This window comes from Gopherus flavomarginatus, chromosome 1 (assembly GCF_025201925.1).
Source record: "Gopherus flavomarginatus isolate rGopFla2 chromosome 1, rGopFla2.mat.asm, whole genome shotgun sequence".
NCBI lineage: Eukaryota > Metazoa > Chordata > Testudines > Testudinidae > Gopherus > Gopherus flavomarginatus.
In genome coordinates, this window is record NC_066617.1 from 317,133,651 (window position 1) to 317,277,829 (window position 144,179).

Here is a 144,179-nt window from a genome sequence, read left to right on the forward strand (position 1 = left end):
ATGTTTAACCAAGTCACTAGTTTGAATCCATCTCAGATTGGTAGTGAGAAGTCTGAAGCTATCTGAAGGCTGATTGATGGCCTATGTAAAATGAGTTAGCAGTTTCAGTCCCATGAGCAAGTGTCTATATAACAAGACCCTTCATGGCAATGTGGTAGGGAAGATTTTTACCGCTACTGCCTATGGTATAGCTTTTCTGTGGATAAAAGGCTTCTCTTTCCAGGGATGACAATCAGGTATCTTTAATGCATCATATTGATATATTAGAATCAATAAGTAATATCTAATTAGCCCATGCACTAAGCAGTTGCAAACTCTTGCTTTAAAAAAGGTACTTTTAAAAAATAACAACATCCAATATTATGTTAGCTACACAAGTATTTTTAATAATTAGTTACTAGGAAAAACAAAGAAATACATTGTCTGTTGGTCACCTTTTCTGATCTTTCTATATCCCTGTCAAACAGCCCCTTTACTCCAAATGAGTGATTTGAATTGGTGTCTTGGTTGCATTATTGTACATGTTGCTTATTTTCTTTGTGGAAAATTCAGCTTTGCCTTTTAGATTTAGAGATTTCCCTATGATTAGAACGTAGTGGTTACACACATTCTCACTGAGGGCTGTGGGCATGTCAGTGTGGTAAAAGAGGAGGGTTTGCAATCTTTAGGATAGAGTTTCTGAATATTTATAAACATACTGAGAATTCCTTTCATAGTTTTATGCATTTCCCATGAGAACGAGAGGGTCCCAAGGATGTCTTGTAGTTCTCAGAAGTGCACTGAAGTTGTATCAATGCATACAATAATATATTGGCTTGCCAGCATTCTGGCGTGTACAGTCCCAGCATTTCAATTAATCAGCAAGGAAGATGAAACTGAAGACTCAGAGAGCTATTGTCTGAATTCCCTGGTGGCCATGGAGCCTGTGCTTTCATATCTCAATAAATACTAAGTCTAGGATAAAATCACTTTTGTCATCCAGTCTGACTATCTGCACTTTTACAGGATTGCTCACTCTTGTTATCTAACCTATTGTTGAATACCTAGGGTGATGGAAACTCAGTCACCTATTCCCCCGCTCAGTTGGCCTTAATAACATTTTCCTAATATCTAGTTGTTTCCTAAATGTCTCCTTCACCAGCTACAAGTCATTGCTCCTGGTCTTCATATTGTACTGGACTGTGAATAACCTTGGGCGTAGGCACACAGGATTAAGCAATACATATGCATACTCCTTCCAGCTCAGAGTGAGCAGGGAATGGTCAAAGCCAGCAGGAAATTGCTACCCTGCAAGCAAGGAGAGAATTGTGCCTCAGAGGACACACTTTCTCTTGCTCAAGGCTGTTCCTAATGGCACAGCTTTAAGGATTTACTGCATATGCTACATAGGTACCTTTCAGACATAACCCTTTAGGCCCTGAGTCTGCAAATGCCTCCTGCCTGTTGGTGCTGAGCTGTCACGCAGCCATGCAGGTGACCATCTGCACAGAGGCAGTTGCAGAACCAGGGCATAAGGGTTAGATTTTCAATGGCACTCAGCATTGGCCTAAATCTGCTCCTATTGAAATCAGCAGTAGCCCTCCTGCTCTTTAGGAGCTCCCACTGACTACAGCAGGAGCAGAGTAAGTCCAGTGCTGAGTGCTATTGAAAATCCCACTCTTTAGTTTTTCATGAAAATACTAAAAGTACCCATCCACTTGTAAGAGGGAACCGTCAGCAAAATGTTTGTTTTCTTTTGTCTGGCGCTGTCAAGGAAGTCTGGAAAGGCACATTAGGTCCAAATTACAGTGTTTGCTTCTCTCTCATTTAGAAAATAGCACAATGGGTTCAATAATGTTCAGTTAAAACTTGCTTCAGTTGCTTCTGAACGGCATATGCTTACACAAAGTTAATTGATGGGCTATGGTTAAAGAAAAATCCTGAAGGCTTTGAAATCCTGTTGTCAGATTTTTGTGCAATGCAAGGAAAATTATAGAGACACTGCTGTATTGCTGTATGTTAAGAGACATTTTTGAAGAGATCACACTCCCCATCAAAGGTAAGAAGTAATGTATTACTTACTTTTAAAATGAACATGAATGCTGTTCTTGTGAAAGACGTCAGCCCCACAGAATGTAGTCCTCTTTGAGCCAGATTTTCAAAAGTATGTAGGCACCTAAAGATGCAGATAAGCTTGCAAGGGGGAATAAGGGGCCTAAATCTAACATTTGGGTCCACACCCTCCTCTACTGACTCAATCAATATTTACACCAAGTGAAACAGCTCCAGGAGCAGAGATTGAGTGTAACCCCCCACCATAGCCAAGAGCCTGGTACTGCCCTAGAATATGGGAAATGTGACTTCAAATCTCTGCTCCCCATCAGGTGGAGGAGGGATTTGAATGTGGGTCTCCCACATCCCAAGTAAATGTTGTGACCACTGGCGTAATTGGTAGAGGGGGTGCAAACAACAGAACCCCCTCAATTTTTCTTGAGACAGGACTGACCAGGCTGAAGCACCTAACTTCCAGACAAGGGTCACAGCTATGAATCCTCTGGCCTTGACTTAGGAACGTAGGCCTCACCTCTCTCCTCAGCATTTTCTATGGGCTTAGTTCAGGAGGCTCAGTATGCTGGCTTCTGCGGATCCCTCTTTTAGCCCCATGGGGAGACTGTGCACCTTTTTTAGCTCCTGCTGGGATTTTCAAAACTGTCTAGGTGCCCAACTTCCAATGGGGAAATCTTGCTAGCTGCCTATCTGCATCTCAAAGTGCCTAAATCTGGCCCTTTGTGCCCACAAGCGGTGTCAGCTTTCCAAGACTGCCTTGTTAATGAGTCTCAGACCAAACCAGGACAAACAGCCTGTGGGGATTGGAGACCCTTAGTTCTACCTGTCTGTTCAGACTTGGGCTAAAAAGGATGCCAAAATCCGTTTGTGATTGGTCTAGTCGAAGCCTTTTCCGGCTAATCCAGGGGTCTCTTCTGTCACTCCTGTTCACTTTGAATAGTACTGTTGAGAATAGTCCCCCTGAGGTATCTGTACTCTTGTGAGTAAGTAAATTAGAAAGGTTGGAAGAATTGGGTCCACATCCAACTGTGCCCCTATCCTGCAAAATCCTTAGTTCCATGAGGCTTCCTAACAAAAATAGCCTCTTTGACTTTAACGAAATTGCATATAGAAGTCAGGGCTTGTGGAATTAGGCCCATAGTTAGGTGGATAACAGATGTTTTGTGTGGCACCCACTTAGGCATGTCCTTCTTTAAAAACACTGTGCATCAGCTGGTTCTTTGTCTAAAGGATGTAATGCAATTCTAGCTTTAAGCAGTCAATCTCAGCAGGTATGTGGTGAAGTCTGAGGACTTTTCATAAATTCAGCCTGTGATGGCTAGAGAACGGCGCACTCTGTTTCCTGATTTGTTCCTAACTATGGCTTCATTGCAATGGTTGCTTAGAATTTATAAAAAGGTCACTCAGTTACTTAGTCATTATAATGACCCACTTGTAATTCGCTTCCACACCTTTATCCTTATGCATCTGTTATATGAGCATTTGTGTTTTGCACAGAATTGAATAGTGGTACACTGTACCCACACTTACATAGTGGGGCAAATTTGTCATTGGCATACCTGGACAGAATTCTGTTGGCTTCAGTAAGTGCACACTCAACTAGCTGTGCAGCACCTGTATTTTCAAGTGCATACCTGTTGATATGACATGATTTTCTCTTGCACACACTCTGTATGTAATTGTCAAATGATCATTCCTTTGTTAAATCCAGACCCATCTTTTTAAACACAGCAGAACACTACCCTTTAATTAAGAGGATTATGATGGAAACTGTTTTGTTAGATTACCTGTTATCACAGGCATGACCAGTGGAGGTTATAATTTCACTGCACCCAGATTTAAAATTGGATGAGTTGTTTAATGCTGGTTACGTTTGATTTTTATCTAGCATTTGAAACAGATGCTGTCCATCTCATGTCATCTGGTCAAGTGCAATTTTCAATTAGTGCTATTTCACTGACTGAAAGGAACAGTATTACCTTTTCATACTGATCTTGGTCCCTGATTGCTGATGGACAACACAGTGTAGGGATGGTGCCAATTGTGAAGGGCCCCTCTCACTCAACCAATACTTACTGATTATTAACACTTACCTAGTGCTGTTTCCTCTGTAGATCTCAAAGGAAGGCCAATAGTTTCCTCAGTTGTAAAATAGGGTGGATAGAGACACACACTACAAGCGTGTGCAGTGACTTCATGGCAGAACTGGGAACAAAGCGCACTTCTCCTGATTTAGAGGTCTGGGCCTGCTCCACTGGACTACACTGCCTCTATGCTGAAGCCTGACCGAGTCAGTGGAAACTAATGGACCTCAGCATTTAACAGGCTTGGGGCCTTTATTCTTAAAGATGTATAAGAGTGAGACCCGGCTGAAACAAGCTTTGCATGCTTCTAGGGCGAGAGCCACAAAGGGGACTTAGACTCAGCATTGCAATGACTAATGGTTAGCTGTCCTGTTGCCTAGTGAAATCCACCCCAAGCTGGCACCCAGGGGTCCCTATTCAATGCATGGAGAGAGTTAGGCAGCCCTGCTCCACCCTTTCCCCAAGCCCCCACCCTAGCCCCACATCTTCCTGCCCCTGCTCCGTCTTTATCTCACCTCTTCCCACCCCCTCCCCCAAACTCTTCCTGACCCCACTCCTCTCACTGTCCCTCAGTGCCTTCTGTGGCTGGTGGGAGGCACTGGGAGGGAGGGGAAGGAGCTGATTGGCAGGCCAGCAGTGGGGAGGAGGGGGAGGCACTGATCCACAGGGTTGCCAGTAGGTGCTGAGCACCCATGATGTTTTTCTGTCATAGCCTATGGTGGTGAGAACACTCACCCAGAAGGTGGGAGATCTGGGTTCAATCACTCTGCCTGATCTGTAGTGGGGACTTGAGCCCAGGTGAGCACCTGAACCACTGGGCTTTTGCTTAAGCTTTCCAGTTGAAGATCTTTCATTTTGTAAAAATATTCATCTAGGTACTGGAATAGGGGCTAGACTTTGAGTCCCCCTTGTGGGCGCTCTAACCACTTGGCTATAGATTCTCTCCCTCTTCTTGCCTCAGTTAACTTTCAAGTGTTTTGTATAAAGCAGAACTACTTCAATAGAAAAGAGTGATAGGGCCACTCACTTAGAATAGCCTATAACCTGGTGGTCAAGACACTCACTTGGGGCAGGGGAGGGGGAGTCCTGATCTGGCTCAAGCATAGTGGGGACTTGAACAGGGGTCTCCTACCTCAGTGTGCTGATAACTGAGCTATAGCATATAAGTGAGGGTGGGGGTGGAGCAGCCCCATTTTGTGTGAGGCCCAGCTTGGTACAAGGCCTCAGAACACCTGCTGGATTAAGCCTGCAGGAGAATGCCTACTTCGAGCATCTCAGTGGGACTTAGGTGCTGAGTAGCTTAGTGCTATCCAGACTTAAGTGGCTTTCTCTATGTGCACTGGCAGAAATGTAGGCAGCTAAGGGACATTACTGGCAGGAATATAGAAGCCAGATAAGCAATGAATTTGAGGATCTACATTTTGGACTTAAGTGGTAGTTAGCTGCTTAAATCCTTCTATGGATCTAGCCTCTAGGGCAGAGGTGGGCAAACTACATGCCACATCCGGCCCATGGAACTGTCCTGCCCTGCCCTTGAGCTCTTGGCCGGGGAGGCTAGGCTCTGGCCTCTCCTCTGCTCTCCCCGCTTCCCCGCAACCTCAGTGTGCCATGCCACCAGCACGCTGGCCTGCTGCTCCTCCTGGACAGTGTGGGCAGTGTGGCTGGCTCCACTGTGGCTGTGAGCTTCTGCTGCTCTGAGCAGCATGGTAAGGGTTGGAGAGTGGGGGGGTTGGATAGGTGTGGGAGTCTCAGGGGATGGTTGGGGCAGGGATGTGGATAGGGGTCAGGGAGCAGGGGGGATTAGATAGGCATTGGAGTCCTGGGGGGCCTGTCTTGGGATGGGGGTATGGATAGAGGTTGGGGCATCAGGGGACAGGGAGCAGGGGGGTTGCATGGGGACGTGGGTCCCAGGAGGGGACAGTCAGGGGACAAGGAGTGGGAGGGTTGGATGGGTAGGGAGTTCTGATGGGGGCAGGAAGTGGGAGGGGGCGGATAGGGGGTGGGGTCCAGGGTGTTTGGGGTGGCACATCTTTTCCTACCTGGCCTTCCATACAGTTTCACAATGCCAATGTGGCCCTCGGGCCAAAAATTTACCCACCCTGCTCTACGGGCCAGGACAGATAGATCCAATGCCTTCTAACTTGTGGTATCCCATTTTAAATCTCAGTTGTGGCAATGTGTGGGATCTATGTAGCAAGTCCAGCCAACCAATAGAGGACTATAGTAGTGGGTGGTTAAGTCTGCTGTAGTGTCTGGCCAACAGTTGATAGACACATCAGTATTTCCTCGTTCCTAAATTGTCCCTCACTGAGCAATTGGATTTGAAACAGATCTCACATTCTAAAATGACCAATCTGAGTCTTTATTGCTCCTTTTCATATATGCAGCCCTGGCTCTTTAAATGACATTCCTAATTTCTCTCTCATATATTTGAGAGCCATAGTCAGAAAGGAATGCGATTATTCAAATGTTTCAAATGATTGTGACTTTGTAGAATTGCTATCAGTCTTAGGTAAAATACTAGTTTCTCTAGAGAATGAATACCTTATTTGCAACAAAGATTTTTATTTTTTCTAGCTAATACTTTAATTAGAAAAAGAACAATATGTTGGATTTGCTTTACTCTTGAAAACGGGGAGATCAGGGGAAGGAAGTATCTCCTGCAATGCATAACATTGTTTCCTCATCTTGATGTTTGGGACTTTAACTGGTGCAACTCACATTAATGCTAATGAGATGTGTGCTCCAAAGCCCTGCACTTTCATATGAGAATCCAAGCTACTGTGCCAAAACATGTTTTGTTCTCATTAAATCACAATTTTCATAAATATTTACAGTACCAGCACAAATTAGGCACTCTGACTTTGCCTCAAAACATAGTATTAGGAGGGGGTGGAGGGTGGGAAGAAGATTAGTGGTTGAAAGTAAAGAATTAGCTCTATGGTGAATCGACTAAATCCATCCGAAATACTTGTAAGAGTTTTATATGATTCTAAATTAGGTCTATAGTGTATTACTGTCAACACTAGAATCATTACAAGCAGCAAAGAGTCCTGTGGCACCTTATAGACTAACAGACATATTGAAGCATGAGCTTTCGTGGGTGAATACCCACTTCATCAGATGCAGGAGTAGATTCCCTAGAATCATTAACACTAATGGGAGTTACACTGGTAGAGCCCTGTGCATCTAGAAAAGAATACAGCCTTGAATGTTTTCCCATTGTGGGGGTGCAAATCTGGTATGTATTTGACTCAGTGAAGAATGTATTAGCTAAGAGAGGCTTCTTATAGCTCACTTACTGATCCAGGTGATAACAGCAAAGCGCCACTGTTATAAGTACACCCCTACCCCGATATAACGCTGTCCTCGGGAGCCAAAAAATCTTACCACATTATAGGTGAAACCGCGTTATATTGAATTTGCTTTGATCCGCTGGAGTGCGCAGCCTCGCCCCCCCACCCCCGGAGTACTGCTTTACAGCGTTGTATCCAAATTTGTGTTTTTCATAGACTCTAGGATTCATAGACTTTAGGACTGGAAGGGACCTCGAGAGGTCATCGAGTCCAGTCCCCCGCCCTCATGGCAGGACCAAATACCGTCTAGACCATCCCTAATAGACATTTATCTAACCTACTCTTAAATATCTCCAGAGATGGAGATTCCACAACCTCCCTAGGCAATTTATTCCAGTGTTCAACCACCCTGATAGCTAGGAACTTTTTCCTAATGTCTAACCTAAATCTCCCTTGCTGCAGTTTAAGCCCATTGCCTCTTGTTCTATCATTAGAGGCTAAGGTGAACAAGTTTTCTCCCTCCTCCTGATGACACCCTTTTAGATACCTGAAAACTGCTATCATGTCCCCTCTCAGTCTCCTCTTTTCCAAACTAAACAAACCCAATTCTTTCAGCCTTCCTTCATAGGTCATGTTCTCAAGACCTTTAATCATTCTTGTTGCTCTTCTCTGGACCCTCTCCAATTTCTCCACATCTTTCTTGAAATGCGGTGCCCAGAACTGGACAAATACTCCAGTTGAGGCCTAACCAGCGCAGAGTAGAGCAGAAGAATGACTTCTCGTGTCTTGTTTACAACACACCTGTTAATGCATCCCAGAATCACGTTTGCTTTTTTTTGCAACAGTATCACACTGTTGACTCATATTAAGCATGTGGTCCACTATGACTCCTAGATCTCTTTCTGCCATACTCCTTCCTAGACAGTCTCTTCCCATTCTGTATGTGTGAAACTGATTGTTCCTTCCTAAGTGGAGCACTTTGCATTTGTCTTTATTGAACTTCATCTGGTTTACCTCAGACCATTTCTCCAATTTGTCCAGATCATTTTGAATTTTGACCTTGTCCTCCAAAGCAGTTGCAATCCCTCCCAGTTTGGTATCATCTGCAAACTTAATAAGCGTACTTTCTATGCCAACATCTAAGTCGTTTATGAAGATATTGAACAGAGCCGGTCCCAAAACAGACCCCTGCGGAACCCCACTGGTTATACCTTTCCAACAGGTTTGGGAGCCATTAATAACTACTCTCTGAGTACGGTTATCCAGCCAGTTATGCACCCACCTTATAGTAACCCCATCTAAGTTGTATTTGCCTAGTTTATCGATAAGGATATCATGCAAGACCGTATCAACTGCCTTACTAAAGTCTAGGTATACCACATCCACTGCTTCTCCCTTATCCACAAGACTCGTTATCTTATCAAAGAAAGCTATCAGATTGGTTTGACATGATTTGTTTTTTACAAATCCATGTTGGCTATTCCCTGTCACCTTACCACCTTCCAAGTGTTTGCAGATGATTTCTTTAATTACTTGCTCCATTATCTTCCCTGGCACAGAAGTTAAACTAACTGGTCTGTAGTTTCCTGGGTTCTTTTTATTTTCCTTATTATAGATGGGCACTATATTTGCCCTTTTCCAGTCTTCTGGAATCTCTCCCATCTCCCATGACTTTCCAAAGATAATAGCTAGAGGCTCAGATACCTCCTCTATTAACTCCTTGAGTATTCTAGGATGCATTTCATCAGGCCCTGGTGACTTGCAGGCATCTAACTTTTCTAAGTGATTTTTAACTTGCTGTTTTTTTATTTTATAAATCGGGTTGTGTTATATCGGGGTAGAGGTGTATAACAAAATGTATTTCTTTCTGCATTCATCATAGGTTTGATACTTTGCAGCATGTAAAAAGACTTAATAGCCTTAAAATTAATTCTGCTCACATACCTGTTTAAGGGAGCAGGCAAGAAAGCCTGTTGCAGGGTATAGCTGTGGATTGAGACATCAGAGAGCGAGGTTCTGCTTCTTTCACCTCAGTCAAGACTCTTTACCTTCCTGTGCCCCAGGGAATAATCGTGTTTACCTTAGTTGATGAAATTGCTGTATACGAGAGAGAGGTGGTATTATTCATCTCACCAGGAAACAATGTATTTCTTGAGGGGTGTTCTTTAAACTGGCTAAATTGGGCCCAGCCCCTTTGTGTGGTTTCATCCAGATGAGGTGGTGGTCAGGGCAGCTGAGGCTCTATTGGAATCCAGAAGATGTTCCCTGCTCATGTTGGCTGTGGAAAGGCCCCCAAATATGTTACACTATCAATGGCATATTTGAGTGTTATACATTTTGAATGTTCTTCTAAGGAGTTATAATTAGACCAGAACTTGTGTTTGAAACAGTGGTCAGTGTATAATAGGACACAGATTCTTAGAAGAGGAACATTGTGGTAGTTAAGAAAGCACTTTGATTTGGCCACATTAACAAAGCTGAGGTTGTTTTAAAAGACATTGGGCCAGCTACTGCAGAGAACAAACGGGGGTTGTTCCCAATGGAATGCATATAGCTGATGCCTTAAGGACCCAGAATGAGCAGTTATAAGCCCCATTCACTCTTCAGCCACTAGCTGGGAGATGTTTCTGAACAGGCCCTGTCTGCGCTATGGTACTTTTTCTCTGTTATCTACTTGTATATTCTCCCACAAAAACTTAGAGTTTATGTTGCTAGATAGCTTACTCCAGCAATACAGACTCTAAAAAGCAAGGAAACAACAAATGGTAAGTCATTCAGCACCTGAAGTGCGACTCCCCAAACCAGTTCCCTTTCTCAACCTCAGCTACTTTGCTTCCACCACCCACAGACCATGTATCGGCACCCTCATTCTGAGCAATTAACACAAGCCTTAACTCTGACCATGTGGGCTGGTTCTGTGTTTTGAAGATTAGTATACATCTGGTGTGGCTTTCATAAAATATATTGTATGAGGGTTTGTGTTGGTGAGTGTGTGTATAGGTGAGATCTAGTGTCAGATTGCAAATGGAGACTGTGAAAGAGATCTGTCTATAATGTTTAGGCTTCCATTAGAGGGGTAATAATCTAACAACCTTAACTCTAAGTTACGGGATGGTAATTTCTCACATGAGTACATATCTACACTCATAGATATTCCCATAGATAGTGGTAGCGTAAAGAAGCAGATCATTCACCAGCCACATGCTCCTCTGTAACAGCCTAATCCCTCTCTCTAGTGCAGGATTGCTGTTTCATATACATTGTTTTTACATTATGCCTTCTCGGGATTGGCCCTTTAAATTTAGCAGAATCAAGCCCTGAAGAAGCCCTACAGTGGCCATTTTGTACCTTGTTGCTGGGAGCTGAACCTCCCTCTATTCCAGCTGGTAAGTATTTTTAACATGTTACGTTTTTTTTCTGAGGAGATGGCCTATTCTTACAATAGTTATGGGTTGATTCTGATGAATTTTGTAGATGCAAATATGCATGTAAATTTGTCTTTTAAAATAACCCCCTGGGGCCTTCGCCTTGTATTTCTATTTCCTCCTAATTAACGCTGTAACAGCATCTGCACAAGCAGAGTTGGTGTCTAAGGTGAAAGTATCCCTCAGTTGCCTACACATTTCTGGAAACTTAGGGATGGAGGCTGTGTAGTCTGATGCCCTGAATGCAGGGGTGGAAGCTAGAGACACTCACTGCTTTGATGTCAGTAGTGTTAGAGAAAGATGAAATAGTAATAATGAATCAGGACAGTGAGCCCAGCATCGGGGAAAAATGCAATTGCACAGAATGCTCTGGCAGAAACGCTGTCTAAAAAATGTGTCTCATGGGACTCTCTCATTAAAAGCAAGTGCTGGTCCGTTCGGCTGTGCTCCCAGGGCCCCTCCCAGCCTTGTGGCTTGAGGTTTCTCAGGTTTGCTGGCAGATTGTAGAGGAAATGCACTTGCTGCTAAAGCTGACTCTCTGAGTTTGCAGACTCTCCTCCTCAGATGTGAAATGCATATACCACAGGCACCACATCGGGGGCCTGATCCAGCAAGCACTTGCACAAGTAGCCCCCTATGACAACTACTGTGAGTAAGAGTTTGCAGGATCTGGCCCTTAGCGTGCTTGGCTCAGAGTGTATCTATTTCACAGGAAACATATGCACGTTGGTAGTTCACAGTGACAAGAAGGGTAGCATTTTTTAAACTGTTGACCTTTGACAGCTCAGTGCTTGCCTTGCAGGATATCTTTTCTATCAATCAAAACACACTGATAGGTGTGGCACACCCTTTGTTGTAGGGACTAGGAGCCTGCTTCTGCTCTCTTGGGGCCAGACTGGGAGGTGTAAGAAGAGGCTTAGTTTGCTTGTGGGGGCATTTTCCATGATTGGATCTTGCCTTCTTAGTGGAGAAGGGATGCTCATGTGTCTCTGTGGTAATTACCCCGCCCCCCCACGCAGACTGTTAAGATGCTGCAGAATGTGGGCTGAGTTATATTTATCATCTCCCTTCCCAGCCCAGACACTCTTACTTTATCCTTGGAGATCCCTGAGGGACATGGAGGAGCTGCAACCAGAGCGAAGTCCCTGGCAGCACAGTTCCATTGGAGTTGTAATGTCAGGTTGCTGGAAGGGCTGCCAGACCCTAGGGCTGGTTTGGAGTATAGGGCCATCAGATAGGTGGTCCTGACCTCCCATAAATCCCAGGCGATCTGCTACGATTTGGGGTGGGCCCCAAAACCTTAAATATAGGGAGGCAAACCCTTTCCTCTCTCTCAGACAGCATACTGTGGAACAGTCGCTGTGAGGGAATCCTCACAGAGACTTCCCTGAGAAAAGTCCCCTCCCTCAGGTTTTCACACATGGGACAAGGAATGTGTGTGTGGGATCTGGCCCTTTGAAATCAGTGGTGAATATTCTGTTAGCTGTAATGGAAGCAGGATCTGGTCCTAAATCATATCTTGTAAGAAAGCACAAAGCAAGTCTGTAGTTTAAAACCATCTCCCTTGCAAAAAAAAATAAAATAAAAAGTTATCAGTCTGATCACTGGCTACCTACCATGGGGAGAACAAATTTTGAAAGCACAGGCGCTGCTGCTGATAAAAAACACTTTTCTATGAAATTACTTTTGTGATGGGGCGGTCAGGTATATTCTCTGCATACTGATCTCATTGAGATCTTGCACCTGCAATGAGTGATTTAGAAGAAAGAGAGGGAATTGGTCATTTTGACTAGGATAGCATTTTGCATAAGATGGACTGCTTCATTTTGTATATTATTTTATCATGACTTTCCCATTGAGATTTGCCCTGCCCTTAATGTAGGAATGAATGGGTATTTTTATGAAAAGATACTTAACATATTGTAGCAGCTCTTTATAAAGATCATTTTTGTCCTAATTAGGTAAGCATACTTAACTGCTGTTGCTCTTCTACTAAAATTTGCTGTAAATGGAGCTAGGGAGGGAGAGGGAGATAATTCAGACATCAGCTAAGTGGACTTAATTTGCCTAATAGAATGACTAGTCATGGCCACTTGAAACTGTGGGTCTTCAGCTCAGGAATTGAATGGTGTTCTAAAACATTTAGTGTTGCTGTTTACATTTGCATCAATATTTCCATTGTAGAAAAGCACTTTCAGGACTGAGACTTGGCATATAAAAACCTCAGCCAGGACATTTCTAAAAATAATGGACCCAATTCTGTCCTTACTTATCTGGTGATCCCCCATTGAAATCCATGAATATTGAAGCCAAGTATCTAAGGTCAGAATTGGGCTGACTACAATTTGGAACAGCTGAATAAGAAATTGATTCTGATTTTCCTCCATCAATAGTGTTTCAGAAGCTTTTATTGGCGCTCTGGTGACATTTTGCAAATGACTCATCCCATAATTTGGACCAGATTTCCAGACAGTTTTTAGGTGTACATTTACTCTACTGTGCTCTCAGGTTGGGTACTTGCACACACAAATGTGGCTGTCTAGGTATTTGTGTGAAGTTAGTGCATGGCAGTGTGTACCTAAGGGGTGAAATTCATACTGTGCAAAGGGCTAGTGCTAGGCACAGGCACCACTGATATCTTGCTTAAAACAAATGCTCTAGTTCAACTGCAAATTACTTGGTTTGATGCAGGAACTACTGGGTGAAACTTTACAACTTGTGTTATGGAGGAGGTCAGACTAGATGATCATAATGGTCTTTTTAAATATGAGTCTTAAAAGAAGATTTAAATGGTGCCCAGACTTAGTTGCTAGCCCTCTGAACAGGGATGCATTTCACCCAAACTGTCAGGACATTTGGCCTGCAATCAGCAAGGTGAATGTACAAATGTCATCTTGGTGCTCAGGATGTATTTTCTGCCCTTGACTTGCATATAGAATTTACTCAGTTCTCACATCCTCAAAGCATTTATTTTTTACATGCCTGCATGTGATGAGGCACTTGTCCCACACTGGGCTCTAAGGGGTTAATAGAGCACTAGGGAGGACACATAGGAAGCATCCAATCAGAGTAGGGCTGAGAGGAGCAGCCAATCAGGGCCCGGCAGGCCCATCTAAGAAGAGCTGCTGGGCAGAGCAGCTTCAGTAGCTGCCTGGAACTTGAGGAGGGAACATCAGGCTCCTAGCAGGAGGAAGGAGCAGTGCTGGACAGAGCAGCGCTGCCAGCAGGGGCTGGGAAAGCTGGAGAGAGCTCCTGGCTAGCTGCTAAGATTGTTAGGCTGAGAACCTGAGGTAAGGCCGAAGAAAGTGCTGGTGGTCTTGGGGAAGTGGCCCAGGGAAATGGACTGAGCGGTTGGAGGGGACACAACACATGGCTGCTAGCTGCTGGGTCCCTGAGCCAGGACCTAGAATAATGGGAGGGTCTGGATTCCCCCCTCACTCCCAATTGCCACTGAGGAAGGGGCTGGACCATCAAACTGCGGTACATTCCTCCCAGGAGGGGGTGGGGGGAACAGAGTGGTACAGGGCCAGAGGGCTGTGTCATGAAACGGACACTGAGGTCCTGGGATAACGTGAGTCCTGGAGCAGAAGAGATGGTGGCAAGACATCACCAGAAGAAAGTGCACTGGTAGCAGAGCTAATCCCAGGGACAGCCAGCAGGAGGCATCTCAGTGGTGAGTCCACTCCATCACACTTCACTGTAAACTCAGCCTGGGCTCTCGAAATCGAGCAGTTTTCTTTCTGCTTTGTAAATTGGCACCAGCACCTGTGGTTCTGGAATTAGGAATTGGCTGGTTATTTTATTGTTAATGAAAGAGGCAGGAGAGACTACATCCTTTTTTTTTCTTCAGCTGTACTGCCTCTGCAGAGCTAACAGTTTAAAAAATGTAGGGCCTTGCAGTTCTCTCCTGGTGTGAGGCAGTGTTGACTAAATCACCATTCATTTGCTTGGGTTCCTCTGTTGGAGCTTCCCCACTCTGAAGTATGTGGAAAGCGCATAATGGTGAGAGCCTCAGGCTAAACTATGGCCTTTGGTGGATTCACTGTAATCCACATGGCTCTTGATAGATTCATAGACTCTAGGACTGGAAGGGACCTCGAGAGGTCATCGAGTCCAGTCCCCTGCCTGGAGTCCTGTGAGGGAAAACATACTGAGAACAGATAATATACCACAGTGCCATTCTAATTTCTCCCACCATCATCGCCACCACGTCTGGACTATGCACCTTTTGGCACTTTGGGGGTAGGTGAGGTGAACATAAAACTTAATTGAGAAAAGAAGCTACAAAATGATGTTTTTTTAGCAGTGATTTCCTGGAGCATTAGCATTTGGATTAGGTATGGTTGCTGCAGCAGATGCAGCATTGACTTCTGGGCCCAGACCCTCTTCTTTTGGAGCTGTTGCAGCCTGTTATGGAAATGACTCAAGAACTCAGAAAACTTTAAGTATTGAATCCAACAGAACCATTGCAAATTACCATCACGTGCGAGGCACTGCCATACCCAAGAATGCCCAGCTGCACCTGAATCACTGCTGCTCTGGTGGGTTGATTACCCTCCTTGGATAGGTATTTGCTCAACAGATCACAGAAATGCTGTTAGGTTAATTATCCATATTTTAAAATTCCCCAAGTGCATATTTGCATAACTAGCATTTTAAAAATATTCATAAAGACGTATTTACTTGATGGAGTGTAATGACATGATTTGCACTTTTATAAGGGACATTCTGCCTTTCACTGATTCAAACAAAAAATTTGAAACATTTCTTGGATCACATCTTCACCTATTCCAGGCAAAAGCATCTTGGGAGTCCAGCCCTGCAGTCATTCTGCATGGGACTCCCAATGAAGCATCTGATCCTGCCAGTCACTCAACATTGTTGCTTCTCATTGAAGACAGCAGGAGCAGTGGGCACTTGGCCCTGGGAGGAGAGGTCACAATAACTGGGAGTTGAGAATATAGTTTGACTTGCAGTATCCTTGCTCAAGTTTGTAACCAATGCATAAGTCCTGAGGGTCCACACTTACCCTAGCTGTATGCTGGCCCAACTGTGACTTCAGCGGGATTAGTCCTGATTTACACTGATGTAAGGGAGAGGAGAATCAGACCCCTACTCTCTTAGGCAGACTTTCTTCTTCAGCTTTGTAACGTTAAGAACATACTTCTTAATCAGCATTTGTATTTAGAAACATTTCTTACTTTTACATCCCAACTGAACCTGCCTCTTGAACTTCATTCATCCAAGGCAAATACATGGGTAGAATTTTCTTCCACCAACATCATCATGGTAAATCCGAAAGAGACGTGGCTTCCTGAAAATTGAGCTACATCCAGATTGGTCATAATGTGATTGTATATTCAGTTTATATTCCAAACCTACAGTCTTGTGCCACCAAAGCATTTGGTGCCCATATGATTACCAGCCATGTGGTGGCATTCCCTGGTACACTTGCTTCAGAATTCATTCATCTTTCAGTCTTAAAATAGGTCAATACCAAGGAAGCCCCAGAAACCAAACTTGTGCTGATGGCGTTTAGCTTCACGTATCCGGCTTTCTGATCAAGTCCTGCCACTTGATACGGAGGAGCTGACGGCGATGACGAGAATAGAAAATGTCAATCCAGAGTTCCTCAGCCTTCCTGACATTCCACATTTCATTTCTGTACAATAGAGTTGGTATAACTGTGGGTTCCATAGAGACTCAGCTTGATGTTATAATGTACCCACAGAGGCTGCCAAAGGACCTTCTGAAACATGGCAGTAGCTGCTGCTATATAGACATCCTCCTTTTTTGAGCATTCTCCAGCATTGTCTAGGATGCTTCCCAACTATGTGACAGCTGCCCATCTGGACAGGTTAATATTGAGCTGATTTGTAGTCTGGAGCTGGATGCTGTTTGATGGTAATGGCCAGGGACTTAGTTTTATCTGGACTAATAACCAGACCCATGCATGCTGCTTCTAGCCTGACCAGACTGACAATCAGCTGCAGTGATTCATCACATTGAACCCACAAGCCAATGTTATTGGTATATTCAAGATTTCCAAGCAAAACAGTGTTCAGCTCAGTGCCACCGACAGCTGCCTCCTCCAGCTTATCCATCAGTCAATCTAGCTTTTCTTAGCGGAAGGAAGATGGTGCTGCTGGAACTTCCTGCCCCTCTTTAAGTGGAGGAGGGATTGCAGGTGACAGATGATTGAGGAGCATCTTCTCACTGATGTAACTGATCCTGCAGCCTCAGACTAGTGCTGCCATAGAATTGTGTTTCAGGAAATCACAGTGTTTCTGTCCATTACTCTGCAAATACAAGCTAGAATTTAATTGGACATGTGAATATTTTTATTTAAAGTGTATTTACATTTCAATTTAATACTAAGCAAAATACAGACACAACCTTCTAGTATATCCCAGACAACACGCATTTATTTTTGAGGGAAAAAAATACTAGTCAGTCTGACCAGTAATTTGACATTTAAAAAAAAAACAAAACTTTTTATAGTAGCTGACAACTAATCTTAATGGATGTGTGTGTTTGGAAATATTTCTGTCAGGAACCAGCTGGCCTTTTAAACAGCACAGCAGAGCATGCTGGAAAATCCCCGGGAACCAAAATATTGGACATTTTTATTTTAATGATGACCTGTTTGGTTTGCAAGGATAAACCCATTGTTCTTCTTAATTGGGCCTACAGAGAAGGGTGAGCCCCGTGCTGTCAGGTGGGTATAACCAAGCGTATAGTGTACGTGTGCTGCAGGCCAACTGTGAGTACTGACATCAATCACTCAGGGCAGGTTTACACTTAAAATGCTGCAGCAGCTAGCACTTCAGTGAAGACGCTACTATGTCAATGGGTGAGTTTCTCCTGTGGGCGTAGTTAATCCACCTCTGTGAGACAGGGGGAGCTGTGTCAATGGGAGAAGCCCATCTTTTGACATAGCACTGTCTAGACCAGGGGTTAGGTCGCTTATAACTGGATTTTTCCAACCCCATAGTCAGGTAGTTATACCGATGTAATTTATAGTGTAAACCGGACCTCAGTCATTGGCAAGAAACCTGCTGTACTTGACAGTGCACCTCAAATCAAATTTAGGAGAAAATCAGGTTTGTATGAGATCCTGTTTTCAGGGACGGCTCAGTAAAAGGAGGGGAAATAGAAGTGGTATTCTGTACAGAATTGGAGTGGCTGGGCTGGTAACCAGAAGGATTAGTACAATCAGGCCAGAATGGTAATGGATAAGAAACAGAAGAGATAAGACCACAGAGTCATGCGCTGCTGCCCATTAGTTAAACTTTGAGTTACTCATTTAAAGCCCTACTTGAGCATTCTGATGAGGTGCTGAGTGTCATCCACTCCTATTGATGCCAGTGGCAGTAATGGGTGCTCAGCACCTTGCAGGATCTGGCCATTACCCGAGTCTGGCTTTCAGTCACTGTTTAGGAAAAAGAACTTAATGTCTTTAGACCAGTAACCTCTTTCTCCTTATACATTGTGTGTGTTCAGTTCATTCCAAATCCTGATCACACTTTGTTTGAACAGGGCTATATTTATCGTTACCAGGTAATCAGCATTCAAGATGAAAGAGCATGCACTTATTCTTTTAAAAATGAGTCATTAATGAGTCCTTATTAGTATAAGGAACTGGTTCTGGAGGACCTCAGATTGGGAATGGGGGAGAGAGGGAACTTCAGTCGTATTTCTTTTCATCTTTACGCAGCTATTGTTACCATAGCAGTTTGCTTTTGTCTTTGTTGCTCAACTACAGGGAGGGAGGGTTGGCATTTCTGGGTGGGCACTCTTTTATCCTTATTATTTTTTTTTCCAATTAATAAGACCCAAACACAGTGGAGAAATATGCTGTCCAACTACTTCTTGTTGACACTGGCTAGCAATGGAAAGCTAGTCTTCTAATTGCCAGCTGTGCTCAGTTTTAAATTAAATACAAGACCTTCAAACCGTCCCCTCCTCGGGCAAACGCCTGAGGAAACACACAGACCTCAGAGGCCACCTCAGTGCTCTACCCAATTTTCAAAGTATCTAGCTGGCCTTCTCCAGTTATGCGTGTTTGATACAAAATCTGCAACGTATTGAAATGGGAAACTCTGGGGGTGGCATAAAAGAAATGTGATCTAATGTAATCGGTGCTGCAAAACAAAAGGAACTAACACAGAATTTAAATTCAGCTCACCATAGGGCCTTTTTTAATGATCCTCCCTGCACTGTATGAATATCCCCATATTACTAACGAAATTCCCAAAGCACCATCTGAGTGTGTGCTACGTTCAGTCTAAAACCTGGGATGGATTATCTGGTGGTAGTCTTGTCTCAAGTGTTTCTAAAGTCCTGATCAGTAACCTCAAGGGAATACCCCTCAGGGGGTATGCCACACGTGCGCACTCATACACGTACATAAAATATGAGCAAGGCCTACAAAGTAAATCCTGTAGTGCTTGCTTAGTATTTACTCAGCTTTAGTCAGTCAAAAACACCAGTCTCACTTGCACTTTTCTAGCAGAACTACAGAAATAGCAGGCTAGGATCTCTGGGGACAAGAACTGAGGACAACAATTACCCAGGATATTTACATCTACACTTGCGTCTGGCTGGTATGCTATTGGCTGCTAATAGGCAAGTGCTGGTAATGCACAACTTTTCCCGTAAACCTTCTTTAAGCCATATAGTTTTGTAATGCAACAAAGTGAATGCCTGGGGTCTGACTTGCAAGGACAAGAATTTTTCATACAATATGTGCCACAGGACTTGCAGTCACGCTGCAGCCTCTTTGCACTGGGCTGTTCATTCACAGCAGCACCGGGCTTGCTGATTTTCTTGTCAGCTAATAAAAGCAAAAGTAGGTGGCTCAATGGGAGCACTCAGCCATCATCCATCTGGGGGTTGAGTGAATGCAGTTCTTGAATAGAATAAAATTTTAATGGAGGACTTATGATTGAGGGGTTTTTTTTGCTCTCATTATCTGGTTTCCATGGCACGCCTTTTCAGCAGAGTAAGATAACAGCTTCACTATTTTTCATACAAAAGGTAATGAAGAAAGAAGATATGGATTTTTCTCTCTCTGTTGGTCTCTCGCAGGCCATGTCTATGCTACAATCTTTAGTTGACACAAGTTACATTGACATACAGCCACCAAAGTTTGCGTGTCGCTTGGACACATACATATGCAAGTGGGGGAACGGGTCCCGCTATTGTGGGGGAACTTTCCTGGCTTCTGCACTACCCCAGTGGAATCCAATAGTGAAAGGCTCTGAGTCCTCACTCCAATTTCCCTTACCTGGAGGCCTGCCTGACCTTTTCCACTCTCCCATGTGGCTGAGGCCTCATAACCCCAACAAGGCAGGTCCCAGGATTCCTGGGAGGCTTAAGCCCCCAGTCTTGTTGTGATCACTTGGGACAGGGGCTAGAGTGTCCCCACTCTGTGGTACTCTCTCCACATTGTCCACTTCCCTGATCCACTGATCACTACCTTAAGTTCAAATGAAATACAATTTATTAAACAACGATTGTAAGAAAAATAAGGACAAAAATGGAAAAGGTTAAAGGATCAAGGGGTCTCACCGTGCGGACACAGGGAACACTGTAAACAACAGTCTGTGGAACTCAAGAAAATTCACAGGCTATTCCTTACCCATCCCAGGCCTCTCTCCCAGGATCTGGCTCCACGGTGGTGATACCATAGATAGGTCATCTGCTCTGGTGGTGGCCTCACACCTGCAGGCACCCTTCTATCCAGTATTAGCTCTCCTGTCAGATTCATGTCCCCCGCTCCCAGAGTCCAGCCTTAAAGGCCCTCTTATCTGGCAACATCTCCCTCTGCTGGACCCTCTCAGGCCAAGGTTCCACCTTGCTCTCCCCAGTCACTCAGTGTACCCGGCTGCAGTGTTACCTGTGGCACAGCCAGCATCTGCTATCCCTGCTCTGGCCCTCAGCAGTTCAGCCCTGACTCCCTGTTTGCGCAGCTGGCTTGTGCTGCTCCAGATCTGGCTCCTCTGGTTCTGGCTACTGCTGTTGTCTCCTTAGCTCTGCCCTTCTCTGGCACAGGTAGCTCCAGCTCACGTGGAGGATGGGCCCCTGGGCTCCTTCCTCCCTCATTGGCCTGTCTGTCCTGTCAATCGGGCTGACTTGGAGTGCTGGCCTCTCTCCATTGGCCCTGAGGACTTACGATCCTGATTTCTCTTCAGACCTTCCCCTTTCTTTTGGTATTGGGAGAGGGCCAGCCAAAAAAACTCCCACTAAGTTTCATTAAGGAGCCAACAGTCCCCTTACTCATAACTGGCTGCTTTAATTGGCACTGCACATATTCACCAGCAGGGGCATGTGTCGATGCAAAGTGTGGTGTGCCAGAGGTAGATACCCCAGTGTGCCACTTGCTGCTGTTTGGTCCAGTGCCTTTTGGAAACTTTTCACAATGTGTTGTGGAATAGAAATGACTCGCCCAGGACTTTCTGGGTCTTAGGGGTTAAGTTCCCAGCATACAACTTTCTCCATCCCCTAATGCCATCTATATCCCATAATGTTCATGCCTTTTTAAAAAAAAATCCCACAAACCTGTGTGGCACTTTTTGCTGTCTGCCATCTCTGACAGAAGCATGGAGCCCACAGAGCTCTTCGCTATTGTCATGAATGTTGCAAATACAGGGCATATGATTCTCCTGTATTTGCAGACCCCTAAGGAGCACCACAACAATGGCTGACATGACAATTCCTTGGAGGACAGTTTGCTGAGAGACACACTGAAAAATAATTCAAGATTGTTTGTCACATTTATGGAGCAGCTGTAGACCATGAAGTGCTGCTTCTGGGCCCAAGAAATGAGCACTGACTGGTGGGATTATTTTGTTATGCGAGTTTGCACAGTGAGCTGCAGAACTTTGGAGGCAAAAGGCCACGTTCCTGGATACGTGTGCCAAAATCATAGCATAAGGACACCAAAATGAGAGTTGCGTTTATAGTGGAGAAGTGAGTGGCGGTTGCACTCTGGAAGTTTGCAATGGCAGATTGCTACTGGTCAGTGGGAAATAATTTTTGAGTTGGAAAATGTGCATTGGGGGCCATTGTCATACAAGTGTGCAGGATCATTAACAATATCCTGCTACACACAGGACTGTGATGCTTGTCAATATGCAGGATGTAATGGATGGATTTGCAGCAATGGGGTTCCCAAACTCTGATGGGGCGGTAGATGGCGCACACATCCCTATTACGGCACCAGACCACTTTGCCACAGAGTACATCAATGGAAAGGGCTACTCTTCTATGGTCATGCAAATGCGGTGGATGACTGGGAACGCTTCACTGATATCAATGTGGGCTGGTCAGAGAAAGTGCATGGTGCTCACATCTTTAAGAATACAGGACTGTTCTGAAAGCTTCAAGTAGGTATGTTCTTTCCTGGATTAACATTGATGATATTGAAATGCCAGTAGGGATTCTGGGGGACCCTGCCTACCCCTTGCTCCTCTGGCTTATAAAGCCGTACACCAGCTACCTCCACAGCACCAAGCAAAGATTCAGCTACTGGCTCAGCAGGTGCAGAATGACAGTTGAACATGCTTTTAGTGGATTGAAGGGACGCTGGCATTACTCACAAGATTGGATCTCAATGGAAAAAAAATATCCCAAAGGTTATAGCTGCCTGCTGTGTCCTGCATAATATCTGTGAGGTAAAGGGAGAAAAGCTGTCACCAGATTCAGAGGGTGGAAATGGAGTGGCTCTCAACTGACTGTCAATAGTCAGACACTAAGACCATAACAAGAACTGAACATGGAGCTATGAGGTTGAGGGAGGCTTTGAAAGTGCATTTTAATGGTCCACCACAGTACTGTTCTGTACTGGACTGTTCTCTGGGCCTGAAGCTTTGGGTGCTGTTAGGAATTGTGTAGTGCTTGCTGTACATTTATAAATATGACTAGGTATTTTCATGAACCTAGGAGTTCTGTGGTGCTGTATGTTTACAAGTATGGTGTGCTTTGAGTGCCGCTATGCATTCTGCAATAAGTGTTGTGAACTAATAAAGATTAAAAAAAAATAGAAATTTGGCAAGGAAAAACAGTGCAGAAAATTTTCTGCATGGACTAATGGGACTGCACTAACAATATACCATATACCCTTAAACATGTCAGGTAGATACCAAGTCCCAAATTTCCTGTTGTGTTTGGTGGAAATATATCCAGCTAATCACTGAACAATCAAACTCAGGAAAACCTGAGACAACATAAATGATTTTCTAGACATTGTAGACTTGGGCTCTGAGCCAGAGTTCATCCATAGTCCTATCCAGCAAGTTAAGGGAAGTAGAGGTGAAGATGTTACTTTTGAGTGTAAATTGGCAGGATTAATCTCGGTACCATCCAGTGGTTGGAAAAGAATCTTACCCCTGCATAATGACTCAAAGGGGAGGAGGATGTAAAACCTATGCCTCCTTGCCTACAAGCTCAATTACCCTTATACATAGTATATCTTATGGCACTTGGCAAAATAAAGCCAACTGCAAAAACTCAATAACAAGAGGGAGTTTGACATTATACAAATTAGAGTATGAAGGATGATATGAGGCATGTATAGTAGCCTTATTTATGTCCATATTTATATTATGGAATCAAAAGCTGTATATTGAATGTGACATTTGATCTTAGTCAGTGATCCAATAATTGACTGTGACTGCGATAATACCATACACAGTGATGTAACTTGCCCATCTCTGACACAAGGATCTACCAGTGGATTTACAACAACTTCTGTACTAGGAGTGTTGGTTAATGAGGTTCAATTTATGCATATCCCTGTTGTATTAGATTTGTCCCATTGGTCACATGTGGATGAATGCAGCTATTGCAAGCATGTCTACATATTTGTAGACACATTAAGTATGTGCTGCAGGAGAATACTAACAAAGTGGTTAATCTAATATTACAGGGGATAAAGGGTTTGTCACAGGAAGAAAGGTTTATAATCTATAACATGCATGACATAACCTATTTGTTTAATAAGACTCAGTTTAAGATTAACCAACCTTCAACCTAAATAATGATCAGCACAAGTACCAAATATGTGTTTGGAGAATATGTCATAAATACCACTGCTAGTGCATTGCAATTTTTAGAATTAGGAAATATTCCAGACTTAATCAAAGATGAGCAACTGTTAAATTGGTATTGTCCAAAATGTTTCAGAAGCATGGGAAGGAATGATCTATTTGTTTGGCTTTGTGTGGTGCCGCATCCCAGTCAAGACACTTAGAACATAAGAATGACCATACTGGGTCAGGCCAAAGGTCCATCTAGCTCAGTATCCTGTCTTCTGACAGTAGCCAATGCCAGGTTTCCCAGAGGGAATGAACAGAACAGGTAATCATCAAGTGATCCATCCCCAGTTGCCCATTCCCAGGTTCTGGCAAACAGAGACTAGGGACATCACTTGTTTTTTAATTAAAAACTGTATGATAGCAAAGTCCTTCTATGTGTCATTCACAGTCTCTTTCCTTGCCTATCTTTGATCCAGATAAGGATGTGTACAGCTGCTGTTCACTCCACAGGTCACCTTGAAGACAACACCTACAAGAACACATCACTGTGCCTTCTTTGGTGGCCTATCACTCAGAAATCCAAACCTGGCAAATCACACAAATGGTTTGTTGCTCTGAAAAGGGGTGTCAGTATGTTTTGGAAGTGTAATATGTTGGAAGTGGACGCCACATTGTGTGGACTGCAGGGAGTGAGTCAACTACAGAACTAATCATCATCTTTAAGCCTTGTCAGGCTTACTAAATAGAAGACACTGATGGAGAAGATAACCAAAGATGGAGGCGGCTTATATTGTATGGTAACCAATCATTAAAAGTACCTATGTGGTCAATTGGAGTGTCAGGTTCTCAGACCCAAATTTGTGTTTTACCCCAAAACAACATACTGATATAGTGATATCTCCTGTCCCTGCTTTTGAAAACACAGCCATTATTCTATCTGATCCAACCTATCAGGACTTTTTCATAGATTCATAGATTCTAGGGTCAGAAGGGACCAATGTGATCATCTAGTCCGACCCCCTGCACAAAGCAGGCCACAGAACCCTACCCATCCACTTCTATAACAAATCCCTAATCTATGCCTGAGTTATTGAAGTCTTCAAATTGTGGTTTGAAGACCTCAAGCTGCAGAGAATCCACCAGCAAGTGACCCATGCCCCACGCTGCAGGGGAAGGCGAAAAACCTCCAGGGCCTCTGCCAATCTACACCAGAGGAAAATTCCTTCCCGACCCCAAATATGGCAATCAGATAAACCCTGAGCATGTGGGCAAGACTCACCAGCCAGCACTCAGAAAAGAATTCTCTGCAGTAACTCAGATCCCATCCCATCCCATCCAACATCCCATCACCGACCACTGGGCATACTTATCTGGCGATAATCAAAGATCAATTGCCAAAATTAGGCTCTCCCATCATACCATCCCTTCCATAAATTTATCAAGCTTAATCTTAAAGCCAGATATGTCTTTTGCCCCCACTACTCCCCTTGGAAGGCTGTTCCAGAACTTCACTCCTCTAATGGTTAGAAACCTTCGTCTAATTTCAAGTCTAAACTTCCTAGTGTCCAGTTTATACCCATTCATTCTTGTATCTACATTGGTACTAAGCTTAAATAATTCCTCTCCCTCCATAATATTAATCCCTCTGATATATTTATAGAGAGCAAGCATATCCCCCCTCAGCCTTCTTTTGGCTAGACTAAACAAGCCAAGCTCTTTGAGTCTCCTTTCATATGACAGGTTTTCCATTTCTCGGATCATCCTAGTAGCCCGTCTCTGAACCTGTTCCAGTTTGAATTCATCCTTCTTAAACATGGGAGACCAGAACTGCACACAGTATTCCAGGTGGGGTCTCACCAGCGCCTTATATAACGATACTAACACCTCCTTATCTTTGCTGGAAATACCTCGCCTGATGCATCTTAAAACCACATTAGCTTTTTAAATGGCCATATCATATTGGCTGCTCATAGTCATCCTGTGATCTACCAATACCCCAAGGTCCTTCTCCTTCTCTGTTGCTTCCAACTGATGAGTCCCTAATCTATATCTAAAATTCTTATTATTGATCCCTAAGTGCATTACCTTGCACTTTTCACTATTAAATTTCATCCTATTACTATTACTCCAGTTTACAAGGTCATCCGGATATTCCTGTATGATATCCCGGTCCTTCTCCATGTTAGCAATACCCCCCAGCTTCGTGTCATCCGTGAACTTTATTAGCACATTCCCGCTTTTTGTGCCAAGGTCAGTAATAAAAAGGTTAAATAAGATTGGTCCCAGAACCGATCCTTGAGGAACTCCACTAGTAACCTCCTTCCAGCCTGACAGTTCACCCTTCAATACGACCCGTTGTAGTCTCCCCTTTAACCAGGTCCTTATCCACCTTTCAATTTTCATATTGATCTCCATCTTTTCCAATTTGACTAATAATTCCGCATGTGGAACCGTGTCAAATGCCTTACTGAAATCGAGGTAAATTAGGTCTACCGCATTTCCTTTGTCTAAATAGTCTGTCACCTTCTCAAAGAAGGAGATCAGGTTGGTTTGGCACGATCTACCTTTAGTAAAACCATGTTATAATTTGTCCCAATTACCATTGACCTCAATGTCCTTAACTACTTTCTCCTTCAAAATTTTTTCCAAGACCTTATATGCTACAGATGTCAAACTAACAGGCCTATAGTTACTCGGAACACTCTTTCTCCCTTTCTTAAAGATAGGAACTACGTTAGCAATTCTCCAGTCTTACGGTACAACCCCTGAGTTTACCGATTCATTAAAAATTCTCGCTAACGGGTTTGCAATTTCATGTTCCAGTTCCTTTAATATTCTCGAATGAAGATTGTCCGGGCCCTCCAATTTTGTCCCATTAAGCTGTTCAAGTATGGCTTCTACCTCAGATGTGGTAATATCCACCTCCATATCCTCATTCCCGTTTGTCATCCTTCCATTACCCCTAAGCTCCCCATTAGCCTTATTAAAGACTGAGGCAAAGTACTTATTTAGATATTGGGCCATGCCTAGGTTATCCTTAACCTCCTTTCCATCCTCAGTGTGTAACTGTCCAAAGTACACCAACATTTCTTGTTTATATATCCTCACTAAATTTACAACTGAAACAATTAATGGATCAAAAAGCACACACCTTAGACAAATTACCAGTAATTTCAATGAGGCAGAACAATTGTAGAACTGGAAAGGACCTCGAAAGTCATCTAGTCCAGTCCCCTGCACTCAAAGCAGAACTAAGTATTATCTAGACCATCCCTGACAAGTATTTGTCCAACCTGCTCTTAAAAATCCCCAGTGACAGTGATTCCACAATCTCCCTAGGCAATTTATTTCAGTGCTTAACCACTCTGAGTAAGAAAGGGGTGGGGGGCAGGAATAGCTCAATGTTTTGAGTATTGGCCTGCTAAACCCAGGGGTTGTGAGTTCAATCCTTGAGGAGGCCATTTAGGGATCTAGGGAAAAAATCTGTCTGGGGATCAGTCCTGCTTTGAGCAGGGGGTTGGAGTAGATGACCTCCTGAGGTCCCTTCTAACCCTGATATTCTATGATTCCTAATGTCCAACCTAAACCACCCTTGCTGCAATTTAAGACCATTGCTTCTTGTCCTATCCTCAGAGATTAAGAAAACAATTTTTCTCCCTTCTCCTTGTAACAATCTTTTATGTACTTGAAACATGTTATCATGTCCCCTCTGTCTTTTCTCCAGACTAAACAAACCCAATTTTTTCAATCTTCCCTCGTAGGTCATGTTTTCTAGACCTTTAATCATTTTTGTTGCTCTTCTCTGAACTTTCTCCAATTTGTCCACATCTTTCCTGAAATGTGGCACCCAGAACTGGACACAATACTCCAGCTGAGGCCTAATCAGCATGAAATAGAGCAGAAGAATTACTTCTTGTGTCTTGCTTGCAACACCCCTGCTAATACATCCCAGAATGATGTTTGCTTTTTTTGCAACAGTGTTACACTGTTAATTCATATTTAGCTTGTGATCCACTATGACCCCCAGATCCCTTTCCACAGTACTCCTTCCGAGGCAGTCATTTCCCATTTTGCATGTGTGCAACTGATTGTTCCTTCCTGAGTGGAGTACTTTGCATTTGTACTTATTGAATTACACGCTATTTACTTCAGACCATTTCTCCAGTTTGTTCAGATCATTTTGAATTTTAATCCTATCCTCCAAAGACTTGTAACCCCTTCCAGGCTGGTATCATCTGCAAACTTTATGAGTGTACTCTCTCTGCCACAATCTGTAACCTATTTGATGGATGGAGGTGTTATGAATACAAATTGGATTAAATGGATGGATTATTGTCCAAATAGTTGGAAAAGGAATTATTTTCATTGTATTGGAGTGCATACTGTGTAAAATTAAGAGATTAACTAGAAAAGGTCATGACCCCACATCATCAATGACTTAGGGAGATGGCAGATAATGAATTGGCAGTATGCAACCATGAGGCCTGCTGCAGATATATATCAGATACCATCGCATCCCTACACTCCAGTTACAACTAAACAACCAGAATCAGTCCATCAGGTTCCTGAACCACCATATCAGGAAACTGAGATTGGCTTTGGAAAATCCCCCGTGCCTCATCAGATAATCAACCATCTGCATTGTAATATTCATGATGAGGTTTGTGACATACTATACTTTGGGTGAGCATCTTGTACTCCCCATATTCCTCATCTGTATATAATTGTGATATTGCATATAAAGCATGCCATGTGAGGTATTAGGGAAAAGGTTATGACTGGCTGAAAGTCACTGTTCTGTCTAAAAATGTGTATCTTTAGTGCATATGAATTTATGAGATTGTGTTGTATGCTTGTCACTAAATCATGCTATAAATTGGGGAATCAGCCAGATATTAGCTCCCCAGAGACAACAGCAAGAAAGTAACCAATGCCCAGGTGGGGTGTCAAACAACCCATCAACAGCCATTGTCCAGCAAGGGAGCAACAATTCAATGACTCACTGGCATAAGGCCACACAAAAGGAATTGCTGAGCCTTTCCTGGGGACTCAGCAAGCCCACGAGACATGCCTGGACTTTGTTTTCCAAGCACATGGACTGAGGATATAAAACAGAACATGGGGGCCTTATGCTTGGCCTTTTCTCCTCGCCTCATCTATGGTGCAAGCAGCAAAGACACTCAGAAGACTGAAGACTCCAACAGGGGAGATGGCCCAGGTTTAAGAGACAAACCTATATATTAAGGACTGCAAAATCCAGTGGGGTGAGGAAAAACTACTTTATTTAGGGTTGAGAGTTTAGACTGTGTGTTTATATTTTATTTTGTTTTGGTAACCACTCTGACTTTTTATCTATCACTTATAATCACTTAAAATCTATCTTTTGTAATCAATACATTTGTTTTACTGTTTATCTTTACCAGTGAGTTTGCATGAAGTGTGTGGTAAATCTGCTCAGGTTTGCAAAGGCTTGTATATAGCCACTTTCCATTGATGAAGTGGTGAACCAACCAGTAAATTTGCACTGCTTGTCTTGAGCAGTGCAAGACGGTATATTCCTGAGGTACAAGGCTGAGAGCTGAGGAGGTTTGGCTGGTGCCTTACTCTGTGTGATTCATGAGTGGGCTCTGGAAGCATTCATGCAATCGAGCTGGGTATGGGCTTCCCCATGTGGTTGTGCTAAGTGATAACCGTGCCTGGAGGGGCTTGCTGCTTGTCACTAGGAAGGCATTGTGAGAGACAGCCCAGGTTGGAGAGAGTGGGTCCCACAGTCCCAGGCTGCATTCCAGGGATTCCCGTAACAAGGGTCTTTAGCATTCACCCCATCAAAAGGGGGCCTTGTAGCCTATAGAGTTAGCTTTAGCACTTTATTTTACTCAGCAGTAATGCAAAGGAGCCCGCAGGCCCGTATCCTGTAAGATATTAGCTTAAGCTTTGAGGTCTGTGAACTTTGTCACAGATAAATGGCCCAACAGTCATCCTGAGTTTTGGGGAACTGGGAAAGGTGTGTTTAAAGGGGAAAGTTATACCAAGTAACCGCAAGAACATTGAACAGATACTAGGCTTGGATATTTTAGGATAAAATATTGGCACTGCGAACTTGTCTTGGCAATTAATTGACTTATATGATGATTAGTTGAAATCATTAATATACTAACATATAAGATAAAAGTACCTCTACATTATTAGGGTGAGGAAGTTGGATATGGATAAGGGAGGCTGGGCATTTGAATGAATGTTCATGACAGCCCCTAAGCCCTATAATAAGGCCAAACCATCATATAAGAGGGAGATCAATCTGACTCATTTGGCATGCCAGAGACAGGGCTGTCTCTTACTGCCAGGTGCCCAAGGAAGGGTTCAAGTCTGAGCATATATGTGAGGAATGGTACAAGATATCACCTCAACTCTATATTTTTGGTATTTTTTTTATGTTGCATGCAGCTTTTCTGTCTTTACTAATTGTGCTAACAAAAGTGGTTAAAGCTCTGCTGGGCTTTCAGTGAGTGGGTATCCTTTGTGCACGCCAGGGTTCACAAGAAGATGTTGAACTTAATAACTTTGATTCTGTTGTGCCTGATTGTGGGATAAGAACCCTACACTCCCCTAGCTCTTTAAATCCAAGTTAATTGGATATCAATGATAATCCATAACCATCAAAGATTCAGGGAACACTGAACAATCTCTTCCCCCTCACAGGCCCAGGAGATCCAGTACCTTCTGTCTAGTCCAGGCAGGGATGTGTCTAGAGCATGTAGCTGGCTTGGTCAGCAGGGCAGTTGCATGAAATAATGGAGAGCTGCTAGAGGTGCTCACTATGATGGGCAATCAAGAAAAGGCATTTTAAAAATACATGGGGAGCTTTGAAGTGGGGATGGCTTCTGGTCTCTGTAACCCCTGGGCAGTGGAGTTACAATTATGACTATTTTTGTCACTGTCACAGAAATGGGGCATTGTGGGACAGCTGCTGGAGGACTGTTAGGGTCAACACAGATCATGCAGTATGAATTCTCACACTGTGTTGACCTTAGTAAGTTAACAATGGCTTCATGTTGTTGGAGGAGGTGATTTTACTGCCTCACCTTAATGGAACACTTAAGTTGGCTGGAGACAAATTTGAATGTAGACACATGCACTAATAGGTTGATGCAAGATAACTTATGTTGACCTAATTTTGTAGTGTAGACCAGTCCTTACAGGCAGGAATCTGAGGTATGGAAAATTGAATTGACCAAAATGAATTGAGTGACCCGTTCCTCCTGGCCTACATCTCCCATTATAAAATCCACATACAGTCAGCATAAGGTGACCAGACAGCAAATGTGAAAAATTGGGACGGAGTGGGGGGTTATAGGATCCTATATAATAAAAGGCCCCAAAATTGAGACAGTCCCTATAAAATCGGGACATATGGTCACCCTAAGTCAGCAGCTGGTCATAATATATCAAAATATACAAATATACAGACAATTGCAAATCCAACCCTTCTCCCATACTACTTTAAGTGATTGTTCCATTTCAGAGCTGAGTTAGTATGGAAATACATAAAATAAGCCTGTTTTCACTAGACTGACCGTCACTGAAATGATGTGATTATGTTGCATGGAGCGCCCGTCTAAATCACATACTAAGCAGGCTTTTCTGGCAGCTTTTCTTTTGTCCTTTGCCTGTAATAACATGAAATATATGTCTGATCCGTTTCACAGCACCATCTGGATCCCAACAGTGTCTGAAGAACTCACTGGGACTCTATCAGCATTTAATAAGGATGCTTTCTTAATGTGTAAAAATATTAGTTAAGGATGAATTATATTTGAGAAATCATTGCCTGCCAGTTGAGGGTGCTTTGCATCTCCCAGGAGGCACTAAGGCCCAGATCCTAGAGAGGTATATAGACACCTAATTCCTATTGATTTAGGCACCTAAATACCTTTTGAGGATCTGCGTTTAAGCGTCTTACAGCAATGGGCCTGATGTCAGCTGTCATTGGAACATTTATAGCCAACCAGTGAGCAGGTCCCTACAAAGGAGAGTTTATATGAAGGTTTAGATTGTATCTTAACAGCCAAATGAACCTGAATCTTGTTGTCAATAACTGCCATATGAGTAACATAGAAGCACTTCTGTGTCTTTATGAGAGGGAAGGGTATATTCCTGTCAGAATGTTAGGACTTCATGTGATACGGAATTATTTAACACTATGGCAATGTCTCAAAACATCTCTGAACAGGACCATTAGTGAACTCAGAAGCAGCTCCTTCTTGTACTGTAAACTTTCATATGAGAGAGAGACATCTGATTTGAGGGATGACTTCTCTCTCTCTAATGTCTCTTTCCAGGAACATAACAGCACATGTGAAAAATGACAATGTGGAGAGAGCCAAATTGGAATCTAGAGATTTGCTTATAGGACAAAAGGGAGATGAGCATTCAGATAATTTGTTTGTATAATGGCTGCTAATCAAAATATAATCAAGTTGGACTGAGACAATAGTACAGTAGATTATTCCCAAAGCTTTCAGATACTGTGGGCCAAGTGTTCCTGTGTTACACCAGCACAGCCTCATTTAAGACAGCATGTAATGAAGAGGAGAACTTGGTCAAAAGACCTCTGTGTTTGAACTTGTCGCCTGAGGTACGGGAAAGGAGAAAGGTGTAGTTTTGTATCCCAAGAGACTAGGACCTACTTAAATCAAAGCCTTGGGGTACTATACTGAGGTATGTAACTGAGATTTATGGATTATGTATGCACTTTAGGTGAAATTCACCTCAGCAGAGGGTCAACGGATCTATGCACTACTTAAATCCAACTTCTAGCCCTGCGAGGCTGGGATGAATTTCACCTTTTATATAAGAGACAACATAACTTTGCCTTTACTCCCAAAGTTGTGTTCCAGAATGCACAGGGCTCAGTGTAGAACCTCAAATTATTTGAAGAAGTTTATATTTTGGGACATTCAAAATCCTGGTCAGAACTTTGTATTTATAAATTAATAGTCAAAGGCAACTGAACTAATCTGATTGCCAGACTCGAATTAATTAGCTTTAAAGTAAATAAAAATAGTTTAGTCTGACGGTGCCTGCAGATTATTACGTCACATGATTCAAACAAGTAACAAACCACACACTTCAACCCCTTCTGGCTGGGGTGCTGTTTGTATGAATTGGCTTAGATCTGGTAGGACCCTTATTAAAAAGCAGTTCTGGGTGTCAATATGGAGGCAGCCCCAGGGTTCCTCAACCTCCAGAAGGAGACCTGGGAAGATCAAGGATCCTGGGTCATGTGGTCAGTTCCCTACATACTTAAAACTTCGCAAATGACTCTAGAAGTTGGGAACGTTCACCTGAGCGAATCTACTGCAAGCTCAACAGACCCAAGTTTGCCACTACAACCGAGGAGCAAGGCTGGGCACTTCTGAACCAGGGGATAGTGTCCTGCTCCTGTTACCTTTGGCTGAGTCCAAGCTACTCGCTAAATGGCAGGGCCGTTTCAAGGTGGTCTGCAAGGTAGGGCCAGTGAATTATGAGGTAAGACTACCAGGACGAAGGAAGGAAATCCAGACTTACCACATGAACCTCCTGAAGAAGCGAAAAACTTAGCAAGGGCTGGTGATCACCTCGTATCCCCTGGAACTGGAGCTAGATGACCCCATTGTCTCTACACCTGTCATGATCGGGGCAGAGCTAGATCCAAGACAACAGGAAGAGCTGCAACAACTAGTTCAGGCCTTCCCCACAGTATTATCAACCTGCCCAGGATGGACTAGACTAGTAAGTCACCACATCGCCCCTCTTCCAGGCCAGAAGGTCCGTGACAACCACAGGCCCCTGCCAAAGAAGATGTGGGATGTGGTCCAGAAGGAGCTAGACATGGGGATAGTAGAAGAATCGTGAAGCGAGTGGAGAAGCCCAATTGTGCTGGTCCCAAAGCCAGATGGGACCATACAATTCTACATAGACTTTCAAAAAATTAATGCAATCTCTCGATTTGATGCTTATCCCATGCTACGAGTAGATGAGTTGCTTGAACTGGGCAACGCCAATTTCATATTGACCCTAGATGAAGGGGTATTGGCAAATCCCCTTGGCTCCAGCTTCCCATGAAAGGACAGCCTCCCCTACCCCATTCAGACTGTACCACTTTGTGACTATGGTCTTCATGGGGCTGCTGCCACATTCCAACAACTCATGGATCAGCTATTACAACCCCACGACCAGTACACAGTGGCCTACATAGATAATGTACAGTCATACTTGGGAGGAACACTGCCAACACCTTAAGACTGTATTACAAGCCCTGGGGGAAGCCAGACTCATGGCCAACCTGGCCAAATGCCACCTCAGACTACAGGAAATAACATACCTGGGATATACTATGGGGCGAGGGACCCTATGTCCATTTGTGGACAAGGTGCAAGTTCTGCAGTACTGCAATCTGCAGGATTGCCTGATGCCCATGACAAAGAGACAGGTACAACAATTTTTAAGCCTGGCAGGGTACTACCGCTGCTTTGTACCAGATTTTGCAATGCTCATGACACCTTTGTTAGATTTAACTAAGAGATCCCAACCCTGAAAGGTCCAGTGGTCAGCAGAATGTTAGAGGCCCTTCCAGGACCTAAAGGACAAACTGACTAGGGCACCAGTCCTATATCACCCAGACTTCGCTAAACCCTTTATATTGCAGACGGATGCATCTTAAGTGGGGCTGGGAGCAGTACTGTCCCCGAAGATCGAGGAAGAAGAACATTCTGTCCTCTGTTTGAGCTGGAAGCTTTTTCCCTGAGAACAGAGGCATTCAACTATACAGAAGGAGGCCCTGGTGGTAAGGTGGGCAATCGGTGCACTAAGATACTATTTGCTGGGAAACCCATTTCAGTTGTTCACAGATCACGCCCACACTGATGGCCCAACAGTATGAAAGATACCAATGCTTGAATTATGAGATGGTACCTATCACTCCAGCCCTATGACTTCAGCGTTGACCATCAACCAGGTAGGGCACACGCAAATGTGGAAGTTTTCTCCGAGGTGAGAGGTGAGGAAGGAAAAAAGGACCCACCACCGGACATCCTCTTAAAGGGGGTGTGTGTGAGATGGGGTGCACTTGCCCCACACAGGTACTGTGAGGGTTAATGCCACTCTCTGGGCCAAGGAGGCCATGCCCCCGCTACCCTGCTGGGCATGCTTCAGCTGGAGACTAGGTATGATACAGAGCCGCTCAGGTCATTCAGGCTTGGCCACCAGAGGGGAAGGATCTTGGGCAGAGGTTCCAGCTGAAGAGCCATCCTAGCCTTTGCCTGTGGGAGCTGGAGACCCGGAGAGTCAGACTGGAGGTCTGGCCAGCAGAGTCCCAGGGAATCATCCATGCTGAGGAGCCCAGAGAGCCTAATACCCCAAGGACTGCGGCTTCAGGAAACCCAGTAGGAAGTGAACCAGGGAGAGTGAGTGAGTGGTATCTCCCACCCGAGTGAGGTCAGCATGTGTTAGTGGGATTCCCTGCTGACTCAGTGGCGGACCACTCTGCCACTGTTAGAGCCCTGGGTCAGGGCCTGGTGGAGTTGGGTGGGCCTGGGTTCCCCTAGCCAGGCTGCTGCCTCCACCTAGAGGCGACCCCCCAGGTAGTGGCCGCCAGGCTGCACTGTCCGTGTCTGGAGGCTGTGATACTGACTCTGGCTGCGAGGCCACACTGCCCTGGATGCAAGGGCCACTGTAATTGACTCTGGCTGCTAGGCCACATTGACTTGAATGCAAAGGGCACTGTAACTGACCCAGGCCATTGGGCCACACAACCTTCAGGGCAGAGCAGCCATATTGACTCTTTTGATTAGTCCTCATTACCCCAAGACAAAGGCTGGTCATAAGGATGTGACCGCGGGAAAGTAATTATACCGCCCCACCTCAGGAGGGTGCCCCACGACACCCCATAGCAGTTTGGCTGGTTAGTAACTGAACCAAGGCCTAAGGATTTGGGCCCAGATCCTTAAAGGTGTTGGATGACTAACTTCCATTGATTTCAATGAGAGTTAGGCCCCTAAATACCTTTGAGGACCTGGGCTGTGGTGTCTAATAGATACCGTTTTATAGAATGAAAATGAAGATTCCAGGTAAAATGAAGTGTTGTTAACACCCTGGAAGAAATATTTCAGGTACCTCCATCTTATCTGAGAAATGCCAGGATACTAAGGCTAATGATACACATGGTGTAAATGCCTTATGATAAGAGTTTTCCTGAACCTGGAATTAAATTAGAACCTTGGACCCTGATTACAGACTGAACATTGGCTCATGAATCTTTATAATCAGCTCATCTGTGATTCACCCTTTTCGCTCACTCATCTGATATATAGTTTTATTTAATATGGCATGATTTAGAACTGAGACATTTTTATGATTAAAAGGAAACTTTATCTCTTCCTTAGTTTGAAGGAAATCTGAGGCTTAACATGATCAAAGCAATGGGTATGGTCCCATTCAGTTTTGTATCACGAACAACATGTTCAAATTGATGTAATAACTGGAGTAAGACATAGGTTTGTTTTACTGTTTTACTGTCTGTTGTAAACGTGACATCCACAAATGCAATTTGCCAAGGCCTTTGAAATGCAGCCAGCTGCTTACATGGAGTATATGTATTTAGTTATTTCAATTAGCCAGCAGATCTGAACTATATTTAAGATTCAGATCAGTTAGATGAATACTCCCTCAATTGCCTCCCCCACAAAAATTAGCGATATCCAAAATACAGCCCCAGGTCTCAAGTATCAGAGGGTAGCCGTGTTAGTCTGGATCTGTAAAAGCTGCAAAGAGTCCTGTGGCACCTTATAGACTAACAGACGTATTGGAGCATGAGCTTTCGTGGGTGAATACCCACTTTGTTGGATGCATTAGTGGAAATTTCCATAGGCAGGTATATATATCAAGTTTCTTCATGAGGTTGATGGATTTCCACTCCATATGGCTAAATGCTCAAAGGGGGACCAATCCCCAGGCAGATTGATGGAAGGGGTTGGACTGGATGCCCTCCTGAGGTCCCTTCCAACCCCAATATTCTATGATAATAGGGCTGGACTTAGAGCAAGGATGAGGTGCTTGGAAAGTACGATTAATGTGTCTAAGAGCCAAACCCTTTGTTAATTGGATGCTTGTTGCAGATATTTCCTCAAAGGTATTTCAAGAGCTAATCTTGGCTGTCAACTGTTGAACATTGGGAGGGTGGGGGGAACACTAAGAATGGTTTCAGGGTCAAACTCAGCCCCAAGGTACTTTTACCCAGCTGCCAGTGACATCAGTGGGAGATGTATGCATGTATCTGAAGGCCAATATACCATGCACTCAAGTATTTATGGCTTTAACTATTTACAGTGTTAAATCTTGGCTTCTCTAGACCAACAAAGCCCAGTGCCAGAGTCTTAGCCACTCCTCCCACCTTTTCAGCTGACACTGAAGATTAGATTCAACCTTTAAGCCTGTAAAGCCTTTGAGGGAAAACTTTAATGAAGATCTGATCCATTTAAACTCTGATTAAATTACTTTTATAGCAATGTTTCTGTTTTGAATATTGCACATTGATCAGTTTTTTATACATTCTTGTTGCAGATGAGGGAGAACCTCACCCCCCACCCCATTGTGTTAAACTGAATTGAATAAATAAATAAACACATGAGTAGATTCCCTGTAAGCAGGTGGCCTCATTTCAAAGCACTTTGTGAGCTGATGAGTTGGATTACAGGCTTACAAGAACTTGGGAAGATTTTTTTTCCATGCTTTGCACATGACAGTACTAAGAGGAGATCTGAGATCATAGTGCTATATTCTAGAGACTGCTCCAAGAGGGGAAGTGTGGAGGAAAGAAGACTGGAAAGCATGGCCATGATCCTAGAGGGTGATGAGTGCCTTTGAGGTTCATAGAAGTGATTGGGACTTGTAGGTGCTCAGCATCTTACAGGAGATCTTCATTGGATCAGGCCCAATGATCGCCTGAGGTCCCTTCCAGCCCTCCATTTCTGTGATCATCTGCTCCAGCCTACCACAGTGAAGCAGGACCATGTATACTTAGACCATCCCTGATCTGTATTTATCTAACCTGTTCTTAAAAACCTTCAATGGTAGCGATTCCACAATCTCCTTTGGAAGCCTATTCCAGCGGTTACCTATCCTTATAATTAGCTTTCCTATTATCTAACCTAAACTGTCCTTGCAGCAGGTGAAGCCTTCTTGTCAGACATTCAGTGGACATGGAGAACAATTGATCGCTGTCCTATTTATAATGAATCTTTGCATATCTGAAGTCAGTTATCACGTTCCCCACCTCAGTCTTCTCTTCTCAATTGTCCCACATTGTTGGCTCATATTCAATTTGTGATCCACTATAACCCCCAGATTCTTTTCACCAGTACTACACCCTACCCAATATTCCCCGTTTTGTAGCTCTGCATTTGATTTTTTTTATTTCCTAAGTGCAGTACTTCGCACTTGTCTTTATTGAATTTCATCTTGTTGATTTCAGACCAATTCTCCAATTTGTCAACATCATTTTGAATTCTAATCCTGGCCTGCAAGGTTGGTGTCAGTCATAAATTTTATAAGCACACTCCCCACTCCATTATCCAAGTCATTAATAAAAATGGTGAAGAGAATAAGTTTTGAGTATCAGAGGGGTAGCCGTATTAGTCTGGATCTGTAAAAGCAGCAAAGAATCCTGTGGCACCTTATAGACTAACAGACGTTTTGGAGCATGAGCTTTCGTGGATGAATACCCACTTCGTCAGATGCATGTATGTTTTGAGTTATATTAGTCAATCCTTCCTCTTAACTGCCCCCACAATTTCAGTGCTCTGTGTCATTTTATCACCTTCAAGTTGGCACATTCACAGATGCCATAATGGTGAAGAATGGTATTTGTGCATGGCGCTTCCAAGTAGTGCTTTGAAAACTGCCCCTTATTGTCAAATGAGCAATGAACTTCTGGAGTGTGTGTATGTTTGTGTTTGTGGGCATGTGAGGTAAGGATGAGGGAGCATCTAAACTTGGGAGCCCGTAAATATGGATTTGGTTGATTTAGAGCCTTTCCCTGGATCCTTCTATGCTTTCTTTAATGTAAGGAAGAATGTTGCTAGCCTTTCTGGTTGTATAACTTGCAGTCATTGTATAAATCAATGTGTTGCTGCTTGTCTTGGCCTGAAGCCTTACTGCACATGAAACTCCACTAGTAGTAACCCAGGTGTGAAGTGAACTTGCCATAATTTCTTTAATGGGGTGTTTTTGTAACTTTTAAAACCTAATTGTGACCATTCAAAGGTTAACGCCATTAAATAACTAACCCAAAACAAAACATTCAGCAAGAGATATGTTAAAAGGTGATTACAAGTGATGGTTTTACCCAGCTGTGAGATTCTGGTTTGAGCTTCACTCAAGAGACCTGTCTATGTAAGGGAACATTATTAATGATTAACAATTGAGTTAGCTGACAGGATGCTCACCTGGACTTGGTGGTTAGTGTAAGCAAGGCTGAGTTGTGTTTAGTACCATGTCAGCTAGTCATGACCCCGCTTAAAAAAAAAATGCTGAAAAATTCCTCTGGTCTCTCAAAGTTTTTGTCAGAAAACCACAGCCAGAAGCAGCTGAGCTGTGTCACATCAATGAAATTGAACAGCAGCAACAACTATCTCTATATGCTATAGCTTCGATCCTACAACTGGATCTGTGTGGGTCGACTTGGAGCCCCCTTGAAGTCTGCCTGCATCGATTCAGCTGCGGGATTGGAACCTATATGGTATTTCACAAAGATCTTTGTTTCTGTTGTTAGTCTCTTGATGTTTAATGCCAGGAAAGCTGAAAATGTCGTTCATACAGGCAGTCCCTTCCCTAGCACTGTCAACATCTCCACGCTCCTCCTGTCACTGTATATATCTTTGGCTAACCCCGTTGTCTGCAAGCAAGGTTTACCATTGAGAACTAACGAGTGAAGAATCATTGTCTTGGATTTCACTGGGCACCGTCTTGTCACTAGTGGCCACTTTTCCTCCAGCACTGGACAAAAGAGGCACAAAGGGCTAGAATCAAAAGGTGGGACTTACACATCACAGTGCTAAGCATTGCAATGCCTAACTTTTAGCTGTCCTGCTGCCTAATGGAATTCACGGCCCTGATTAGCTGCCCAGGTGCCCTATACAATGCATGGGGAGAATCAGGTGCCCAGAAAGTGGATTCACAGAAGCGAGCCGGGAGCTGCCCATGCTAGCCAGTAGGAAAGGCCAAGGAGAGGGGGGCGGTCTAAGCCCTGCTCCTCAAAGGGAGTTAGGTGCCCAAGTCTGAGTCAGAGGGAGGTGATTTCTTCCATTTGGGAATCTCAGCTATGAGCCGTCTCTTGGAGTTAGGCACCTAAACCCTTTCTCAAGAAAAACAGGAGGAGGTGTAGCTGTATCCCCTTTTACCCTATAAGCCGGCGGTAAGAGCACTCACCCAGCTTGTGGGAGACCTTTGTTCAAATCTCTACTCTGCCTGATGTGGAGCAGGGACTTAAACCCAGGTCTTCTGCCTAATCACTAGGCTGTAGGATATTTTGGGGTGTGGCACTCTCAGTTTCTCCTGTGGGAGCTGCTCCACTTTACATAAATATCCTCTAGACCTGAGTGAGAGACTGACTCTATAGCCCAGTGATGAAGGCACCCAGTTGGGAAATGTGGATTTGAGTCCTTGCTCGATAGCAGACAGAGTGAGGATTTGAGGCCAGGTCTCTCATTCCTGGGTGAGTGCTCTTATCTCTGGGTAGAAGGGAAGTGGGCCATTTTATGAGGGGCCTGATTCAGTGCACGTGCTCTAAGGTGACATCTGAGCAAGTCAACTGGATGGGGTGGGAAAGGTAGAGGAGACTCTAGTTTGTGACTCCTGCAAGGGTTTAGGAGTGAGTGAGTCACTGAGTTGTTTGGCATTGTCAGGACTTTGTGCATGTCCAGCAGTGGAATTTTAGGCACGTAGGGAACTTTACCAGTGGATATGTAGGCCCCTAAAGTCCTTAGGCACCTACAGGGTTAGGTGGCAGCTGAGGAGGGGTTTTATGAATATAGGTGCCTAAGGGGACAGCATCTATGGGTATGTTTACTCTGCAAAAAGAAAACACCCACCTCCCTGCCCTGCAAAGCAGTGAGTCTCAGAGCTTGGGTCAGCTGACTTGGGCTCATGTTAGGGGCTAAAAATGATAGTGTAGATGTTGCCACTGGGACTGGAGCCTGGGGTCTGAAATCTGGCATCTGGGGAGGGTTTCAGACTCTGGACTCCATCTCCAGTGGCGATGTCTGCACAGCTATTTTTAGCTCTGTAGCGTGAGCCCAAGTCAGTTGACCCAGGCTCTGAGACCTGCTGCTGTGAGAATTTATTTATTTTTTTCAGTATAGATATCCCCTAAGTCTCCATTGTGAATCCAGCCCATCTTAGGGAAAATGGAAACTTCTCCATTTTCTGCAAATCTCTCTATCTAAGGTACTTACATGGCTCCTCAGACCATAGGCACTCAAACATTCGCTATCTGTAGTATATTTATCCTCACAACAACCTTGGGCAGTAGGGAAGTGCTATTATCCCCATTCATACAGGTGGGTAACTGAGACACAGCACAATTAAGTGATTTGCCCATGGTCACTGGTCACAAAGGGAGCCTGGGGTGGACCAGGGAATGGAACTTGTGCCTCCTGAATCCTAGCCTACAGTCTTAACCACTGGGCATTAGACCAGTTATACCCTCAAAATAGACCCATTATGTCATTTGTAATTGGGCCAGTTCCTCAGTTTGTCTAAAGCAGCATAGCTCATTTGGAGTCAATGGATTGGGCCCTTTGATTTGCTAGCGATTGTCTGAAATTGGGGGATGTGACCAGCGTTAGGAAGGTCCAGTTGTATTTTGCATCTTCATTCCTGATCTGGAAATGGGACTAAACAGCACATGATGTTTGCAGGTTCAACTAAGTTGGGATGTGAGAACACTAATGATGACAGAGGAATGACAAAAAGTGACATAGTCTGTTAAAATATCGGCAGAAAAATAACAACGCGAAATTCAATGTTGAAAGATGCAAGCCTAATCCATCAAATGAAAATTCACCCAAAGTGCACACTCAGTGTGGGAGAGAAACCTGAAAAGCAGCCATGCTGAAAAAGATTTTGGATGAGTCGTCAGCAACAAACCGATATGAGTTTGCAATGTGTGATGGTAGCAAAACCAAAAAGGCCCACTGCAGTTTTGGTGCTGGATATTCAGATATTCAAATCATAAAATAGGCAAGTGCCAGTACCCCACTTTATAGTTCAGGTGCAGGTGTAGCGGAAATATTGGGCCAAATTCACACCACAATAAAAATTACACACAAAAAACTAGGTAAAAATAACTTTGTTAAGGTTGTAAAGTCAAGCATTCAAAAGTTAAGAAATGCCAGAATTAAGGTTTCCTGGGCACCTTCATTAGGTCCCCTTGTTCTTGTATATTATCATACAGCCATTAATACATGATCATGTCCTCCCTGCTCCCCCCACAGGAGCCCTGCTTTAGTCAGTGCAAAGAATGGATGTGCTCTGATGATGAATCAGGCTCTTCATCCCAGTCCCATTCTCCTCACCTAGACAATCCCAGTCTCCACTCCTCAGGCTGACTTATCCCAGCCCCAATTTCCTTGCCATGCAAGTCCTAATCCCACCTAATCCCTAGCCCAGTTTCCCTCCTGCTTCTCATCATCCCAGGCTTCCCCTGTCCCAGTCTCTTTCTTTACTTCCTCTCACCTGCTGCTCATCTGATCTTAGTCTGCCTTTGCCCACTGGCTTCCTGTTTCAGTCTCTTTGCCCAGTTCATCTTAGTCTCCTCATAGCTCACAGTCATAGAATCATTAGCGTTGGAAGGGACCTCAAGAGATCATCTAGTCCAACCCCCTGTTCAAAGCAGGACCAATCTCCAAATGGCCCCCTCAAGGATTGAACTCATAACCCTAAGTTTACCAGGCTAATGCTCAAACCATTGAGCTATCCCTCTCCCCTAGTCTTCTTGCCCAGCTAGTCCTGGTTTCTGTCCCTGATTCCCACTTTTTTAATCCAGCCAGTTCCACTTCCAGTTCTCCTGGGCAATCTTCTCCCTCTGCATCCCCCAGTCCTCCTCTTGTCTCCTCTGCACTGAAATCAGGCAGCTTTCTCTTCTGTGCTGCTGGACCAGCAGAAGGGGCATTGAGGGCACAGGAGAGACAGACCCCCCCTACTCACAGTTCAAATGCTTGGCCCTGGCCTGGCTTATGGTAGCCCAGAGTTGCAATTGCAGGGTAAATCCTGCTCATCCCCAGGATGGAGCATGCTCAGTATGCATGGAATCTTGGGGAATTTTAGCAGCAATGTTTCAACAGGTCCCTACTGGGCATGATTGAACTGTGATTTTTCAAAGGCTTATAAATTGGCCAAATTTGGGCAGACTTTCAAGGGAATGGCAAAGCTAAAAAAGTTTCCATGATGCAAAATGCACACCCCAGCCAAATTTCAAGGCCCTCTTCCAAATCATGGGTTCTCTACATTTTTCAAAGAAAATATTGCCAGAATTTTTTAACATGAGCAAAACAACGTATTTGGAAAATTTAGGCTCAAATGGTTAAAGTTTGGCAAAGTTAAAAGCAACAGAAAACATGGTCTTATAATGGGAAGTTGTTCAAATTTAATATTAGGTAGTGCTACCAGCCCTGCCTTAAATGATCTTCTACAGTAAAAACCCACCATATTTGCATCTAGTGGAACAGATTCTGATTGCACATTATTTTATACTGCTTCAACTCCACTGACTTAATTGGAGTTAATTATGATGTATATGTGTGTAAGAGACATCAAAATCAGGCCCTGTGACTTTGATGATTTGATGAATTTATGGATCCTACACAATGGTTGCCAGGTATGAACAATTGCTGCCTACCACTCATATGGCCCCAATCACCATTTAGTCCCTACAGGTTTCTACCTTAGCTGACTGGACTGCAGAGGAACCCAATTGGATGGAAATGCAATAGGGTTAATAAAGGTGACAGATTCTAACTGGGATGCAACTCAGCCACATGGGAATATGAGTGAAGAGGGAAATAAATTACCATGTTATGCTGATGAACTGTGAAGGGAAAGTTGTGTGATCTGTGAGTAGTGAAAGAAAAAAGATCAGAGAGAGGTAAAGCCTTCGCAAACCCAAGAACGGCTGAACTGTGTAAGTAATTTTGGTTTATGGTCTAAAACTATTTGTTTTCTGATCTGACAAAAAAGGACATTTATCTATACTGATAGATTTCGAGATATTATACATGAGTACACATACTGTTCGTTTGTCAGCTAACCAAGAAACAGCCAATCTGACAGCTGCCTTTTTCTCTCTGATGGTTTTGCTAGCTGTATGTGAAATTTCCATGAACACCTCGTTATAATAAACGGCAAACAAAAGGAGCTAGTTTCAAACTCATGTAGCAAGTTTTTAAGAATGTTTCCTGAGGGTTTGGATGGCTATGGGGATTTGCAATAGGCTATATAAATTCTTTCATTTCTAGGTTTCTAGTTCAAATTTAGTCCAGGTTGGTAGTAGGTGAAAGTCATTACAAACGTCTGATGGCAGTTGAATGGTTTACATAAAATAAATTGGTGGTTTGAATTCCATTCATAATGTGCAGGTGTCCACTTGGCACAAACCACCATCAGACCCTTATTGGCAATCTCAGGTCAAGGACTGAATAGGCCTGCAGGCTGAACTGCTCTCATTCCTGGAAGTGGTCCTTTCAGTTGCTTCTGAAGTAGGTTGGTGGTGCAGTGTTGGGCAAGCATGCACTGCTGTTTCCTTTGCTCTTCTGGGGAAGGTCACTCATCAGGGTTAAGGAATTCTGGAATCTTTCAAGTTCACTTAATTCATGTACCTTCCCCCACCCCATCTCACTACTTCCAATAGCAGGTTATTGAATCTAGCATCACACAGGAGATGGCATTTTGGATTTTATTTTTAGAAAAAATGAATCGTAGGGGTCAACGGAGATGCATCCACATCAGATCAGAATTTGGCCCCTCATGTCTAGTTTTGTAGCTACAGCAGACAGTAGAGCTAGTCAAAAATGAAAAATTTACATGAACAAATTGTGTAAATTTTGAATATTTGAAAAACGAGGCCCAGCTTTAGTAGACAGCAATACATTGCTGAGGCTAGCAGTGGTAAGAAGTGTGTGCTAAGCTTTCATAAGATTCCATAGGACTAGTCCAGTCTTATGGGGGTCTTCAAAATGCAAGCTTTGGTTTGACCCTAATGTTCTGATATGGATATATTTTTCATTCAGACCCTCTGGAGAGGGAGGGAAGGGATAACAGGGAGGATAGGGTGCTTGATCCCATTTCTGCTGAAGGATAAACAACAGGACAGATGTATCAGATATTACCTGTGTGACAGCCAGAACGAATGCCAGGTACCAAGCATGATGAATATAGAATAACCAACCCGGCTAATCATATTTTTATTTATCAGCTAGAAGGCTTTCTGTGCTGTTCCATGTCAATACAATACTGATGTAACCTAAAGTGAAATTTGTTTTCATATGCTTAAGAGGCTGACAATCCCTCATCCTACCCTCCCGCCCAAATTCCAACTAAACGAAAAAGAGCCGCGAAGTTAAAGTGAAAGAAGTCAGACTCGTAATTTGTTGAGACAGCTAAATGCAGTGCACATCATGGTGTTCATTTCTGACGCGTGGGTAACATCTCTGTGGTGGTGTCAATCTAAAAACCAGTGTGCGTTATAACTCAGAGGCAACATTAACTGGCTTACACTAGCTCTTGATTTTAAGTCCTTCCTTGCCACATTCCAGGGTTAGTCTCTCTCACAAACAGCGGAACACAGAAGCATTTCTTTGAAGCTGCAATGGGAGGAGGACTTGACTTTGGTATGTGGTGGGTTATCCCCACATGCACCATGTGCGATTAGCAGAACTCACATGGTTAGCACCCAGAGCACAATACTAAAAAAGACTTAATTGACTTGGCACTGAGCAATAATGAAAATATTTTCAGGACTCTGTTGCGGGGGGGAAATGAGGAGGCGAGATCTCTGATGGGAAACAGTGTCTGACAAGCAGTAGCCTTCTGCCTAGCTGCAAGACTGTTTTTAATAGCATGGATTTCAGTATATGTTATGGATATTTATAGTGGTTTTTTAATCTTTGCTAGAGAGAGTATATACTGGAAGTGCCCAAATGGCTCTGTACAACCTCATAATAAAAAGTAACCTTTCTCCCATTGCACTACTGCTGTCAGGAACAAAGCCTTGATCTTTCCCAAATGTGGATGTTTCAGATGTGAGGTTTTGTTTTGAGCCCCTCTCTAGCGCTAAGCTTGAGGCATTTGAATTGCCTTGTCTAGGCACTGGGATTTTAAAACCAGGGCAGCCCTTTATTTTAGTTAAAAAAGGGAGGTTTTGGAACAAAATGTTATATTTTTAGGGAAGAGGTGGTGTCAGGGTAGGTTTGAAGCCCGCCATATGCTGTCGCTTTGCACTAGTGCAGATTAGTGCTTGCTCTGGTGATTTTTGTCATCTTCAGAGATGAGCTATTAGCAAATATGCTGTCTGATAATAAGCTGCTGTTAATCTCTTAAATAAAAGCTAGTGACAAACAGAAATGACAATCTGTGGGAATGTTGCTCATACTTTGAAACACTTTTAGAACAAATAAAATTGTCCTGTGCAGGACTTGACAGCATTTCCATCTTAAAAAAAAAAAAAAGTCGGCTACAGTTCTGTTGCAATGGTTTTGTTGTTATATTTATCCTTTTGTATTTCTATTGCACCTAGAGTCTTCAGCCGGGTCATGCCCTCACTGAGCTGTGCAAACAAATAGTAAATGATGGTCCCCATCCCAAAGGTCCTGCAGTTATTGATTAGGCCCCAGGTACTTAAGCATGTGGCTAACTGAGTGTGTGAGTATTCCCATTGACTTCACTGGGACCACACTTGCTTAAAAGGTTGCTAGCTGAATTGGGGCCAGGCTAAGTTGTAAACGGAGGCCAAAACCTTGAGTTCTTCCTTGCAAAATCTTCCTGGCAAGAATGGACCTTTTCAAGTATTTCATAAGAATGTCAAGGCCCGGCGGTATTTTCATATCCTATAAAACAGGACCGAGAAGCCTGCCAGTTGCCAGAGAGGGTACAGAGAGAGCCAGCGGCCTGCCAGCCCTCTTGCTCCTACCACCCTCCACTAGGAAGCTGCTTCAGGGCACTGAGACCCCAGGAGCTTCTTCCCATCTCCCTCACCATGTGAGGGGGCAGCAGCAGCAGGGCTCCTTACTCCCCTGGGCAGATCCACACCAGCAGGAGCAGAGGGCACACTTTTAATCTCCAACACCCTCTTCAGAACTCACTGTCTTTCTGGGCATCATCTGCTCCCCTTCTCTGATTACAAGAACTACAAGCTGCCTTGGCTTTATAAACAGCCACTTTGGTTTTGCCAATAGCTGCAACCCTGAGCCATGCCCATAGCCCTAGTGATTAGCTTCATTAGCTCCCCACCATGCTGCCAATCTGCTGCTTCAGTTTAAAAACAAACCCTAAGGATGTGTACCTTAACCTTAAGCAACCACACAATCTTGTTTGTTACCTTGTCCTTTCTTCCTCCCCTCTGTTTGTTTTTATCATGTGCCATGATGTGTCTATACTTCGACTGTGATCTCTCCTGGGCATGGGTCATATCTACTATTTGTTCTGTGAAGCACTTCGCGCACTTTTTTTGGAACTCTGACAAATAATAATAAAGACGTGGGGCCAAATTCTACTGTCAGTTTCACTGGTGTCAACCCAGAGTAAATTCACTAAGTAGAATTATTCCATATTTACAGGTAGCAGAATTTGGCCCTTGATCCCTAATGGCCTAGGAAAGTCTGAAGTGGGACTAAATCTCCAATATTTGTTATGAACCTGCAAGACCCCCTTCTGTTCTTTTCTGCTATATTTATCATTCTAGCTCCTATGATGCCCTGGCAGTTGAGCGGACTACAACACCACCAGTCACAACTGGTCCCCTCTCCATGGCCTATAGAGCCACGCACAGAAGATTATCGAGTTTTGTTGTTGATTTAAATGGAATGCTCTGTATTAGAACAGACGGCACAGGTTTTACACAAGACCACTGCCACTCCTGAAAGTGTCTCCATCCAATTACTGGAGATGAGTTTTTTGAAAAATGCTGAATTTGGAGCAAAATTGGTCAAAACAGTAACATTGCTATTTTAATTCATTGCACAAGTTGGAGTGGGGTTCTCAGAAAAAACGTCAATGCTACTGTACCTAAGTGTTACCATGTGGAAGGTCAGTGTGAGCTCCTTTGATTAGGTTCCAGATGGAACACCCTGTACGGAAGCAGTATTGCACAAACATAAGCTCTTACCATTATACCCAGCTACAGTTACAATGGGAGGGTTTCAGTGATGCATCCCTGGTCTTTTCCCATATTTGCAACCGTTTATAGTGAGACAAGGTGGAGGGGGGAAGAGGAGTTGCGAGTGCAGCAGGTGTTTCTGGAATAGCTGCTTCCTTTTGTGCACCTCAGCACCATTGATCACTGACACTTGCTGGCAGCACAAGCGGATGGCGTGACAATGGTAGCTACACTCCAGTAGCCTCAGATGCAGCTGTAGCTCTTCAGTGGTTTTCTATTTATACTGTTTTGTTTTAAGGCAAAGATTTTTATGGATCTGTGAGTATGTAAAAGCCAACTTGTAAATATTATTGAGGCAGAGTAGGAAGCAAAAGATGTGCTTGGGGTGGGGAGGGTGTGTTCTGGGCTCTTACAGCACGTCTCTGGGTGGTGTGGCGGAAGGCATGAAGCTGAAAGCCAGATAAGTGTAACCATCCCAGACGTGTAGTGATCTCCTAGAAATGCCCCAGCTGAAAAATAAAGAAATGGACGGGTGCATTGTTGACATGGCTATGGCATTACTGGCATCCAGTAAGACGCTCCACTGCTGTGCATTGTTCCAGGTTACTTAGTTCTATATACTGAAAGTCAAAAACTAATGTTTTCCATCTGCTTAGTCATATCTTGCATCTCACACTGTGTTTTATCCAAGCATCTTACCTTTTACCATACACATTTCTAGTAACCCCGTCCATTCAATATTGAATGGTGTATCTTGTAGCTCCCCAAGACTGGGTAATTTAAGCTAAATGTCCCAATTTTAATTTCCAAGATTTTTCCTAATGGGGATGCAAAATAGTATAATCAATGTAGCAGCACAATTTTCTTGGCTTGGCACAGGTGCCTTGGCCCTGAAATTGGATCTGCTAGTGTGTCACCTTATGCCTTTTTGTAGTCCAAGGGGATCCATATGGCGCAGGGTCCTCACTAGCATATCTGATTGCAGGATCATTAAAAACAAACGAACAAGTTCTCCCTTCTCCCTCAATCAATGCAGAATGTAGGTAATATGAGGTAACCATAAGAGGCTAGTTTGTAGGTCATGAGCTCTTTGGTGTAATCAGTTGCAGCCATTTTTACCTAGGGAAACATCAAGTGGAAGCTTACGTCACAGTAGGAGAACCAGAAAAGTTCTTGGGGTGTGATCCTGCAATTCTTATACAATAGTTCCACCGAATGTAATGGGTTTACTCATGTAAATTAAGGACTGCAGGCTTGGGTCCTTAGTGATAGGCAATGGAAAACAGAAAGTGGTAATACTTTCCTGAGTACTTGGGGTATGTCTACGCTGCACAAATCTCATGCCAGTGTGTAGAGTACAAACAATATGTGCCCCCTTAGTAGGAGTATAAACAGCAGTGTAGCCAGTGAGGCACTGCTTAGGCGTGTAGAGTACAGACACACCAGAACCTTAGGGTACACGGTGTAGACAGATCTCTCCTCACCCAAGCAGTGCTCCCCTCTCTATATTGCTGTTTTAGGCAGTGTAGTGTCCCGCGGCCTATCCGCTGCTGAAATCTTTCTTTGCTGCAGGGAAAAGCTCTGGCAATGGGGAAAAGCTCCAGAGCCTTTGCCCTCTGCAGGGAGCTGTCAGAGCCTCTCCTTTTTTCCTCCCTGCTGCCAGAGCCTTTCACTGCCATGAGTAGATACTGGCCACAGTGTGGACACAGACTGCCTTTTACTGCAGCACATAGCTACAGGTACCCTATGCGCCTCTGTCAGTGATGTGCAATGTTGACATACCTTTCGAAGAATAAAAATTTGCAGGATTTCGTCCAGGCAGCGTGTACAAAGGGAGAGTATCTGACAACTGCAAATCTACCAATACAAAGATATGGTATACTTCAAAGTAATTACTACTGGGTCTTTTCCTGTGGGTATGAGTACACTTGGAGATGGGGGTGCGATTCCCTGCTCCAGGAGACATACTCACACTAGCTCTCATTGAGCTAGCTAGCACACTAAAAGTAGCGTGTAGCTTCAGCAGGGGGACAGGCTATCTCCCTCAAGCACTCAGGGTGGCTAGCCTGGGCTGCTGCCCAGACTGCCATGGCTACAGTCTGTTTGTAGTGTGCTAACTTGATGAGAGTGAGTGTGTGTTTCTGAGCTGGGAACCACCTCCCTCAGCTCCGAGCACAGCCATGCCCAGAGTGCGTGCGGCAGGAGGTAGATGCAATTTCTTACTTCCTTTTATTTGTAGGTTTGTGTATGACATTTCACTTTTATTCCTGTGTTTGGTGTTTCTGTGCCTTTGTTTTCTTTTCCTCTCTTTCAGGGAGGCTGGTGGTTCAGACTTTGTGATTAAGTTTGGCATTGCCTGACTTTCCTTTCCTTTTTCTTCTCTGCCTCAGTGTGACTGGGATTTGTTTTTTCCTGCCTCCATATTGTATTGTATTTGTCTTTTACAGTCAGCATCTTGCTATGCTTCTGATTTCAATAGGGCATGATTAGACACACTTCCCCTTTGAGATATAGTTTGTAGATTCTCTGCAGTGATTCTCTGTCTCTGGTCCTATTCCTCCTCTTCCATCCCCAGGAGAGAAATGGTAGAGAGAACAAGACTTCCCCAGGCCCTGATCTTGACTCAAGCACACACACAGAATGCAGCTGTGTGCCTTCTCACATGCAGAGATTATAAAGCTAGAAGGTACCATTGTGATCATGTAGTTTGATCGCCTGCATAACTTGGGCTGAAGAAATTACTCCTGTTTGAATTAGAGCATGTCTTTTAGAAAAACATCCAATCTTGTTTACAAAATTGCCAATGATGAAGAATCCACCATTACCCTTGAAAAGTTGTTCCAATTGTCAATTACCCTCATTGTTGAAAGTGTCTGTCTTACTTCCTGTCTGAAAATAGGAAGTTACTATGTCACTAGGAGGTTGGTGAAGCACTGGAATGGGTTACCTAGGGAGGTGGTGGAATCTCCATCCTTAGAGGTTTTTAAGGCCTGGCTCGACAAAGCCCTGTCCAGGATGAATTAGTTGGTGTCGGTTCTGCTTTGAGCAGGGGTTGGACTAGATGACCTCCTGAGATCTGTTCTAACCCTAATATTCTATGAATTGATCTAGTTTTAACTTCCAGCCATTCCAGCATCAAGAAGCACGGCCACATCACATCCCATCCTCAAGCAGCTCTTCAGGCTCCACATTCACTTCAGTTCAAAATGTTCCTCCATTGGTTGAACCTTGCACTCTTTATCCAGACAAAGTCTCACTGAAGTGAGTGGGAATTCATCCTGCAATGCTTATGCAAACACAGCTTTCTCATTTGTAAAGCGGTTGTGAAAGCCCACCTCAGACCCCATGGACTGTCTCCTCCCCACTCTTTGAGAAGCAGCCTCTATTCACACCATCTCAGCACCTCTGGGTTGTATCTACCCTGAAAACCTTAGGGACATCTCTCACAATAACACTATAATGGGTGCAACACCACTCATCATTAGTAATGGTGGGATTGCTCAGGTAGTTTGACTGCAGGCATTTTTGTACTATGCTGTGTACATGAGCTCTGAATTTAGACAAGGTCTTGGTGTAAGAAACTTCTCTGTGGTTCTTGCCATTGGGACAAAACTTCCCATACTGCCAAATCCATCCATCTGTCCATGCACACACTTATATGACAGTCCTCACCATAATATCTGTGTGCTAAATCTGCAATTTAGCTCCTTTCATAATCCACACAAAAATGCTTTATTCCTTGCATTTCTTACTCCCTCCCCATAAATAATTAATATAGGTGATCACTATAAAGTGTTAGGGATTCAATTACTGTGATATGTGCTGTGCAGAATAAAGCTGTAGTATAAAATACAAGGAGGAAGAACAGTGCCTCCAGAACAGCAGGGGGAGCACTTGTAGAGGGTGCAGTGTCCGTCTTGTCCTGAAGGGGGCCAGCGATAATAGCTGACATAGTGGATGATAGCTAGGAGCATGGCCCTGCACTTCCTTGATGTTGTTGGGGAAGTTCTATGTGACCTCTCCCTTTTGTGCAGGGACTGATTGCAACTGTTCCCTCTGTCTTTGGTGATAACAAGTTTCTGTCTATATTTTAGAGGATCAGTGAAAATAATGAAGCCAAAGCAAACAATTTACAGAAATAGCTCTTTCCGTTAGGAGCACAAGTGGCACAGATTTCTCTGTTTTCTTGGTCCCTTACCAGATATGTCAGATTTATTTCCATATGGCATCTATATCTCTCAGTACACCCACATTGAATGTATGCTCTGACATACCAGTGGCTGTACAGAACCACAGACACATGTTTAGAATTCCTTAGTCAACTGCACAGGGGGCTGTGAGGCCTGAAAGAATGAACACAGACATATGGCACTGTTGAACTCGTTGCCTGGAGAAAGAGAGAATTAAGCAGAAAGAGAGGCACTAAAACAGCATGAAAATCTTTGATTTAAACCCACTTATAACAGGCTCCCTTCTCTGCCCTTTGGACCACCATAAGCAGGCAGGCTGCTTTTGAGTTTATAAGCATCAATATGTTATTTAGCAAGTCCCCTTCACCAGTTCAGCCTTGTGCAGCAAAATATAACTGGAAGGAAACTGCCCCCTTAGTCCACTATCCAGTGAGGGAGAGGGCAAGACCTCACGATCCTGGAATTCTGCGTCTCATGGCCCCTGCCAGCCTCTTCCCCTAACATTTCCTTCCAGTTCTTTAATTGTTCTCAGCTGATGGGTTGATTGCTTGTCTGCATCCTGCCTAATTAAGCCATTGAGCACCCATCCCCCAATCAAGTCCACTCCAGAGGGGGATCACTAGTACCTTAGTGACCAGAGTGCTGGGTCAGATCTAGGCTCCTACCACTCTGTTGCACCACTAGAGAGGGGAATTGGAGCGAGGGCTGTTGCACCATCCTTTAACTCTCAGCTTTGCACCTAGATCTTGTTGCAAGCATTCTGCTGAGATACATCCCACTGAAGCCAATGCGAGTCTTTGCCTTTCGTCCCTGACCAGGGAACAAGTGTGTGATGCTGTATGATTAAAGATGACCATTTATATCATTGATATCGCCAGTGTGTTACAATTGCAACAACTCTTGCACAAAGTGTATCATGTAAGGTGTCAATAGAAAAGTTACAATATGCCAAGTATGATAATCATGATTAAATCCATATATCCTCTTTGTATCTGAAGTTATGAAAATTGACTATGTACTTGTATTTTAAACATGTATTCCTGGGTAACACTCTCAGAAAAATTGACATCAGGGCTCGATAGCTATGTGTTGATGACCCATTAAGGACACTCCGTTCTCGCAATAGGCCATAGAAAAAACTCATCCCCCCCAGATCGCTCTTTCTGAGGATGCCTCAGACAGTGAGGAGCCAGTGGCCCCTCCTATGATTCAGCAAAACATGTAGGAGGTATATAATATGCTCATGTGACCCTGGGCTCCATCTTGGGCCAGTAACTTTCCACACACAGGGGCTGTGGGCTTTGTTTGGGACAGTAAATTTCCATGCACATAGCAGAAGATATAAAAGACCCCTGTGATATCTCCATTTTGCTTCTTTCCTGCTCCTAATTCTCTGGACTGTGGATTTACAAATAAAAGGAGTATCTTGATCTATGGGCTGAGGGCCTTCCAGTCTTTTGGAGACTTTACAAGCCAGGAGCCTATTCCATCACTGCTACAGACCTGATCTAAGGACTTTGCAATCATTCATATGTATATGATTTATTAACCATTTTAACTCTATTATTAATACATCTTTAGTTCATTTACTAAGGATTGACTTGACAGAATGATATTTGGGTAAGATTTGAGCTATACATTGACCTAAGGGGAAGTGTCTGATCCCTTGGGATTAGTAAAAACCTCATGTATGGTGAATTAGATTTTCAGTAACCCCTCACCATATTATATCTGTTTGTTTGGATGGGAGCCAAGGGCTGGAACACTTAAAGGGGTCAGGGTTTGGCTTTTGGTTAACCAATGTGGTGTTGCAGAAGTTCTTTTGTTACTGGCTTGGTGCATCTAATTATAGAATAAACCACCACTCTTAGGTATTGTCTGTCCTATTTCTTGCAGTCTTGCCCTGAATGAGGCATTCTCAGTTTGGCCCATCCCAAGCAACCATGGATAAATTCATGGTGGCTAAGTCCATAAATGGCTATTAGCCAGGAAGGGTAAAGGATGGTGTCCCTAGCCTCTGTTCATCAGAGGATGGAGATGGATGGCAGGAGAGAGATCACTTGATCATAGCCTGTTAGCTTGACTCCCTCTGGGGCACCTGGCATTGGCCACTGTTGGTAGACAGATACTGGGCTAGATGGACCTTTGGTCTGACGTGGTACGGCCGTTCTTACGTTGAGTCACAAGGTGTTCTCAGAATAGTAGATCTTGTGTATCTAGAAAGTATCCCTCTTCTGTAGTGCTACCTCATGGCCAAAGGCCACAAAACTACCAGGTGAATTATCCCAGACCAGGGCCGCCTGGGGGGGGGAGTGAGGCAATTTGCCCGTGGGGGCTCTGCGAGCCCTGGTCCAGTGGTGGTCCGGGTCTTCGGTGGTGGGGGGTCCTTCAGTGCTGCTGAAGATGCAGAGCAACTGAAGGGCCTCCCACCGCCGAAATGCCCCCCGAGCCCTGGCCCAGCAGCAGTCCAGGTCTTCGGTGGCATTTCAGCGGTGGAGGTCCTTCAGTTGCTTTGGGTCTTCAGGGGCATTTCGGTGGCGGGGGGCCCTTCAGTGCTGCCGAATATGCGGAGCGACTGAAGGGCCCCCCACTGCCGAAATGCCACCAAAGACCTGGACTGCCACTGGGTGATTACAGGCGCTGCAGCTCCTTTGCTTTGCCCCAGGCCCCCTGGTGGCAATTTAATGAAGGTTTCCTTTGAGGAGCAAGGTGTTTTTGAGATTGGTCAAGGGCCTGAAGGAAACACTTCTTATCCACAAAGAGGATCACCTGGCAGTTAGAGTGCAATTAAGGGCATTTCTCTAGTTTGGGGTGATTAAATTTTGAGCTTTCTATCACAGTTGGCCATAATTATATTTCTTTTACATTCTATTTCATTGGTGGTATTACCAGTATATTAGCAATTACTGGGTATGGTCCCACAGGCCTTCTCAGAAATGGATAACAAGTTTCTCATGGCAAAGAGTGAGATTTTCGAGCTGTGTGGATAACTTATATAGGCTGAAGTAGTCATGCTCCCAGTATAGGACTTACCGGTATGTCAGAGCTCAGTCTTCCTACCTTTCAAGTTTGAAGGTAATTTTGGTGTGTGCCCTAGTAGTTGAAGACGATGTTGCTAGGTGTGATGTTAGATTAAAAGGATTTGGGGGGAAGGTTCCACTTCTTTCCTAAAGAGGAAGAACAGAGTGCTTGTGAGTTGAGAAGTGGAGAGGGGGTGGCCAAGAATGAGGTAGCGCCAGTGAGCTGAGGATGGTGTCCCACTGAGTAAGAGATGATGACTAACATGGGCTAGGAGATACAGTGGATGTGTCTGAGAGCTATGATCACAGTAAGTGACAGCAGACCCAGGCATATTTATTGTGTGGTTACATGGTGTTGCTGAGGCACATACCCAACATGCTTAGGAGCCTGACTTCTTTAAGCTTTAATAATTTGTCTTTAAAAACATTTGCTGTGCAAAATACCACAAGGAAACAGTTGTTTTTGCCATTTAACCCCCACCCCCTGCCCACACCTTACCTCTTGCTACTTTTGGCTGAAAAGTCTTCTTAGCTGGGACTTTTATTTCCTTCTACCCTTCTATAAATCCCAAATGAACCTACATAGGTAGCTGTTCTCTGCACAACCTGTATCCAGGCTGATAACTTTCAGCATGATTGATTTTTAAAATCACTGAGATTTTTAAATCTTTAAAAATTGGGTTGATAATGAAATAGCACAAGCATGTACGGACCAAATCAGAAAGGCTAAGGTACAAACTGCCTTACTACTAGCAAAGGACATAGAAGGCAATAAAAAGAGGTTCTATAAATACATTAGATGTAAAAGAAAGATGAAGGAAAGTATAGGCCCATTACTTAGCGGGGAAGGTGAGTGAGTAACAGATGACACAGAGAACGCTGAAGTGTTTAATACCTTCTTTGCTTAAGTCTTAACTAAAAAGGTTAATTGTGACCAGATGATTAATACAATTAATATTAACAACAAGGGGGAAGGATCTTGGGCCAGGATAGGGAAAGAATAGCTTAAAGAATGTTTAGATAAATTAGATGTATTCAGATTGGTAGGAACAGATGAAATTCACTCTAGGATATTTAAGGAGCTTGCTGAAGCAATCTCAGAACCACTAACGATTATCTTTGAGAACTCATGGAGGCTGGGGAAAGTCCCAGAAGACTGGAGAAGAGCAAACTGAGTACCCATCTTCAAAAAAAGAGAAAAGGAGGATCCAGGGAATGATAGACCAGTCAGCCTAACTTCAATACCTGGAAAGATACTGGAATAAATGACTAAACGAACACTTTGTTCAAGTCTAGAGAATAATACGGTGATCATGGATTTTTCAAAAACTAATTTCAAACCAATTTAATTTCCTTCTCTGACAGGGTTAATGACCTAGTGGATGCGGGTGGGGGGAAGCAGTAGATGTGATATGTCTGGACTTCAGTTTTCACACAGTCCCACATGATGTTCTCACAAAGCCAACTAGTGAAATATGGTCCATATTAAATTACTGCAAAGTGGGTCACAACTAGTTGAAAGACCATACTCAAAGAGTCATTATCAATGGTTTGTTGTCAAACTGGGAGGACATAACTAGTAGGGGCTTGCAGAGGTCAGTCTTGGATCTGGTATTAGTCAATATATTAATTGATGACTTGGATGACAGAGTTTGTACATTACATCACATCAAGTGGGGAGGGGTTGGAATAATTTTTTAGAGCAGGATTAGAATTTAAAATGATCTTCATAAATGAAGGATTGGTCTGAAATCAATAAATTGAAATTGAATAAAGACGAGTGCAAAGTACTACACTTAGGGAGGGAGGAAACAAGTCAAATGCACAACTACAAAATAGGGGATAACAGGCAAGGTGGTAGTTGTGACAGGTTCCCCCCAGGTGCCACCTGGAACTGGGATACCACTGATTCCTCTAACTCACCCTCCTGGGCTCCTTCTCACACTGTGCTGTTGTGACAAGCTGTAGACCCGCTCCTGCTCCTACACTTCCATCAGCATTCACACAGGTAGGGACACACCCAGCTGCAGTTACATGCAGGCTGACCAGCCACTGCATGAACCAACGATTGCGAGGCTACAGCCAAAATAACCACCAGCTTTCCAGCCTAGGACCCCAGAGCTGTACCATCCTGACGTGGTCAACCCCCTGACCAGTATGAATTTATTATCCAGTTCACCTCCCCCTCAATGTGGAGAGGAAATGCAACAGCCTTTGCCCATTAAGCTAAGATTTCCAAGCACTTCACTCCATACTCACTGGTTTAGATTAAAACATAAAATATGTTTATTAACTACAAAAAGATAGATTTTAAGTGATAGCAAACAGATCAAAGCAGATTACCTAGTAAAAAACAAAAATGAAAACTTAGCTTAACATACTAGAAGGATAGGATTTGAATTAACAATCTGTCACCCTGACTGATGAGAATCTGCAAGCCTGCTTGTATCAAGGCACAAGCTGCACTTTCTTTGCAGCTTTGGCTCCCCACCCCCATTCCAGGTCCTTTTCTTTTGGAGCATCTCCTGAGTGTTCAGTTGTGGGGAGTGAAGAACAATAGATGATGTCACTACTAGCCTTGTATTGCTTTGGCATAGGGCGGGAACCCTTCTTTTCAAACTTGGTTCCCAGAACAATTTTTGGAAAAATACGGACATCTCAAAATGGAGTCCAGAGTCATGTGGCCTGGTCACATGCCCTTGCAGAGTCATAGCAGCCATTACTTACAGGCTGGCCAAAATGTCCACAGGAAGGCACACCAGGTAGGGGGGGATAAGCTTTGCCTAAGGTCTATGGTTTACCCTGAATGGGCCCTTCACAGCCTGCTATCTAGACTGGAAGCATTTTGCCTAGTGAGTGTCACTCAGGTGTGACTACATGTGAAAAAAGAGAGCGTTGCAGTGGATCACAAATTGAATGAGTCAATAGTGTGACACTGTTTTCAAAAAAGACAAATGTCATTCTAGGATGTATTAACACAAATGTCATATGTAAGACCTCAGAGGTAATTGCTCTCTCTCTTTGGCGCTGTTGAGGCCTAAACTGCAGTAGTATGTCCAGTCTGGGGCACCATAGTTTTAAAAAAAGATATGAACAAAATGGATAGAGGCCAGAGGAGAGCAACGCAAGTGATAAGTTGAGAAAACATGATCTATGAAAAAATGTTGAAAGAAATGGCCATGTTTAGTCTAGAGAAGAGAAGTCTGAGGGGGAGATAAGAAGTCGTCAAATATATTAAGGGCTCTTATCAAGAGGATGGTGATCAATTGTTCTCCGTGTTCACCAAGGGTAGGACATGAAGTAATTCGCATAATTTGCATCAAGGGAGATTTAGGTTAGATATTACGAAAAACACTCTATTAGGATAGTTAAGCACTGGAACAGGTTACCGAGGGAAACTGGAATCCCCATCATTTGAGGTTTTTAGCAGCGGTTCTCAAACTTCATTGCAGTGACCCCCCTTCTGACAATAAAAATTACTACATGATCTCAGCCGGTGGGGTAGGCGGGGGGGAGGGGCAAAGGCCGAGCCCCACCACGCAAGGCTGAAGCCCTGCAGCCGCATGCCCCAGCAAGTCTAACACTGTCCTTGGTAACCCCACTTCCAGTTTGAGAACCATTGGGTTAGACAACACCTGTCAGGGATGGTCTAGGTATACTGAATCCCACCTCAGCACGGGGAGATGATCCCTACTAGACTAGATCCCTACATTTTTGTGATCTGTGAAAGCTCTAAGAAGACTTTTCATAGCAATATACCAGCAGAATGCCCTGGCACTGTTCTGACACAAGTGCCTTTGTGCAGAGAACATGAGGGAGTCTGATAACTTGGAACTAAAGCTAAGCCCTTGGGAGGTGCATCGCTGGCCTGTATTTCTAAGATGGGAATCTTTTGCTTGGGTCCTTCTCCTGCTTTCATTCAAGAAAATGGGACAGTTTCCCACTGAAGCTGATGGAACAGATTCAGCTATTAGATGCACAAAGAACTCTGCCATACTCCACTTCAGTGATTTCTGAGGCCAAGTAGAGTTTTATTTGCTTCAGCCTGGGGGTGGGAATAGGGGAAGGGAAGCCCCTACAACAATGTCCTTTTATCTTAAGAAATATTAAAGTTCATTTTTTCCCCACTGTGGTGGTTGGAGCTGTTGGTGCAACAGATCTGAAACTGAAAAGGGAAATGTACTGTAATTCTTTCACCCTCAGGGTGTTTTTATAGCTAGAAAGTTTGGAGTTCGGGTATAGGATTCCTGGTTCATGGTGAAAGAGTAATAAACTGCTGGTATTCTTTGTTATGAGACATGTAAAGTGATTACAAAGCAGGAGGAAGCAGACTGCTGCACTCTCCTTTATTTTTAAATCCATTTTTTTTATAAAAAATAAGCCAGCAAGACAAGTTGCTTGGCCGCCTTGAGGGGAGGGGGATTATTGTATGCTGGGGGTGTGTTGTGAGGCATGGTGCCAAAGGCTGAAAGGCTTTAACCACCTGCTCATTGTAATAATCTCCCAGAAATGCACTGCCTGAGGTATTGGGTTCCTATTATGAAATTATAATTTGGGGGGAAATGGAAACTAAAGGTCACTCCTGTGCATTTACTATGGATTAATGGCTTAGAGCTTGCTCTGACATCATTAACAGCCAATCAGATGTCTCTCAGTGTCCAAAGTTCTAAAGCCTTGTTTCTTTGTGGAATCTGCTTGTGCTGTGCCTATTTTCAGTCAGTGCAGTCAGCCTTTCACCTCTGTGAGAACTAATAGCACCGTCAACAAGCAAACCAGTGTGCAAGTTTCCCCAAAGGCCTTAATAATACACTTGTAACAGCCTTTTCACAGGGCCAGGCTTGAGAAGAGAGAACTTTCAAATTTCAGCGTGACCAAAAGCAAAGAATTGTATCTGGCTGTGATTACTTGGGCGTGTATCGCTGTAGTCTCCAGGGGTGGCCCTTGCAAGCAAAAATGGAAATGTGCACCACTCTTCATTATGACTATTGTAAGGCCATGTCTATCTTAGACAGCTTACAGCAGCACAGCTATACCTACGCAGCTGCCCTGCTGTAAGATCCCCTGTGTAGCTGCTCTATGCTGACGGGAGAGAGCTCTCCCGTTGACACAATTAACCGTCCTCCAAAGAGCCATGGTAGCTATCTCCGCAGGAGAGCGTCTCCCACTGACATAGTGCTGTCCATGCTGGTGCTTCTGTCGGTGTAACATACCTCACTCAGAGGTGTTTTTTCACCAGAAAAAAGTGCTAGTGTAGACATAGCAGTAGTGCTGCAGAGGTATACATATTCTTGGGTTTTAAGCTCATTTGCTGTGTGTGCCCTTCGAGCAGCGTGCATGTGTGACTGATGAAAAATCAGACATTTGTATTTACAATGCATTGTTTCCCCAGTATAAAGGCAGACAAAGAACACCCATGAACCTAATAATATCTTAATTGTAAGGATCACACTAGTTTAAAATTTAGCACGGGACAAAAAGCTGGGATGTGGGGCAGTCAGAAAAATTTTAATAGAATTAGTTTTTCCTTGGAAAATATTTTCCAGTGAAATCCTTCGTGTTTTTTTTTCTGACTAGCTTTCATTTAAAAAAAAAAATCCTACAATTTAATTTGTTTTCTAAGCTCACAGTTATGATGATACATGGCTAACTAGGGCCCAGGAAGCTACTGCTAGCTCACTGCACTTCTGTCTTACATGAGCACCTGGTCACAACACAGTGAGCAGCTGTAGGCTGTCCATTCAGAAAGCTGCAGGATAGCTCCTCTTGATGAATGTTGCTTATCCTTCCCCGTTCTTCTTTCGCAAGGGCCAAGTCAGAGGGTTGTTCAACTCAAAGCTCTTAGAATCCATTAGTTATTTTAATGCTGACAAAAGGAGACTGACAATCTATTTTCCCATCTGTGAAATGAGGATAATAATATTTACCTCGCTTTAAGCACTCTGAGATCTAAATATGAAAATTGTTGTACAATAGGTATTTATTTGGATATTTTTATTGGTGGTTTTGTGATGGGGACACCTGTCCACTGGAAACTGGATTGGGACCGCCAATCTCATTTCAGATAGGCCACAGAACAGCCATTAGATGGTAGCAGTTTTGTCACTATCTATAATAACTTGGGACTATTTTATGATTCTATTGGAATGGTGAAATGGAGTGAAAGGGTCTATATCAGTGGTTCTCAAACTTTTGTACTGTTGATCCCTTTCACATAGCAAGTCTCTGAGTGCGAACCCCCCCTTATAAATTAAAAACACATTTTAATATATTTAACATCATTATAAATGCTGGAGGCAAAGCGGGTTTTAGGGTGGAGGCTGACAGCTCATGGCCCCCCATGTAATAACCTCGTGACCCCCTGACAGATCCCAACCCCCAATTTGAGAACCCTTGGTTTATATCCTATGGTCAATTGCTCTGAACTATGTAGTTCCCAGATTAAAGCGCTTAGATCAGCTATTGTATGTAAAATAAATACGATTTTTAAAATGTTTAAGAAGCTTCATTTAAAATTAAATTAAAATGCAGAGCCCTCCCGGACTGGTGGCCAGGACCCAGGCAGTGCGAGTGCCACTGAAAATCAGCTCGTGTGCCGCCTTCAGCACGTGTGCCATAGGTTGCCTACCCGTGGCTTAGATCATATTTCCCCTAGCAATAAAGGGCAGAGTGCCCCCTGATATGTATTGTGTGCTACCTTTATCTTTCAATTAGACCTAGCATTTTCTGCATATGGTGATTCTTAGGTTGGCATTTCTAAGTACCTTGTTGGAAACTGATGTTATTTTGTCATGTTTCCAGTGAATATTTCAAATTAATATATTTCATAGCCATAGAAGTTTTTATTTTACTTACTAGGTCTGTAAAGTAAGACATTAGTACAGCATTTCCAATATTTTTACAGATGTCAGAAATCTCTAACAATTTCTAACTTGGCTTATGTAATGCAGGAGTGTAAAGATGCTGAAGCGCTTAAGTGTTTGCAGAGTCCTGATCTAACTCAGTGCTTAGGACTGTCCTCTCTCTGAGTTTCTAAGGGGTAATTTATTGTGAAGCCGGGAACCCTTCAATCGCTGAACTCCAAGTGCTTGAAATTCACAGCCTGTGTGACTGAGACTAGGAACAAAAACCAATTTAGAGCCGCTTAAGGGAATGTGTGAGGTGGCGGTGGTTGGTCTCTGAAAGTGAGTGAGCAAAGCTGACAAGTGAAAGTGAACTCAGAGCCAGTTTACACCAGCGAGTAAAGGTCCTAATCTATTGGCCCAAAGCAGAGTAGGCCCAGACTGTCCCGAGGAACTTCTAATAAAGCTGTGCTGCTACTTGAGATTAATAAATGATTGTTGGTGCCATGAGACAAATCTCATGCTACTTTCCATTCCAGCACTACAAATCAGCTGTTAGTTGATTGAAAACATTTTGGTTCTAACTTAAATCTGTTTTGAGTACCTTATAATATACACATATTTGGGGCTTATACTTTGGGTTTCCTCAGGATATTGAAACATCTGTTCCAAAAATGCATGCAGGGAGTGGGGGAAATGTTTTATCTTTAATACCAAACATACCAGGAAAAAATGCGAACAGAATTAGATTATCCAAAAGTTTAGGAGGCTGGGGAAGCCAAGAGGGCTTTTGATCCATTGTTTGACTTTGCTGGATAATGTATTACACATGCACTTAATTCATTAAACAAAACTAGAGAAGGACAAGATGATAATTTGGTCAGTTGTCCGTTTTCAGTGACTCCTACAGGCTGAAGAACTTGTTGTTTTTTATAATTAAAGTAGATCATAACAGGAGAGGAGCTCTGCAGTAGTAGTGGCTGTTGTCAAGGATCTTCTCATTACGTGGTGGTAGAGAATCACATCACGGGGGATAGGAAACCAGAAGGGGTGAGGAAAATGAGGATGAGAGAATAAACATATTTAGAAGGAGGGCACATCCCCAAAAAGGCTCCTGGCCAGCCACACACAAGGGTGTTCTGGTCCTCACCTCCATTGCTCTACATACGGTCATTTCGACTTGATTAGGAGGGAGAGTCTGTACTGATAGAAACCCATAAAAATGGAGGGTTGGGGGTTCTTTACAGAGCTCATTGGGGCACAGAACTTCCTGCAGATGATGAGTGAAGAGTGGACAGGGGACTCCCACCTGAGATATCCCTCTTCATGTGCTGCTGCTTTACTTACTGATGGGAATGCTGAGAACCTCAAGGACATCTCAGCCAGCTACCAGCTCCCCACACTGCTACCACATCAGATTTTCCTGTCTTATGAGCCCCTGCTTCACCAGCCATTGAGGAGAAGGAAAAGGGGGAGCTCTTGGGAGCAGGGCTGACCAGGAAAAGGGAAAAGAGAGGGTGCTTTTTCTGAATAGAGAAGGGGAACTTGTGCTTTGCTGTTCTCCCTTTTACTTAAAAATAGAGCTGGTCACATTTTTCTCTTCCCCCAAGGAAAAAGTCTTGCTGGAGAAAAAAAGTTTGTTGAAATTTCCATGGAATTTTTTGACGTTTTGATGAAAAGAACTTTTCAATTTGGGAGTTTTGGGTTTTTCAACAAAAATGCAACATTTTCCTTGATGAGCTGATACTTCACGTGGAAAATTTTTTTGTTTACGAACTGCCCCAATTTTCCATCAAAAAACAGTTCTGAGAGAGAATTTTCAACCATCTCTACTTCAAATCCTGATTGTCTTGATAGCCAAACACTTGGGAAGAATATCTTATTTTTGCACATATTGGAGGCAATCTTTGGGGAATCTTTGCAAAATTGTTCAGAAGGTATATTATTATAGCCTCCGTCCAAAACAAGGTTCAGTTTTGATGGGATTCATCTCCCTCTACAGTGTGCTTTTGCATTTAGATTGCACTTAGGTCCATGTTATAATAACCCTGCGAAGTCTTCAGGACTCCTCATAACAGTCAGTTACTAAGGAGAAGTGGCAGTACACAGACGTCCCCACACTGTTTCTAGACCTGTGATCTACTGAACTACAATTAACTAGATGACAAAGGAAAATCTAGGAGGCTTCCAAGTGCTGCCTTTAGAACCATGCTCCAAAGACACTTGGCATAACTCATCATTGCATTATCTTGGGGATCAATCAGATGAATTCTCTCTGATCTGCAAGCTGAGGAAGGGGAATGTGGAATATCTCAGATACTGCGTGTTGTTAAAAACACCACTTTTTATTTTAGTGTTATGGTACATTTATATGGAGAGGTGTAGTCTGCACATGGGACTGGGAGATAGGAACTCATGAGTACTAGCAAGGGCTTTCACGCTTACTCAATCTGTTGCCTTGGGTTCTCTGTCTGGGGTTATTATTATTATTACATCCTTTCTGCAGCAGTGTTGACACATAAGGTGGCTGCTGGTCTCTTCTATACCTTTCTGTTACTAGGTGCTGTTTCCATCTGCTCAGTGGTGTGGAGGTGGACTATTCTGCCAACCCTGCTAAGGACCTGTCAACACTTGAAATGCTGCAGCTGTGCCACTGTAGCATTTCAAGTACAGATGTTACCTATCACTAAAGGCGAGGTTATCCCATCGCTGTAGATAATCCATCCTCCTGAGAGGTGGCAGCTAGGTCGATGGAAGAATTCTTCTGTCAACCTAGTGCTGTCTACACCAGTGGTTAGACTGGCTTAACAACATTGCTCAGAGGTGTGGAATTTTCACATCCCGCAGTGCTGTAGCTACGCTGATGTGAGTTCCATGTAGACGAGCCTTTAGTGGTATTCTTAAGGTTTCTCTTGGGTGCCCTTGTTTTCTCACACCAGTTGGTATCCACTCGATCATTTCACATGGGAGTCTGTGTGTTGGTGTCTGGAGTACGTGCCCCAAATATGTCCAAAGCTTCATTCTGATTCTTCTAGAAACGAGCTTGTAATATTCTGAGGTGCAATTTAGACCAATAAGAGGGGTGCTTTACGGTCAGAGCTGTCCCTTGGGTGGGACGAATCGGGACGACTGCTCTGGACCCTGCGCTTTGAGGGGTCCTGTGGACTACTGCGATTGGCCGGTGTGGTCAGTCCCGGAAGACATAGGTGTAGGAACTAGAGATGTGGGGGTGCTGCAGCACCCTTGGGCTCCCATCTGCCACCTCATGCGCCCGGGGCCTCGGCTGCTGCCCCATACACCTGGGGGCTCAGGTGCTGCCGTGTGCCACTGAAGGAGGCTGATTTGTCCTGGGCTCTGCACCCCCCTAGGGACAGCTTTGCTTACAAGTGCTATGCTGCTGTAGCCCCAGCCGGGGATGCTCACAGCTAGCCAAAAGCATTCAGGTCACATCTGAGAGTCTGTGGGCTAGATAACCCTGATTCACCAGCTCTGACCCCAGCAGCCTGTCTACAGCCTCACAGCCCCACTTTGGCTTCCACCAGTCTTGGTTACAACCAGTAAGGTGACTCCCAACACACTCTTAGTCTCAAATTTCCCCCAAACTGTGTTTTCCAATCTGTCCAGACCTCACCTGGACAGCTCAGAGACATAATAAAATTAGTTGCTCCTTTAAAGAGTCAAAAGCACAGTACAGCTTATTAACTTAACTGGGATAAATACACCCTTCCCTTCAAACTCAGCACTGAGTCAGTTTATAATAAAAATAAAACAAATGTATTAACAAAATATACATAGGATTGTCAGTTCAAGTATAAGGAATGAAAATAAAATGAGTTTTAAGAAAAATGAAACAAAATACACTCTTGTGGCTAAGACTTAACTTAAGCTACAGTCCTTGTTCAAGGTGGATTTCTTACTAATCTTTGTTCTTTCCAGCTGTGGCTGACTTTCTCTCAGTCAGGACCTTTCACAGCAGCACAAGGAGCTGGTTTCCTTTGTCTTTCTAGGTGAAAGATCTTTGCCTAAGCAGATTTCTCACCTATATTAAGTTTCCAGACATATAAAACCCCCTATCCCTTGGTTGATGAACTTATGTATCTCAGCTTGCAAGAGCTCTGTTTCCTTATGTCTATCTAGTGATGGGTGCCAAAGATGGCTTCTGTCCTTTCTTATATCTTCCAAAGTTCAATGACCTTGTTCCAAGAGGTAGGATGACCTCATGCTGTTTTTCTCTTCCTGTGGGCTTCCCATCCCCCTGTATATAAATGGGGTTTCCATTGCTTTGATTCAGCCATATTTAATTTACATAGGAGACAGATAAAGAGCTGTGACATTCCCTCCTGTCTGGGGGAGACCTGTTTCTTCCTTTGTTTGAACATAGACTATGATGAAGACTTTCCAACCAATGCCCAGAATCTTTCATAGGCACTTCTCTTGGAAAGCAATTAGTTTTCTGTCTAATGAGATTATATTTGAACTGAAAATTCTCAATATCTTTGATTTCCATATGTTAGTAGGTTTATTAAATGCTGTAGAAGCCTTTCCTATCTTTGATGTCACTTCCTCCTTGAGAGATCTGTTGGCCAATATGGTGGTGCCCAGGTAGGTGAACTGTTCTCCTTTCCTGATATTTTTGTTTTCTAATATGATATTACTGCTTGACATCTGGGTTTCAAGGAGGTTTTGTGTAGTATAAGTAATTCTGAGACCTGCTTAGCCTGCTGTTTTCCCCTTGTTATCTGCCTTTGTTCATAGCTTTTCGGGGGCGTTGCTCATTAGCACAATATCATCAGCAAAGTCTGGATCTTCTAGGCATTTGCCATATACCCATGCTATTCCAGTGCTTGTGTTGCTAATACTCTTCTTTAGACAGTCAATGGCAATGTCAAATGACAGTGGAGATAAAATGCAGCCCCTGTTTCATGCCAGTGCTGATGCTGAATCACTCTGTTGTTCACCTTTACGGAGCTCTTTGCCTCTCTGTACTAAATGGCCTTGACGATGTTGGCGCCTTAAGATGGGATTCCATGGGACTGAAAAGTATTCCAAAATGTATGTCCATGCAGGCTGTCAGATGCCTTTTGAAAATAATCAAATTGATTATGAGGGGAGCTCGCCATTCTATACATTCTTCTGTGATGGTCCTTAGCATACCACCCAAGTGTCCTGCATTGTGCAGGCCAGCCACATCTGGCCCTGATTTTTAAGGATGCCCATGGTCCTGCATTGCCTCTGCAATGTCCCTATTGGCTGCTTTGCAAGTTTCCTTGTTGCAAGCTGCACATCTTGGGGCATGATGTCATTATGTCTCATGCTTGCAACCAGTCATTGCTGCACTGCAAGCAAGTAGGGTTGCCAATTTTGGTTGCATGTATTCCTATAGGTTTAATCACATGACATAATCTTTAATTAAAGATTAATCTTTAATTCCTGGAGACTCCAGGACAATCCTGGAGGGTTGGCAAACCTACAAACAAGTGGGGAGAGGTCAGCCACCATGTAAAGGTGGCCACCAGGGAGCTGAGCTTGCCCAATCTATACAGTGAGGTGCAGTGGCTTGCATTGGAGGAGCTGATTGCAGGTGGCTGGGGTTTTTTGTGTCAGGAGAAAGTGCTTGGCTTCCTCTTGTAGCCGAAATCCAGGACATCCTGCAGGTGGCTATGCTGTCTCCCAGGGCTGAAGAAGGGGCACCATAATTCAAGGCGTGTTGTCTCTCATTGTCCTTCTTTTCACAGTCCAGGGGTTGAGAGGTATGATCCTTTATGTTGATATCTAGTCTACAGAGGATCTCTTGGACCTAAATCCAGCTAATTCTTCTCTAAGCTTTGCATCCACTGCTGTTTTTCATACTATATAGTATGACACTTGCAGAAGGTTTTCCCTACACTAGAGAGTAATGTAACTCCTCTCCCGTTGTTATAGTTGGCAAGATCATCCTTTCTGGGCATTCTGACAACAATTCCACTTCTACTGGCCAGGAGGGTTCTCTTTTTGCAAACTTCATAAAACAGTTCTGTCAGTTTCATAACGGTGATTAGTGTCAGGTGCTTTTAGCATTTCTGCTGTGATTTGATCATCTCCTGCCAATTTGTTGTTTTGCAGCTTCTTGACTGTGGCCTGTACTTCTGTCATCTCTGCTGGCCCAATGTTAATGTCAAGTTGATCAGGTTCACATGTTTAATTGAAGTCAGGTTCTGAAGTGGGTCTGGGTCTGTTGAGGACTTCTTTGAAATGTTCTGCCTTTCAATTTGTCTGTTCTGTCTCATTTTTCCATCTTCACTTTTGATTGGTCCATTTTATTGTCTGGGAGTCCCTATCTGTAAAATGGGGAGAAGTGCTATGTATTATTATTAACCAGAATGATCACAGAACATATTGTTTTTCCTTTGGGGTTGGAGAGCTCTCCATGTTCTAGCCACATCCCTCTGGCTTGCTCCCCAGGTTTCTCCTGCTTTACACTCCCTCTTTCCTGGAAGCCCATCATCCTTCCTGCTGGCGGAGATTGGACAGAGCCCCCTTTAGAGACTGTCGGTGCCAGGTGACTTCCAGCCCTTGCCAGACTCAGAATGCAGAAGACTAGAGACAGATATTGAATTTGGATCTTCTTCATGTCAGTGCAGAACTTTGCTGCATGGCACAGAACACTTAAGTGACTTGCCCGTGACTATACAGGAAATCTATGGCAAAGGCAGAAGTAGAGCCCATGTCTCCTGATTCCTTGTCCTTGCCTTTAGCCACAAGACAATCCTACCTTAATAAATTAGGTGAAGAATGGGATCACCCAGACACAAATCCATGTGTAAGAACAAATCGTTCAGAGATCCCTAGTAGATGAATTCTTGAATTTTGGAGAGTACCAAAGCAGGTGACATTAAGATATCTGTTTTAATGCTATAATAATGCTTTGTACTAATATAACCCCTTCCATCTTTAGGCCCTTAATCTGAGATTCTCCAAGTGCTTGACAAACCCCAGTGAAGTAAGCCTTGCAGCAGCCTTATGAGAGGAGGTGTGTTATTTGCCCCGTCCTGGGGATTATAATCTGATTTCGGCTAACATCAATCATTATTAAAGTTTGTTCATATTTTCAACAGTCGCCAAATACGCTGGTGCTTTATGGAGGTCTGGGGCTGTAATTCTTACTTCCTCCTTTATGCTTACCAGCTTTATGAACACATACTGTATTTTGTTCTGCTGGGGGATGGGAAAATCATTGTTTTCGAAGGTATAGGACATTATTTAGAGCATCTGATAAGATTCATGAGTTGCTTGTTTGCTTAACTCAAGTAGAACTATGATGAATATGTTTTAGGGGGCGAGGAGGGGATTTCTGTGTGTGTTTCTGACCTGAGTTATTTTTACTTCTAATATCACAGCAATCTCACTCTAGGATGTGTGTTAACCAGACAAACCTAAGGGGAGGCTGAAAATAGCTCACCACTATATGTAAAGAGGATAAAGTGAGGGCATTCGTGGAGATGTTTGTAGTTGGGCTTTTATTATCATTATTCATGGTAGTAGTGCCCATAGGCCATGGTCAAGATTAGGGCCCTATGTGGCCCATATATGACTACAGAGTCATATATGAGGACAAAATCCCCAGAAACTTTTCAGAGCAGTCTAAGAAGAGAAAAGAAATGGTGGGGAAAGGGAATAACACAAACAAGGAAAAGCTTAGCAAATATCATGCTAGTTCCACTTTATATATAAAATCCCACCTCTGGTAAGAGTGGCATGAGGGTTGAAGGCAGGAGAAGAGTTAATAGGAGCCAAGGAGTAGGAAAAGGAAGGATGGGGACCTTGAGGTGAAGGGAAGGGTGAAAACAGAGTAGAAAGAAGATAGAGAAGGGAAGGACCTATGGGATTTGTGTATCTTCAAAGTGTGTGTGTGTGTGTGTGTGTGTGTGTGTGTGTGTGTGTGTGTGTGTGTGTGAAACATGCCTGTTTCTCCCTCTTCAATTTTAAATATTTAATGAGAGAGCTTGAAATGTTGTTTTCAAAAATCTACACATGAAGATATGGCTGGAAAAGTCAAACTTTGGTGCACAAAAATTGGATTTAAGTGCTTAACCTCAGGTAGCCAGTTTGAAAATATTGGCCTGTTTGCATCAATAGCAGTGGGTGTTTCTACAGCAAATAGATTATATTAGCTATGTAGAGTGACAAATTACCGCTAAGATGTTCCTGGGTGGCTGTGCTCCATTGTGTAAAGCCACTGTTGTTTGATGGTTCAAAATGTATCTTTCTTCTTCCTGTATGTCCAGGTCATGCATGCTTCCTGACTGTTCATGGTATGTAGAGTGATTAGTGATTGTAGGTAAGCAGTCAGAACCTAAGGCTCAGGCCTGTGTTAGATCTACAGAATTTAAAAATAGTGATAATAGCAGCTGGTGGCATGCTTCAGTGCATTCTTGCTCTTTGTAACCTGCTTCCTAGATATTACTGGCTTTATGCTGAATTAACCTCAGCTGAATTGACCATCCATTATAACCATTTAAACCATTTAACATTTGCTTTAGCAGTAAAGCAAAATTTAACAATAAGCCCTAACTTATTTTAAACACAGAGGTAATTTGCTTTTCTGGGAAGTTTGTCTCTTCAATTATCTGTATTGCAAAAAGTCATGAGCAAGCTGTGCAAAGCCCCTAAAAGAGTGCCTGTCAAAACTTTGTACTACACCATGTGTTCTGGGTTGACAATCTATATTTTACTGAGAGCCTATTGGAGAAATATTTTAGAGAGTTGTAAAGAAAATGGTAGTTGTGAAGCCAGATGCTGTATTTACCATAAACCCAACTGTTCAGGCTTTGGAGGGAGTAGTAATTTCCATATATATAACAGTGACATGATTTTTAAGTTTGATAGTGTGGTTACAGTTAAAAGTTTTGTCCATTCTGAAAGATTCTGCTGGTTTAAGAGGTTTTCCCTGTACTTAAAATGGAAAATGGCTACTCCTGGAACTGGTAATCTTTCTGACCGGTAGGATTTTTTTAAGCACATCTTGGGAACTTCCTGAGGTAAAATCAAACGTTGCCAAGTAGAAAATCTCCTCTTTCAATAGCACCCATTTCAAGCCCTGCTGGGTTATGGGAGATTTTGGACTTCAACCGTGTTCCTCATGTAGAACTGAATATTGAAGGTTAAGTATTGTCAGACTATGGCAGTTCTGAGGGGGTACATTCCACACTGAAGGAGAACAAAGGAATCATTTTTCTGACAAGCTTTTTATTATTATTTTTTTAAATAGCAGTGGTTTGAAGCTGCTGTGGAAATGCTTCTCTTTGGTAGGGAAGAGGGTGAGGAGAAAACCAAGGGAGACTACTGGAACTAAATTTAAACCTGATAAATTCCCAGATAATGTTAACAATCTAAATTCTTCTTTTGCTACACCTGTGCAGCCCCACTGAGGTCCAAGGAGTTGCATGAGAAATACATTTGATCTTAGGAGCGTACTTTGGGGAATCCATCCTCTGAAGCCTACAGAACTGAATGGAATAGAGAAAAGGCAAGGGTTGGAGGAAAGAGGTATTGAAGAGAAAGCACACAAGCTAGTTTAGAAGGATACTTCTGTAGGAGACACTCAATCTGACAGAAAGCATTACAGATAGCCATAATCTGTGCTTTTAGTAGTATTCCACAAAGTAAGCATGGTCCCCAACAGGAAGTTCCACCAATTGCACTCTTTACAAGGTGGGTATTGTAAATTACAGAAAAATGTGCTGGAAGGCTACAGAAATAGAGAGAAAATCATAAAATGAAAGTTGATGGAAAGTAAATAATCCAGATGGATATTAAGAAAAGCTTTGCTAGACTAGCACAAAATGTAGGTGCCCAAGTATGGAAACATTAACTTCAGTATGGCACACTTATTTCCATTTCTCAGCTCATAGACTCATAGACTCATAGGTCAGAAGGGACCAATCTGATCATCTAGTCTGACCTCCTGCACAAGGCAGGCCACAGAACCCCACCCATCCAATTTTATAACAACCCCTATCCCAGGACCGAGTTATTGAAATCCTCAAAAATGGTTTGAAGACCTCAAGCTGCAGAGACACCACCAGCAAGCGACCCGTGCCCCACGCTGCAGGGTCATCATGCTCCTTCTTGCTACTATCTCTGTGTTAAGATCTAACATGACTCAAGGAAAGGTTCTGAGTCTGTCGTTCCATGTCCTTTACGTCATTAACAGTCATATTTCTTTTGCTTTTAGAAAGAGTTTTCAATCCGGGCAAAAGAGTAATTCAGTTTCATTTAAGCTTAGCCTCTCTGTTGAGCCTACCAGAACACATGCCGACGTTGAGGGGGACAGCTGTTTGCAAGAAATTGGACTAAGATGATCATCTTATTTCATGAAAACCGCGATGAACAGCTGTCAAATAGTGGCAAAATTTCATCACTAATGAAGCTGAAGGAAAAGTATTAGCAAACTAAGATCTGCAAATTTCCTTAGATATTCAGAACTAGTGATGGGCAAATAATGTTTTCTATTTTAGTCCACTAGCGATTCAGAAAAATCAAATTTGGGGACTGCTTTCTCAACATTGGAGCTCAGAGTCATTGGTCACATGGTACAGAGCCTTTCATCTCCATCCCACCACTCCATTATAGGTCAAGTCATTATATATGGTGACAAAGGTGTTTACCAGCTAAAAACTGTTCTGTGGCCTACCTGAAATGAGTTTCCAATTTCCAGTGGACAGGTGTCCCCATCACAAAACTGCAAATAAAAAACCGCAAACACTTACCTAATACACAGCACTTTTCATTACCAGATCTCAGAGCGCTTAGCCAAGCCAGGTGTAAATATCCTTCCCCTCATTGTACAGAGATGGGGGAAATAGATTTTCAATCCATCCTTGTTCATCGGCATTAAAATAATTAGTTTAACTAATGGATTCTAATAGCTTTAAGTTTAACAACCGTCTCACTTCTGTCCTGTGGGGGGAGGAGGGGAAGAATGGGGAAGAATGAACAACATTCAGCAAGGAGACCAGTACTGCAACTTTTGGAATGGACAGCCTGCAGCTGCTCACTGTGATGTAACCAAGTGCTCATTTAAGATAGAAGTGCGATATTTAGCAGTAGCTTCCCGGGCACTTGTTAGCCAAGTAGCATCATCACTGTAAGCTTAGAAAACAAAATGAAATTCAACTATTTTTTAGTTTTTAAAAAGCTAAAGTTAGCCAGAAAAAAAATCATGAGATTTCACTGAAAAATATTCCCCAAGGAAAACATTTCACTAAAATTTTTCTGACTTTCCCCTACCTGGCTTTTGACTAGCTCTAAGATTAACTACAGTGATTCTCACAGTTAATGTAATGTAACATCAGAGTTTTCTGCCTTTCAGAATGGTTCTTCTGAATTACTCATATGAACAGCTTCAGTGAGATGGAGTAAAGATTGCAAATATTACAGTTGGTTGGGAAATGTATTTTATTTCCCATGAAAATTAAAAAAAAATTCACTGAATATTTTTTGGCTTTTGTTGAAAAGGCAAACATTTTCCAGTTTTTGGTTGTCCAAAAAACAAAATAAACAAAAAAAAACCCACCCAGCTTTTTTAAAAGTGAAAACCCAAAAAATTTTGATGAAAATGGAAACTTTCTTATGAAAATTTCTGTTGACTTGAAAAAGCATTTTTCTTTGACAGGTTGTTTTTTTTTCCAGTGAAACATTTTTAACCAGTTCTAGAAAACATTCATCAATATCTTTAAAAAGTCTGTAATAAAATGTTGCCCTTTCATCCTTGCCACCTTGTACTCTCTTTAAATATACATGCTAACCGTCATCCTGAATAACTCATTGATCTGGCCTGGAATTCTGACAGCTAAGGACTTCATAAGCCTCTATTTTGTCATTTCATCTGCATTTATACCATATCCACTGTTGTTTTCATACCTAAGTGATAGTGTGTTAACTTCCTCCTTCTTTTTCTTTCTTCTTCCTATTTCATATCCTCCCCCTTTTTGCCCTCCTACTACTAAGAGCTCTTCTTAGCTGACGAGGGTGAATCCATCCATTCAACATTGCTAAGACCACAGAGGTAGGTTAAACAGCCATGTTTTAATTTAACCTCACTCTTGTAAAAGTTAGTTGATCCATGACCAGGCAAACACTTAGGACATGTAGCCTGTGTGGTTCTTGTAACTTTCCAGCAACTAAACTGCATGTGAGAGAAACAGAGAGACGTAAGCTTCATCCTTTTATTTTGTGCTATTTTTTTCTTTCTCCCTCTTGTGCCATCTTTTGCTTTGAAAAAAAGACAAGATCAGACTTCGGCAACTCAAGAGTTACCACCTATAACAGACTCATTTTCCAATAAGGGCAATTAACACCATCTATAAAAAAAACTATCAAGCATGGAATTTTCCCTTTAAAAAGCTTGTACAGCCTCAGGGGAAAGGCAGCAAGACAATGGAAAGGCTCCCATGGACTTCAATAGTTTTGCATCAGGCCTTAAGTTGTTATTAAAAGGCTTTGACGGTGGTGGAAAGTAGGCCAGCATAACTTCACACAAACCCCAAGCTACATGTAATCGTTTAATGTTGCAGTAATAAAACAAGGATTCTAAAACACTTTAACCCCTTCCAGACCAACACACTATTAATACAACAAAACTCAATAACGTGTAATGAAAGAGCCAAATTCTTTGAGATGTGTGATCGAACTGATGAGTCAATTATTGGGGTTTTACCAGTGTAAATGAGGCCAACATGTGACCATAGGGGCTTAAAAACTGACCACATGCCAGCATATTCAGCCAATTAGCAAAATAAAAAATGCCTCCTTTCCTGACTCACTAATTATTTTCAGTACATGCTCTATGATGAAAATCTTTCCAAAATCAAATCTATCCTACAGTAATTTTGGTTTGCAGGAGACGGCGAATGAAACATTACGGAGAGCTGTTAATATCGCAATTATGCTTTCAAATGCACAAACTAAATTTGGATGTGCAATTAGGTAAATAATCACTGAAGGGAAAAGTTAAATATTGTAATTACATGCTAAAATAGGTGAACATGCCATTTTCCCCACCTGCATATTGCTGTGTGCATGGAAGTTGTCTTGTTGTGAACTATTTGCTGTCTGTTTTAGATCAAAAGCTTGTTTAAATGCAACCACTTTGAATACACCACTGTTATTTTCACATGCACAGCAGAAGCACATATTTGAATGTATTCATATATATCTCCTTTGAATATCACAGAGAACAAAAACTAAACCAAATCATCATGGAACAGTAACAGCATATAGGATCTGACTTGGCAGTCTGTACTTGCCTTGTTCCTCATGCAGTTCGTGCCACTGAATTGAATGGAACTACTCAAATGACTAGATTCTACTCAAGGTGAGTAAAGGCTTCATGACTGAATCCATAATCAGGGTCCTCAATGCTGAGCAAATGGTTGAGTGCATAACATATTCACAAAACTTTGCCTGTTTTTATGTTTGCAAATTGTCTGTGCATATACGGTGAAATTCCTCAATTGATTCATTGTGTGGAATTACTTGCAAATTTTGAATAAATGGGAACTGTAATTACTATCTGAATTTGTCCTGAATTGGTTTAGTCATGCCAGGCATTCAGTATTCATAGAGTGTGAAATATTCAGACTAGGAAAGCTTGCCCCCTTAAGTATTCCCTGAAAGTGTACATGGAACAGTGTGGCTCGTCCCCTTTAAGAGGTAGTAGGGATTGGGGCCAAATCCTATTCCTGGAGCAGATGCTGGGAGACAGTAAGTAGTCCCAGGGTAATAGAGTCTGGAGAAAAACCAGGTTACTGTCTCTGTAAAGACTTAGGACCAGGACCCTTGTGGTGTAGGTTGGGGGAAAGGCTTCTTTCTCTCTCAGCCAACCAGGACAAGGTCTGGGGAAAAGAGGGGAATACATATACTGTCTCTTCCTTCATAATGAGGAGGACCGGCAGGGAGCAGGAAGGCTCCTGCAGGAGCTCCTGAGACACCAGGGGTTGACTCCAGCAGGGGAAGGCTGTTCGCTTACCAGTTGTCTAGTGACGTGACCTGGTCTCCAAGCCATACAGGAAGGCAGAAGACTGGCCAGAGACTGCACCTCAGTAAAGATGCCTGGAGGAAGGACTGTTATGCAGGTTTTGTTTTGAGTTCTGTTTCTTGAAAAACTTTGTGTGCAGCCTGGGTGGAACTCGGTGAGGATCATTTAAAGGGACCAGGGAGAAGCACAGCACAAGCCCCAGAAGGAGGGCTATGGAATCCCTTAGCCAAGAGGGACGGGTTTGAGCCTGGAAGACACCTGGAAGCTCGATGTAAAGACTCAGTAAAATAGACCTCACCTCAGAAGGGGACTCTTGTTTGGAAATACCTTTGGACTGTGGAAGGTTACTGAGAGACTCAGGCAGGACCTGAGGCTGGGGAGGCTTTGCAGGCATGCCATGCCATCCCTCTGGAGCTGGTGACCCACCACAATACACAAAAGGGTTGAACTGAAATTCACATTTTAATTTGGGTGAATGTTTGCAGAGAATGTTTTCCACTAGCCACTCAGGTCTCTTTGTTATCAATAGCTGCCTCAAAAATCTACAGTGTGTACTTGTGGCCGTTCTGACTGATGCAGAACCTTTAGAGAACTACTAGATTTTTCTTGTAGGTCCTGAATGAAGCAAGAGGATTCAGGCAAGATTAATCTGATTCTGTATCAGTGAGACTATATTTCCAGAACGAAAGGCCTACAAGGGTTTGAAATGACCTTTTAAAGTACAGATCAACAACTTCAGCAAAATTGCTGTACTCTACCTGACTTGAACATCCTGGAAGGAAAATGATACTATTACAGCTCTTCCCCTGGCATTGTTACACACAGAAAGATCTTGCTATTTACTTCATCTGGGGCTGAGCATGTCTCTTAAAAAAAACAATTAATACATCTGGAACATGTCCATGGTTATACATGTGGCTCTCTGACAAACTGGAAGGTGAGGTTAAATCGGGATGCAGACTCTAAAATGGCAAATTTACAGTTGGGTGAATTACTCCCTCTTTCTTTTTCTGAAAGAGCTCTGGGTGATCCCCAAAAGAATTTTTGGCTGCTGGCTGACTGCCTAGCTAATACATGCTAAAACAGCTGAGTGCCAGATACTATCCACAGCTGTTAGTGCCACTGCTCACAGTCTTTGACACTGGGATAATCCAATGGCTCAAGAGAGGAAAAATTGTGGAGGGCTATCAGAGAGAGAGAAAGAGAGAGAGACATCTATACCACAGCCAAGGAGTATTTATTTATTCTTCTATAACACCCATTTTTAATCTTTCATGTTAGGGCAGGGAGCTTGAAACTTGCTGAGATGATATACAGTGCAAGAGTAAGTAGTTTTTGCCCCCCTGCCCCTATTGTATTGGCACAGAGCACTCATTTCAAAACACTGGGAAGATCAGATTACACTGCTGAAGGGGGCATTTTGACTGCACGTGTGGGTACCCTTATGAAACTTGTTCTTCAGCCCAGGCTTATCTCAGTCCTTTATTTGTAATAAGACAAAACAAGTACTAAGCACTGTACTGACATTAACTAATTCATCCTCACAACATCCCTCTGAAACAGGTGGAGGAGCATCATTATCCCCATGTGACAGATGGGGAAATTACAGTAAAAAGTGAAGTAACTCACTCAAGGGCCACTTGGCTAACGGTGACCATGTGCCTATTTCCCGGACAACACTGCTTGTATTTATGACATATTACAGCTATATATTATTATGTCATAAAGAAATATGATTTCCCCATGGTTCACAAGAGTGCCTCTCATCTTTGAATCATTGAATCAAAGGGTTAGAAGGGACCACAAGGGTTATCTCGTCTAATCCCCTGCCAAGATGCAGGATTTGTTCTGTCTAAACCATCCAAGACAGATAATTATCCAACCTCCTTGTGAAACCTCCAGTGAAGGAGATTCTAGGACCTCCCTGGGCAGTCTATTCCATTGTCCTACTGGTCTTACAGTTAGGAAGTTTTTCATGAGATTTAATCTAGATCTGCTATGCTGTAATTTGAACCTATTGCTTCTTGTCTGCCCTCTGTGGCAAAAGAGAATTTTTCTCCATCTTTTTTACGGCAGCCTGTCAAGTATTTGAAGACTGCTATCATGTCCTCCCTTAATCTCCTCTTTTCCAAACTAAGCATACCCAGTTCCTTCAGCCTTTGCTCATATGGCTTGCATTGCATCCCTTTGATCATCTTTGTTACTCACCTCTGGATCCTTTCCAATTTTGCTGCATCCTTTCTACACACTGGTGACCAACATTGCACACAATACTCCACCCAAAGCCTAACCAGTGCCAAATAGAGTGTCACTATAACTTGCATGCTATGCCTCTGTTAATTCAACCTAAAGTTGCATTTGCAGTGTCTTGATCATGGTTACAAAAAATATTCTGAGTCAATAACTAAAAAGAAGCAGGAAAAACTAGAAATACACTTAAATGTGGTACCATAGTGAATGTAGTGTGACAAACATACTGCCAGTGGGATGCTTCGAGTACATCAGTTCACCTTTCTGCCTCGTATCTTAGTGGAAATGCCATTAGAATCTTTCAGTTAGTTTCTGTTGAAAGATCAGTAGGCTAAGGAGCCAGTGACCGCATAGGTTTACCCTATACATTCTTTATTGTCCCACAAATTGTATGCATTTAAATTAATACTATACTGGTACTTACCTGAACAATTTTTGTGTTACTTAGAGATGCCATTTCACCTGGGAAGTTAAGATCATTCTTACTTGAAAATTTCCTGCAAGTACGGGAATTGGGCAATTCCACAGTAATGAAAAACACATTTTTCATAGAAATTTAATAGTAAAGAATTGGAGGCATTTATTACTATTTTCAGTAAGGAGCTGAGATCTTAAACCTAAATGTTTTATTCCTAACAGCATAGTAAACTAGGCCCCATAATCCAAGCTATATTAACCACCACCTTTTCCAATGCTTAAGAATAGCAATAGACGGTTCACTGCACTCGGAGGGAAGGAGAAGGGGGAAAGGAAAGCAATAAAATGAGAGATTATAGAAAGCTAGCAATGAGCCTGAGCCACTCAGTTGGGATCCCAACATATGGAGGATGTTAATATCTGAATTTTTTGGTTCATCCTACTGTAGGTTCAAGTAGCATTTATGAAGTTCAGGTCTGGATCTGAATTTCCTACAGAATTGTGGGAGTTTGGTTCCAGCATCTTATCTCTATACAGGGGCTGCTCCAGGCCTCAGCATGCCAAGCGCGTGCTTGGGGCGGCATGCTGCAGGGGGCGCTCTGCCGGTCACCGGGAGGGCGGCAGGCAGGCAGCCTTCAGCGGCATGCCTGTGGAGGGTCCGCTTGTCCCGTGGCTCTGGTGGACCTCCTGCAGACGTGCCTGCGGAGGGTCCGCTGGTCTCGTGGCTTCCGTGGAGCTACGGGACCAGCGGACCCTCCGCAGGCACGCCTGCGGGAGGTCCACCGGAGCCCGCGGGACCGGCGACCGACAGAGCGCTCCCCATGGCATGCCTCTGTGCTTGGGACGGCGAAATGTCTAGAGCCGCCCCTATCTCTATATATAACTTTTTAAAAGAGATTGCAATTTCTTGTTGTGATGGATGTTGGGGTGCCAGGACTGTGAGTCACCTTGTTACCCTCTGCCTCTAGTATGAGGAAGTCTTTCTTGTGGTAACTGGGTGTTAACTCCCTAACACCACCAGCCTTTCAGCCACTCAAGCACTCTCCTCTGAGCTGTGGCTGCCCTGTCTTTGCCTTGCAGATTAACACAAGGTGCACCCTGGTCCCTAAGACCCCTGTGATATCCAGCCTCTGACATTGACTACTCACAGAAATCCCAGATCCTCTCCTCAAAGGAGCAGTGTGCCCCAGTTTACCAGTTTTTACCTTAAACCTGTATATGACACAGGACTTGTAATGAAACAAAAGAAGGTTTATTTAAGAAAGAATCGAGATTCCACTAGAAACAAGAATATGTGATGGAAACAAATGATTACAATACAAAACAAAATCCAAAAATGTGAACTAGGACCTATCTTATCAATAGTTGCCTTTCCTATCTAGTTAAGGAGGTTTTCCCCACAGAGTTCAGTCCATTGCAGAGCTGGCTGGCTTCACAGGAACCAGGATCCAATCATGCATGAAAAACACCTGCTTCACAAGATGTCTGCTCAGTTAATGGCTGCAAAGTGTGTCTCTCCACTCTGTGTTATACTGAAAGTCTTTTGGCACCACCCACAGACAGGGTGATCCCTTGGCTGTTGTAATGGTTCTTGTTTACCTCCAAGTGATTCGATTGTTTGCAGTTGCCTTTGATGGTTTGCCATTGACTGTTCTATGATGGGGGCAATGGTAGATAATTGAGCAGTGTATTATCTAACTGGCTAGTCAGGGAATAGTGGCAAATCTGTCATGCATGTACAGGTTGTCAAGGAGTAATAGTACTCCCTGGTGACTCCTTTGACCCTTAAGACCATAAGGGAATAGACTTTGATAGAATTGGCATGATTCCTTAAATATCACCCATACACACATCTCACCCTGATAAGTCTCAAGCTTTTAACAGAGACCTTACATATTACCCTGGATGGACAAATACTCTGCAAGCAATATCTCTGATGTAGTGAGTTTGTCAGATCTGAGATGAGAGTTGCTTGTAAAGAACAGGGGACTCTTTGCTAAGGGGCCTATGTGTCTCACTAGATGTCTGAGAAATTACAGCCTGTATCTGCTAGCTTTGGGCCTGAGGCTGCTGTCATTTTCACTGGTGTTAATCAGGAGTGATACTCTGAAGTCAGTGGAGTTACACCAGTTTGCCACCAGATTAAGAAGAATCAAAGCCTATACAAGGAAAATAAACTAACCTCCAGATATATTTAGAAAGAAATGAAGCATTAAGTTGCAATAGTTCTGGCTTTCAGAATCTCTCTTTTTTTCATTAAGGTGCATATTATTGCTCCCCAAACTGTAACAACATTATGAAGTGCTCAGGTGGAGGCAGGGCTGGCCTTACCATGAGGCGAACTGAGGCTGCCACATCAGGTGCCAGACTGAGGTGGGGGTGGGGGGCACCACTAGGACCCAGAGTGTAGAAAATTGTGTCTGCTGCTGGTGCATATATATTCTCTCTGCTCTAGATGCGCAGGGATGGTGGAGCGCTGGGCTGGAGGAGGGAGGGCACAAGAGACATAACAGGCAGGCAGGAGAAAAGGTGAGAGGGAATAACAGAAAGCAGCAGGAGCTGCAGGGGGAGAGAGGAGGAGGAGCCTCTTATGTACCTCTCTAGCACCCCCAGGAGCCTGGACTGATTAACACCAGCTTCTCAGGGAGCTTCCTGTTTCATGCTGCTTCCTTGAACCCACTTGAGGAGAACGGGAAGTCAGCTGAAGTAGTGGGAGCCAGTTAGACCCTTAAGATGCTGGTATCTTCCCTCACTCAGGCCCTGCTACCAGCCTGCTTATTTGTCCCCTTCAACTGAGTGTTGAGAGGCACTGTAGCTGGCACAGAACAGCAGTCATGAGTGAAAGAAGAAAACACCCCCCTGGGGCAGCATTCAGAAAAAGAAAACAAAGGACGCTTTTCTATCTAAGCAGGAAGGAGCTCTCCTGAGATACATAGACACAAATGTTCACTGCGAGTCTTCCGGCCCCAGTGAGGATGTGGGTGATGAGAAGATGTCTGATCTTCCAGTTAGTCAAAGTGCAGGTGACCTGGCAGCTACTGCAGCATCCATATCTCCATCTCAAATGGATGTAACTATGCACATTCCTGAAGAAAAGTGTAGATCAGAGAAGTGTGTGGTGGAGGCACAAGAAACAGCTGCTGCTGAGTTTAATTCCTTAAGTTTAGATGATCCAGGACTGTGGACCCACTTGAGCAGTAGCCTGAGGGACTTCCTTGTACTGCATGGGCCGCAGCAAGTGAAAAACTCCATCTTCCACAAAGACAATGAAAATAGAAGTTTCCATCTAACACATGACTGGCATGAAATCCCCAATGGTGACAAAGTGGAGAGGCCATGGCTTATGTACTCAAAAACCCAGAATGCTGCATGCTGTTTTTGTTGCAAACTCTTCCAGTCTAATGTTCCAGCCACAGTGGGTTTTACAGGAACACAGGATTGGAAAAATTTGTCTAGAAATCTGGCATGCCATGAGAAGGCAGCAAATCAGAGAGCATTCCATAGGTGGAAAGAGCTTGAGATGAGACTAAGGTTAAAGGACACCATAGATGATCAGCATCAAGAGAAGATTGCATCAGAGTATCTTTACTGGCAAAATGTTTTGAAAAGGCTCATTGTCATTGTGAGAATGCTTGCTACCCAAAACCTAGCACTGCATGGCACTTCAGATCAGATGTATGTGCCAAACAATGGAAACTTCCTCAAAATTATGGAGCTGATAGCTGAGTTTGATGCTGTACTCCAGGAGCATCTAAGAAGAGTCACCACCCAAGTAATGTACACACACCACTACCTTGGAAAAGCAATTTAAAATGAGATCATACAGTTACTGGCAACAAAAGTCAAACAGAAGATTGTGGCAGAGCTGAAGTCTGCAAGATATTACTCTATTATTCTGGACTGCACACCTAACATCAGCCATACGGAACAAATTACTTTAATGGTGCATTTTGTAACAACAACAGAACCTAGTGAAAAAGTCCCTGCAATGGTGACTGTCAGAGAGCATTTTCTAGAATTTATTGACATTGATGATACTACAGGAGCTGGTATGACAAATGTGCTTCTTAAAAAGCTGAAAGATACGGGAATTGCGATTGCTGACATGAGAGGTCAGGGCTACGATAGTGGTGCCACCAGGAGAGGAAAGAACAGAGGAGTGCAGACATGGATCCGAGAGTTAACCCTCGAGCTTTTTTTGTCCCATGCAGTTCTCATTCATTGAACTTGGTGGTCAGTGATGCAGCATCAGCTTTTAGTGAGGCTGCTGAATTTTGTAATGTAATTCAAAGCATCTATGTATTTTTCTCTGCATCAACTCATCGATGGCAAATTTTGAAGCAACATCTGGGAACATCCTCTCTGACACTGAAACCACTGAGTGCCACATGATGGGAAAGTTGAGTGGAGGCAATAAAGCCTATCAAACACCAAATTGGGAAGATAGATGATGCCATAGTTGCCATTATGGAGGATAATGCTATGACAGGAACTATTCATGGGAGAACAGTGGCAGAAGGAAATGGAATCACCAGAAACATACATAACTTCAAATTTCTGTGTGGTTTAGTGTTGTGGCGTGACATACTGTTTGAAATGAATGTTGTAAGCAAGAGACTCCAAGGTGTTGTCCTTGATATATCCAGAACAATGGAACAATTGGACAAAGCAAAGTCATACCTACAGTCTTATCAGTCAGATGAGGGATTTCAAAACATTCTGAAGAGTGCACAGAAGTTGGCAGAGGAACTTCACACTGAAGCTATTTGCCCACCTGTTCCAGAATACAAGAGTCACCGAAGAAGACATTTTGATTACGAGGCATGGGATAATCCCAGAAGAGACCCCAAACAACAATTCGAAGTTGAATTCTTTAATCAGGTGCTAGATTGTGCAATACAGTCATTTGGACGTTTCATGCAGCTCAAGGAACACAACAGTATATTTGGGATGCTGTATGATATTCCAAAACTTCTCACTATACCTGAAGAAGAGCTGCACTGGCAATGCAGGGCACTAGAGACATTGTTGACACATGATGACATGCATGATATTGATGTGAGTGATTTAGGTGATGAACTGAAAGCCCTTTCAAGATACATTTCAGTAGGATCAACTCCAAAGGCTGTTCTGGAATGTAAGTGCACAAATAAGATGACCACCCTCTTTCCAAATGCTTTTGTTGCTCTGTGCATACTTCTAACACTTCCTGTAATAGTTGCCAGTGGAGAATGCAGCTTCTCCAAGCTGAAGTTAATGAAAACACATCTGCGCTCCACAATGCCACAGGAGAGGCTGGTCGGCCTTGCAACCATCTCAATAGAGAATGAGCTGGCCCAGACTGTGGACCTTCAGCAGGAAGCAGTTCAAATCTTTGCAACCAAGAAGGCATGGAAAGCACCACTTTGATTATTCAAACAGATAAAAATGCCAGTGTTTACTATGCAGACAAGAAAAGTTACATTTGCTGTTCAGACGTTTGAAAGTTAAATGTTACTTAAAATTTTTGAACAAGGCATTTTAAGTTGTTAGTTCTCCTTTATTGGGGTAGGTAGCAGAGCAGTACCATGAGAGGATTAGAACAGGAAGAAGGCAGAACTGAGACCTTTCAAAGTTTTGGCCCAAGCGAGAGGGCATGGGGGCATCATTTGAGCTCCCCGCCTCAGGGGCCAAAATGTTGTGCGATGGCCCTGGGTGGAGGTGTTCTCACAGAAGAGGATGTGATTATACCAGTGAGTCTGCTATGAATGATACCTCTCTGATGAGGAAACAGGGAGTAAAACGAATGCCTTGTTCAGGCCGGTACATGTACAATTTTATAGTACTGTGAGAGCTTTTGTCTCTCTCTGGCATGTAGATGCACAAGCTTTGATGTTAGCATTTTGGCTCATTAATAACTGATTTACATTTCCCAGAGAGCAAATTGCGATCTGACACAAATTTATAAAGGCGCTTCAAATTGTGAAACCCTCTAGTACAATGAGTCCTTTGTGGTTTTAACTTAAGGAGTTTGTGATTAAAATTTTAATATAATCATTGCAGTCTCGTGAGATGCTTGCAAAAAAATAATTATTATTTCCTGCTTCTCAGAGTTCATAACAATGGTTGTTCTAGGGCAAGTTTAAGTGGCTTGATTCGGTTTCATTTACTCTGAGACCCAGACAAAATAGGAAGTCCCCTAAAGCAAAAAAGAAATTGAGATGAAGAATTCTCAGTTTTAGCTGAAGCTTGAGGACTAACTTAAGGGACGGCTTATACTGTACAATTTCATCTCAGGTTAACTCTGTCGGCCAGTTTCTCTGGACTGGCTCATGGTCACTCAACACAAGTCTGGAGGGATGGGTACAAGGGTAGTTTAAACCACCTTTCTGTTCCCCCTTATTCTGGAGTTGCTGGGTGTTGGACAGTCCAATATGTTAGATCACTTGCAGAACTGCTTTAATCTACACCAGATGCCAAGAGACCAGATGAGTTATTGCAGAAGCTGAGCATACAGGAGCTCTTGCCACATGCCCTTACACCCAGCCATGCCCCCTGTACAAGTGGCTCGGAGAGGATAGCATGGGAGCTGCTATGGCAGGTGTACACTACTGCAGGAGATATCTCCATATAGGAAATCCTTCAGCGGTCAGATCTACAGCTTTTAAGGTTCTCTGTGGCACTGGAAAAGCACAAAGCAGTCCTACTGCTCAGGAAAATCAGGGCCAATAGCTACTATGGGTGAATACGAATGAACAGTGTGTATGATTTATTAGCCTTTATTGTGTTCACCAGTAGCTCATGATGAGTTTAACTATGGTGTGTAACTTATCACTTAAATCAGCCTCTGCATCAGATGACTGAAGGATAGCTAATGTAATGTCTTTTATTTTAAAGGCTCCAGAGGTGATTCTGACAATTACAGGCCAGTAAGCCTAACTTCAGTACTAGGCAGATTGGATGAAACTATAGTAGATCAGACACGTGGATGAACACAGTATGTTGGGGGAGAGTCAATATGACTAGTGTAAAGGGAAATCATGCTTCTCCAATCTATTAGAATTCCTTGAGGGTGTCAACAAGCATGTGGACAAGGGTGATCATGTGGATATAGTGTACTTGGACTTTCAGAAAGCCTTTGGCAAGGTGTGACGTTGCGCAGTCTATATGGTTTCATAAAAATATAAGTGAATATAATGTTACTGGGATATGCTTCATGAAAAAAGTCTCTTGTAAGGTATCATTACAAAGCTCATAATCTACTGAGTGTGGTCATCCTATTTGTATAAATGTACCACTCTTGTATCTGGAACTAGAAATATGAACTATAACTCTGAGGGCCTATTGTAATTATGCAAAGTGTGAGCCATTATTGGTGGTTTGGAATCTTGATGATTCCCATTAACCAGGACCATTGTCTGCAGATGGCTGTGTTTTACCTGTGAGTCTTCCTGTATATGTGTGTGCTGGCAAGTGGGTAATGAAGTCTTGCAGTGACATGTGATCATGTTACCTGAACTGGAATCCATCTTTAACCTGGTGCTTTTCCAGTGAGGGGGAGTGGAAACCCAGAGGGACAAAGGGTTCCTGCCTTATGCAAAAGATATATAAAGGAGTGGAACAGAAGAGCCAAGAGAGAGAGGAGCCATCATGAAGAATCCCCTAGCTATCACCTAAGCTGGGACAAGAGCTGTACCAGGGGAAAGAATTGTGCCCAGGCCTGAAAGGTGTCCAGTCTGAGAAAAAACTTACAGAAACATCTCTGAGGGTGAGATTATCTGTATTCAGTTTGATTAGACATAGATGTGAGCGTTTTATTTTATTTTGCTTGGTGTCTTACTTTGTTCTGTCTGTTACTACTTGGAACCATTTAAATCCTACTTTCTATATTTAATAAAATCACTTTTTACTTATTAATTAACTCAGAGTATGTATTAATACCTGGGGGAGCAACCAACTGGGCATATCTCTCTATCAGTGTTATAGAGGGTGAACAATTTATGAATTTACCCTGCATAAACTTTATATAGAGTAAAACAGATTTATTTGGGTTTAGACCCCATTGGGAGTTGGGCATCTGTGTGCTAAAGACAAGCACACTTCTATGAGCTGTTTTCAGGTAAACCTGCAACTTTGGAGCAAGTAATTCAGACCCTGGGTCTTTGTTGGAGCAGACTGGAGTGTCTGGCTCAGCAAGACAGGGTGCTGGAGTCCTGAGCTGGCAGGGAAGACAGGAGCAGAGGTAATCTTGGCACACAAGATTCAACACCAAAAGCTCTTATGCAAAGTAAGCAGTTACGGGATATGCAATGCACCAGTAACTGGTTAAAAGATAGGAAGCAAAGGGTACGAATAAATGGTCAGTTTACACAGTGGAGAGAGGTAAATATCAGGGTCCCCCAAGGATCTGTACTGGGACCTGTGCTGTTCAACATATTTATAAATGATCTGGAAAAAAGGGTAAACAGTGAGGTGTCAAAATTTGCAGATCAAACTAAATTACATAAGATAGTTCAGTCCAAAGCTCTCTGTAAAGAATTACAAAAAGGATCTCACAAAACTGGGTGATGGGGCAACAAAATGGCAGATGAAATTCAATGTTAAGTGCAAAGTAATGCTTATTGGAAAATATTATCCCAACAATACATATGAAATGAGGGGGAGGGTCTAAATTAGTTGTTACCACTCAAAAAAGGAGATCTTGGGGTCATCGTGGATAATTCTCTGAAAACATCCACTCAATGTGCCCCAGCAGTCAAAAAAGCTAATAGTGTTAGGAACCATTAGGAAAGGGATAGGAAATAAGACCAAAAATATCATAATGCCATTATATGAATCCATGGTATGCTCACACCTTGAATAGTGCGTGCAGTTCTGGTCACCCCATCTCAAAAAAGATATATTAGAATTGGAAAAAGTACAGAGAAGGGGTACAAAGATGATTAAGGGTATGGAACAGTTTCCATATGAGGAGAGATTAAAACAACTGGGATGGCTGAGCTTCAGAAAGAGATTATCGAAGGGGGAATATGATAGTGGTGTATAAAATCATGAATGGTGCAAAAAGAGTGAATCAGGAAGTGTTTCTTATCCCTTCACACAACACAAGAACTAGGGATCACCCAATGAAATTAAATAGGCAGGAGTTTTTAAAAAGTACTTTTTCACACAACACACGGTCAACCTATGAAATTTGTTGCCTGTAGGGGATGTTGTGAAGGCTAAAAGTATAACTAGGTTCAAAAAAGAATCAGATAAGTTCATGGAGGATAGGTTCATCAATGGCTATTAGCCAAGATGGTCAGGGACACAGGATCTGGGTGTTCCTAAACCTCTGACTACCAGAAGCTGGGACTGGTCAACAGGGGATGGATCATTTGATAATTGTCCTCTTCAGGGCTGGCTCCAGGCACCAGCGAAGGTGGCAGGTGCTTGGGGCGACCAATGGGAAGGGATGGCACGTCCAGGTCTTCAGCAGCAATTCGGAGGTAGGTCCCTCAGTCCCTCTCGGAGCAAAGGACCCGTTGGCGAATTGCTGACGAAGAATGAAGTGGCTTGGTGAGCTACTGCCAAAGTGCTGCCGATCATGGCTTTATCTTTTTTTAATTTTTTTTCCGCTTCACTGCTTCGGGCAGCAAAAAAGCTGGAGCCGGCCCTGGTCCTATTCAGTTCATTTCCTCTGAAGCATCTGGCACCAGCCATGGTTGGAAGACAGGGCTAGACCATTGATCTGACTGGGTATGGCTGTTCTTATGTTCTTCAGATTTTTTCAAATTTATTCTTAATATGAAATTATTTGCAGAATAGCTTCCTGTCTCTTGCTCATTCACATTTGTTTCTTTGCAAGTATTTGATATTCAGATTTTCAAGCCATGTGACAGTTCACCTAAGCTACCTGGTAGGTTTCTGTTGACTGATTGGATGACTATAACTATTAGTTTTTCAGTGCAAATTATTGTTAATTATGGTAGTGGTGGAAGAACCCAGTCAGAGTCAGGGCCTCATTGCTAAGTGTCATACATACATGCAGGTTGAAAAGAGTTTGCAGTCTAAACCCTGCCCAGTCCCACTGGAGTTGAAGGATCTCTGTGTGAGTGTGTAGGTCAGGCCATGAATATTTGCAAGATCAAGGCCTGATATAGGGAGAGACTTTCAATTTGCTTTAAGCAAATATTCTCCAGTATCCTCTATTTTGACTATAAGTTTGTATTTGGTCATCTCCAGGGCTTTATCACATTCTGGGGACTCATTTCTAAAAACATCAGTTATCCTGTTAAAGAAAGATACATGCAAATACTTTTGGATTTGTCTTGATTTTACCGTCCTGGTTATATCACTTTTCACAGTATAAGCGGCCCCTTTAATTTTACTCTTTACTGCAGAAGTAGAATCCTGATTGGCTTGCTCTCTGGAAAGAAGCTCACCTAGAGTTAGAGGGACAGATCTTCAGTTGGTGTTAATAGAAATATCTCCACTGATTTAAATGGAGCAATGCAGATTTTCACCAACTGAGGATCTAGCTCATGAGACTTTCAACAGTTACCACTGGAGAGGGAATTGAAACTAACACAGCATAGGCTAACATGATTGAATACGGAGAGGTAGCTGGCTGCCTGGTTTCATAAACTATTTTAATAACAGAAAGAATGTAAGTGGAAGGCCAAGCTAAGATCTTTTTCTGGATAAGATCCCAGATTTTATCTCATCTCTATGTGCTTTTTTAAAATAAGCCAATTCTGAAGCCATTACTTTTCCCTCATGGGGTTTGTCATGGCACAATCCCCATGAACAAATCTCTTAGTTTCCCTGCACTGCTGCAAAATCCTTCAGGCACAGGTATAGAAAAGTATTGGCTTAAATAGACCTCCTAGAATAATAGAACCATAGAAGCTACAGATGCAGAAGAACTGATAGGTGAGCTACTGAATCTCTCTCTGAATATAGGTGTGTGTATCCTATTAGTTTAGTTCCACAGATATTTGGGTTTATTTCTCAAGCACATTGCTGCAAGTTGTATAGGGCCCCCAAAACCCATTGACTCAAAGGGAGTTTTGTGGGTTTTAAGTAGTAACAGCTGTGCATGGGCATGCATTATGCTATCTAAAGTGCAGGCACTGAGGTTTGATCTGCCCTGTGTAGCTGCATGTACATGAATGCACAGTTTTGCACAGGCACAGTAGAAGCTTTGTAGAAACCCTTTTGAAATTTTACCCCTTAGGTGTCCAGAGGTGAATTAGAAAAGTAAGTGCCTTAGTAAGGAATATTTATTCAACTACACAAGCAAGATGGAGTTATCTTAAAAATACAAGGCCCAATTGGCCAGATGTATTTTGGGTTTTCTTTTGCCTTCCTCTGAAGCATCAGGGATTGGCCATAGCTGGAGACAGGACACCAGACAGGGTGGACTGATACTCTGAGGTCATACAGTTAATCCTCTTGGTTGGCTAGTGTGTAGGATGATGAGGTTTCCAGTTTTTAACTGGAACACTGAGTCGAAAAGGGATCCTGGTGGCTCTTGACAGCACTGCTGACCGGGTTGTTGACTGTCTGGTTGGCAGTGACATACAGCAGGACTGGCAGGCTCTCTACTAGCCTCTGTGCCGCACGGCACCCAGGAAGCAAGCCGGCATGTCCCCCCTCTGGCTTCTACGCATAGGGCAGGGGTGGGGAACCTATGGACCATGAACCGGATCTGGTCCTGTGGTTAATTTCATCCAGCCCACAGCACCCTTCCGAGGGGCTAGAGTTGTCTGTGCCAGCCTCATGGGGAAGCCCTGATCCTCCATGCTCCCTCATTCCCCCACAGGCCTTGAGCCACAAGCACCAGCTTGCCCCACTGCAGGGAGGTTCCCTGAGCCTCCGTAACCCATGGGTGGGTGAGTGGCCCTTGATTCATGTTTTTTTGTGGGTTAATGGCCTGTGACAGAAAAAAGGTTCCCCACTCCAGGCCCTGCACCGCCAGCCATAGCCCTCACTCCCCCCCGCACATGCCCCAACCCCCTGGCCTAGCCTAGAGCCCCCTACCGCACTCCAAACCCCTCAGTCCCAGCCTGGAGCACCCTCCTGCACCCCAAATCCCTCATACCTAGGCCCACAACAGAGCCCTCACACCCCTCACCCCACACCCAATCCCCTGATCCAGCCTAGAGCCCCCTCCTGCACTCTGAACTCCTCAGTCCCAGAACAGAGCACTCTCCTGCACCCCAGACCCCTCATCCCTGGCCCCACCCCAGAGCCCACACCCCCATCCGAAGCCTTCATCCCCTCATGCACCCCAGCCCCCTGAGCCAGCCTGGTGAAAATGAGTGAGTGACTGAGGGTGGGGAGAGCGAGGGGAGATGGAGTGAGCGGGGGCGGGGCCTCGGGGCAGGGGAAAGGGCAAGGGTGTTCGGTTTTGTGAGTGTAGAAAGTTGGCAACCCTACTGGTGTGCCTTGCTCATATGCTCAGGGTCAAACTGGTCCCCAGATTTGGGGTTGGGAAGGACTTCCCCCGCCTCCATGTCAGATCAGCAGGGACTTTAGGGTTCCCCATACCTCCTTTGCTGCATGAGGTATGGACTGCCTGCTGGGATAACTTGGGCATGTCCCACCTAATTAGTTCCCTACCATTTCAGGGGGCTGGGGCATTGGTAGCATGTTGGTCTCTCCTGTGCAAACAATAGTTTGTCTTCTGAGGACTGAAATACTTTAGTCTAACTAAAATCGCTGGGCTCAATGTAGGGATATCTGGGTGAAATGTAATAGCTGTGATATACAGGAGGTCACTCCAGATGACCTATTGGTTCCTTCTGGCCTTAAACTCTATACAGTCTAGGAAACACTGTTTCTTGAACTCTGAATAATTTTTTGTGTGTGTCACACCGCAGGTACAGCAGTGTATATAGGACCAATGGTAAATGAGCACATCGAGGGAGCTAGATAAAAATTATAACCATTGTATTTCTTCCTTTAGGAAAAAGAGTTGTTTTTTTTCCTTTACTTGCAAGAATTCAGGATATGTGTTTTCATCTGCACCTGTTGTCTCTGAACAAAGCTAGCCAATTACTAGATATCTCTGATTTGGGGTGGGTGGGTATTTTTATTCCTCTAAGAGATTCAGGTGGCAGTAAGAAGTCTCATTGTAATTCCATAATTAGTGTGTCTCTTTTTTTCCCTGACCAAAAATGCAAGGGTGTCCTTTTCTATGAATGTCATTTTGTCTCTGGGCTTCTGTACTTTAATTTCCTTGATTCTTAAAGCTGAGACAGAGGATGAAATGAACAGTCTGTTTTCTCTTAAAGAAAAATCCCACAGAATTTTATAAGGAAGCAATAAAAAAGTAAAACAGGGCAAAGCCTTTATAAATGAATTATAACAACACTAAATGCTTTTATGTTTCTATAACTTTATTCCAGGAGCCCCCAGGGTTGGAAAAGAACTTAATTAAAAAAAAGGCCTCCTTTATGCATCATAACATGTTACCGTTGCTTTGTTTGCTCCCTCTCTTTCCTGTTCCCTCTTCCCCCCATTTACTAGTTTCTCCTTTTATTAACCTACATTGTGAGGTTTTTTTGAGCAACGACTGTCTTTTTACTGTGTCTTTACTCTGCCTAGCAGAAAGGTGCTCTGATCTTTGATTTCCCTAGATGCTACCGAGATATAAGTAGTAGGGGCAATGAGGCGGAGCTCTTCATGTGGATGAGGAGGAACACGGATAAGCAAGAGTTCCATCCTAGCAAAATGGAGATTGTAGTTGAAGGCAGCAAGGCAACATTTAGAAGAGCTTCCAGAAATGGAGAGGCCTCCACTGGGTGAGGAGGTGTACCTATAAATGCTGATGTGGCATTCTTGCACATGGTAATTTATTCTGCCTTCTCTGACTGTATAGGTGGCTATATCCCAGCCTAGCTGATGATGATATAGACTCACTAATACATGCCTTTGTTATCTCCTGTGTGGTCTACAGCAAAGCAGTTCATCTGAGTTTAGAAGTATCAGTGCAAAGAAACTGCAACTGGTACAGGACATAATGACATATCTCCTCACTAACACGGGTTACCCTGAGCACACCAGTCCTATACTCTACTCATTCCACTGACTTCCCATAGAATACTATGTCAAATCTAAGGTCTTCATTCTCCCTTGCAAATTCCTAAAAGGTTTGGACCTGGAATCCTTGGAGAATCATCTTGCTATCCAAGACCTCAGTGACTTTGCTTTGCAGGGGCAAGAATATTGCTTAGTGCAATGCTAAAAGTCTTTTGCACAGGAGACTGGGTGTTTTATGCAGTGGTCTTGAGAGTGTGGAACTCAGTCCAGCAGGATCTAAGACCTATCTATCACCAATGTCTCCACTTTCCGGTAGATATGTAAAGAACACATCTTTTCCCTTGCATTCTCAAGGAACAACACATGGCATTTCAGGAAATAAAAACCACCACCACCACATGCATACGCGCTTTCTTCTCAAGGGCAGGAACAGATAGACGTTAATCTTGATATAAGTTGTCATGTTTTTAACTCTGGGAAGGTACTCAGTTATCGTGATTTGGCAGAGGAACCTAAATAGATGGGGGTGAAGGGGAAAGTACAAACAACTTTTTTTTTCCTTTGTAGGCCACCTTGAAGTGTCTGAAGTTACCTAGTGTGAACTAGATATTCCAGAAGGCTATGCTAAATTGGACTGAGCCAGCACTCGTTCAGCTAAACAAGTGCAGCCTGTGCCTTCTTTCCAAGCACCCTGGTCAATGAGTGCTCACTACTAGGTATTATCATTATTATTAATTTTATTTAGTATTTATTTATTACAGCTGGTCAATATAAATGGCATATTTCATGAAAAAAATTGGAAAAAAAGATTTTTAATTGTATTGGGAATTTTTCATTAATATTTTTGTTTAGAGAGAAAAGGAAAATAAAAAGTATGTGAGAAGGAAAGTGGGGGAAATAATAAAAAAAGACACTTTGGTTCCCCCCTCATCTTTTTCCACTGGGTAGGGGGATGTGAGAGAATGGGTTTTTCTTCACAATTTAAAAACAAAAATAGTTGAAATTTTTTTATTTTTCTTGTGGTCAAAATGTTTCTGTTGAAAACCAAAATAAAGTTGTTGAGACTGGAATGTTTCTGTGGGGAAAAAAATTGTGTGTGTCAAAATTCCACTTTTCAATCACAGAATGTTGACCACCTCTACTCCCTATATTTCATAGCCCTGTCCTTTGAGACCACAGTTTATAGAAGTCATTATAATAATAAATGTGGCAGGCAGGAGTAAAACTTCTTCTCAAATGTGACAGTTCTTGAATGTTCTGCCTACACTGGGTTCTCCTTTGCCCATTGAAAATATTCCTATTTCCTGTAAAGTTTATTTATGTTCCCCTATGTTTATATTGGCCCTTTCAAATATTCTTTCCTTACCAGAATAAAATGTATCTAGCTGTATGGTATAAGGCTTTCTTTTCAGCCAGCTGTTTGACAAATTTATAAACTAGGGGAGTAAAGCATAAATGGGGGTTATCTATATCACAGGAGAATTGCAAGGTAAAAAGTCAGCCTGAAAATTACACTTTGGGTGTATGTTATAACAATAGTAACACTTAGTGCCAGTCATCTAAGAATGTGAGCACTTTACATACACAAATTAATAAACTACACAACAACTATGTGAGGTAGATAAGGGATATATTAGAAACAATTCATCCACCTCTCAAATGGAATAGTCTCTAATGGAACATAGTCACTGTTTGAACACTGTACTGCAAGGATATACAACAGTCTAGTGTGGGAAATGAAGATGAGTTCTGTCTCCAGTTGAACAAGGAGTTTAAGTAGACAGATTGTAATCACCAGAACTGGATTTTGGCTTGGATAACAGGGTTAGTCAGCATCTTTACACTATCTCATCAAAAGTGACCTACATTTTTAAGTTTCACTCAAAAGATGTCTCCTTCAATTTTACAAGGTACTTTAGTGCATCATTGGTTCAGTACCAATTCAGAAGGAAGAATGCTTCCTCCTGACTTGCTGGCACCTCTCTCTGCAGCACCTGGCAAATGATATTAAAATTGTGACATATCCCTGCTATGTATTTTTTCAGATGTGGAATCACATTTTAGCAACAGTTCTTAGTTTATAAAACGTCTGTTTATTATCCAGTGTATTCTACTATGTACTAGAATGTGCACATTCTATCCAATATACACATTATATATATACACATCTCCTAGAGTGCACTTAGCGTTTGTCCCAGCAGCAATTATTTGGAGCTGGCTGGCAGAGGTGCTAAGACATTATAAAGGCTTGTATTTAAGTGGAATTGCCCTAAGCAAGAGATAGTGGATCAGCTGCACTACTCCAGGGGTAGCCCTGAGAGACACACTCAGACTCTGCAGATAATGACACTGATCCCAGCAGAGCTGAAAGTCTATTTGATCACAAGGAATTGCAGACCTGGCAAGTAAAATTTCTACAGCTTGGACTGGGTCATTGAGGAGCACATATTGCAGAACTGAGGAAGGCCTGGGGAGGCAGAACTGATGGATGTCTGTGGAGGCTGAGCAGATGGGGGGCAGAACTGATGGGTGGATGGAGAGGCTAGGCAGATGGAGGGGTTTGGGGGAGAACTGATGAGTAGCTAGGGAGGTTGGGTAGAACTGATGGTGGGGCAGAGGAGGCTGGGCAGAACTGATGGGTGGTTGGGCAGATGTGGGGTCAGAACTGATGAGGGGAAGCAGAACAGGCAGATGAGATACTGCTTCAGTTTCTGTAGAAAATGGTAGCTACCGCCAACTTTTTTCAGATCACTTTAAGCATTGATTCCCAGGCCGGACCACCTACATCCCACCCATCATCCTGTCAACCCTTCTCCTCCCTCAATGCCCATCAAAAGAGGAAGTAGGTTTTTCAGCCTGCCCAGAAAGTTAATCAAGCTGGGCTCTAGTGGGCCAGGGGCGACTCTAGGGATTTTGCCACCTCAAGCATGGCAGGCAGGTTGCCTCCAGCGGTTTGCCTGCGGAGGGTCCGCTGGTCCCGTGGCTTCGGCAGACCTGCCGCAGGTGTACCTGCGGGAGGTCCTCCAAAGCCACGGGACCAGCGGACCCTTCGCAGGCACGCTTGCGGGAGGTCCACCGAAGTTGTGGGACCAGAGGACCCTCTGCAGGCAAGCCGCTGGAGGCAGCCTGCCTGCCGCCCTCGCGGCGCCGGCAGAGCGCCCCCCACGGCTTGCCGCCCCAAGAACGCGCTTGGCGTGCTGAGGCCTGGAGCCGCCCCTGTAGTGGACTAAGGGAGAGAGAAGGAATAAGATACAAAGTTGAGAGCCTTCTGCAGTAGAGTTGCCAACTTTCTAATTGCACAAAACCGAACACCCCAGCCCTGCCCCTTCCCTTCGGCCCCACCCCCGCTCACTACATTCCCCCTCCCTTGGTGGCTCGCTCTCCCTCACCTCACTCACTGGGCTGGGGCAGGGGGTTAGGGTGCAGAAGGGGGTACGGATTTTGGAGTGGGGCCAGAAATGAGGGGTTCAGGGTGTGCAAGGGGGCTCTGGGCTGAGGCAGGGAGTTGGGGTGTGGGAAGGGGTGAGGTGTCTGGTGTGGGGCTGGGGCTGACGGGTTTTGGGTGCAGGAGGGGACTCCAGGATGGGGGGTGGGGCTGAGGGATTTGGAGTGTGGGAGGAAACTGTGAGTTGAAGCAGCGGGTTGGGATGCAAGATGGGGTATGGGCTTTGGGCGGTGTGTATGGGCTGGGGCAGGGGGCTGGGGGGCAGGGGATTGAGGTGCAGGTTAGAGTGAGGGCTCCAGCTGGGGGTTCAGGCTCTGGGGTGGGGCCAGGGATGAGGGGTTTGGGGTGCAAGAGGGTGTCATAAACAGATAGCTAAGGGTTAATGTCTCTTTCACCTGAAGCACCTGACCAGAGGACCAATCAGAAAACCGGATTTTTTCAACTCTGGGTGGAGGGAAGTTTGTGTCTGAGTCTTTTGTCTGTCTGCCTGCTTTCTCTGAGCTTTGGAGAAGCAGTTTCTACTTTCTAGTCTTCTGTTTCTAAGTGTAAGGACAAAGAGATCAGATAGTAAGTTATATGGTTTCTTTTCTTTGGTATTTGCATGAATATAAGTGCTGGAGTGCTTTGATTTGTATTCTTTTTGAATAAGGCTGTTTATTCAATATTCTTTTAAGCAGTCGACCCTGTATTGTATCATCTTAATACAGAGAAACCATTTGTATGTATTTTTCTTTCTTTTTATATAAAGCTTTCTTTTAAGACCTGTTGGAGTTTTTCTTTACTTCAGGGAAATTGAGTCTGTACTCACCAGGGAATTGGTGGGAGGAAGAAATCAAGGGGAGATCTGTGTGTTGGATTGCTAGCCTGATTTTGCATTCCCTCTGGGAGAATAGGAAAGTACTTTTTGTTTCCAGGATTGGGAACAGAGAGGGAGATTCACTCTGTTTGGATTCACAGAGCTTGTGTCTGTGTATCTCTCCAGGAGCACCTGGAGGGGGGAAGGGAAAAAGGATTATTTCCTTTTGTTGTGAGACTCAAGGGATTTGGGTCTTGGGGTCCCCAGGGAAGGTTTTTCAGGGGGACCAGAGTGCCCCAAAACACTCTAATTTTTTGGGTGGTGGCAGCAAGTACCAGGTCCAAGCTGGTAACTAAGCTTGGAGGTTTTCATGCTAACCCCCATATTTTGGACGCTAAGGTCCAAATCTGGGACTAAGGTTATGATAGAGGGAACTCCAAGTTTGGTGTGGGGGGGCTTAGGACTGGGGCGAGGATAACCAGACAAGTGTGAAAAATTGGGACAGGGAGTGTGTGTGTGGGTAATTGATGCCTATATAAGACAAAGCCCCAAATATAAGGACTATCCCTAAAAAAACAGGACATCTGGTCACCCTAGATGGGGCAGGGGCTTGGGTTCAGGGCTGGGGCATGGGCTTATCTTGGGCAGCTCCCAGTCAGTGGTGCAGCAGGGCAAAGGCAGGCTCCCTGCCTGTCCTGGCACCGTGCTGCCCTGGAAGTGTCCAGCAGCAGGTCCGGCTGCTAGGCGATGGGGGACAGGAGGCTCCGCGAGCTGCTGTTGTCCACAGGCACCGCCCTCTGAGCTCCCATTGGCCACGGTTCCCAGCCAATGGGAGTGCGGAGCTGGTGCTCGTGGCAGAGACAATGCACAGAACCCCGTGGCCCCCTGCCTAGGATCCAGACCGGCTGGAGGCTTCCGGGGCGCAGCACAGGTAGGGACAGGTAGGGACTAGCCTGCCTTAGCCCTGCAGCACTGCCAACCAGACTTTTAATGGCCTGGTCAGCCGTGCTGACTGAAGCCGCCAGGGTCCTCTTTCCCGGATGTTCCAGTCGAATACTGGCCACCTGGCAACCCTAGGCTGCAGGGATTTTACAGTGCTGGGTGCCTTGCTGTGTCAAAAAAGGCCCCAGGTTAAGTTAATACTATGGTTTCTGCATCAGGTTTATTTAAGGTTAGTATCTTTTTATGCAGCATGCCGTTGACAGCTGTCCCCAGAGTTCCCAGGGCCCCCATAATAAGTATAACTTAAGGATGGTGCTTTTTAACCCAGTTAAATATCAAACAAGGGATGTGAAACTCAATCTGTTTTCAATGACATGCATTGAAATCTGTTTTTATCATGGCTAAAAATAGTTACATTGTGGTTGGGAAAGGACTTTCTGGTCCAGTTGAGCTGCAACTTTGAAGTGTGTCTCATGCACGCTCTCTGCCTCAGCTGCAAAACACTGACCTAGGGGCTCTGTTTTGCTCCCATTGAAGTCAGTAGTGAAACTTTTGGTTGCAGGCCTACTCTGCTTATGACATTCACCACCCCCTGTAAGATGCCAGAGAGGCTCAGAGCTAAGGCAATTTAGTTTTGCTAGGCATACAGGACAGGCCTGATTCTCCTTTCACTTTCATGGGCATAAGCCAGGAGTAATATCACTGAACTGAAAGGAGCTGGACTAGTGTGAAAGCCAGGGGCAGCAGGCCCAATACCAGTACAGGGACTGATGGAAAGCCATGGAAGGCTCCTGCTTCTGATGGTGGGTTTGGCCCCAGTATGGGGTTCCAGACAGAACCAGGATGTAGACTCCCCCAAAGATGGGATGTAATGATTAAACAAAATGTTAGTTGAACATCTTTGAACATGAAAAACCAATTTGGGGTTTGGAGTAAGTACTGGACAAGCTTTGGGTTGGTTCTTCTTTGAGCTGAATCAGCTGGCCCTCCCTATTCTGAACACAGAGGATTTGAAATGCATGCAGAGAGGGTGGATTTCTACATGAGCTCTGCCAACTTCCTCCTGACAGATGAGGTTGTGCTACTTATCTGAAGGGGCTCCTAGGAGTTTAGGCTCTCGTCTATGCTAAAAAATTAGATCGACCCAGCTACATCGCTCAGGAAAAATCCACACCCTGAGTGATATAGTTAAGACAACCTAAGTCCCTGTCTAGTCAGCGCTAGGTCGATGGAAAAATTGTTCCGTTGACCTTACTACTGCCTCGTGAGGACATGGATTGACGACAGTGCCAGAGTACCCCCTCTTGTCGCTGTAGTAAAAATTTAAATTGAAGCGCTACAGTGTACACATAGGCTAGGTTAAGTAACTTCCTGCTCCATTTAGATGACTTTGGATGTGAGGCAGGAAACTGTGTTTGCAGTACTGAGTTAATTTAGATCTTTAACACCTTTACCCCTAGAACTTGGACTTTAAACAGTTTATTATTTTTAAATTTTGTTTTAAAAGGGGTGAAGGGACTTTGTTTCAGAATATGCGCGTGGGAGGGTATCTTATATTGTGATGTAGCTGTAATGTGAACCATGTAACTGCAGCTGTGATGCGCTGGGAGAGTGCAGAGGGCACGATACACATTGTATGCAAACAGGAAAGCAGCTTCTTCTGGGAGCTGTTAATGAATGTTAAATGGTTTAACACCTATGCTACGATTTGTTTTCAGCTACAACAAAGTGACATTACATGTACTGTACATGGAGAAAGACTCTTTGTTTAAACTATACCAGTGCAACCTTTGCATGTAGACTAGGCCTGAGCCTTTGTTTCACCTGCTGGGAGGGAAGCAGGTATGGGAGAATTACAGGAAAATGACATCTATCAACACTTCAAACTGAACAGGATTGATTTATGGAGGTCCCAGCCCCTAGGATTATGGAACAATAATTGAGAACTGGAACTATTTAGCTTTTATCAGTGCTTTTAAATTAAGCCAGTTAGTATACCATTTTCCACATGGAAAAATGTACTCTGTAGAGTGTAATTGTTTGAGTTAATCTCATTTCTTTGGCACTAGAGGCTCTTGGCTATGGAGCTTGCCAGAGCATCACCATTCATCTGAGGTGTGCAGTTTTGTTTCATCAATTGCCTGGCTCTGTGCACAGAGTTGGATGCACAAGGGAGAAGAATTACAGTTGCACAGGCAACTGTAAATGGGGCATTTCCTAACTTTCAAGTGCTTTACTTTGCAATAAGGCGACCAGACAGCAAACGTGAAAAATCAGGACAATGGGTGGGGGGTAATAGGAGCCTGTATAAGAAAAGGCCCCAAAATCGGGACTGTCCCAATAAAATCGGGACATCTAGTCACCCTACTTTGCAACCTAAGTGATATTCTTTTTACGTGATTTTTTGAGTGTGTAATTGTTACTAAACTTACCCTGCAGTATTAGTACTAGTTATGAGACTGGCTCTTGATATGTGGCTTGAACCTATAATATTCGGCCCTAGAGTCTGAGTGCTATCGCTTGAGTAGTTCTGACACTGTTGCTGGAAATAGGGAAATTCCAAAAAAGGATACAAACAACTAGCATGGTCCTTGCTGGATTCCCACAGACTTTGCAGGTTCTTCCAGTTTAGTAACCCAACCTAGTGTGAGAAGCAAACTATTGGTTTTTTTGCGGCTCTGGATGCTTTGTTGTTAGTGGATACTCCCCAGTAAAGGAATACCTCCCATAAAACAGCTCAGTATCAGTGCTGGTCATGAACTCAAGAAAAATCAGTTGTACTATTAACCACCACCAATGGCGATCTGTCCCTTCCTCTTCCTTCCTTTTAGTGTTCTGTTTAAGAGTCAAGGGAAGATGCTGTAGAGCCAGTTTGCAGCAAGTGATTCCTTTTCTCAGTTTCATCCCTTTAGGTCAAGTTATACTTTTTGTACTAGCCTGAATGATTTCTGAGAATGCACCCAAGATTCTGAATGCAGGGCATACACTACAGCTGGTTGGAAAGTAGTTTGGTTTTTTTATTTTCCCATGACATTTTTGATTGGTCATTTTAAAAATGGAGGGTTTTTTCCTCCAAGTTTTGGAATATGGCCGTTGTAATGGTTTTTGGTCATTAATGTTTTTGGTTTGAGGGCCAAAAAATTGGTTGGGGGGAAAGGTCGGCTGAAGAAGGTCTGTTAGTCATGGTGATTTTCAATTTTCCAATGTAGAAAGTAAACCTTTTTTTTATTTAGATGAAAGCCTAGTTTTCTGTTGACATTTTTTTCAGCCAGCCCTAGTAAGGAGGAATATGTTGGCAAACCCTATGGTAGGGGAATTGAAAAAACAGATAAAGAAAAGGTGGACTGCGTGCTTACCTTAAACATCACTTTCACCAGACAACAACAAAAGCCTCATATGGCCACCAGTCCCATCTGATGTATCATCCTGTCATCCATCTCTCTCCCCTCCCCCAGCATAATATGGCAAATACATCCAAGGCTATTTTTTGTGGGCAAGATTCTGCCTTTAGGCCTAGCCAGGGCAAGGGGTAGTGTGTAAACTGCTCATTGGGGCTAGCCCTGGAAGGCACTGTGCCTTAGAAAGACCTATCTGAATCACAATTTCTCCAGGTGCAGGTGGGGAGTAATTTGCTGCCTATATGAGCAATACATTTCTAACATATCCCCTTCTGCCCTGGCTCAGCTACTATGTCTAGCCACTGGGAGGGTGGAGCCAAGGCTCTGACCATTTCCTGACATGTCCCACCTCCTTGCACCAGGGAGGTAGTAAGTGAGACTGCAGCACCTGCTTACTCCTACATGCCTGGGCCCACAGTCTGGGTTGCTTGCCTGGGAGTGTGAAGAGGGGTTCATGCTCCCTAGCATGGGCATGTATTCCACGTCACAGTCTGACCTCATGAGCTGAATGCTTACTCTGTTTTTACTCAGGCAAACTCCCACTGAAGTCACTGGAAACATGGAATTCGTTATCCTAGCAGTAAAAAGGGAAGCAAAGTGAATATCACCATCACAGAGATCTGTGACCCAGTGGTTCAATAGATGAACCATGCTGTACACTCTTGATTTCTCACAGCTGTTCTTAGCCCAGTTCCAAAGCAGGTAAGACCAAGAAGCTTTCTGGAGCTGTGGCCAGGTATCTTGAATAGAACGAAAACTTGTGCTACTTACATTGGATGCGGACCTGGATTGCAGTTCTGAAGGGATAACCTTGTGTGGTCATTACATGTTATGAGACCAGGCCTTTCTGCCTTTTCTATGCCTCAGCCACCATGTGCAGCGTAAGTCAGTCTCATGAAACAACACTGAACTACGTTTCTTATTGCCTTGAGCAAGGACATGTGGTTTTTGTCAGTACTGCACGTCTCCCTAGACTTTTCAGTGGGGCTGGTGTGTCATGCTTAGCCATGTGAATTTGCTAGGTTAACATAAGTCAGAGATGGCAAAAGGTCATTTTGACCCATAAAAACATTGTCAGGTAGGATGCTATTGAAATAAGCACAGAGTAGGGTCAGAAAGATCAGGTAATACATTTTGTTGGTGACTGAGATTGCTTTTGTTAGAGGCCCTACCTGAAGTAAGATAGTGATTGCTGTGGGTTAATTGCTAGTGATCTTAAAATGGATGGAGATATGAGTAGCCATCCTTGATTGGACATTTGGAGAGGCTAGTGATTGCTGTTCACTTCTTTGGGACCATATATCTAAGGCCCATGGTCCTTTGGAGAAGAGGGCATTGCTTTCCTGCTTCTGAGTCCTTGACAACAACCTAGCTAAACCAGCTCAGGGGAAGAAGGACCAGGCCAAGCAAGCCAATTCATTCCTTGTCTCCTTGCTGATAACAATATGTTCCTGCCCCCTGAAAAGTATTCATCTTTACTCTGTGGGTGTTTATCAACCTGTTTTTCATTTTTTTTTAATGTCCTCTGTCCTGTCTTTCTCAAATTCACTCTTCTGGACTTGAAGGATGATCCTTTTGGGGCCTCTATGGTTACAAATGACCAGAGAACTGTGTGTGGCGCATAAGGTCCTCACAGGGATGAGCCCGTATTGAGCCTGATGCAAGAAAACTGACAGGAGGAAGCAAAAGACAGTCCCAGTGTTCCAGCTGAAAAGTTTCACCTTATTTTAAAATTACTTGCTTACGAAATGAGACAGAGAAATACAAAAGGGTCACAGCACACTATTACTGAAATATTGCTGATTTTCTCATTTTTACGATATAATAATAAAATAAATCAGTTGGAATATAAATACTGTACTTCCATTTTAGTGTATAGTATATAGAGCAATATAAGCAAGTGGTATGAAATTTTAGTTTGTACTGACTTCACTAGTGCTTTTTATGTTCCTGGTTGTAAAACTAGGCAAATATCTAGATGAGTTTATATATACCCCCTGAAAGACCTATGTTTACTTCCAGGGGGTACCACTGATTGAGAACCACCGCTCCAAACAGTTCCTTCTGCCGTAGTCTGTATTTGCTGTTCCTTAGGTTTTCCTTTGTCTCTTACTGTGGGTGCATTACTTCTATCAACATAGGTCAAAGGCATTCTGGGTGGCTTGAAGAAACAAGGAACCAGTGTTTCTCCCCACCCACTTTTTTTTTTTTTAAATGTCTTCTATTCTTCCTGGGGGATTGACTGACAATGGGGATGGTTGTGACATGTTGTGATGTTATTAACATAAACTGTAACTGTATAGACCATTGTTGCAACCAGGGGCAGCTCCAGGCCCCAGCACGCCAAGCGTGTGCTTGAGGTGGCAAGCTGCGGGGGCAGGCAGCTGCCTTCGGCGGCTTGCCTGCGGAGGGTCTGCTGGTCCCGCAGCTTCTATGGACCTCCCGCAGGCATGCCTGTGGAGGGTCCGCTAGTTCTGTGGCTTCGGAGGTCCACCAAAGCCGCGGGACCAGCGGACCCTCCGCAGGCAAACCACCAGAGGCAGCCTGCCTAAATCCCTAGAGCTGCCCCTGGTTGCAACCATTGTTATATATTTGCAGCAAATATTGTACAAAGGTTGTCGTGTGAGATGTCTATAAAAAGGTTAAGATTTGCTGGTTATGATTATGCTATCTGTGTGTATCATTTTTGTGACTGAAGTTATGAATATTGGCTATGTACTTGTATCTCAATGTATTTTGATTCTAAGTAGCCTCAGAGAAGCATTTGGTCAGCTTCTTAAGAAAGGACTAGTCTCAGTAAGTGCCCAATCAAGAAACACTTAACTGACAATGAACTTTGGGAGACATCAATCCAAATCTGAGTTTTCCTGGGAACGTTTAAACAAACATGAAAACAATGGCATTGGCCTGTAAAGAACTGAATCATGCATGGACATGTGATTTGCCTATGTGACTCCAAACTCTTTCTTGCTGCTGTGATCTTCCAGAGAATATAAAAGGCCCTTTTAAATATAAAAGCAGAGAATATAAAAACTCCTCCATTTTGTCTTCAATCCTGCTTCTTGCCTCTGGAGGAACTTTGCTACAAACTGAAGCTCTGAACAAAGGACTGAATGACCCATCCCAGCAGTGGATGTACTTCAGAGACTTGATTTGAATCTGCAGTTTATAAATGCCCCCCTGGTTACGCAAACCGATTTACGCAAATCCGCACTTATGGAAAAACTTTCACTTTTTTTTCCCCATCCACTGCTGGGAAATAGTAGGAGGATAAGTAGCAGGATTTTTTGTTTTGTTTTGTTTTTTGTGCGTAATTGTCAGGTATATGTTTCTGACTTAAGCAAAATTCGAGTTACGCAAGGCGTTCCAGAACAGTATGCTTGCTTAAGTTGAGGAGCATCTGTATTCCATCACTGCTACAAGCCTGAACCAAGAACTTTGCCATTTCTGTATGTAATTGATTCCACTGAACCAATTTTAATTCTTTTTTATATTTCTTTCTTTTTATGAATAAACCTTTAGATTTTAGATTCTAAAGGATTGGCAACAGTGTGATTTGTGGGTAAGATCTAACTTGTATGTTGACCTGGGTCTGGGGCTTGGTCCTTTGGGATCAAGAGAACCTTTTTTCTTTTACTGGGGTATTGGTTTTCCTAACCATTTGTCTCTGTACTGAGTGGCACTGGTAGTGATACTGGGAAACTGGAGTGTCTAAGGGAATTGCTTGTGTGACTTATGGTTAGCCAGTGGGGTAAAACTAAAATCTTCTATGTCTGGCTAGTTTGGTGTGCCTTCAAGGTGGAGAAATCCCAGCCTTGGGCTATAAATGCCCTGCTCTAAGCAATTTGCCCTGAATTGATACTTTCAAAAGTGTCCCACCAAAGGCAGTGTCGTTACAGGTCTTATGTGATGGGGCAAGTATCAACTTAATCCAATGTTTCTGGTACAGTTAAGTGGCAGGTTTAGAAAAAGAGTCTACAAGTACCATTGTAAATATTTTTTTCTTGTTTCTTCTATTTTATCTCCTCTTTTGCTTGTATTTCAGTGATTTCTGTCTTGTTCAGTGACACTGAATGTTTTTGAGGCATCGCTTAATCTAGGCAGTCATGTATGCGACAGACTGCTGACTCCCCTAGATGTCTCCTATTGACCAGCCTACGCAGATAACACCATATATCAGAATACCCTTCAGGAGTATTCTTTTCACCTGCAAGATCGTAGTGCAGAGAGCATTCTCAGCCTGTATACATAGTTTCCCGAAAGGATTGGGAAATATGAGATGGTATCTTGTATATTGCACATTGGGCCACCTGGACCATTAAAACTTTCATTCCCAAGTGAAACCAGTCATGTTGTAAGACTTGGAAGTGTCCCAATTCTTCAAGCTGATTTTGAATTTGTTTTATTTCCAATTCATTAATACTACATGGTATATTAAAAAGAACTATTTGATCCATCTTTGATAACAATAAACGACTTGGATCTTTCTAGTAACATAACTTCAGCAGGTATTATTTTTACTCATAGGGGACCTGATTCTTTCCCTTACTAAGCAAGTGGTCCCATTATTTCAATAGGTTGATTCATACAGTAAAGTGCTACCTTATGCGAGTAAGGGGTGCAGAATCAGGCCTGTGGAGACTTAAGTTGAGGGCCAGATTGTGCCTGGACCTACATGAGTGTGCAAGGGGGAGAAGGAGACAGGGCATCAGGAGCCTCCCCAGTCTTTTGCTCGTTCACAGACTATTCCCATTTCAAAGGGAAGAAAACTGTTGCTCTGGCACGTGTTCCAAGAAGACAGTGATTCCTTCTTCCCAGAAGACAGTGATTCTTTCTTGGATGCCGTGTTGCAGTGCAACCCCGCTGTCTGTTTGGAAACTGTAATTAACCAGAAGACAGAAGAATTATTTAGGGTTGTAACTGTACAAGGAGGAGCAACTAAGAGTAGTTGAATTAAATTAAAACAGAAGAAAATGGCTGAATATCAGGGGAAAACAATTTTAGCTGTGAGACATCTGTAGTGTTCAAAGGGAAATGGTAGAAGCCAGTTAAGACATTTAAAAATAGGCCAAAAAAACACTCAAAAATATGCTGTAGGGAAAGATCTTGAGTTGGCATGTAGGGAGATGCCTTCATGTGTCTTTTACATTTATTACTTCTTGCAGCTATTGTCTGCATCCTAAATAAGTCTCCTTTGCCTTCTATCACTTTTGTCTCTTGAACAACTAAGAAGAACTGAGCAGATCAATACGTACATTTCAGTGTGTGTCCTCAGCTGGTGTAGAACTCACGCTGGGGAGTCAGGAGCTGTTGTGATTAACTTTTAACTCCACATCCTCTCTTCATCTCCCTCTAATTTTGTACTTGAAATAAGCCTTTCTCCTCCCTATCAGAGATGCAAATGAGATTTCATCCAAGAAGTTTTCAATGTTGTAAATTGCCTTGTACTCATTTTAAATAGCCACTGAATCCAATATTGCTTAATCTCCTTCTCTGATAACTACATAATGGAGCAGATTTAGATATTTACCTAGCTTGTGTGGGTTTTGATACTAACCATTAAAGATGTCTCATAATTAGCCTAAGAGTCCATGGATGGGTAGCATAGTTGTGAGGTGTGTAATTTCGAAAATGAAAAGTACATCACCTACTGATAGCTGCCATGCCACAGTGACCTCATTTTTTACATTGTAAGTATTTTGTTTGGTTAATAACCTTGTGTTTCTGGGATTCAAGTGTCACTATGGGTATGTCTGCACTGCAGCTGGAGGTGTTATTGCAGCTTGGGTACCCAAGCTGGCTTCACTCGAGCTAGCGTGAATACAGATATTAGTGAACCCCCCAGCAGCATGAGCTGCAGTGCAGGCTAGCCACCCAAGAAAGTAACCTGGGTCCCGGCACACTTGCATAGCTCACGCTGAAGCCTGTGCTGCTGCAGCTTCCCTGCTATTGGTATCTTTTGAGCAAGCTGGATGAAAGCTAGTTTGGGTATGTCTACACATGCTGTAGTCACACCTCCGACTGCAGTGTAGACATACCCAATGAGAGATTCTTCTGTAGCTCACAGCAGATGTGAGCTGGTTAAAATCTAGAGTGTGAACTGTAGGCCCTAGGGTTTATCTGATGGGACAGGCTGTGGATTCAGCTTGATGGGATTGTCATCAGGGTGTCGGTGTGCACTGGCCACCCTTCTGATGGTTTGCAAATTGTACCATGCACAGTCAGTGTAAGGAGTGGCTAACTGGTGCCTAGCCTGACTATATAAGGGCATGCTCCTGTTTGTGAAAGTGCTGCAAAGGGGCAGTGGGGAATATCGGCTACTAGGGGCATGGGCAATACCCAAGATTGATGGATTCCCAGATCAGCAAAAGCACAAGGACAACACACGCAAGGATTGCCTGTACTAGCCACCGGTTGGCTGGGTGGCCTAGTGGTTAGCATCCACTCAGTGGGAGTAGTGGTAGGGCCCACCCACTCCATCAGCTTCCGACCTAGGGCCCTAGGAGGGTCAGCAGTCTTGACCCGTGGGGAGGGTGGGGACCCTCTGCGTTACCCTCCTTGGGTCACTTCCTACCACTGCTCTCTCCACTTCCAGTTCCAGATAAGGAGAGAGAAAAAATATAAAAGGGAAACCAAATCATCCGCCCCAGCTGGGCTCATCATACAATCCTTGGTGTCTCAGGTTGGCATTTCTAACTCCTTTAGCAGGAGCCTGCAGAGTCAGTTTGCACTCCTTCCCAGCCTCCCCCTTATGAGCTGGGTTGCTCCCTTTTCAATTCTGTCTCCAGCTGGAGCATGCTCTGCAGGGTTGGAGGGGTGGGACTAACAGGGTCCAGTATAGTCTTTAAACCCCCTCCATCCCAGTATAGGGTTTGTATACCCCACCACAGTGCCCTTAGGAAAGAATGATCCCAACAGGTGTCTTGCATTAAATGTTTACTTACATGGTTTGCATCATCTGTGAGAATCCTTATACTCTTGTGTCATGTAGCTGGGTGTCTAGATATATGGCTGAAGAGAAGGTGAGCTTGGTAACGTGGGCTGCCTTGTAAGTTCCATTCATATCAATACTCAGGACAGCAAAGGAGCTTGCAACATGTGTCATGCAAGTGTGATTGCTGGCTGCTGACACCCACCTCCAGAAATGGTCATGGGATGGCACTAGCATGTTATTGGCCTGTGGGATTGAGGTGAACAGCAGTCAAAGAGGCATATCCATTGGTATTTGGCCTGGGAAGCAGGAAACTGAAGTTTTGTCCATTTGTTGACATCATTCTGGTTGATGAGGTGATGGGCTCATGTATTTTCCCATTCATTTGTTTCATCCTGCTTCCTCTATATGTTGAAACATCTGAAGACTGCTTAAATTTACACTCTCCTTGTGCCTGTTTTGAGACAGTGTGTTCTGGGAAGCATAAGGGTTTTTCTCCTGGCATCATTTTTTAGAAGTGTTACAGATGCATGGAGCATTGAGTCTCTCATCCTACTTTTCATGCTGGAAGAGTCACAGCATTTCAGGAGTTGCAATGTATGGATACTCTTTTGTACAACTTACTCCTCTTCCTGTCCCCTGTGTGGTGCACATTATGGGATGGTTGGATTGATTATCTACTTACTATGGGGGTTCCTGTTGGCTCTCCCTGATGTATCACTGAGGAGACCTCTTAGTTGGCTATCTTGTTAAAGAGAATCCTGTTTACCAGGTAGCTTTTTTATTGTGTGAAACCCAGTCCTTTCAATATCTCTAGTGAAGAATGATTTACTTTAATTCAGCTACTGAGGATCCAGTGTGCACCTGTGACATCTGCCATCTTGGACAAGACACTGAGGATTGAACCAGGGACCTCCAGAGCTAACAGCATGAACTGCTAAAGCTCTTTAACGGAGGCTGTACCAGATTTGTATCCGCTCAGGCTGTTGAACCTCTCCAGAGACATGACAGCTTTCCTATCTGTTTTATGTGTTAATTAAGGGCGTGGTGGTGAACCTTTTCCTCAGAGTGAGCAGTGATACATCAATAGGTCTACTGGAGTCAGTGGATGAAATCCTGGCTCTGTTGAAGCCAGTAGCAAAACTCCCATTGACTTAATGGAACCAGGAATTCCCAAATGTTTTGAGCAGTATTTTCCATGAATGATTCACTCTGAGGCACATTCCCTCTCCCCTATTTTCTCTAGTGATTGATAAGTTAATTTTTAAAATGTTCTCTAGAATACTTTGTATTTGGGAAATCCTGTTTGGACTTATTAAGCCAGCTCTATTTGATCAAGAGCACATTTGCAAACCGGCCCAGGAAAGCTTCTGCTTGTTGTTGTTGTTTCAAAGACAGCCTGAGTGAGAGGCGGAACTAGATGTGTGTTAGGATTAAAATACTTGTATCCATAAAAAGCAATACTAATTGCCATCTACGTGTTGGCAAGTCAGAAGAGGTTATTACCAAAAGAAATGTAAACTCTTTCTGTTTGCAAAGAAAGTGGCCTAAAATCCAGCATTATTCACACATGCAGACACACTAAGTGCAGTTTCCTTCAAATGCCCTCTTTTATAAGGCCAATTTTATATGGATCGAGACAACCTTAGGAGGTTTGATGGCATCAGGTTAGCACTGGTGTAATGGAAATTGCAGAAAATGGTACTGTTCATTGGAACATTGTGAGTCCATGTTTTGGTGGAGCTGCCTTCATTTGCATCCACTAGTAAAACACACAAATTTTTGGAGAACCAATATATGTGTATTATTAATCTCTTACTGTTCAGAGCTTCTTGATAATGTCTCCCTGATCATAGACAAACTGATCTTTTCATACAGTTTTCTGCCACCTTTTCCTGTATGTAGCTAGGATAATTAATAGATTCATAGATTTTTTTAAGTCCAGAGAGACTATTAGGTTGTCTAGTCTGACCGCCTGTATAACACAACCATAGAATTCCATTCAGTTACCCCCAATGAGCCCAATAATTTCTGTTTGACAGAAGCATATTTTCTGGAAAAGCATTCAGTTTTGATTTGATAATACTATTTTTCAATAAATTACATAATTTTACTTTGATTGTTTTTTGTACTGGTCTGGTGTCGTTGACTTTAATGGAATTACTCTTAAGAACATAAGAACATTAGAATGGCCATAGTGTGTCAGACCAAAGGTCCATCTAGCCCAGTATCCTGTCTTCTGACAGCGGACGACACCAGGTGCTCCAAAGGGAATGAACAGAACAGGTAATCATCAAGTGATCCATCCCTTGTTGCCCATTCCCAGCTTCTGGCAAACAGAGGCTAGGGACACCATCCCTGCCCATCCTGGGTAATAGCCATTGATGGACCTATCCTCCATGAACTTATCTAGGTCTTTTTTGAACTCTGTTAGTGTCTTGGCCTTCACAACAACTTCTGGTAGGGAGTTCCACAGATTGACTGTGCATTGTGTGAAGAAATACTTCCTTTTATTTGTTTTATACCTGCTGATTTTCGTCAGTGTAAATGAGAAGGAATTAGGCCGTAATTTTCCTTAAAAGCTTTTTTTATGGTTCATGGAGTGTCACTTCAAGCATCTTTGGGCTAAGTTTTTTCATTCATGACAGCATTCTACCATCTTTTATATTAGCTAAGGTTTGGTGCAGATGCTATACCGATCATTTGTTTTGCTGATGATGGACACATCTTTTTTTTACAGGATCTTCAAAGCATATACCATTCTGTTCATGCCTCTTTGTTCCATGCTGTCATCTTCATTCAGCATTTTGAATAAATGCAACCTTCTTCAAATAAGTTGAAGTTAAGAATGCACTACTAGCCTCTTCCCCCACCCCCATTGTCCTATACTGTTTGCTTAGGAGAGGACAGTTCAGCATCTGTGAAAGGAAGCAATATATATTATGACCTTTTCCCAGCTTCTTTCTGAATCTGGTGTTGAGTTTTGGAAGCTAACAATAGATTTGGTAGAAATATTTCTACCAAAAAACTATGGGGTTTCCTCAAAAACAATTTTTTTGGCAGGAAATTGTCATTTTCAATTAATTTTTTTGTTTGTTTTTCAATGGGAAATTTCAAAATGAAAGAAACTTTTCATATAATTTTGAAATGCATTTTTCCTTCTTGCTTTTTTGGAAAAAAATCATTCATTTCATTGAAAAATTTCCTGAGGAAAAACAGAAATGTCAAAGGAAAAACCTTCAACCAATTTTTTTCTGAAGGTGATTTTAAAAAAACCCAGCTGTAGTTAACAGGATGGATTTTCATAGCTAAAGTTGTTTGTGTGAGAAAATTCCTCAACACTAAAAAATCTTGGACCATAATTTGTGGGATAGGTGAATCTTTTAATCTTTTCTCACATGCCTTTCCTCCAATCTCCAGTTTTATATGAGCACCTGAAAGCTGCTTTTAGGTGTGTGTGTGTGTGTGTGTGTGTGTGTTTGCGGTACATACCGCTTTCAAATTCTCATGCAATAAATGAGCTTGGCCACAATTCTGTCAGAGCTAAGTGGACTAAGACCTTTAATAGCTTCATTTGGGTTGCATCCCTTCTAGCACACTTCAAACAGCTCTTAATTGCACAGCATATCATTTGGCTATCTGCAGGTGATTGGGCAATGCCTGACTGTATGTCTTGGATTATCAAAGCTGTCACACAATGCTGCTGGATTCCTGATTGCTTCAAGGAAAGTTGTTGGACTTCTGCTTAGCGTCATTTTTTGCTATTCTGAGAGTTATGATGACCCACTTGGACAGCTCTCTTTGAACCAGAAACTAAACATGCTAAATGCATCTGATCGCCTTCCGATTCCAGGTTCAGAGACACAATCCAGCAACAAATTGATTTGGATTTTATGGTGAGGAGCTTAGGTAACAAAATGGAGGAACTATAGTTACTGGTGCAGGAAGTGAAACCGGATATTATAGGGATAACAGAAACATGGTGGTATAGTAGTCATGACTGGAGTACAGGTATTGAAGGGTATGTACTGTTTAGGAAAGACAGAAATAAAGGCAAAGGTGGTGGAGTAGCATCGTATATCAATAATGAGGTAGACTGTAAAGAAATAAGAAGGGATGGAATGGATAAGACAGAGTCTGTCTGGGCAAAAATCACACTGGGGAAGAAAGCTACTAGAGCCTCCCCTGAGACAGTGCTTGGGTTGTGCTATAGACCACCAGGATATGATTTGGATATGGATAGAGACCTTTTTAGTGTTTTTAATGAAGTAAATACTAATGGGAATTGTGTGATCATGGGAGACTTTAACTTCCCAGATATAGACTGGGAAGTAGTTCACCAAGTAGTTGCTGAACCAACAAGAAGGGATGCCATTTTAGATTTGGTTGTGGTGAGTAGTGAGGACCTCATAGAAGAAATGGTTGTAGGGGACAACTTTGGTTCGAACAATTATGAGCTAATTCAATTTAAACCAAATGGAAGGATCAACATAAATAGATCTGTGACTAGGGTTTTTAATTTCAAAAGGGCTAACTTTAAAGAATAAAAGAAATTAGGTAGGGAAGTGGATTGGACTGAAGAACTTGGAGATCTAAAGGTGGAGGAAGCCTGGAATTACTTCAAGTCAAAGTTGCAGAAACTATCAGAAGCCTGCATCCCAAGAAAGGAGAAAAAATTCATAGGCAGGAGTTGTAGACCAAGCTGGATGAACAAGCATCTCAGACAGATGATTAAGAAAAATCAGAAAGCCTACAAGGAATGGAAGATGGGAGTGATCAGCAAGGAAAGCTACCTTATTGAGGTCAGAACATGTAGGGATAAAGTTAGAAAGGCCAAAAGCCGTGTAGAATTGAACCTTGCAAAGGGAATTAAAACCAGTAGTAAAAGGTTCTAAAGCCATATAAATAAGAAGAAAACAAAGAAAGAAGAAGTGGGACCACTAAACACTGAGGATAGAGTGGAGGTTAAGGATACTCTAGGCACGGCCCAATATCTAAACAAATACTTTGCCTCAGTCTTTAATGAGGCTAATGAGGAGCTTAGGGATAATGGTAGGATGACAAATCGGAATGAGGATATGGAGGTAGATATTACCACATCCGAGGTAGAAGCCAAACTCAAACAGCTTAATGGGACGAAATCAGGGGGCTCAGATAATCTTCATCCAAGAATATTAAAGGAACTGGCACATGAAATTGCAAGCCCATTAACAAGAATTTTTAATGAATCTGTAAACTCAGGGGTTGTACCGTATGACTGGAGAATTGCTAACATAGTTCCTATCTTTAAGAAAGGAAAAAAAAGTGATCCGGGCAACTACAGGCCTGTCAGTTTGACATCTGTAGTATGCAAGGTCTTGGAAAAAATTCTGAAGGAAAAAATAGTCAAGGACATTGATGTCAATGGTAATTGGGACAAAGTACAACATGGTTTTACAAAAGATAGATCCTGCCAAACCAGCCTGGTCTCCTTCTTTGAGAAGGTAACAGATTTTTTAGACAAAGGAAATGCAGTGGATCTAATTTACCTGGATTTCAGTAAGGCATTTGATACGGTTTCACATAGGGAATTATTAGTTAAATTGGAAAAGATGGGGATCAATATGAAAATTGAAAGGTGGATAAGGAACTGGTTAAAGCGGAGACTACAATGTGTCTTACTGAAAGGTGAATTGTCAGGTTGGAGGGAGGTTACTAGTGGAGTTCCTCAGGGATCAGTTTTGAGTCCAATCTTATTTAATCTTTTTACTACTGACCTTGGCACAAAAAGTGGGACTGTGCTAATAAAGTTTGTGCATAACACAAAGCTGAGAGGTATTGCCAATACAGAGAAGGACCGGGATATCATACAGGAAACTCTGGATGACCTTGTAAACTGGAGTAATAGTAATAGGATGAAATTTAATAGTGAAAAGTGCAAGGTCATGCATTTAGGATTAATAACAAAAACTATTGTTATAAGCTGGGGAGGCATCAGTTGGAAGTAAAGGAGGAGGAGAAGGACCTCGGAGTATTGGTTGGTCACAGGATAACTATGAGCCGCCAATGTGATATGGCCGTGAAAAAAAGCTAATGCAGTCTTGGAATGTATCAGGCGAGGTATTTCCAGTAGAGATAAGGAGGTAGTAGTACTGTTATACAAGGCCCTGGTGAGACCTCATCTGGAATACTGTGTGCAGTTCTGGTCTCCCATGTTTAAGAAGGATGAATTCAAACTAGAACAGGTTCAAAGAAGGGCTACTAGGATGATCTGAGGAATGGAAAACCTGTCATATGAAAGGAGACTCAAAGAGCTTGGCTTGTTTTGCCTAACCAAAAGAAGGCTGAGGGGAGATATGATTGCTCTCTATAAATATATCAGAGGAATAAATACCAGGGAGGGAGAGGAATTATTTAAGCTCAGTACCAATGTGGACACAAGAACAAATGGATATAAACTGCCTATCAGGAAGTTTAGACTTGAAATTAGATGAAGGTTTCTAACCATCAGAGGAGTGAAGTTCTGGAACAGCCTTCCAAGGGGATTAATGGGGGCAAAAGACCTATCTGGCTTCAAGACTAAGCTTAATAAGTTTATGAAGGGGATGGTATAATGGGATGGCCTAATTTTGGCAATTAATTAGTCTTTGACTACTAGCAGTAAATATGGCCAATGGCTTGTGATGGGATGTTAGATGGGGTGGGATCTGAGTTACTACAGAGAATTCTTTCCTGGGTGTCTGGTTGGTGAGTCTTGCCCACAGGCTCAGGGTTTAGCTGGTCACCATATTTGGGATCAAGAAGGAATTTTTCTCCAGGGCAGATTGGCAGAAGCCTCGGGGGGTTTTCACCTTCCTCTGCAGCGTGGGACATGAGTCACTTGCTGGAAGATTCTCTGCACCCTGAAGTCTTTAAAGCATGATTTGAGGACTTCAATGGCTCAGACACAGGTTTGATACAGGAGTGGGTGGGTGAGATTCTATGGCCTGCATTGTGCAGGAGGTCAGACTAGATGATCATAATGGTCCCTTCTGAACTTAAAGTCTATGATTCTGAAGTCACTAAAGCCAGTTTTTCATAAATTTCCTTTCCTTCCACCAGACAGAAACAGAATAGCTTGTTCCTCTTTAATCTGCCTTTATGTTTATCAAGATCTGGCCAATGCTTTCCTTTCATACTTTCTATTATATATTTATCTCTACTTCCATATACTGAAAAAAATGTTTATTGAGGTCAGAAATCTTTCTGCATTTATATCACTATAAATAAAAATGACACAGACAAATAATTTAAATGTGTTCACTGTATGTTTCATAATATGTATCATGCCTTCTGGTATGTTAAGTGGTATGGCGTTAAAGCTGTATATGTGTAACCCACAAACCTTCTGGGTGTGGTTCTGTCCCATCTAGTGGCACTGAGACAACTTAGAGAGAGGGAGAGATTGAGTTTGCTCTGCAGCCTTAGCCAAGAAGCAGTTGGCTTTTAGCTCATTCAGTAGAGGCTTATGCACTAAGCTCCAGAGGTCCCCGGTTCGATCCCACCCACCGATGCCCAGGGTTTGTGGGCGTTACACATATATAGGCAATCTAGTCATTATATAGATATATCTACAGCCACAGTATTAAAAGTAGATGAATACTGCCAACATGTTTTGCAAATATTCTCTTGAATGGCTTAAATAAATTCACTTTGGGCATGCACATATTTAGTGTTAGCTTTCTGGGAACATTCTCAATTTTTATTTGTACAAATGTTTGCAGAAAGGGAACTTAAAAATGTTGCCATATAGACGATGCAAAGTGTAGCCTTTTTTTACACACACTGTTTGTATAGCTTTTCACAGTACACTTTTGAAAGTCTTAATCCTGGACTGCCTTTGTATATTATAGTGGCTCTAGCACATGTGTTGAGCCAGCCAATTGTACATAGTGAATTGATTGCCCAGGTTTGCTTATATGTTTGCATTCAGTATATTCCTTATTAGGATTTTTTTAAAATAGAAACTCTTTCCTGTTGCTAAAGATTCCAGCTATACAGCTGTGTGACTCCTTGTCTCCCGTGGGATTGTGGCACTTCACACTCATTGTGAAGCTGCAATACTATGGACATGCTGATGATTGTTATCAAGTGTTAACAGAATATTTTCTAACATTCCTCTTCCCTCCACTATCCAGAAAATATGATATTTGTATTATTTATTGTAGCCCCCGCTCAGCATAGGGAACCCGTTGCGCTTGGCACTGTGCAAACACACAGGTAAACCTGGGCCCGCTTACAGTCTAATTTGCGACATCTGAGTGAGACAAACCACAGAGGCAAAGGGAGACAGACGATAAGGATAATGAAGGTAAGTGCACAGGATTACATGGGTGGCTGTTGCATGAATTGACGGTACTAAATTATCTGACAGTGTTTTAAAAAATAAATAAATAAGCTCATTTGTCCCCAAGTGCTGCCATTCTCAGGGGTTGGCTGATTTTGAAATCTCGATCTGAGGTGGCTCAATTTTTCATCAAGTCCCACTTTGGAAGGCCCGAGCATGCACTTAATTGTCTATCTAGAGACAAAATGGCAAGCCTAAACGAGTGTGATTAGGTGTAACAGCAGTAACCTCATTGGTCTAACTCTGTGTGCATTGCTGCAAGTCCTAGGTTTCCCCATACAATTTTGGTCCCAGTGAGCTGTTTCCATTCCTGTCCTGGTTGCTGTCAGGACATACGATAGTGCAACACTATCATTTATTTGCATTGTGGAAGTGCCTAGGGACCTTATTCATTGACCAGGACTCCATTTTGCAAGGGACTATACAAACCCACAGCCAAAAGACAGTCCCTACCCTCAGAAGCTTAGCAGGGCCAGAGAAAGCACGGACACTAATTACTATCATGCTGAACAGGCAAAGCGGCTTATAATGGAGCACTGGCCAAACAAGTTTGACATTGGCATGGCCCATTCACAGGCCCAGAAGCCACTTTTTGGTTGTGAAATTTTGTGATGACCTGATTTTCTGCTTAGGGTGACCAAACAGCAAATCTGAAAAAATCGGAACAGGGAGTGGGGGGTAATAGGAGCCTATATAATAAAAAGACCCCAAAATTGGGACTGTCTCTATAAAATTGGGACATCTGGTCACCCTATTTCCATTTGACAATAACTAATTAAACTGTACGCTGCAGAACAGGAGAGAGGCCCGCAATTAAGGGCTTGATTCACACCTGCTGGCGCGGGGGCTGTAAATTACACTATGGCCGTGCCCCATCACATGAAGGCAGCTTTAAAGAGGTGCCAGCTGGGGCTTCCTGACATCTCCACCTGAGGCAGCTGGAGAGTAGCACTGAATTAGCTCATGTCCCAGCTATCCTGGCCATGACCACTCCCTACTTTTGAAGTGGGTCTGTCTGGCTTCATCGTCTCAGTAGAGCAGGAATTGCAGTTGTCTTAAATCATTGCAACCCCTAGGCATAGACTGCTGAGGGCCCTGTGCCCTAGGTTACACTTGTGGAAACCTTTCAATCAGGGCGGAATGAAGCCAAATGTTCAGTATTTCAATACTCTGAGGAACATAGTGATGCCACCACATACATTATAGTTAGGGATTTCAAAAGTGACTTGTGACATTGAGTGCCTTTGTTTTTGAGTGCCCAACTTGAGTTACGTTCAAGGGATCTGATTTTCAGAGGGAGGGTGTGCTCAATAGTTTGCAAAATTCAGGTCTCTTGAAAATGGCTCAAAGTGGGACCCCAGTACTGCTAGTCCTTTGGCCACATATAAGTCTTAACACCTAAGTATCACACTTCCTCAAGCACACTGCATATACTAAACACTGTATGCACCACGGATGATGATTAATTTGATCAATAAGATGCTTTCCCACTGTTTGAAGCTTGCAATATCTCTTTAATGCTTGTTTCTGTCAGCTGTAAAGTCAGCTCCTTGCAAGAGAGAAAAATTGCCAGTCTATTGCTTGGCAATTTGTATGTTTGCACTATCTTCTCAAAATTGTTTAAATGGCCCAGATATCAACTCTTAGTCCCAACTGGCTTCATTGGCATTATTTTGTGTTTTGAAGTCAGCAGGAATGATTGCCCGTTGTGCTGTTCCCACCGCCACGCATGACAAAGCAGCAATTAGTTCTTCCCATTTTCCTGTCTAGCTCTTGTCTTTGCCTTGTTATGTGTTCTGTTAAATTATATCAAGGAACTCGTAAGACACCTCCCACAGCCCTTTCTTCTCTGCCATCATTTAGTCCCCCTCTATGATACTGATTACTTAACCTCCATAGGTGGTATGTTGGATGATGTCTGATGCTATGGAGAGTGAAAATCAGAGTACTGCTTGCAGGAAAGAATTACTGTATTATTAGGCACTTAGCACTGTAGTGTTAATGTGTTCCTAAGCATTCAGCTGCTGAAAGTGTTATGCTTGAGGTAGGCTCATTGATGTTCCACTGGGTATACACTTTAGATCAGAGACCAAAAAAAAAAAAAAAAAGGCTTATACTGTAACAGTAAGTTTGTCCAACTTTTTCTTAGGCTGCTGAAAACAAAAGCATGTTGTCGCTCTCACTCTGTGCTCTGTGCATTCTGCGGAGTCAGTGTATCTCTGAGATGTATTGCCATTGGCCAGGACATTATAGTTAAAAATAAACTCAGAGCAATAACGATAGGCTAGTAAATTAATGTGGTTCATTCTCCGAGCACCATCTCCAATCAGGGTTGCTTTGGTGACTTATCAGTGTAGTCCATCAGCAGGGCCCCGTCGCACTAATGATGCATTTCATATTAAAGTGGCTTCTGTTGCTGGGAACAGATTCTGAACACTTAAACTGTAAAAAATAATACTGCTGCTTTACCTGTTGGGCCTATGAGTGCAACAAAAACTATTTTCACAGAGAGAAATACTGTTTAAATAATATCTTGGCTACATTCAGTGGTAAGTCATTTTTATTTGTTGCATCTTTTTAATATTATATTAGTTAAAAACAACACTGTCAAGTACTTTAGGCCTTATATTTCAGTTTTATTAAAACAATGAAAGATTTTGCCACATCCAATATTATTAGACATTTTAAGCAAGGCAGAGATTTATTAAGACTAGTTTTAGGCTAGCTTGTAACAATACAGTCTGCCCTCAGTAAGGGGCAGTGTGTGATTGTTCTGCCCAGGAGCACTCTGGGAAATGATTTGTGACTCAGAGCCCGAGTTTGGTGTCTGGTTCCCCCTTGCTCCAGGGGGCAGTACTGAGCACCAGTCCTTTCCCAGGTGCAGCTCACCTTCCTCTCTGCACCGGTTCAGTTGTGCTGGCTGGGGTACTGAAGATGTTAGAATCAAAGATTTACCCAGTCCTCATCCTTGCTTGTCTACTCCCTGCCTACATGAACTGGAAGGGGAATTGCAGCCCCACAGAGCTCGCTGGCCCACTGCACTGGGACCCACCATGCACCTTATGCCTCCTGTCCCCTCTGCCTAGGCACATGGGGCAAATAGTAACCTTGCCCTTTTTGATTACGTTAAAATATGTCATCGATTATATGTTTTAATAGAAGCAATAGGCCTTCGGGTATTGTGTTCTGCTTTTCCTAATGCTATGTTAGAAGGATTCTACCCAACCAGCAGCATATTGGTGCAATAATGATATTTTTACAGCTTTTGTATGGCATGAAATGCAAAAATTAGATAGACATACTTGTGGCCATATCAATAAACATTACAAAAAATCCACTACGTTTAGTTTAATCAAATGTTTTGGGGGCTATCTTACTCTGGTCCATCTCAAGCCAATTGGAGAGATGCCAAAAATACATTTTTTAACTTACTGTGTTCTCACACTGCTTCCTAACTTCAACATTGGTCTGGCAGTGGAATTTGCCAACTCATACATTGTATATGGTGAAAAGGATTCTGGGACTCGGGGGGTAGATTGGGAGTTGCAAGTGGAAAAGGTTTGACAGGTCTTGATCTCAGAAGTGAGTAACACCATTAAGGAGTTTCAAAATCATATCTTTTCAACCATCTTGACAGCGTCTCTTGTTAATTATTTTGCGTGTCAGTATGGTGCTGTCCCCCAGAAATGTGAGCATGGCTTTGTCCTCACTAAAAGTCATTGCTCTGTGAGGAGATGAATAAAGTTGTGACGCATAGGAGTGCTGGTAGGAGACTAAATTTTATTTCCTGGCCCCAGTAACCTGACATGAGTCAGTTACAAAAGGTCATATCTCTGTCACGCTTGCTATTTGCCCCACATGGAAGGGCTTGAGTGTCCAGTGACTCCAGTGGCTGATGTTAGAAGTGGGAATCTCCATTTCCCCTCATTTTACTGTGTGCATTATTTGTGCAGAATGGCTGCTGGGCTGCACCCTGGGGGAGAGGCTGCATTTCAATGGTAGGCAAGTGAACTGTAGTTACATACAGTCTGGAAAGGAATTCTGAATGAATGGCACCATAGAAGTGTAAGTAGTTGTACATTATTTCCACTCCTTTAGACAAAAACATCTGTCTTTGTACGTGCAGAACAGGAAGCCAAAGTTATGAAAGTTCTCCCCACAAGTTTCAAGAATTACTCACTTACATTCATTGTCATTGTCTCTGGCCTGCTCCCCCTTGAGGCCAAATTTAACCTTGACATCAGCAGAGGCCACACCCATTGACATGAAAGAGAGTTGAACCTGCTTATGCCAGGGCAGAATTTGGTCATTTGTTATCTGCAAGCATTCCAGACTTTGTGCTATCTCTCATGCCATGCTATGCACCTGGATCAGTCTCCCCAGCCATGTGTGCCCAGCTGCTTTGGCCACCTTCAAGCACCATCTAAACGCCCACTTATTCTGACACATCCTGGGTATGCTACCCATATGTTTGTTCTGTGTTGTGTTATACCTACCGCTCCTTTAGCCTGTAACCTCTTTCGGGCAGGGACCTGTTATGTCCACCAAGCTATGCAGTTCCATATACACCAGTGTTGCTATATAAACAATAATGAATGATCCAAATAGCCTTTAGCGAGCGCTAAAGTTTCATGACCAATCCCTTGTGGTTTGGTGTAGGCCCAAACCTGTGTGAACTGTGATCTACAAGTACAGTTGGTAGCAGTGATATCTGAACTACAGACCTCAAAACAAGCAGATAGACAGCTCATCATGGCTTCCAGCACTGGGGCCATGTTCACTGAAGAATGAAAAATCTCACAGAGCGGTGCCAGGAAAAAAAGTGAACTGCTTTACTTGAGACGTGGCAAAGATAATGGAGTAGACTTGTGTTGACTAGTTCACATGACAGTTCAACAGTAGTTCAGCTTGTGCAGTACGGGATGAAGTGAACAGCAAGGCAAATTCTTAGTTCAGTTCTTTGGGTTGTTTCCCCAGTTTAACCCCGTACTACAAATTTTAGGGCTATGTGGGGTAGGCAGTGCAATTCAATATTGTCCCATTGTTTCCTGGTACTCCCCTCTCTGTATCTATCTATATCCATCTGTTATCTCTTCTCTTGCACTTAGAAGGTAACGTCTTTGGGGCAGAGAACGTCTATTTGTTCTGGGTTTGTACAGCACCTAGCACAATGGGGTCCTGGTCATGATGGAGGCTCCCGGGTGCTACGATAATACAAATAATAAATAATAATAATTCAAGGTTTCTGAATATGTAGAATGGAAAACATGGACAGTATTTTCTGTAGAACTGGTTTGTTTGACTGATTCAGTTAAATACTGACTCAGTGGTTATGGTATGTAGGTTGGTATTACAGTGATAAATAGTTCAATGTTATATCAGTTTATCAGTTAGTCATAAGTAACAATGAAAAGGGGCCCACGCTGTTTCAAATGCTTCCCTGATGTCATTTAATTGGAAGGAAATCTGGGCTGCCAAGTCCTGCTTTGAGGTGGCCCAGTGTATAATCTTAAATGGATGGAGTGGAATTAGTACTTTTATACTATTGTTTTTAACACAAGTAATGCTCAAAGTGACCCTTTTTTCTTACCCACTGATTATATTTTGTCTAATTAGAAATAATGGCTTTACATGAAAAGGCTTGAGTCTGGTGGGAGTAAAATTGCACTTTCCATGTATATTCTCTCCATGACTGACCTTTTCTCTGAATGGCTTTATTAATTCACACTCCTGAGTCATATGCAGAAATGTTCCTGCTTCTGTGCTAACTAGTATGGTGGCTCAACAGCAATTAAACATGTATAGCATCAATGGCAGGTAATAAACAGACTCCCACTGATACCAAGGGCTTGGATTCAGGCCCTAAATGAGCAGCAAGACAAGCAAATAGCTCAATTTTCAATAGCAAGGAAGCTAGCAATTTCTATATGTGATCTAGAGCAGCCATTCTCAGACTCTGTCCTGCGAACCAGTTTGGGCTGCTGAGGACTTTCTGGTTGTCTGTAGAGAGCTAAATGATCATGTGTGCAGGTGCTTCTTCTTTTCAGCAGCCAGCTGACGTTAAGACATTGCAGATACATTGAATACTTATCTGTGATGACTGTAGGTACTGCAGGGACATTATATGATCACGTGGAAGAAGAGGAGAGATGACCTGCATATTTGAGAATCAGTGTCTGAGAGACAATGTCCTTTTGAAGATGTGCTCTGGCCTGAAAAGGTTTGAGAGCTCCTGATCATCTAGACCTTGGCTGGATTAAGGCATAGGAGCTATAGTTTCGTGCCCAGGGCCCAGGCTCTGGGAGTTGTGTGGTTACACCAGAACCTCAGCTTTCATTTAATAACAACAACAATAAGAAGAAGAATTAATAATGAATAATAAAAGAAATTTCTAGTCTTCACAGTTTGGAAACATGACCCGAGTGTAACCAGTGCAGAGGTCTGCCTTAGTCTGCAGACAGTCTGAGACAATAGCTCTGAAACAGGTGAACTGCCCTTGCATCTTAATGGAAGTGACAGCTCTGAGATCCACTCTAGGGGAGGTCCCGCCAACATCACCCCATAAGAACGGCCATACTGGGTCAGACCAATGGTCTGTCTAGCCCAGTATCCTGTCTTCTGACAGTGGCCAGTGCCAGATGCTTCAGAGGGCATGAACAGGTAATCATCAAGTGATCCATCCCCTGTTGCCCATTCCCAGCTTCTGGCAAACAGAGGCGAGGGACATCATCCCTACCCATCCTGGGTAATAACCATTGGTGGACCTATCCTCCATGAACTTATCTAGGTCTTTTTTGAACTCTGTTAGTGTCTTGGCCTTCACAACATCTTCTGGCAGGGAATTCCACAGATTGATTGTGCACTGTGTGAAGAAATACTTCCTTTTGTTTGTTTTAAACCTGCTGCCTGTTAATTTCATTTGGTGACCCTTAGTTCTTGTGTTATTTACTTATTTATTTACTTTCTCCACAATGGTCATGATTTTATAGACTTCTGTCATACCCCCCTTAGTCATCTCTTTTCCAAGCTGAAAAGATCCAATTTTATTAATGGCAGCTGTTCCATACCCCAATAACTTTTGTTGCTCTTTTCTGAACCTTTTCCAATTCCAATACATCTTTTTGGAGACAAGGCGACCACATCTGCACTCAGTATTCAAGTTGTGGGCATACTGTGGATTTATATAGAGGTGATAACATATTTTCTATCTATCACTTTCCTAATGATTCCCAACATTCTGTTACCTGTTTTTGACTGCTGATGCACATTGAGTAGATGTTTTCAGAAAATGCCCCATGGAGGACTGTGAGTTTGGAAGGAGAAGAGTGTAATGGGCCGAGCCCACTGACTCAAATGTATAAACCTCTACTCCTGAGATAAGCACTGGAGGGATCCCTGCTGCTACTCAGGCCTCTCCAGGGGTGGAGTGATCCATGCTGCTCCCAAGGGGAGGGGAGCACCACTCTTGTGAGGAGAAGGAGCCCTGTGGTGCTAGTCTCTGCTCCTGCCTCTCTGGAAAGGGAGCAGGGAACCTGTTACTGCCACTCCATGTAGGGAATAGGGCCATGGGGTACCCCATGCCATGGAGAAGCTAAAACTTAGAATTGCTGCAGTCTGGCCCTAATCTAGACCATCTTGAAGATGCATGTGCCTATTAAATGAAACTGGGCTCAGTGCTCCTGTTTCAAGCCAAGTGCTCCCAGATGGGCCAACTAAGAGGGTGGGACAGCACCGGGGGGCCATAAAGAGTCAGTCAGGAGAAGGGCAGGAGATGAGAGCTGCCATAGGCAGAAGGTAGTCCCTAGAAGAAGGTTAAAGGTGGAGAGCAGAATGTGGGGGTGAGGGGGCGGTGTTTGCTGGCTGGTGTCCCCAAGCCAGAGAGCTGGGGCTGGAGAAAGGTGAAGGCAGGAGCAGAAGCAGCAGCAACAGAGGGGTTTACCTGTTGATGTCTCGTTGCTGGAGAGCTGGACTCTGAGGAAAAGTGAGAGGGCTGTGGGAGCAAGGATGCTCCAGCAGAGTTGTGGGAGTTCTTGCAGAGAAGAGTGGGGTTACTCCCCAGAAGGAAGGGCAGGGTGGCTGTCCTGGCAGAGAGACGGAAGAGGATGTATAAGGAGCCCAACTGTGATGAAAGACACTGGGGGATGATGAGAACAAGGCCTTCATGCTCAAAAGTGTCAGGGGCTATTTTTTGGTGTTAGATGATTTGCACAAGATTTTTATAATAAACTGCCACCCACTAGGGGTATTGTTTAAGTCAGAGCCTGAAGTGGAGGCCTTTGGCTTACATGAAGGCGGAATCTGAGGGGCTCAGAGCATGCAGTCCTACACCTACCCACCCCCTGCTAGAAAGAGTTTAAAAGCCTCCCTGAAAAAGGGAGACTGAGGTGAGACGGATGACTCTGTTGGAAGTCTCACTTTTGGATGGATGATTCTGGGCTTTTTTGTCTAGGCCTCCCAATTTCTCAGTGCTTCTCGATGGCAATTGACAGCCTTCTGGTGTCAGTTGTAGGTAGGTGAACCTGGAGGAGTTTGGGAAGCTCAGGTTGCTGGGGGTAAGCATGTGAAAGTTTGGGTTCTTCTCCAAACCTTTAGAGGCCCTTCACTCACCCAGTTCACATTACTCACTAGGTGCTTTCTCCTCCCCATCAAACAGCTTCTACTTAGGATGATGATAGACTCAAACTGCCCGCTCCCCTTGCTCCCAGGATGTGCTTTGTGTGTTTAAGGATGAGGTCCCCTCTGACTTTCACTCAGTTAAATAGGACATTGTGGCATATAACTAATCTGTGTTTGTTCAGCCACTTGAGGTCCACAAGCAAATGTCCTATCCACCTGCGTCAGCTGGGAGAAGACTTCTCAGGGCATGCCACTGAAATGGAGCTGTTATGATCTGGTATGGAGACCATTGATTGTAATGGATGAAATTTGAGTTACTCTCCCCAGATATACTAAAGTCATCAGCAGTTTCAATGGCCTGTTCTATGCATCTGAGAGATGCGTCCCCTCAGGGGCAGAAGGCCTCATGGCTCTGCCTCCTGCCAGTAATAGCAGGTAGGTGGTTGGCTTCACTGTTCCACTTCTTTCAGAGTGAAAGACTCTAAGACCTTTTGCGTGCTGTGCCTCAGTGTGAAGTGTGCTTGTGAAAGTCCCTACGATGCAGAATAGCTCTCCATCTCTCTGTCTCGCATACCAAACTACGTGCTAATTCTGCAGGAAGAGAGGGAAGGATCTTGCATGTTCAGGAGTTTCAAAAGCGTGGTGCATTTGTGTGTCTTGCTGTGGGGAAGCCCCAGAGCACTGCTTGGTTTGAAGAAACTGAGTTGGGGATAGCAACTTAGTCCTGTTTTAGGTGGTTTACTTTTATGTAAACCGAGTTTCATTTTAAAGTTAACACCTTTGGCTTTCAATCTCACAATGACTGAGCATGGACTCCATTTTTTTCTCTAGAATCCTTATCCCACTTTTTGTCTAGAAAACAATACAAACCATGAAGAGGACTCTGTGTAATTATTCCCAAGAAAGAGATCAAAGACAAGGAGGAAAAGTAAGCAAGTGAATGTAAAAGACCACAGTATCAGATTCATTGGTCCAGTGTAAACTTGTCCAGGAGAAGGAGACCTGCTGCACATTATGGATTCCTTTGGACACCTAAAATGGCATTAAATTGAGTTTTGTAGCAATATGTTGTTATTTACTGTAGGGCTAAGGACATTTGGAGAAGAGGTATGGCCTGTTGGTTTAGTACTATTGCTACTAATTCTTAACGCTTCTCAGTATGGGCTAGATTCTCTGCATCTGCTTAGGCTACTTTGCACTGTTCCAGTGGTGCTAAGCAGCCTTAAACCCAGTTTAGCTGGCCAGTGCAGGATTCCCACTGTATAAGGGGATCTTCTGATGGCATAGGGCTTCTGTGGTGACCCCTATGCCACCTTTTCCAGCATAGGTGGTGTGGCTAGACTTACCCCTGCACTTGGGTTATCATTGCTGCTGTAATGAACCCTGTTCTATTTTATACTGAGTCAAGCCTGGGGGTTAAAGCCACTCTTACCTGTCCCCTCCCTTGGATTTGTGCCAAGCATAGCTCAGGTGGCCCAGCAGGCTGGGCTCTTTACAACTATTAAAAAATTAGTTTAGGGCTCAGTCATGTGCAGTATATAGAGCACTGTGTTGAGTGTGGGGCAGTGTTGGTCACTCTTGGGCAGTTCCTGACACTCCTGGGAGCGCATGAGGAATGCTCTCCTTGCACAATATCTCTGTGCTTGACCAGCTCAAGTGCCAGATCCTAAGGGGATGAGCTCATGGTCTTGCTTCCTCTCCCAGGAGTACCTGGGAAGGAGAAGTCCTTGTGATCTGAGGAACTCGGGGATGTTGATTGTGCTTGGTGATAGAGGGTGGCCGAAAGGTGAGGAAAGCTTCCTGTGATGATCCCTCCCACCCCTTGGTACCATTGCAGGGTCAATGCACAATTAACTTGTAAAGCTTGTCTCTGGTTTCATGGTGATACTCCTGAGGGCATTCTGTGCCAAAAAATTAAAAATTCTGTGCACAATGTTTTAAAACTCTGCAAGTTTTATTTGTCAATAAATAAATGCAGAGGGTCCAGCATGGCAGTGAGGAACACAGGCCACTGGCTGCATGAAGGTAGGAGATCACCCTGCAGCCCCCCCATCCTCAGGAGTCAGACTCAATGGCAAGCCTGCACCCAACCCTGACACAGCACAAGGCCTGTGCCTGCCCCAGAAACGCCCTGGGGTCCTGCCCCTCTGTACCAGGCTCACCAGGTGTGGAACAGGCAGGCTCAACAGGGCAGGATCCAAGTGTGGAGGGGCTCAGTGTGGGGGGATCCAGGTGTCGGGTGAGAGGATTCTGTGTGGGACTATCTGGGTGCAGGCAGTTCAGTGGAGTGTCTAGGTGTGGGGGGATCTGGATGTACCAAGGCTTGTTTCGGGGATTCCAGGTGCAGGGGCAATGGGACACTGTAGGTGAAAGTGGTTGGGGTTCAATGTGGGGGTCTCAGGAGGAGGGTCTGGGTACTGGGGGAGTGGGGCTTGGTGGGGTGGTGTCTGGGTGCAGCTATTTGGGGGTTAGTGGTGTGGAGATATGGATGTGGGGCTCAGGGTGGTGCGGGGAGTGAGGCTTGTCAGGATGGGGGGGTTGAGTGCAGGGAGCTCAGTAGGGGGTGGTCTGGATGCAGGGGTGGGGGTCCAGAGGAAGGGGGTTTGGCTGCAGGGGGCTCCAGATGCAGGGTTTGAGGTTCAGTGGGGTGGGGTTCAAGTATAGAGGGCTAGGGAGGTTCTGAGTGTATGGGGTGAGGCTTGGCAGGGGTGTCTGGGTATGAGAGGTCTGGAAGCACGGGGGTTGGGTGGATGGGGGAGTATTTCCCCATACAGTGACCCCTCCCCTCACAGCTGAGAAGCGATGGGGGCAGGAAGCAGGGTACGATGCTGATCTTCCTGCAGCTGGGGGAGGTTTCTGAGGATGTATCTGACACAACCCCAGCCTCTCCTTTCAGGGGAAGAGCAAGTCCTCTCCCTCCGGCCTTCAGCCCAGGCGGGAATAGCAGCTGGTCTCAGCTCAGGGTAGGAGCCACTGGTTGGGATGCCCCAGCCCTGTGGTGATTTACCTCTCCGCCAGCTGATCCGGGTGCCTGAAACTATGTACCTGTGGAACTATGGCATGGTACATGACTGTTCTTGCAGTTTCCTTTTGCTTCCCTGTCAGAAGGTCATTTTTTCTGTGGGGAAACGAAATCTGCAGGGGACATGAATTCTGTGCACATGCAGTGGCACAGAATTCCCCCACGAGTAATGGTGAGGCCAGTTCTATAGTCCTAGAGTACATGTGCCTCACAATCCAGTATTACGGAGAGCTGCTTACATGGAGGTTAGGCAGTGCACCCCGATATGGCTCTTGCTCATCTTTTTAACCCTCTATATCCCTGCTTTTACCTCTTTATTCTGAATTCTTTGTAACCCTATGGATAACACCAACCTCTAGTATCGCCCAGGAATGAATGGGTTAATCTCTTTGCAGTATTAGAAGTACTGAGCTTTAAAACAGTACAAGCCCATACATGTAGCTGATAGTGCCCTGTGATTGCTTCTCCCTCTCCTTTCAGATATCTCATTCTTAACAGGGTGGCTATTACAGTAATTAATTATTGTAGGTTTCTTTCATTGTTGTAGTCTTATTTGGTTTGATTGCATGTTCTGGTGACACAGGTCATTAGGGCCACAAAAGCATGAAGAAGTTATATGATTGGTAAACTTTAACAGTCACCACCATGAGGTTCAGAGAACCAGAGAGGGGAAATGTATTGATTCTAAAGCTGGGTAAAATTTTTTGACTGAAACTTCTTTTCAGCAACAAATGCAGATTCAGCAACTCCAACGTGTTTAGCAAATTCATGTCAGTTTTGCCAAATTGTTCGGGGCAGGGGGGCGGGGTTGAGGGGAGAAAAAAAGCAACATTTATTTTTTTAAAACTTTGAAATGTTTTTGGTTCAATATTTTTTTAAATAAACATTTTGATTTTAAATGACTTTTTCTTTAGACACTTCTTTCAATTTTATTTTTTGAAACAGTTCCAGTGCTCAGATTTGAAACAAAATGCTTGATTTTGGGTTACATAAAACAAATATGTTTATTTTTTTCAGAACTGCCAGAACTAGCTCTGACGAATGCCACTGGAGCACAGGCCCTTCTGTGAACTCTAGAATTCTTTTTGTAGAACTGTTTTGTGTGTGGGGGGTGGATGGGGAGGGGGGGCGGTTTGGGAGATCAGCTTTTCTACCTCTGTTTTAGTTCTCTGCCTATCCTATTCTGATCTTTGCTTTAACCTGCAGAGAAAGGCAGCTCAGTCCTAATTTTTCCCCAAAGACTTAATCTTTTGGAAAGTACATTGGAAATAGCATTGGATTTAGGATGACAAGAAGCTTTCAAAAGCATGCATTGACTGACTGACTGGATAAGGTATCTGCCATTGGCACATGTCCAGGTTATATCTGTGCAGGACCTGATCTGTATCCAGTGTTACCATCCAAAGATCTTTTTCATTCTTCATCTGTGCAAACTCCTGACTATTTTCACCCTCTTTCCCCTCACCCTTATTGCAGTAAACTGTTCATGTACCCCTGTCCGACACATGAACCATGCAAAATCTTACTGGAATTTTTTAAGTCCTGGGCTGAGAAGTCATATCTGAGACCATTCAAGTAAGGTTGTGTACTGGGACTCAACCCATACAGCTGTCTCTGTTTGTGTTGTTTTCTTGTGCGGCACGCATGCTTAAATCTAAGCTTCAGTGCCTATACTGGTGAACTCTGACACGTTTGCAGCCATGTTGCCCTGCAAATATTTCCTCCAGACTTCGAGATTTTTGGCACCAAAAGTTTCCTGGATGTGCTTAGATCATTGCTGTGTGGAGGATGGCTTGGCCTTATGGCTTAAAATGTTCTATGCGTAATTAAACAAGCCTCTTTATATTCAATCCCCCCCACCTTAAATAGCTCTCGTCAAATGTTACGAGCATGTGATGGAGCATTGTGGGCAGGAAAAGGAAGAAGTAACCCCCGAAGGCATTTCCTAAGTAAATTTGATAAAAACGTTTTGAATTGGAAATGGCTGAGAAGGTATAAAAAGAGCACATTGTACACAGGGAAACTGTTGACAAACTGTTAGACAAAAAAAAAAACAATATGGCAATGCAGAGATGCAGAGGGATATTTTAAAAATATGCATTTTTTTCCCCCAAGGAAAAGAAAATCAATCCCTGTGTTGTTAAACAAACCCCAGTGCAATTACACGGGTGTAACCCCAGACTAACTCCATTTAAATCCACTGGCTTTACACTGGAATGACTGAGAACAAAATTTAGTGCCTGAAATTCCCCTTGCTACTGCTGCCCTGAAACTGATTCTAGAGACTCTACCAACCCAGGAATCCTGTTGTATATTTAAAGAGGCTGAATTTTCTCTCATGTACACTATCAATGGAGTTGTGCTGGGGCAAAGTGACGGAAGCAAGAGGAGAATCAAGCTCACTCTAGGCTCAGCTGGAGAACTTTGGGTGGCTTTGTTTTAAGCCCATCATTTTAAAAACTGAACCCAGCAGTAGAGGCACGCAAAGGAGTCAGCTGGCGTTCTTGTCTCTCTCGTATAAAAGACAATGGGTGCAGTTCACAATCATTAGCATCCAGCTGCCGTTTGCTAAGTTGTAAGGCTGCATGTAAAGTACGTATCAGAATTCAGAAAGATTAAGAAAGTCACTTGATTGTTACTGGCAGATTAGAAAGAACCCTCTGCCAGCTTTACACATTCATTGCCTCTTGTCTTTGTGCCTCAGGATGCTGTTCCCATTGTGACACTCACGCTCTGGAGTACAGAATGATTTTTGGCAAAGTCCCGAGGACAGGGAGCCAGACTAGGCGGGGACAGCATTCCAGTTTTATAACACAGTTCCATAATAGGAGACAGCGTACATTTCCTGTTAATGTTCATACAATAGGAATTTTAAATCCCAGCTCTTGGTACTGTGTGTTGGGGGAAAAGCAATATTTTAACTTGGTAACCACACTGTCCCATAACGTGATGTGCAACTAGCTGACTGCACCGTCACCTGTAGTGCAGAAAGGGCACAGCTTGGATAAACATTTAGTGCAAGAAACAGCAAATTCTAAAACATAAATGTGGCTGTTGCTTCCAACAACAGCTCCTTCTTGGCTTCCTCCAAACACCTGCTGCTGGACCCAAAGTAAGGCTATTTTGATATTCCCTCCAGTGGAGTAGATCTCAGAACTGCTTCAGAATCGTCAAGCCACAAGATGCGCAGAAATTATTTGCATTTTCACTTTCCCACAGTGGCGGGAATATGCCCCCTTTTATTCATACTATGGAATTTTCTGAGATGGAGCTTCCTTAGACCTCTCTGTTCGATGAGCTACCTGTGTATTTTTCTACATCTCTGGTTACTGAAGCTCCTACAGATACCAGGCAGTAACTTAATCAAACATTGGGCCAGATTCTGCCCTGACATTCACCCCCGCCTCCCAGGGACACAGTGCAGATGCATTGGGTGGCACCGGGGTGGCGGTGTACATCAATGCAGAACTTCTTCCATTGTGTTTTTGATGGACATCTAAGTTCAGACAACACAAATATCCTTCAGTTTGAACAGCAATTACAATTTCTGTGAATACAGAAGATTGCATGCTCCATAAGGTTACAGTTGATGGGTGAGCTGCAGCTTCACTTTCACTCTGTGGAGTTAGATAGGATGAACTAGCATAATAGTTCTCAACTTTTTTTTTTCATACTAGGACCCCATGTAACAACAGAAAAATCTTTCAGGATTCCCCTCCCGTAAGCATGTGACCCTCCTTCCCACTCCTACGTAACCATATAACGGGGGAGTGTTCATGGTTCCCTGATATCTCTTTGTGGCCACTAGACTGGGAACCCATGAGCTGGCATATTACTAGGCTATGGCTACACTACAGAGCGTTAGGGTGACCAGTCAGCAACTGTGAAAAATCGGGATGGGGGTGAGAGGGGGAATTGGAGCCTATATAAGAAAAAGACCCCAAAATCAGGCCTGTCCCTATAAAATCAGGACATCTGGTTACCCTACAGAGTGTACAGCAGCGCAGATGCTCTAAGTAGACAGGAGAGAGCTCTCCTGTCCACTTAATTACTCCAGCCCCTATGGGTGGCGGTAGCTATGTTGGCAGGAGAAGGTCCCATGCCGACATAGTGCTGTCCCACACTGATGCTTAGGTCAGTGTAACTTACATTGCTCGGGTGGGGGGGGGGGGGTGTCTTATTCACGCCCCTGAGTGACATAACTTGTACCGACGTATGCTGTAGTGCATACCTAGCCTAGATTGCTCTATCTCAAACTATTCAGCCAAATGAGGTCTTTGGAGTTAATCTTCTTCCCATCCACATCACCCAAGGGCCAGACTTTATGAAGTATTTAACTGAAATCAGCTTGTCCAAAGCTGTTAGAAACCATTGATAATAGTGCGCAAAGCCTGCGGTGGTCTCACCAAAGCTATTAAATTCAGCTCCATTTGAAAAGATCAATGCCAGAGGTCTTAGCACAGCTCATTTCTAAGGGTCTGGTAACACTACTGTATTAAAGGCTGAGAGGAGGGAAAACAGGATGGGAAAAGTTGTAAAAAAATTCCTGGGTTTGTAACAAAAATAAATTTTCATATGTTGATATTTTAAGGGTGCTTTGATACTCTGACAGACTCAGCAGGGCACATCAACAAACTAGTATGTCCTGTTTCATATGTCAGCTAGAATTATAATTAATATCTCGAGTGGCACATCTACAAGCACTATCTTTTTTTAAAAGTAGATAACAAGACAAGGTTCCTGCCCCTTGCAGCCTAAGTGCTTGATTCTGTAAGTGCCCATATGAATATCTTTGATCACATTAGTAGTCCATACAGTAACCATACTTGTCTGAGCCATCGTGTTGAGTTCAGTGAGACTGTTCATGTGAGTAAAGTTACTCGGGTGTAAGTGTTGGCAGGATTTGGCCCTAAATTAGATAAAGAGCACTTCTAAAAAAAGACAACAGACCATGGTAGGCAGGGATTCAGAAGAGTGGATGGAAAAACATCATTAAACACCAGAATAAGTATCTGGGGGATATTAAGAGGAACCCTTTCACGGCTTTGAGGAGTGTTTGACATTTGCTGCTGTTTTCCAATGCCCAAGAATGATCATTTTATAATGACATTATAATATATATGGTGCAAATATGCACAGCAAGCAAGAATTTTTCAGTATGTATGTGGGCAGGAAAAATCTGTCAACCAAGGTATGACAGATCTAGCTCTTTGATATCCTGGAGACAGCAATGTACAGCATTGTTCTATAATTGCATGGACTGTAAAATAAGGTTCCCGTGCCTGATGCTACATAATCTGTGTGAGTAATCTTTGCATACTCAAGAAGGCCTGTTGAATCCAGTCTGTCACTTACTTGCATAGGGAAGAGTTAGCAGGATACGGTGAAAACCCCTCTCAGTTATTTTTTTAAACAAAAGATCTCCTTGAAAACAGCTGCATGTGCATTCCTTATAATGAGGTGGTCCTGCAAGATACTGAGGACCCTCCACTGATGTCAGTTGTCGTGGATACTCTGCAGCTTGCAGGACTGAGCTCATTATTCGTGGCTGAATGAAAAAGGCAGTTTAGAGGACTGACGTAAACACAACCCAGCCTTTAAAAAATGATACTTCCTGCCCAAGTACTAATGCCGAAACTTCTTGCTGTACTTCCTTGCCTTCAAACAAGAGCCTGCGTGTACGATGTCACTTCCTCTCTCTGCTCAGTTGATAACAGGATAAACCTGAACTCAGTGTGAACCAGACATTCCACTGTGTCATTCATTATTGAACTCTATTGTGGGGCAGGATACTTAGCTACAAACATTGTTTAATAGTTTATGCTTCTCACACACTTTTTTTTTTTCTTTCCCCCAGCAGTTTGAAAAGGAAACAGAATATAGGAACTTTTACGATGTGCTTGCAGGCACATACAAGCAATGTGACGCATCAATAGAATGGGCTTTGGAAGCTGGTGCCTGTTACAGCCTGAAGCTGGTCTGCTTCTTAATAGGGCTCCAAAAGGCAGCTGGCTGTGTCAAAAGGGCAGAGAATAAAGCATGTAGTGTAAAATGAAGACACAATTAGGCAAAGATAAAACGGTATAAAATGTTTTGCCTCTTTACTCAAGATTCCTCTGGGTGGCACTTACTGAATCAAATTGTTCTGGAGTTTGTTTCTGTAAATACCCATCACTTGATTTTGAAATACTATTTATTTTTAAACATCTGGATTCTGAATGAATATATAAGAAGGCACGATAATTGTCCATCTACCTTCACATGCACTGCATCAGCTGTGCATTGTAGGCTATATATTTATCAGTGGGTATCCTTGAGGGAACATCATTTGAATGGTGTCTCTCTGAATTAGTTGACCAAAAATCTTTAATTATTTCAGTCTGAACTTGGTCCCTTAGACAAAACTTGCACTGAAGCCAATACGAACACTAATGCTATGCTGTAATTATAATGTACTTAGCACTGATGTTTTTTCACTTCTGCATTTTACAGATAGGGAAAACTGAGGCAAACAGGTAAAGGTCTACATTTTCCAAAGTGTTCATTCACTTGGGGTACCTCAATTTTAGGTTGGGCAGCTTGAGACATGCCTACCCTAATGCCTGAATTTCAGACCTGGGGAGAACCTTCTGTTCTCCTTAGAGTCAAGTGGACAATGCCTAGCTTCTCTGGAAAGCAGATTCCTCGGTATCTGTCTCAACTTGGACATTCAAACATTGAAGTGCCTGGCTTTGAAATTTGGACCTAAATGATTTGCCCAAGATCATACAGCATGTCAACAGGTGAGCTGGGCATAGAACTCAGGGTCCTAGTTTCCAGGCTCATGCCCTTTGCTTTGGCCCTTGCTGCCTCAAGATCAGAGCATTAAATAATATACAAATAAGAAAGACTATGTGATGGAGAAGGGGGGTGTATTTTCTGCATTATGAATTAGAGCTGGTCAAGAACTACAGCAAAAGACATGACCATTAAAAAAAATTCCTGTTTTTATTTACTATAATTTCTTTTGAATAATTTCTACTAGCTCTGTAGTTGGAAAAATGATGTGACAATTTAGTGAAGCATTTCCCTCACTTTTCATCAAAATTCCCAGGACTGTGATTAGCTCTGTTGTGAATGCTCATTTATGAACAACCTGAATCTGGAACCTGCAAGGTGCTGAACAATCTCTGGCCCCCAGCCCTCCAAAACACTGATGCTGGATCTTAACTGCAAGCATCTGAGTTAGTCTCACTAAGATCAAAACACAGCTTAAGTGTTTTGCTGGATCAGGGCCTTATTTTCTATCTCAGTGGTTCTAAATCCATGGCAAGTGGGCCACTTGTGGCTCAATCAGCACACAGCTGTGGCCATGTGACATATTCAGGGCCATACAGGCAGAATATATATTGTGTGTCTGTGGCCCACGTAACACAGAGAGAGCTGCATACTTGGCCCACAATTAGGGTTGCCAACTTTCTAATTGCACAAAACTGAACACCCTTGCCCTGCCCCCTGTCTGGCCCCTTCCTCAAGGCCTTGCCCCCGCTCATGCCATCACCCCTCTTTCTGTCGTTCACTCTCCCCCCCACCCTCATTCACTTTCACCAGGCTAGGGCGGGAGGTGTGGGTGTGGGAGGGAGTGAGGCCGGCTGGGGGTGCAGACTCCAGGGTAGGCCCAGAAATGAGGGATTCAGGATGTGGGAGAAGGCTCTGGCTGGAGATGTGTGCTCTGGGTGGGGATGGGGATGTGGAGTTTGGTGTGTAGGAGGGGGCTCCAGGCTGGGGCTGAGAAGTTCAGAGTGTGGGACGCGGCTCAGGACTGGCACAGGGGGTTGGGGTACGGGATCTGGCTTGGGGTGTGGACTCTGGGAGCTGTGGTTGAAAGGTTTGGAGTGCAGGACTGGGCTCAGGGCTGGGGCAGGGGGTTGAGGTGCAGGAGGGGGCTAAGGGCTGGGGCAGGGGGTTGGGGTGCTGGAGGGGGTGTGGGGTGCAGGCTCCAGGAGGGAGTTTGGGTGCAGGAGCAGATTTAGGGCTGGGGTAGGGGGTTGGGGTGATGGAGGGGGGCCAGGTACTGGCTCCGGGAGGGAGTTTGAGTGCAGGACGGGGCTCAGGGCTGGGGCAGGAGGTTGGGGTAGGAGGGGGCTAAGGGTTGGGGCAGGGGATTGAGGTGCAGGAAGGGGTGTGGGGTGCAGGCTCCAGGAGGGAGTTTGGGAGCAGGATGGGGCCCAGGGCTAGGGCAGGGGGTTGGGGTGTGGAAGGGGGTGTGGGATGCATGCTCTAGCCAGGCAGCTGTTACATCAGGCTGCTCCCGGCTCCTAGGCAGAGGGGCCACAGAACTCTTTGGGCTGCCTGCGCCAGCAGGCACTGCCCCCGCAGCTCCCATTGGCCATGATTCCCGGCCAATGGGAGCTGCATGGCTGGTGCATCAGTATGTGGAGCCACTGTGGCCACCCCTGCACCTAGGAGCCGGACACACTGTCTGCTTCCAGGAGCTGTGTGGAGCTTGGGGAGGCAGGGAGACTGCCTTAGCCCCTCTGCACCGCCAACTGAACTTTTAGCAGCCTGGTCAGCTGCCAGGGTCCCTTTTTGACTGAGCATTCCAGTCGCAAACTGGACTCCTGGCAACCCTACCCACAATGGTAAATAGGTCAATCTCAATCACTGCTTGTTTTGTGAACATGAGCTACAATCATCAAAATTTGTTCAGTGCCATAACTTAATTTGGAAACAGTTTAACTGTGTCCATACAGGAGGTCAGTGGCAAAAGTATTCAGTCTTTATAGGCAGAAGGCTTCATTCTCATTTATGGGAAAGCCACTTTACACCATTCTGGTGGGTGTAAATGTGAGTGGGCCATAGTGCAAATAAAAATCAGCTCTTGAAATGAGTTCAGAGAACTGCCCGTGGCCAGAGGTATACAATCAGTAAAGTCAATAGCAGATCATGATGTAAAAGATTATCCAGGAGACTATTTTATGCATGGCTATATTTAAACATATGGCCCACGTTAAAGAAGAGCCAAGGTCTGGGAAGAACTACATTTGCTCACATAGAAATGATTGTACATGAATGTATGCAGTTGCACACAGAGCTCAATTTTGATCTCATTTACCCTTGTAAATCTGGAGTAACTCCAGTGACTGGTGTAACCAAGAACAGAACCTGGCTGATGGACTTCAAGACCTACTTTTTTGAACTATGATCCATTAACTTTGTCAGTTGCATGTCTGAGATTAGACGAAAATGACTTCATTAATCAAAACATTTTCTGGATTTCAAAGTAGTGAATCTTATCGGCACATGAGATTACTTCATACTATCTGCTTTCTGTAACTAAACCCAGGATTAATAGATTTGCTGCATCTACTGTCCAGTCCAACTTTTAAACAAGGTAACTTATTTGTGCTCATAGGTACCACAACTTCATTTGCATAGTGGGGGGCAAGTGCTAATGGTTGGATACCTGCCTAACTTTTCCTATACTGATGCCTATTGATGTGTTCTCACTCAAGGTTACAAGCTTTTTAATTGACTTTTACTGTATATCTGTATAGAGCCAAACAAACTGAGTCTTTAGGCACTAATAATAATACCAATAATAACTTGCCTGCACCACTGTGATTGTGTAAACACTTTTGCATATGGTTTTTGAGCGCCATGAAAAAGGCACTCCCTGGTCATTTGAAAAGGGAAATGGTAGACTTCTTTTATGAAGCAACATAAGCTGACTAAGCAGCAGTTCTGCAGAAAAGGACCTGGGGATTACAGTGGATGAGAAGCCGGATATGAGTCAGCAGTGTGCCGTTATTGCCAAGAAGGCCAACGGCATATTGGGCTGTATTAGTAAGAGCATTGCCAGCAGATCAAGGAGAGTGATTATTCTCCTCTATTTGGCACTGGTGAGGCCATATCTGGAGTATTGTGTCTAGTTTTGGTCCCCCCACTACAGAAGGGATGTGGACAAATTGGAGCGAATCCAGCAGAGGGCAACGAAAATGATTAGGGGACTGGGACACAGGACTTACGAGGAGAGGCTAAGGGAACTGGGGTTATTTAGTCTGTAGAAGAGAAGAGTGAGGGGGGATTTGATAGCAGCCTTCAACTACTGAAAGGAGATGGGGGGTTTCAAAGAGGATGGACCTAGGCTGTTCTCAGATGACAGATGACAGAACAAGAAGCAATGATCTCAAGTTGCAGTGCGGGAGGTTTGGTTGGATATTAGGAAACACTATTTCACTAGGAGGGTGGTGAAGCACTTGAATGGGTTATGTAGGGAGCTGATGGAATCTCCATCCTTAGAGGTTTTTAAGGCCCAGCTTGACAAAGTCCTGGCTGGGATGATTTAGTTGGTGTTGGTCCTACTTTGAGCAAGGAATTGGACTAGATGACCTCCTGAGGTCTCTTCCAACCCTAATATACTATGATTCTATGATTCTAAATCCTAACCAGTTTGCCACCACAGATGCTAACAGTATTGTTAGCAACACTGTGACTTTTTGCACTAAGAATCACTACAAGAAATTCCTCATAAGATCCTACGATATTGTGTGAAGAGTTGCATTGAGGTTTGGCTTCATCCAGTGCTTAATTTTTAAAGAACGAGGTGAAAGGGCTCAAACAATAATGATGGTGTCCTCTCAAAACATGTGCTTCCACATGTTGTGTGTATGAGGTCATGCCACAGGAGTCTGCACAGTGTAACCTCACATGTGCTGTGTGTATGAGGTCACGCCTTGCACGCTACAGACAGAAGAGGAGCCAGTGCTGAGTCCCAGCAAGTCCCAGAACAAATTAAGCTTTGGCTTCACCACGTAATAGCACAAGTAGGTCAAACAGTGGGGGGGGAATCATTCATGAATAATTATCTGATGTGAACATTGACAAAATGGGCAACAGATTAGTCAAACAGTTCCAATAGTCTCCTTGGTTTCGTCTTCTGACAAATGAAAGTCGGAGAGTTTCTGAGGTTATCTGAAATTCTATTTTCTTCAGGGCCTGTCTCCTCAAGAAATTTTTCTCTCTCTCCCACAGAGCACAGCTAATTTGCAGTCTATGCTTATTGTGGAAATAGTGCTGTGAGGACATAGCCTTTGAAGAAGTCTATCTGTCTTTCTTGTACTTCACAGCTATTACTTCAGTTCTGTCTTCCTTGAAAGATGCCACTTTTGAAAACTCTATTGTCAGTAGATTCGAATAAAATTTATGTTGACAAGTGTAAAATTCTGCTTCAGTGTAGATGCTGGCCCTGGAGAGAATGAAGTGATGTGATTATGTTGTGTATTTCACTGTACCAATATAATATATTGCCTTTTAGCATAGGCTCCATTTTTCCATGAGATGGCTTGATGTCACCCACTAAGAAGCATGTCTCAGACCTGTTCTATATGCTGAGCACATCAATGATGTTCAACTAAGTGCTCAGTTTAGTGACTAGTTGTCCAAAAAAACCTCTGTTAGCAGGGCCGGTGCAAGGATGTTTTGTGCCCTAGGTGAAACTTCCACCTTGCGCCCTCCTCCCCCACCGCTGCAGCTCCCCCTCTTCTTCCCCGAGGCACCCCCCTTGCGGTAGCTCCCCACCCTCCGCCCTGAGGGCCTCCCCTACCCCAGCTCACCCCTGCTCCACGCACGAGCACCCCATCGCTGCTTCACTTCTCCTGCTTCCCAGGCTTGCGGCGCCTAAGCTGATTGGCGCCGCAAGCCTGGTAGGCGGGAGAAGTGAAGTGGCCACAGCTTGCTCAGGAAGGAGGCGGGGCAGGGGTGAGCTGGGGCGGGGAGTTCCCCTGTGAGCCGCCTCCCTCCCCCTTACTTGCTGCAGGCGGCCCTCCCTGTGCTCCCCTGCCCTAGCTCCTTCTGCTTAAATGCTGGCAGTGATCGGGGCGGCCGAAGATCCAGCTGCCACAGTCGCTGCTGAAGAAAATGGCACCCCCCAAATCCTAGTGCCCTAGGCGACCGCCAAGGTCATCTAGATGGTTACACCAGCCCTGTCTGTTAGCCTCACTAGTTTCATCAAAATGGAGCCTATGCTAAATTCTGCACCTTAAGTCCTATACCGGCTACTTGCCTTCATTGCATGCTCGTCACAGTGGCAGTCTGTTGATCCTGTCACTGTAATTCCATTTGGGACTGAGGAATAACATCTGGGGGCTATTTGAGCTTCGGCTCCCGTCAGAGGGCAATAAAAATGAGCCTAAGATAGAAGCTGGGGAGCCTTTAAAGAGAAAGATGGCCTCAAAATACTCAGAAGACCAAAAATCAGGATTAAAGGTAGGAAGGCAAACAACAGATGGGGAAGATTTTCCCTGGGCAGGAATTTTATCTTTCATTCCTGTTGTAACTCACTTTTGGAGGTCCTCTAGTCATAGCTCTCTTGGGAGGGTCTTTGGAAATGGAATAACTTCCCCACCAGTTTAAGACGAGATTCTGTAACACATATTCACACTGTACCAGATCCTCAGATGGTGTAAACTGGCATAGCTCCATTTGACTTCAATGGGCTTATGCCAATTTACAGTAGTGAAGGATCTGGCCTAGTGAATAATATTTGGTCACATGTGCAGTTCCTGGCCCTGAAGCAATTCAAAATCAATTTCCAAATCATCAGCTATTAATCCTTCCCCACCCAGTCCCCTGCCACAACCCTTTGTAAAGGAAACAACAAGATAAGCAATCATGTGATCGTAATCAAAACCATTATTCTCCTTCTCTGCCTTCTTCCCACTTACCATTTGTGGTGACATAATGAAATGTAGGCCACTATTCTACAGTGGGACCCATATGGGCACATGGGTCCACACACACACACACACACACACACACACACACACACACACACACACACACACACACACACACACACACACACACACACATACATATATCACGGTAGGACTGGAGCCTCAGCTAATAAGGACCATCGGTCAGCTGGTGTAAATTGGCTAAGTGTCATTGTCTTCAGTGAGACACTGTGCAGGACTATGTTACAAAGTTAGGTGGATTTAACTACTCCATTCAGGGCTATGAAAAATTTCATTCCCTGTGTGATGTAATTAAGATGACCTAAACCCTGATAGAGACATTATTAGGGAGACAGAAGTAGTCTTCGGTTGACTTAGCTACCCCCTCTCTGAGAGGTGGATTTACTACAGCGATGGAAGGACGCCTTCCATTGCTGTAGTGAGTGTGTACTCTGCATTGCTACAGCAGTGCAGCTGCAGCTGTGCTGCTGTAGTGTTGCTAGTGTAGACATAGCCTTAGGTTCCTAAGAGCCTATGTCGCTTTTGAAAATGGGACTTAAGTCTTGCAGCGCTGTGCATCTTTAAAAATCTGGGCCTCAGTGACTTGTCCAAAGCCCACAAGAAGTTTGTGACAGAGCAAGAAACTGAACTCTCAAATTCCAGGCTAGCACCTAACCCCAGGCTATCCTTCATCACATGTTCATCTATATAGTTTAGCTTTGAGCATATCTTGAGCCGGATGAAAATAATAATCAAACAATTTCAAAACTGTCCTATACCTGCTAATCTCCTATTAAACTGTCTGCTGGATTGAGAGTAACAATTTTTTGTGGAGGGAAGAGAAGCTTATTTACAATTTGAATTAGTGTTGAATTTAGAATCCTAGATTGCTCATCAAGAAGGATTTAGAAAAGCAATTGCTGAAATCCTGGGGTGGTCTGTGTCTATCTCATTATTTTCATCTTATCGGCTAGCACAAGAATTTAGTTGTGTTGCTAAAGGTTTACTGTTTCTATCTCCACCATCAAAATCATCATCATTTCAATAATGTCAGTCTGCTCAGCTAGCAAACTATTGAATGTGTAATTTTGATTTAATCAGTTTTTCCACTATTGGTTTATTTTCCACTTGCTAACTGCGTAATGTGAGAGCTGTTCCAGTTTATTACATAGGCCCTGTTTTTATCTTGAGGTGAAACTAATGCAATGCAAATGGTGATGTCCTGTCTGTGACTTTTCTATTAGGCAGCTGAGGACTTTGCATAATCTGACTGATTGACTGCAGAGCCAGAAATATATCTGATTTTTTGATGAATTCTGGGAGCCTTACTATTTCTACACAAATAACGATACTTAATGAAGCACAGGTTTCTGATGTGAGATGGAGGCTTTGTCTCAGCTGAACAGGTGTGTTTCTTGTGGGGCCCTACAGGGATCTGTTCTTGGCCCTACACTATTTAACATCTTTATCAATGACATGGAAGAAAACATAAAGTCATCACTGATAAAGTCTGTAGGTGACACAAATATTGGGGGAGTGACGAATGATGAAGAGGACAGGTCACTGATATGGAGCGATCTGGATCGCTTGGTAAACTGGGCGCAACCAAACAATATGTGCTTTAGTATATCTAAATGTAAATGTATACATCTGGGAACAAAGAATGGAGGCCAGGATGGGAGGCTCTATCCAGGTAGCAGTGACTTTATCCATCATAACCCCCAAACCATTTTTTAATCAGTGAACATAAACTTCGACGAAGTGGGTATTCACCCACAAAAGCTCATGCTCCAATACATCTGTTAGTCTATAAGATGCCAGAGGACTCTTTGCTGCATAAACTCTGAGTGCAACACTGTGGCTTAAAAGACTAATTCAATCCTTGGATGCATAAACAGGGGAATTTAGGATAGGAGTAGCGAGGTTATTTTCCCTCTGTATTTGGCACTGGTCCAACCACTGCTGAAATACTCTTTTCCTTCTTGATCAGTGGACCCCAGAACTGATCTTGAAAAATTGGAGATGATTCAGAGAAGAGCCTCAGGATTGGAAAACTTGCCTGCCTTATAGCAATAGACTGAAGGAACTCAATCTGTGTCTCTTAACAAAGAGAAAGTTAAAGGGTGAGTTCATTACAGTCTATCAGTGCCGACATGGTGAACAAATATCTAATAATGGTCTCTTCACTCTAGTAGAGAAAAGTGTAACGTAATCCAATGGCTAAAAGTTGAAACTAGATAAAGTCAGACTGGAAATAAGGTGTAAATTTTGAACAGTGCAAATAACATTTGGAAGAATAGACCAGTGGTCATGATGGAGTCTCCTTCACTGGCGATTTTGAAATCAAGATTGGATGTTTCCTCTAAAAGATAGGCTCCAAGAATTATTTTGGGGAAGTTCTGTGGCCTGTGTTATACAGTAGGTCAGACACTGGATGATAACAATCGTTCCTTCTGCCCCACATCTATGCTGCAATGGAAGACCTGCAGCACAGCTGGGGCTGGCCCAGGTCAGCTGACTCAGGTTTGTGGGGTTTGGGTTGTAGGGCTCAAAATTGCAATGTAGAGTTCAGGCTCAGGCTGGAGCCCTGGCTCTGAAATCCCACAAGAGGGGTGAGTCTCAGAACCCAGCCCAAGCCCGAACATCTACACTGTTATTTTATCCCCACCACCTGAGCCCTGCTCAGCCCAAGTCCGTTAATCTTGGCTCTGAGACTCAGTGCTATGGGGTGTTTTTATTGCAGTGCATACCATACCCTGTGAATCTCCAGAAGGACTTTTCAAGCCTGTAATCCCCAACAGGTGCAGCCCAAAGGGAGTAGCAACTGTCGTGTAAAATGTCTGAGCGTTGTCTACCATATACTTTTCACCATCGCTGCCATCACCCAATGGGAATATCCAGTCCAAAAAATCCT

The 144,179-nt window shown here is 43.6% G+C and overlaps 1 long non-coding RNA gene across 1 annotated transcript; it reads left to right on the forward strand.

Moving 5' to 3' along the window:
• The first annotated feature begins 50,417 nt into the window (after window positions 1-50,417).
• Window positions 50,418-116,816, forward strand: LOC127050879 (uncharacterized). Its single transcript, XR_007774343.1, has 3 exons — window positions 50,418-50,499; window positions 75,557-75,697; window positions 116,733-116,816. It is a non-coding gene; the product is annotated as an uncharacterized LOC127050879 (long non-coding RNA).
• The last annotated feature ends 27,363 nt before the right edge of the window (window positions 116,817-144,179 follow it).